Source organism: Juglans regia, chromosome 10 (assembly GCF_001411555.2).
Source record: "Juglans regia cultivar Chandler chromosome 10, Walnut 2.0, whole genome shotgun sequence".
Classification (NCBI taxonomy): domain Eukaryota; kingdom Viridiplantae; phylum Streptophyta; class Magnoliopsida; order Fagales; family Juglandaceae; genus Juglans; species Juglans regia.
In genome coordinates this window covers 4,253,908-4,379,362 of record NC_049910.1, presented here as the reverse complement: position 1 = coordinate 4,379,362, position 125,455 = coordinate 4,253,908, and the positions used below count along the sequence as shown (strand labels likewise).

Genomic DNA, 125,455 nt, shown 5'->3' with positions numbered 1-125,455 from the left:
AATGATAATGATATCAATGTGTTACCTCAGGGTCTATCAATGTCAGATTTTGATATTTTGTCGGTGAATGTTGTGCAGTATGTTTGGGAGATTTGTCTGACACAATCATCTTGATGCTCCAATTTCTTGTACTTGGAGTAATGTCTTTGATTGATGTATAGATAGTCCGCATGTTGAAGCCTACTTATAAATGAAGAGAAAAAAAAAATTAGTTTAAACAATTGAATTTAAATAAGACAATTTCAATAATAGAAAAACAAGAAGTTCTGAAAATTACATAATGGAAAAACAAATTGTATTTAATTGAGAGGTATATATTGAAATTTGATTACTTACAGAAGTTTATGATGGATATGCTAGTGTTAGTAATTCTTTATAAACAATATTATTTGTTTCAGCTTCTTCACAATCTTGAGTTGATACTGGTCTTATAAGAACTTTTACTGAAGCATAAGTCTTGGCTCTTGATAGTGCTACATAAAGTTGGCCATGACAAAATACAGGTTGAGGCAAGTATACACCAACAAAATCTAATGTCTGTCCTTGTGCTTTATTTATTGTCATTGCAAAACTTAATCTGATAGGAAATTGTGTTCTTTTGAATGGAAAACCACTATTGTCGTCTGCATTTGGCAAGAAAGGAATTCTTGGTATGAAAACTCTTTTTCCGGTGTGGTGACCAACTGCAATTTCAGCATCAATGATATTTCGTTCAAAGTTGCGACAAATAAGACGTGTTCCATTGCATAAACCTTCTGAAGGATTGACATTTCTGAGTAACATGATGGGACAATTTTTTTTTAATAACAGCTCATGAGGTGGAAGTCCATTTGGTGTCAATGTATTTAAAAAATCCTCCATGATTCCTTGTTCTGATGTATCAATCGTTTCATCGAAGCTATAGTATTGTGTAACTGTACCAGGAAATCTTTGAATAAGTATTGTATTTATCTCATCGACAGAGTTGTTCTTTGGTGTCAAGATAGCTCGATTTGTCATTTCGGATAAATTTTCTGAATAGCTGCCAATATCTTGGAAGACTGCATCGATCAGATCATCTAAAGACTCCACATCATTTCTGTAAGGAATGAGCATTTCATTGGGAATTTTGATCTTATTCTCAATTGTGATTGGTGTTGTTCCATTTCCGACCTGAAGTAAATAATTTGAGAAGTTTGGATCGAATCTTGCTCGCATATTCTCACTCAACCTAATCTTAGTTAAAGTAGACCACAAATATGACGATGCTAAACTGGCATTAACTTCTTCTTGTCTTGTGCCTTTCCGAATCACAGGTAAGACTTGACGAAAATCTCCACCGAATACGATAATTTTTCCACCAAATGGTAATCTTGAATCAGTTATGTCTCGTAACATTTTATCCAATGCTTGCATACATTCTTTTCTAGACATAGGTGCTTCATCCCATATGATTAGCTTTGCAAGACGTAACAATTTGGCAAGAGCACTTTGTTTGCTTACACAACAAGTACTATTTTTGTCAAGATCTAATGGAATTTTGAAGCGTGAATGGGCTGTTCGACCTCCAGGTAAAATAGATGCAGCAACACCAGACGATGCAGTTGCAAGAGCAATTAAGTTTCTTGATCTTACTGTAGCGAGAAGTGCTTTATATAAGAATGTTTTCCCTGTTCCGCCCGGACCATCAATGAAAAATGCAGCAGATTCATTTAGAAGGACTTTCTGCAAAATTGATTCATATGCGTGTTGTTGTTCAGAATTAAGACTCATCGAAGCCATAAGATCTTCTTCTGGTATCAAAACTGCAAATTCATCATTTATTTCTCTAGCTTCAGTTTCGTTCTGATCAAAAGAGACATCATGTTCTATTAAATGAAACATGTTTATGTCTTTTCCCATCGATTCAAGTGTAGAAGAGATGCTTCGTAAGACTTTTGTCCTAATATCTGCTGATGTTGCAACACTTGTTTGGAAATCACTTGACATATCTTGTTCAAAATATTCCCAAAGTTCTCTAGGATTTGTTGGATTACAGTATACTAAAATTGTTGCAAATAGCCGTCTTAAACTGTGTGGTATTTGGTATAAGGAAGCCTCTTGCATACAATCTTGCAAACTGGTATCTCTTTGTAACAAACCATGTAATGTAGCTGCTTCACGAAAGGTTGGTGCAGTGACATTGCCAACTGTTTTGATGTGGTCAAATGATAAAGGGCCTCTTATATGATTTAACAATATCTGTAAGTAATACCTTTCACCTTCGAATGGACTTGCTGTAACAATGCGGCCTATAATACTTTTCTTCTTTCTTGGAGTCCATATTTTGTGTTGCTGGTTCCAAACAAAAGCTTCAGGAAATTCTTTGTACAGTAGTTTTCGTGCATTTTCATTAGTTTGATTTGTTGAAAAGAATTCAGTCAACATTGATTTTGCCGTAAAATCGGATCTCAGAACATTGTTAAGGTTGTCATGTGCATGAAAAGCTACCAGATGTTGATATTCAAGATGTAGATGTAAACTGTAAACTGATTGATACATTTCATTAAGAATAAAACCATATATTCTCCACATAGCTTCTGGTGGAGCAATCCATCTGGCTGATTGAAATTGTTGGATTTCATCTATATCTTGGATGTTTTGTCCAGGAATCAAGTTGAAAGCAACACGATCATGACCTTTATAAATGTACTTATAAAGGTATTTGACTGCTTTGATTGTTGAGCAAATTTCTACATTCAAGTGACAATCAAATTTTGCGTGGAGATATGGATTATGTGGAACAACCCAACGGTTATCTAAATCTTTACCTCTGATTTTGACAGTCATTCCATTATCACAACGTTTGTACTGTGGGAAACAATCGATTCCAACGGTTGTGTTAGGTACAAAACCTTTTGAAAAGTGGTTTTTACAACTGCCATTTGCTTTCATACACACATTGTTCGGATTCAGTACTCAACAGGGGCCATGCATCATATGTCTTTTTACTGTCTTGTACAAATGTAGATTTCTTTCTCTGTCAGGTATTTCTGCTGATACGATTTCATCAAAAGATTCTGGAGTATAGATTTTCCAATCTCTTTGTAGTATGATCAAGAAATGTGCATGTGGTAGTCCTCTTTTTTGATGTTCGATGACGTATACATATGCTGAAACTTTCCAAAATATCTCCCGTTTGAATAATTCATCCTTCAGTTCTTCTAATTTTGCTCTAAAGATACGTGCAATCAAATCAGGACGATTTTGTGCTTCTTCTTGTGGACCTAATTCATCTAAGATTTCTTTCCAACTTGGGTTGCATGTCATGGTTAAAAAGATGTCCGGTTTTCCAAAGCGTTGGACTAAAGCCATTGCTTCCATATATCTTTTACGCATATCTCTTGGACCTCCAATAAAAGAGGAAGGCAGAATGATGCGTTTACCAACTTTGGAAGCATTGCTTTGTCCAATTGATAGACTGTCAACTATTCCTTGATATACTTCAGATCGAATCTCTTGTTGCTTATTACGAAAATAATCCAATCTTGACGTCTCAATTTTTACGTACATATCAACAACAAACTGCTGCAGTAAACGGCCCGAGAATAGTAAAATAGATTTTGTATTTTTCCTAATTTGAAGTTTGTAGCAGTAGTACTCGCGACATGAGACAACCTGTTGTTTTCTATTTTTTTTCAGCACTGTAAGATAATAAATTTAATAAATTAGAAATATAACATTGTTATATTAGAACAATTAAAAGTTAAAAGAAGAATAATTATTTTAACCTTCTTGTTCCTTTATAAGCAGTTGTTCTGCTGATACTGATTGTTGAGGGTCGACTGATGCTCTTGTTACTTGTTGTGGTAGTCTATCACCTTTCTTTATTCTTAATATTCCTTGGTGCCAACCAGTATCACCAAAAGGAAATAACAATGGATACTGCAGTGGATCATAACAGCCAAAATAGTATTGGACTATATGACTTCCACCTGCATGATTGAATACCACAATATTTCGTCCTCTCAAATGTTCTGAATCATCATCTTCAATCCAAATAACTGCTACTTGAGAAGCTGACGGAGTGTTAAAAACACGCTGATCCAAACCCACATCTGATCTGATATGAATTTTGTGATTTTCCAAATTGGGCAGATCTCCAAGAGTTCGAAAGAATGTTGAGTATGGATTAACATGAAGAATATCCATAAGTTGAGCAACAGTTGATGAATCCAATCTTCCAATGTCATAAACACGATTGTCCAATTCATGTTCGGTATCATAAAAATATAATTGTAGATATGAAGGATGTCCATCCAAAGGAATTAAGTCATTAATGTAATGATAAATTTGACCTTGAGCTCGAAATGTGTAAATACCTTTGTTCCTTCTACACAAATCTCTATCAAATTTAACTCCAAATGATGTGAAAGCAAATTTGTTATTGTATGTGCGAACATACGTAAGAAAGTTGGTTGATTCAACTGTGTTGGAAGTAAACAAATGGTAAAGTTGTTCTGGAACATCATTTGTAGTTAAAGAGATTGTTCCATCGGCACAACAAAAACCTTTTGTTTCATGTTGAAATCTTTTTGCTTCACAAAATCTACAGAATGGTATTGATGGTAAGAGAGTTGCCTCAAATGGCACTGTTTGTAATATTTTTCTATGACCAGCTGATTGTTGATGTTGATTTCCTATGGAGGAAAAATGAATCATAAAAATGAGGTAAAGAAGGAAAAGAAGGAAAAGAAAGGAAAAGAATGAAAAGAAATACGATTTAATTTTATATATCTTTCTTACCCCGAAATAGAGATTTTGTTGATGTAATTTCAACTGTGTTTATTTCCTGATAGAGTGCTCCAGAACTACCAATATTAGAACTATAATCCAATTGTTCAACGGAGGATATATCACTGGTTCCAGCTTCGGCACGAAAAGTGCGTTGTCTTTTTGTACAATATGGCCTGACTTCTTCATTATTGTGTACGGATTCTATATGATATCCCAACACATTTGTTTCGTCCTCAACGATTGGTTGGGAGAAAAATTGTTCTTCATGTTGAGTAGTATCATTCGTAAAATTCCTTTGTTGTAGATGTTTTTCTTTCTTTTTTTGTCGTATATGTTCTCTTTCTTCTAAAGAAAGAGTCTCATATAAATTGTTTATCTTAGAATGTTTTGTAGTACCTTGGGAATCATTTTAAACAAGAATCAAAGTTATAAGAATATCGAAGAATTAATTAATCATATAATGATAAATTTGTACTAATTTATTAATATAAGCTTACCACTTTTCATTTATATATGGAATGAAATAATTCTTCTCGATAACTGGATAAAAGAGAAACTCATAATGATGCAAATTGAAAAACTTTTTTAATCTAAGTATGTATTCCAACAGAATAAAACAACCTATTGAAAAAGATATATTTATAACATCGTTGGTTACCTTGGTAGTCTTGATAAAAGACTAAAAAAACTCAGTCAACTCAGCAAATTTAACGAAGCTGTAAAAAAAAGATAATGAAAATTAGAAATAAACCACCAATAGATATAGAAATTATATAATTGTTATAGCATGAATTGCTGATGAAGAAAGTAGAAATAAAAAACTTACAGTTAAATTAAATATTTAAACAAATAAAAGGAAACAACAAATTTTGAAATTCATGAAAATGTTATATTTTGTTTGCAAGTTTTTATATATATTTTTTGTCTCAAGTTTTTGTCAAATTCTTTAATTAAATTTTTGATTTTTAATAATTTCAACATTTTAGTAATAGATTATGTATAATTATATGGGTAAAACTGTAATCAGAATAAATTATGAGGTTTTTAATTTAGATATAAATAGCAAAAGGAAATAAAATTTGCTTAGTAGTAAAATAATAGTAAAAGAAGTATAATTATATAATTATAATTTAAAAATATTTTAATAAACTTTATTATTAATATTCATAAAATTTTTATTTCATTATGTTCTTGAAGCATATTTTAAAATACAAGTTTATGCACAATATTAATTTTATTGAATGTGTACTTTATTTTATCAAATTATTTAATTAAATTTTCGATTTTTAAAAATTTCAATATTTTACTAATTGATTATGTATAATTATATGAGTAGAACTGTAAATATTGATGTAAGTATTTACATATAGAACTAAATTTGTCGGTAGAATTTTATGGGTAATTTTATAACAATTTTAAAAATTTTTTTTTTCTATAAACATGCATATGTAACTAAAATAAGATATAACATTTAAATATGTTGGAATAACATTTAATTTGAAATTATAATTTAATACAGTTCAAAGTTCAAACAGAATAAATATTGAATAAATGATATTAAATAAATGATTTAAAAGATTCTAAAATCAGAGAAGGAAAATAAACTATTTCAGTTATTAGTTTATAATATGAAAATAAAAAGTTAAAATATCTATACTTTTGATATTTTTATAAGCAGCTAGTTGTTGAGAAATTTAATTATATATAATCGGAAAGTACATCTCTATTATTTACAAACTTTATTATCAATATTCATAAAATTTTTATTTCATTTTGTTCTTGGAGCATATTTTAAAATACAAGTTTATGCATAATATTAAATTTATTGAATGTTTATTCTATTTTATCAAATTATTTAATTAAATTTTTGATTTTTAAAAATTTTAATATTTTACTAATTGATTATGTATAATTATATGGGTAAAACTGTAAATATTAATGTAAGTATTTACATATATATAGAACTAAATTTGTCGGTAGAGTTTTATGAGTAATTTTATAACAATTTTTAAATTTTTTTTTTCTATAAACATGCATATGTAACTAATAAGATGTAACATTTAAATATGTTGGAATAAAATTTTATTTCAAATTATAATTTAATACAGCTCAAAGATCAAACATAATGAATATTAAATAAATAATATTAAATAATTGATTTAAAAGATTCTAAAATCAGAGAAGAAAAATAAACTATTTCAATTATTAGTTCACAGTATGAAAATAAAAAGTTAAAAGATTTATACTTTTGATATTTTTATAAGCAGCTAGTTGTTGAGATATTTTTTTTTCAATTTCAATTTCATGGAGCTTTATTTTACTGTTTAGAACTGTTTATTACTGTAATTGTTTATTATTGTTCATGAGTAATGTTCAGTACTGTTTATTATTATATCACATACTGTAGCATTGTTAGTTACTATTTATACTGGTTAGTAGTATTTATTATAAAAAAATATTCACAACTTTCTAACACTCTACATTCCATATTATTTTTAATTTTTATTATTTTTTTATCAAATATTTATTATACGAATGATAAATAGAAAATTTGAAATAATTTAAAAAGAATAAACTCAAAATTATAATTTGAAACAGTTCAAAGTTCATACAGAATAAATATTGAATAAATGATATTAAATAAATGACTTAAAAAATTCCAAAATCAGAGAAGCAAAATAAATTAATTCAGTTATTAATTTACAGTATGAAATTAAAAAGTTAAAGAATCCATACTTTTGATAATTTTATGAGTGGCTAGTTGTTGGGATATATTGTTTCCACTTTCAACTTCACGGAGTTTAACCTATATAAAAAATTCAACAATGTAATATTGAAGTAAGAACAAAAGTAAAGTTGTAAAGAAAAAAAAAAATTAATATTGTTTAACACCTATAAATAGGACAAATTAAAAGTAAAGCATAAAATCGTAAACTCTCTCTCTCTCCTAGGCGATTCGGGAGCACCGCTCCTTCGCCTCCAGCGCTGCCCGCCGCCGTCGAGCCCCGGCCATCGTCACCGCCAACACCGGCCTGTTCCCCTCATGCCGACGAGCATCCATGGCACTACCACTCTTCCCCACGCGCAGCCATCGACGTCCTCCGTGGAAGGAGAACCGAAATGGGTTTCTCGGATTTTTGTGAGATTCCGCCGCCGTACGCGGCCGCCGAAGGTCACGACCACCACCGAGGAGTCCTCCTCAAGGCGGCGACCATCCCAGCCACCTTCGAAGTTGGCCACGCGCAGATCTCCGTCTCCCCCACGGAAACCGAACGGAAATGGGTGAAACCCATTTCTTTCACGTTACGCCGCCGTACGTGGCCACCGAAGCTCACGACCACCACCGACGAGTCCCCTTCAAGGCGCCGACCATCCCACCCACCTTCGGAATCCCCCACGCGCAGCCTCCGTGTCCCTCACCGAAACCCACACGGAGAAAGAAGAAAAAAATATGCAAGAAACAGAAAAAAAAGAAAAAGAAAAACAAAATGGAGAAGTTAGAGGTGAGATTAGAAGAGAAAATCGTACCAACGGGGGAACAAATTTGAAGAGCACGGGATGAGTTTCAGAATTTGAGTTTCAGAATTGTTTGTAAATTTGGTGTTCTGTAAATTTGAGATTGTGATGAAATGTGTAGATCAGATCTCTTATATGTAAAGTTGAGATATTTATTTTACATTTATCTGTATGTAACGAGTAGATATTTTGAGGGTGGAAATCTGAACTGGAAATTTGAACTGGAAATCGGAACTGAACGAAGAAGAAGAACAGAATAAAATTCGAACTGAGAAAAAGCAAGAGGAAAAAAAAGGCTGCTACTATTCACTACTGTTCATGTATATACACGCTTTTAAGTTATTAGGGTGATATACACTAGTAAGATGTTACGTACCTGAGGCATGTATGTGCAGTTCAAAGTATTAATATATTTTATTAAAATAAAAATAAAATACATATATCTTATTATTTTATTACTAATATATATCTTAAAAACTATTGAAAGAAATACTATTTGTAAATTATTATAATACTTTCTTATTATAATGAATACAAAAAGATAAATCTACATAAATATATTTTTCTATTATAACGTATTTTCAAATTGGAAATTGAATCCATGATTATTATTATAATAAATCTGGTTTATTAGCATATTTAAATATATTAATAGTAGAATAGAAACCAACAGAAATCATAAAAGTAACCATAAATAGAATGTAAATGAAAATACAATTGTATCCATGTGTTCTGTAATTATTACAAACGGATGGAAAGTTAATAAAAACCAGCATATTCCGTTAAAATAAAAAATTTCTGTTAAAACAAGAAAATTCTGTTTCATAGGCTCTTTATATATAGAGATATATAGATTTCATAAAAAAACAAAAAATATATCAAAAATACGATATCGAGTAATATAAATTTGTGAATTTATTTTTTTAGATTTTTTCCGGACTCTAATTAACTTATTGTTTTGAGTGTTAATTATTTATGAATAACTATATACAATTATAGATTATGTAAGTATCGTATACTTATTTAAAAAAAATTAAATTTATTATTAAAAAATTAAAATTTTTATATAAATTTTATATATATTTATTTTTTCTTAAAAAAATACATAATACTTAGGCATCGTTACAAATATCATTTTTCAATATTTACTTTTTATAATCTTTGCCTGGCGACGCAAGCCATGTGTAAGAAGCAAAGAAGATAAGAACACGAGAACAGTAGTGATCAAATGGACACGTGGATACAGAAAGCATGCATGCATGGCTCCATGTACCGAGAAATATATATATATCAGCCTCAAAGTCATAAATATTATGAATGAATATTGAAAAAAGTTATTATTAAAAGTATTCATTTTGTATATATAATATAGTATTATTTAGATTATATATTTCTTTAAATGAATATTAAAAATAATTAATTAAAAACAATCGTATAATAAATATAAAATATACACTATAATAACTTCTCTAATATTATTCAAATATAATATATATGTTTTTTCTTAATTTTGTTGGTATGATAGAATCATAGAAGAATAGGAAAGCAAGAGAAGCTGCACGAATACTCAGAAAAAGGTCTCAAAATTTGTACCCTCGTACGAGGGGATGAAGCTGATTTTGAGGTGTCCAGTACTTGTGCGGGGATGGGCCGGCGTGTTGCCCCGTTGGTAAAATTTGATCGTTGATCAGTTTTCGATGTAAAGAGAATGCGTTTCAAATTCATGCGTTCACATATATCACTCAATGTAGGGCTGATACCCGGATGGTGCCGGGCAGGGGTGCTCTGCCCTGCACTCCGCTCCGCACTATGCTCCTGTTGGAGATTTTCCCTCCGCTCCAGTGTCAGAGGAAAAAATTCAATCCGTCCCGCTTCCTGCCTAAGCACCATATTGTATTTTAAAAAAAAAATTAGTCTAAAAATATTTTTTAGATCCAAATTATAATATAATTTAAATAATAAATTAAAATTTATGAATATAAAAAAAAAACTTAAACTCATTAAAGTTAGATTTTGGATTAATTTGGCCTCCTAGACCAACCTTTTATATAGGAGGCCAAGACAATACAATAGTAATATTTAAGCAATGTTAGATTTAGTAGTAAGTCTCACATTACTTAAGGATGACTATTGTATTACCTTGGCCTCCTATATAATGGTTGGCCTAGGAGGCCAAATTAATCCAATGATTAGAATATAATTTTAGGTCTTTAATAAATTGTATATATATATACAATATATTTATTTATATATATAAATAAATAAATAAATATTTATATGTGGAGCGGGGGCGGGGGGCGGGATGACCCCAGCGGGGACCCGTCCCACCCCCCGCCCCCGCTAGGCCCTCTCTATGCGGGGCGGGGGACCCCGCCTCCGCATGGGCGGAGCGGGGTAGCCCTCCCGCCCATACGGAGGCGGGGCGGGGCCTAGGCGCAGTGGGCAACCCCGCTCTGCCCATGCGGGGGGTGAGACCAATGTTTTGAATACCGTACCGGATGTTGTATCGGTAAAGGCACTGGAACGAAATATTTCGATACCGGTATCGTTTCGGGATAGCGTTTCTGGATAACATTTCGAAATACTCGATATATAAATAAATTATATTCCAAAATTATATTCCAAAATAATAGTCTATATATAAATAAATTATAAATAGTCTAGTATGAATTGTGGGTTAAAAAATAAGCTTGTAATTTGAAAAAACGAAAAAAAAAATGGCCGAAATATCGGCCGGTACGAAAAATTTTGATCGTACCGGCCAGTACGGGACGAAATTTAAAACTATGGATGGGACCCCCCGCACCACATCTAGGGCCCCTAGCAGGGGCGGGGAGGGTCCAACCCCGCCCCGCATTTCCCGCCCCATTTTTTATATATATTATTAAAAATATATTTATATTTTAAAAATTGTGTATATATAAATATATATTACAATTTGTTAGATTTGTTCACAAAATATGCATTGATAAATTTAAAAACTACATAGTTTAAAAATTAATACACTACAATTTACACAAAATATACATTGACAAATTTAAAAACTACATAGTTTAAAAATTAATATACTACAATTTACACAAAATATGCACTAGCAAATTTAAAAATTACATAATTTTTAAATTATAGTTATATTTACAAAATTTAAATTTATAATTTAGATCTAAAAATGTATTTTTAATTACTTTTACACTTATAAATAATTTTTAAATCAAATAAAAATAGTATTTTTTTTAAGTGAAAAGAGGCGGGACGGGGGTGAAAACCCCTCCCCCCGCCCTGTAGGGGGCGGGTAGCACCCCTACTCTTAGTTTTATTCCTCCTAGTCTGCTGAACTTTCATAATGAAAAAGACCCTCCTAATGTCTTGTAATATAAGTGAGATCTAGTGTACTGCTTAAGTTACATTATATGATATACTTGATTACAAAAAAAAAAAAAACCTAAATCCAAATCCCTAAGTCATATATGGCATGCACCCACGTAAGTACACCCAAGTATACAAAATTTCAAATCTTAGAAGTATCCATTTCTAGAAGCCCATGCATCAACCCACTTATATATTGAGCCAGGCCATGCCACCTTGAATAAATTATAATCTAGCTCGTAGGTAACAACGAACATGATTAAGATATTATAAGCAGCCTAGCTAGCTAAATCATTCTCATATATATTAATACAAAATTGAAGCTTTTTGGTTTTGTGTTAATGTAACTACCACCTTAGCCTCAAGAATCATGTGGATTTACTTGGCGTGAAAAGCTTGCTAGAGTTGAATTAAAGAAGTAAAATTCTAGGACAGGGAACTACCAAATTAACCTTGAAAATCTCTCTCCGGCCATTCGCATTGTGTTTATAATTAAATGTCGATGGAAAAATACACTACTTATTGTATAAGGTGCTAATTATAATATTACATGGATTTTTAATTACATAAAAGATGGTACGTTTAGGTCCATTTGGATACAGAAATGGTTTCATTTTATTTCATCATTACAATTTTATCAAATTTTTACACAAAATATAATAAACAATTTAAAATTTTCAAATCTCAAAACAATAATAATATTAAAAAATAGTACTCTAACTGTGAGGGAGTAAAATACATCAGATCCAAAATGGTTCTCAAGATTCAGCCCATCAATGGGTCATCACTAGAAGATAAAGGAAGAGAGAGGTAAATGGGACAGTGAAGAGACAATGGAAGGCAATGGGTAATGTGTTAGGAGAGAAAATGAGTGATTTGACGTAAAGTAAAAGAAAGTGACATAAAGCAAATGGGGGCAGAAGATAAAAGGGACAGGGTGCTTACAATTTCAAGGATTTAAAAAAAAAAAAAAAAAGCTTGGATGGAGTTTTTGCCAAGCTTCTTATTCTTCAACTTTTCTTCTTCTTCTCCAACCTCTGGATAGAGAGCTCGAGAGAATTCATCTTCTCTAGTAAATAGATCTTTAGCTTCTATTGTACAATGAAAAATGAGAGACTATGAGATATTGTAAACAAGCATATTATAGTAGAATTTTCCCTCCTAAAACCCTGTGGATTTAGGCCTAGTGCTGAACTACATAAATATGTGTCCATATTTTTTTATTTTCTCAGCATTTAAATATTGTTCATTGCCATAGACGTACGCATGGATACCGAACAACCATATCAGATCACCGCCGGGGGCTCCACACCTCACTGATCGAGGCCCAACCCACCTCAGTGCATTCGGGAATGGATCTTTCTCTCATTCCAGGCTACGCCGTTTTTGATATTAACAGTGGTGCTGCCTGTGGGATCAAGATTTTTTTTGCACCGGAAGCGAAAGAAGGATGATTTCTCTATGCGCTAAATAATCTCCCAAGGAACATATGAGAGTTTTCCAAATAAGTATTTTCAGCCTTTCTACTTTTATTTTTATGAAAAACACTATTGCAAAAACTGGGCGAGCAAACCTTTTCTCGCCCAGATGGAAACCCCAAGTTACTCGCCGCTTGAATTGCAAATGCTCAATACCCTTTAAGGGAATTGCACAAAGGGGTGAGTATGGGAGGATGCAATACACTTAGAGTACACATGCATGAACAAACAAGCGCACAATGCACAAGCATACAGTGCATGTACCGTGCATGGCATGAACAGTGCCATGCACGGTCAAGGGTGCAAGTTATCGTACACCCTGGGCCCCTTGACCACTGGCCATGGTGTCGACGAAGATATCGGCGGCCACCCCTTGGCTCACCGGCAATCCCGGTGGGCTGAGGGTGGCTCATGGCCATGCATCGAGGCTCATGGCCATGCACCGAGGCTCACGATGTACTCGTGGAAGCACACCGTGAGCCTTGAAAACCTGCCGACGACCACCACATAGACCACTGGTGTCGTCTGGACCTCCCAAGGTGACCCTCGACCACCTCCCTCCAATGGAGACCCTGTCGCGCCAGCCAAGTGCATGCACGAGATTGCACATGGCCGAGGTCTCCTTGGCCCAGTCCCACCATGGCAAGGCAGAGGCACCGGCGGCCACCATGTGTACAGCCGACGAAGTTTGTCCCAGCTTGAGTGCCTCCGGCATGCCCCGACACATGGCGGGCAACAGTGGCCTTTGGCCATGTACTCCGTGCACGTAACAAGCTCACAGCAGACCGCCGTAAGCCTCTTGATCCCACTTGGACCTTCGGCATCCTTTGTCGTCTAAGGGGTGGTCCCCGACCACCACGGTTGACCTCGGTGGCCCCTCGGCCATGCACCCAGTGCACGAAACATGCACGGGACTCCTCGGCCAGCTCACTATCGAGGTCTCCCCTTGGCCCTTAACTTCCACGACCATGGTCTCCACGGCCAATACATTTGTCGCCAAGCAACTCATCGGCCAAAGATCTCCATACACCACGACCATGCACCACGCCATGCACCACTGACAGAGGTCTCCTTGGCTAGTGACAACCCAACCAGTGATGACTCATCACCCAGGCTCCATGACCATGCAACTCCTCAACCATGCAAGCTCTTCAGACTCTTCCACGATAAACAGTAGACTCCACGCCAACCTTACCCTACAACAGGATTCTTGGCGTGAACAAGTGCACGACCTGGGTGATTGAGCCGCTAACCTCTAGCACACGACCACACGATTTGTTTGGCTACGTGGGCAACATGTAGCACATGTTGCATGGCCCATGCAATGTGCTCCACTAGCCCCCCGCTTGGCCTCCACTAGCACGACCAAAGGAGTTCTGACTCACCCGTGTCGTCGGCTAACAATTCCCGACTAGCGGGCACAATGTTGTCGCTACTGGCGTTTTCTACCACCAAGCTGCCCCCACTCGACTGTAAGGATAGAAATCACGGACAAGCATGCGCCTAAAAAAAATGAAAATAAAAATGAAGAGCAAGGAAGAGAAAAAATGACAAATGGCAGTGGGCAATTTCGGTCAAGCAGTGGGCAAAAATCAGTCATAATGGCTAAATACTCCAGTTTGTCTCTTTCAAAATTTGTGTGGATTTTGTTTTCACTAATATAACTGATCTTTGTAGCACCAAATCTCCATCAACTACTTACCTCCCCGCAAGGTACTAAAGGGACGAGTGTAATGCCTAAGACTGTTCTATCCCTTTCGCAGAGGAGTGCGAGTCAGCCTTCAGCTACCCAAAGATGAAATCTCCACCAACTAAATCTCCAACAATGAAATCTCTATCAGATATTTACCTCCCCACGAGGCAAAGGGATTAGTCTAATGCCTAAGGCTACTCTATCCCTCTCGCGGAGGAGTGAGGGTCAGCTTTCGACTACCCAAAGATGAAATCTTCATCAACGAAATCTCTATCTCCATCAGTTACTTACCTCCCCGTGAGACAAATTGATGAGTCTAATGCCTAAGACTACTTTATCCCTCTTGCGGAGGAGTGCGGGTCAGCCTTCGGCTACTCAAAAAAGGAATCTTCCACCAACATAATCTCTACCAGCTACTTACCTCCCTGAGAGACAAATGGATGGGTGTAATGCCAAAGGTTACTATCTCTCTCGCGGAGGAGTGCAGGTCAGCCTTCGACTACCCGAAGTCGAAATCTCCATCAGCGAAATCTCTATCAGCTACTTACCTCCCTGTGAGGTAAATGGATAAATGTAATGCCTAAGGCTACTCTATCCCTCTCACGAAGGAGTGCGGGTCAGCCTTCGGCTACCCGAACTACTCCTGGGACGTCATCTCCAGCTACAGAATGCCAAACGGATAGCGCCTAAGACCTTCACCACACCCTAACAAGATGGCTCAGGTTTGCGAATTTTGCACTTGTGATTGAAAAATATTTGCACTAACATGTTTGACTTTTGCAGCGTCTCCTACTTACCTTCCCGTGAGAGTAATAGGTGGGTCCAGCCGTAAGGTGGCCCGGCTTGTCTCATGGTGAAGTGCGGGTTCAGTCTTTCGATTACCTGACATTACTTTTGAGACAACATATCCACTAACGAACGCCGAGTGTTCGCACTCATACCATAATAGCTATCAGAGGGTTACCTTAGGGAATGAGCCTTCGGAGTTAACGTGCCTCTGAGCTCTACAACCACCTGAAGTGGACCTAAAGGGTCGACAAGTTCTCTGACCACTTCGCGCGGGTTACAACAAATATACTCTAACATTAACCACAATTCATATCGAAAAAGTAAAGTTCACCAACATCATCGAAAACAAAGACATCGGAAGAACGTATGCCTTTCGACAAGACTTAGGGTGAGTCTAGTCTTACAAACTGCTCGACCCTTTTTATAAAAAGTGAGCAGGCAGGAAATGTCAGGGACCGCCCGACCTCCCAGGTGCCCGAACGAGCAGGAAAGGTCAAGAACCGCCCGGCCTTCCAGGTGTCTAAATAGGCGGGCAAGTCACTTGACTGCCTGACCAACTTTCGTACTCATCTTACATGGTCGAGTCCATCTCCCGCCATAGCCGAGCTATATGCTCGCACCTTACGCATCTTATGTGGCCGAGCCTACAACCCACTTACCTCACTAGGACGGGCTTCGCGCTCGCACTCCATGCAGTCGAGCCTACCTCCCACTTATCTCGCCAAGACGGGCTTCGTGCTTGCGCTCCATGCGGTCAAACCTACCTCTCGCTTACCTCGCTAGGAGGAGCTTCGCGCTCGCACTCCACGCAGTCAAGCCCATCTCCTGCCTAATTCTGTGCTCGAAAATCTTTACTGCTTAACACGAGAGGACGAATGACCAGGGCCAGCCCCCAAAATTTATTTCCCTACAGATGGGGGTAGATCAATTTGATTGCATATTTTATCTTTGAAGATTCTAAAGGTCTTTGTTGAAACAAGTTGTCCTTAAGAATCAGGGAAAACTGTGAGGGGGTAAAATACATCAGGCCCAACCCATCAATGGGCCATCATTAGAAGACAAAGGAAATGAGAGGTAAAGGGGACAGAGAAGGGACAATGGAAGGCAATGTGTCACGAGAGAGAGTGATTTAGTGTAAAGTAAAGGGAAATGACATAAAATAAAAGGGGACAGAAGATAAAAGGGACATGGTACCTACGGTTTCAATGACTTTTTTTTTTTAACGCTTGGAGGGACTTATTGTCAGGCTTCTTCTTCTTCGATTTTTCTTCTTCTCCAACCTCTGGACAGAGAGCTCGAGAGAATGCATCTTTTCTAGCAAGTAGATCTCCAGCTCCCATTGTAGAGTGAGAAATGAGAGGTTATCAGAGACTATAAATAATCATATTATAGTATAATTTTTCCTCCCAAAATCTCGTAGATGTAGGCCTAGTGTCAAACCACGTAAATCTGTGTGTCTATCTCTCTTTATTTTCTCAGTATTTAAATACTGTTTATTGCCATAGACGTATGCACAAACATCATACAACCACACCGGATCCCCACCGGGGGCTCCACACCTCACCTATCGAAGCTCAACGTACCTTAGCACATCCGAGAATGGATTTCATCTCATTACTATTTACAAATCATCTCATCTCATTTCATTTCATTTAATTTAATTTCATCTCATCTCATCTCATCTCACTCTCTCAACTCATCTCATTAATATTTATGGGTTCAATTTAGATGACTGATGACAAGGTTGTCTAGTATGATTTTTTTTTCCTTCTCGAAATATCTATTATAACGTCATGTTTTAGAATTATTAACCTTTTAACGAGCTTTCTTCATAGTTTTTCTTACAGTTTTGGATTAAATTGAATTTTTATTTGTTACAAAATAATCACAATATTTAATGCACTTATATTGGTTTTCTTAAGCTCAAATTTTTTTATTATGTAACCAATAAATTTATAATATTAGTGTTAAAGAACTTACATTATTATGACTTTTAATTAGGTTAATACATTATATAAAGGCTCTCGATATTTCTATTCATTTGTGAAACTTTTTAGGTCTCTAATTTTAACAATAATGGTATAGACTTAATGAAAATAAATACAGAAAAAAACTAATATTTACGATAAGAATTTTAAAAATCAATATATGAGTACTGAAATTCCCCAATCTGTTATTGGTCCACGTCACCAAAGTGGAGCCGCATATAGCCACGTAATGCACCATTGAGTCGACTACATGTTTAACCCATCAGAGTTCAGAGAAAGCAAGGGGACAGGGAGATGCAGGGTAAAATAAAGGTTTAAGAAGGGTTTAGCTTCAAGGCGGCTACTACACACGCTCTCTATGTGAACTCAGTTCCTTTGCTAACTTCTTCTCCAACCCATTTCCTCTAATCCCATTTGACATCCCAATCCTACTCGATTCCATCAATTTAATTTCCCTCAAAATATTATTCAAATTGATGTCCATTAGTAAAACCCCAGAAGGGTTTAGCTTCAAGGCGGCTACTACACACGCTCTCTATGTGAGTTCAGTTCCTTTGCTAACTTCTTCTCCAGCCCATTTCCTCTAATCCCATTCGACATCCCAATCCTACTCGATTCCATCAATTTAATTTCCCTCAAAATATTATTCAAATTGATGTCCATTAGTAAAACCCCAGAAATTAGTAAAACCCCAATAGTTTCTGCAAATCTCAGCAGCAAGAACGATCATTTACTTCCCTTTCATAACGAAATAAATTTTTCTCTAAATACTTAAAGGATTTCCACAGCCATGTGGAGCAACATTGCCAAGCGAGCTGTTTCAAAGCCCCAGGGTTTTGGCCTTAATTCCCACTCCCTCAGACGGGTTTATAGCTTTCTGGGTCTTACCCCGGACCGGGTCTTCACCGAGAAATTCAGATTTAGGCCCTCTGAGCTTAGCGCTTGCTCGGATTATGGGTTTACGGAAATGGGTTATCGTCGAAATGGCGAAGTTCTGTCACATGAGGACTTTATGGGGGGGCCAAGTTTTGGACTTAGAGGGTTTTGTCCCAAAGGGTATGCAAGTTTGGCCGAGGCCGAGGCCGAGGCCCTTTTTTCTACAGATGTGGAGGAAGACGCCTCTGTTGCCGAGGAGATTCAAGAATTATTGCAGGAAATGAGTAAAGAAGAGAAGAGGCTCGTTGATTATAGGCGGCGGAGGCAGCAGAAAATGGTGAGGGGAATGGGGCAAGGGAAGTATCACTTGATTAGGAGGAGGCAGGTGAAGATTGAGACCGAGGCATGGGAACAAGCGGCAAACGAGTATAAGGAGCTTTTGATGGATATGTGCAAGCAGAAGCTGGCCCCGAATTTGCCGTACATGAAGTCGTTGTTTCTTGGTTGGTTTGAGCCTTTTCGGGATGCCATTGAAAAGGACCAAGTGTTGTGCCGGAATGGGAAGAACAGGGCAGCATATGCCCCGTATTTCGACCAGTTGCCGGCTGACATGATGTCGGTTATCACAATGCATAAGTTGATGGGTTTATTGATGACAGGAGGTGAACACGGGGCTGCGAGGGTGGTACAGGCCGCTTGCATGATAGGTGATGCCATTGAGCAGGAGGTAGGAAGTTTCTTTCCTCATTAATTTCATTGTCATTTTGGTTTTAATCCTTTCATTTGGTCATTCAATAGTTTTCGTTCTTTCACTAGGATTGATTGAAGAGATGTGCGTGCATTTAAACTTGGTTTAGAGGTGATGAATAAGAAGATACAAACTAAAGATTTATTGATCTTTCAAATGCATTGGGGTTTATGTTTAGAATTTTTGTTAATAGTGATGAACCGATAAATTGGTGAATGGTGACTGTCATAATTGTCAATTTAAAACCATGGAGCAAGATCATTTTTTAGTCTTAATAATGATGATTTTATGAGCCCGAGATTTAGGTGCCGTTTGGATAGTGAGTTGAGATGAGATGAGTTGAGTTGAGATGAAAGTTGAATAAAATATTATTAGAATATTATTTTTTAATATTATTATTGTTTTAAGATTTGAAAAAGTTGAATTGTTTATTATATTTTTTTATGAAAATGTGTAAAAGTTGTAATGATGAAATGAGATGAGATGAAAGTTGTCTTAGGAGCAAGCTGACTTAGATAAAGGCATTTATGCATGTTGGCGTGTTTTTGAAAATTTGTTGTTTTTTGTAAAATATTGGGCAGCAACATTTTTGTAACAGCAGGCAAGTTACATCAATGAATTATACTGGCTTAAAAAAATACGGATACACCAGAATCATATCAGGTTCCATTTTTTTCCCTCTCATAATGGGGTACTTTAATGTGATTAAGCAGATTATAGACATGGAATGAAAGAATTGTGTGGCGTGGCCGACACTCTAAAGTAAGAATTCTGTTGAAAAACAGTTATACTGTCAGACACCATTTTGTGCCATCATGAAATTCTTATTTTAGCACTTACGTGATGTGTGTTTATGTATAAGTTGCTCAAATCATGACGACATTAATGAGATTGAGGGGCATGGACTGTGGGGTTATGATTTTCAGACTAGTTTCCTCTCTTACATTATGAAGTGCCTTATCCTTTGTTTCATATAGACTAAGCAAAGCAGTATTCCATACCCCTACTCGTTATCCCACAGTGAGCACTGATGTGTCACTTCTTCAATGTGCCAGGTTAGAATTCACAAATTCTTGGAGAAAACAAAACAAAAAAAGGGTGATAAAGATGAGAAAAATGAAGGAGGTGACTCTGATACTATTATCAAGGAACAAGAGAAGTTAAGAAAAAAGGTCACTAATTTGATGAAGCAGCAAAAGCTGCTAGCAGTGAAGCAGATAGTGAAGGGACAGGATGATTCAAAACCATGGGGCCAGGATGCTAGGGTTAAGGTTTGAAGATATCTTGTAATGACATGGAAAAGGTTATTTGTTTCTGTTGGTATGCTTTCTAAAATGGTTCTATTTGCCCTTGAAATTTTCAGGTTGGAAGCCGGCTGATTGAACTGTTGATTCAAACAGCTTATATACAACCACCGACCAATCAATTAGCAGATGATCTATCTGACATTCGACCTGCATTTGTACACTCATTAAGAAATGTGACGAAGGAAGGAGAGTATGATCCACTCACCCCTGTTTTATCAATACCTTGTATTTTTTTCCTCATCACAGTAAATGGTGTGGGGCTTGTCTTTCCACAGGAAAATGGGCAGAAGATATGGTATCATTGAATGTAACCCTCTAGTTCTCAAAGGCCTTGAGAAAACTGTAAGCAAGTTGTTTCATCTTCCATTCATTGAAAAAAAGTTCAACTTTTAGATTCTGTTAGTTCTTGAGATATTGGAAAGTTTCATGTGTGCAAGTGGTGGATTTTTTTTTTTAGATTTTTGAGGTGGATAAATTAATGTGATGGATGATATAATTATTGATTGGAGGCTAAAAAATTAGTCTGTAGAATTTTCTTTTCCTTTTTTTTTTTCTGCCCCCGCCGCCGCAGGGGGGAGGGGGGGGGGGGATGTGGGGCTTCCTGCCCAAGAACATATATTTCATGCAAAACTTTTCAGAACTTGATTTTATTATTTTATTTTCTCTTCTTGCTAATGATGGATTACAAAAATTGTTATTTGCTCAAACAGGCAAGGCACATGGTGATTCCTTATATGCCAATGTTGGTGCCCCCAGTCAAGTGGACAGGGTATGTTTTTTTTAGAGCTTCATTTTTCATTTTTGCCAGTGTGCTGCCTTTGTTTGTTTTTCTTGTGTAATCATGGTGTAGAGAACTTAGGCTCAAACATTTAGAAATTCATCCATTACAGAGATAGCCCCTCTATTTTTTCACTCTTTTTTGTTGAGTGCAAGTTTAAAACTTCGGAACAGGTGTATTTTCCACACTTTTTTCGCCTGTTTGCTGCCTTTTATTTATTTTTAGTGTGTAACCATGGCGCAGACAACTTTGCCTCAAAACATTTGAAAATTCATAGGAGATAGATTGGTTGAGCTCCTCTATTGTTACACTTGTTCAGTACAAGTGGTTTCTAATTTTTGACTGGTTAGGGTATTTGATAAGTGTGAAGGAAGTGGTAAGAAGTGGATTCCTTGTTTCTATCTCTAGTTCCTAAGTAGGTGCATTCTCTTGTATACTACTTGTATACTTGGGCTATGCGTATTTCCGTATCAATAAAATTTCTATTACTTAAAAAAAAAAGAAGTCAGTGGTTGGCTGCTATTGTACTAAAGGGAGGGAATGTTGATGAGTTCTTGTTTTCTTTTCAGCTTTCTAGAATGTATTTAGGAGTCTCTTTTGTATACTTCTTGTGTACATGGGCATTAGTTTCATTCAATCAATAAATTTTCTTACTTATAAAAAAAAAAAAAAAAAGAAGTGGGTGTTTCCTCTTCTATATATATATCCCATGTACTAGGGTTGCACCCCTCTACGCATTTTAATAATATTGCATTACTTATAAAAAAGGAAGTGCTAAGAAGTAAGGGTGCTTTATGTGAAGAGGAAGAAGTCACTATATTGTTATCATGCATGTTTTTTGTTATTATTATTGTTGTTATTTTATTTTTTGAATAAACTAGTTGAATCAAATTGGAAACTAAGTTACATATCGCATGGGTCCTGAAAATCTTTCAAGTACGAGAGAAATGACTTGCGATGGCCATTTGATTAACTTTTAAGAGCTCATACTTGAGCTGTTTGGAATTAGTAAAGAAAATATTGCAATTTTGATTGGAAATAACTTTTTATTAAATATAAGTTGTCTCCATTGAGCACAAAAATCATAGATGTGATATCATCTAAATTATGGTGGATGAGAAGGTTAATGGTGTTGGCCGGTTAACTCTCATCAAAATATAAGTTGCTTCCTGGTTGTATACTTGTCGAAAGGTGGCCGGTTAACTCTCATCAAGAGTACCCTTTCTAACTTACCTACGTACTTCTTATCTTTGTTCCAATTGTAGACACGCTAATAGGTGGGGGGATTTCAGTAGACACGCTAAATTGGTGTTGGGAAGGGGCTCTTGTATTAAGTTCTGGATGGATACATGGTGTGGGGAAGAGACCCTAAAGGATGCATTTCCAGCAGTTTTCCGAGTGGCATGCAACCAGGAAGCCTCAATAGAGGATCTTATGATTCTATCAGGGGATCAAGTGCAATGGAATGTCACGTTTAGTAGAGAGGCACAAGACTGGGAAGTGGATATCTTTGAGGCTTTTTTCAGTTTGGTTTATTCTGTAAAGCCAGACAGACAACAAGCTGATAAGATATGGTGAACTCCTGCGGGTAAAGGCATTTTCTCAGTTCGATCATACTATAAGTCCCTATCCCAACCTGTTAATATTTCGTTCCCATGGAGGAGACTTTGGCGAAATAAGGCGCTCCCAAAAGCGATTTTCTTTACATGGACTGCAGCGTGGGGGAAGATTCTGACTATCGACAATTTGAGGAAGCGTCGGATAGTTATAGTAGACTGGTGTTGCATGTGCAAGAGATCTGGCGAGTCAGTGGAACATCTCTTGCTACATTGTGAGACAACTAGAGCCTTGTGGATGGAAGTCTTTAGCCGGATAGAGTTATCTTTTGTTATGCCTGAAACTGTGATAGATCTATTGGCCAGTTGGACACTCTCAAGAGGAGTCCAACAAATCAAGGCAGTGTGGAAAATGATCCCGATCTGTATTATGTGGTGTATATGGCAAGAACACAATGATCGGACTTTTGAAAACAAGGAGCGGTCTTCGGAGGAACTTAGAACCCTATTTTTCCGTACTTTATGTTTATGGGCCATTGCTCTAGACTTTAATGGCCTGAATTTTCATGACTTTTTAGTTTCTCTTACTTAGATCTAGATAGGTCTTTTCTCTTGTATATCATCTTGTGTACTTGGGTTTTGCCTATCTCTATTTATATAAATCGATTACTTATCAAAAAAAAATTTAAACACATCCATAGAGACATAGATGCCCCTTCTGCCCACAGACTGGTTTATGTAAATCATCAGTGCATCCAAATGATAGAAAGGGATTCGAGCTGCTGCTTGCCTATATGATGATTATGCTAATAATTCTGGATAAAAGATAATGATGGCTTTTTGGTGGTTCAACTGCTGGTGATATTTGTGAAAATGGCTTGCTAGGTTACTTCCTTTTGGTCGAATAGTTACTCCTTTGATTATGTTCTTTCTTTTTCTTTTGTACTTTTGCAGTTATGACAAAGGAGGGCACTTGTTCTTACCATCTTATATCATGCGCACTCATGGGTCCAGACAGCAACGTGAAGCAGTTAAGAGGGCACCTCGGAAGCAACTAGAACCTGTTTTTGAGGTTTGAAATTGTTTGAATCGTTTCATGACTTTATTTCATGACATATATTGTGTAATCTGAACCCTTTAATGTATTTAGCTACGAGGACTAGATACCAGTATTATGTTGACTGTGATACATGTATATTTTATCTGCTTGGTATTTCTTCTTGTTTTGTTCCATTCGGCAACGTTGCAATAATTGTTTATGTAAATTAACTGTCCAGGCCCTGAATACTCTTGGGTATACCAAGTGGAGGATAAATAAGAGGGTCCTGAGTGTTGTAGATAGAATATGGGCTAATGGAGGCTGTCTTGCTGATTTGGTGGACCGCAATGATGTGAGTTATATTATAGCACTTATCTTTCTTTCTTTTTTATCATTCTAATTATGATTTATTTGTGTTTTTTGACACCATTCCAACTTCCAAGTGATTGGTATATGGAGTGAGTTTGATTCATTGACAGTAGTTTGAAAATGTGTTGTTTAACTTTATTGTGTTGTAGGTTCCTTTGCCAGATGAGCCAGATACTGAAGACGAGGCTCAGCTTAAGAAATGGAAATGGAAAATCAGATCTGTGAAGAAACAGAACAGGGAGAGACATTCACAGCGCTGTGACATAGAACTTAAACTTGCTGTAAGATGCCTTTTACTTCCCGTAAGTAACCATTTCTTATTTTTAAGAAGGTTTGTGCCAACTTTTCTTTACGGGAGCAGGTAGCACGAAAAATGAAGGATGAAGGTGGTTTTTTCTACCCGCACAACCTTGACTTTCGCGGCCGTGCATACCCGATGCACCCATACTTAAATCATCTTGGCTCGGATCTATGCCGGGGTATTTTGGAATTTGCAGAAGGACGCAGTCTTGGAAAATCAGGCTTACTTTGGTTAAAGATACACCTAGCAAATCTATTTGCTGGTGGTGTGGACAAATTGTCTCATGAGGGTCGAATAACATTTACTGAGAACCATTTGGATGATATATTTGATTCTGCAGACAGGCCACTTGAAGGCAGGTGCTGGTGGTTGAATGCAGAAGATCCATTTCAGTGCTTGGCTGTGTGCATGAATTTAACTGAGGCCTTGAGAAGTTCTTCCCCAGAGACTTTTATTTCACATATTCCTGTACACCAGGTACTTTGATTGTGGCACATTGCTAGATCTTGCTCTTTTGAATTCTGAAGGACAGGGAACATAAGTTGCTTTGGGATTACTAATGCCTTGAATAGTAATTCTGGCGGTTATGGACATCTCTCTCATGGTAAATGCCTTTAAAATAAGTGATATTCTTGTGCCAGATTTTATAGGAAAAAATCATCAAGAAATTTTTAAAAAGAAAAAAGAAAGGGAAAAAAGGACCAGATCTTAGGCAAGGGTGCCACAGGAGGTGTAGCAACAGTTTCCATGTTTTTATGCATAAACTGTCTCCATGATTGATGTATTCACATATATGCATATGTAGCTTTTTGTGGGCTTTCTGAACACTTTCGGGATTTATTTGTTATGGCTACCTCCTTCCTCCTGTCTCTTGCAGAGACAAACCAAAGATAAGTTTGGGTTTCTTTATTGGGTTGTTTTACTTGATTTGTCTTGTATTAGAGGGCATTTTAACATATCATTGCAATTGTTGCGTAGATGTGGCTGGGATCACCAACTTCATTCCACTTCATGTTTCTTTTCTTTTATGATACTGTCATTTGCTTGCCAATTAAGAACTTCCAGTACTGCTAAACTTTGGCTTGATCTGGTATGTCGCACTTTCTCCATAATTCATAACCCGTACTAAGTCATCTTTGCCCCTTTATGATATTCTCTAGGATGGCTCTTGCAATGGTTTACAACACTATGCTGCTCTTGGAAGAGACAAGGTAATGGCGGTATTTTTCTGTTCTAGTTTAACTTAGCAGAAAGTATTAAGATTTCACTTTGGCTTAGATGACTTCCCCCAGAAAATGCCTAATGTATGAGAGATGTTATAAGCTTCTCACCTGCCAAGGTGCAGCCTAGTGGTCAAAGGGTGGGCTTGGGATGATTTGAAGACGTAGACATCCTAGGTTCGATTCCACACTATGAGTTTCCTTGGATTACCTGATACATGGTTTTGGCGGGTGAAGTTGTGTTTTGGGTTTAATCCGCGGGGGTGGGTCTGAAGGACCCTGCGTTGGTGAGGTTCTGGGTCATCGAATAAAAAAAAAAAAAGATATCAGTCTTTGAACTTATCAGGAGAAAAGGAAGTGTTTTGATTTACCACAAGTGCCTTCTCCAGTACATGTCAAACTTCTGTGTTTTTTTTTTTATTGGCATAGATGAGAGACAATCTTTTCGCATTAAATTTGTTTACCTGCTGCAACACAATGGGAAAGTTCCATGTTTTGAAGTGACATTTCTATAAGTTAGGATTCAAAACATTGTCTCAGTTGGCTTTTCATTTTGGCTTGTGAATTATAAGACATCAATAATATGATTTGTTAGTGTATGAACACTTAAAGACACTGAGGAATCTTGTGGTAACTTATCAAATAAATTTTGCCAAAAATGCAGATGAGGTTAATTGAAAACCTTCTTAACCATTTCTTTAGTGGGAATTTATCCACTTGTATTTTCTTAATTTTTCCTTTGCCTGATTCACTATTCTGATGGCATTTGTTGAAATCGAAATGGATATGCCATTATACCAGTGTTCTTATTACTTCGTGTGCTCGGACTATACTGTTTGCATTTGTTAATAAATATTCGATACTTATCAAAAAAAGATATTGGAAAACTTTCTCTCTCTTGTGTTTGGAGAAAAGATATGCTTCACTTTCAGATGCACGGAATTAATTCTCCTTCCTAATGTTCAATTCAGTTGGGAGCAGTTGCTGTAAACTTAGTTGCGGGAGAGAAGCCTGCAGACGTTTACTCAGGAATAGCTGCTAGGTAAGCTGTTCTTTACTGAGGGAGGTAAATGGGATCCATCAGATAATAGGGTTCTGATCCTTTTTACTTTCAGTAGCAATGGTATGATATCAGGAAGTAGCTTTGCAATGTCGGAGATTGTACCTTCTAAACAAACATGCAAGTTAGATAATGGAATGGAGATTTTTTAAATAGAGATATTAAAAAGGTTATTAATTATTTGAAATCAACTTCAGATTAAAATGAACTAATTGGGTCATTTTCTGTGTCAAATCTTAATTGCCAAAATTTGCATTTATTTCTCAGCCTAAAGTCAACCCTTTATGAATAATGCAAAAAGTAAGGCTAATTCTAGAAGATGAGGAGGATAACATAAATTTCTGCCAGGTGTAGTTGGTGGTAAGAGAACTACTGTATCGATCAGCAGTACTAAACAACCAGGAATGTGCGTACTTTGGATTTGATATCTTCTATAGAAAGCAAATGGACCGTGAAATGATTCAACCTGAAAATTAATTTTCATCTGTTTCTATCAAATAAATTTGACAATTTAACCAAAAAGAACTGGACTAAAGGCAACTGAATGTGGTTTTCCCCAGAGGCTGTCTGAATTCTGTTTATTTACAGAGTATTTCTAGCTACAGTGGCCATTATTCTCTTTGTAAGGATGTTGTCTGAGAGGACTATTTGATGAAAGTATCATCATGTTTGCCATGCAGGGTACTAGAAATCATGCGGAGGGATGCTCAAAATGATCCGAATATTTTTCCAGATGCGTTGCATGCAAGAATATTAATCAATCAGGTTCTATGCCAACTTTTCATTTATTGATTTGAATGCTGTCTTGTGATACATATGTTACGAAAATAAAGTTGGCAAATTAGAACCCTCAAAACCTTGTATTGTTTTTCACCCAAGTCACTCAAAAGATGCAAGTAGGTTTTATATATTTGCTCGGTGTATGTTGCTATTTTACCTACTGGGTGACCTCCCATTTCTTGTAACTGATAATTGGCCTAATGGCTTGATATCCTCTAGGTTGACAGGAAATTGGTGAAGCAAACAGTGATGACATCAGTTTATGGTGTCACTTACATCGGTGCTAGAGATCAAATCAAGAGAAGGTTGAAGGAACGCAGTGCAATTGCAGATGAAGCAGAGCTGTTTCATGCTTCTTGCTATGCTGCAAAGGTAATTGGAGGGAGGAGCATTGATACTATTATAGCCTCACTTTTCTCTGCTTTCCCCATGGGTATTTGTGAGTATTTGAATATTTTATCCTTAATAAAAATGCTCTGTGTTGTTGCCTGCGCAGACCACTCTAACTGCCTTGGGGGAGATGTTTGAAGCCGCACGCAGTATCATGAGCTGGCTCGGTGAATGTGCAAAAGTGTGTCCTGCAACCGTTTTCTTATGGCATTGCTTAAATATGTTTAACCTATATTGTCCACTTGTTATTTAGTCATTTTAAAAAAGTTATGCCTGTATTGGACACGTACAGATAATTGCATCTGAAAACCAGACGGTGCGGTGGACAACTCCACTTGGACTTCCTGTTGTCCAACCCTACCGAAACTTGCGAAGGCATCTTGTGAGTGCTTCAAAATATTCAGTGATGTTAATGGTTATTACTCTTGTCACGTCTATAGACAAAGCGCCATAAGTCATTAAGTTTTTTTTTTTTTTTGTGAAACTCAATGCAGATAAAAACTTCTCTTCAGACTCTAACGCTACAGCGAGAAACAGAAAAGGTAACTGTGCTTATTTTCTATATTTGGGCTCTGCTTAGTTACGTGGGATGTTGTTCGGTGTACTTCCCAGCATACACGTGCCACCTGTGCATTATTGAAATTGTAGGATGGCCTTGCATTTCTTTAACCGTGGTATATGTCCTAGGATCATTTCTTTGTATTTCAGGCTGTGCCTAAGTTTGTCTATTGACTTTGTCTATATTATACAATTTTCAAAGCAAAAGCTTGCCCTCATGAAGCCACATCATTCACTATCTCATTTTGTTATCATGAAATGGAAATTAATCGTATAAAGCCACATCATCCCTCCAATTGTATTATTGTTAAAATGAAAAATAAATAATATACGCAATTAAGTAAATCATTTTAAAATAAAAAACTCTTACCTCACCCCTTCTCATCTACAAGAGACAATTGCCCTGAATGTTGAAACTGGAAATGACTTTGAGCATCTATTGATGGGTCCAAACAAAATGCTGGATGTACAGCTGGTTCCCACATTGCTATTGAACACAAGTATATTGGGCCGATTTCATCTCAGCTGGCCTGATTGTTTTGGCTTTCAAGGGTTTTAATGCAGTGAATGTATTATGTTGAATCTTGGGCCTCCAATTTCAATTCTTTACCATTGTAGGTCATGGTCAAGCGGCAGAGGACAGCTTTTCCACCAAACTTCGTTCACTCCCTTGATGGTTCTCACATGATGATGACTGCAATTGCCTGCAAAAAGGCAGGCTTAAACTTTGCAGGTTTTTCTTGGGTTTCCTTCATTTTTCTTCACATTTTTGTTTTTAACTTTCTACTGATTTTACCACTTGTATATGATTGCAGGAGTTCATGATTCATACTGGACCCATGCATGTGATGTGGATGAAATGAGCAGGATACTTAGAGAAAAGTTCGTTGAACTCTATGAGACACCAATTCTGGAGAATGTACAGTAACTTTACATCTTACGTGCATCTAAGTTAGATAGGAAGCCCTTTCACTGGTATTATTATCAGCATAATTTTACTAATCAAATATGACAAGAATATATAAATTGAGCTATTGTAAGTTTTTCATAAAACACTTCTGATGGTGGGGACACATGAATAAGAAAGTTTATATTGTTATGTCAAGCTCTGAAGCAATTTTCACTGACTGCACTTTCTTAAAAAAATACTTGGTTTCTGACGCATTGGTTGGCTCTTCATTTTCTTATTTTTGTCATAATATTTAGACCATAGCTGATATTGAGATATGTGCTGAAACTGCTGATTTAAGGAAAGAAAACGATGGTATATTCATTTCTTTCTCTTTTTCTGATTGAAACCACGAAATGTTGATGTCATCTTGAATATCATTTTACATGCCTGCCAAATGTGAGCATTTAAAATCAATTATGTTTTGCCATTGCAAAAGGGGAAAACGAAAAATGGTATGCCATTACTCTGACCCACTGTTTTGTATGCAGTTACTTGAGAGCTTCCAGAAGTCCTTCCCAACATTGTCTTTCCCTACCTTACCTGAACGTGGAGACTTTGATTTAAGGGACGTGTTGGAATCACCATACTTCTTCAACTGAACTGACACAGATTTCTCTCATCTAGGCTAAAGAGATCCCATGCCTTGATTGATGTTTTCTTCTCTGGCATTTGTCTCCGTTTCTATCCATAGGCCATATCAGAATAAAAGGAAGGTAAGCCGCTTTAACTTCGTTAGCATATCCTCTTTATTTTCTTCCTTTGCCGCTGCTTCGCTTCTAGACATGGGATAAATTAGAGGAATGAACAAGGTGCTGCCGACCAAAGGAGCATGGTTAGGAAAGGAGGTTATTTGATCAAAATCCCTTCTTGAGAATTGCTGCACCATCCATGTATATATATATTGCGGAGGATGTCCCTGGGCATCAAGAAGATCAATATATGACACAGGATCTGCTTGATGTACCCTGAACTCTGAGCTTCTATGATCCAACAGTACAGCCAACATGAACTTTAGTTTCTGAAGCAGGAAAATTCCTAGGAAGCTGAGATATATGCACAACCTGGTTGCTGCTCAAAACAGCTCGTCAACTATACATCCATTGCATCGCATTAAAGATGCAAAAGCTTCATGATGATTCGATTGACATCAGAACCGGTTTGCATATCCTCGACAGCCAGAAAATGCTAAGGTCAGGTTCTTTTGATAGTTGCAGATGCTGCAATGGAATATGTACCTATTACATTCTTGTTCTGTCCCACTTGTTTTGTGGGTCTTTTTTTTTTTTTTTAATTTTTTTTTTTATTGTGAGTGAAAATTTGATATAGCATGTAAAGTATAATGGGACGCAAAATGTTGTATTGAGTTCATAGATTTGCTTAAATCCTTTTGGTGGTTAAGCAAACTCTTGTAAGAAGTCACCGAGATTGTGCTTGCTGATTCAAATTGGCTGAATAGGCATTTCAATGAGACAGAACCTTACTGTACTTGAACTTGTTTTGGCCAATGCGTCGTAATATAATTTTGATGACAACATTCACCAACAGTATTCTTCATATGACCGTACCTACAATGCACCTTAATAATCGGTTTGTTATCTTTGTTTTAATGTTTTTCTTTTTTATTTTAGAATTTCTGCCTTATACCCCCCTTCATGTTCTAATAATTTTCAAGTCTTTTTTCTCTTGACATTTTTTGTTTTTCACTTACTATATATATTTTTAAAATGATTTTGGCCTTTTTAAAAATTATTTTTATTTTTTAACACAACATGCAATGTGTGTGTGTATTTTAGGCCTGAAGATACATCAATTTTTTGCTGACGTGGCTTTTTTCATGGAGTTTTGAATTGAAAAAAGAATTACTCCCTAATTTTATTCAGGTTTTTAAGGCCAAATCTAGGTTTTTTTTTTTTTTTTTATCCAAAAAAAAAAAAATCCTTTCAAGAATGTTGTAATCCTTTTGAAATTTCAATCTTCTAAATTAAATTATACATCATATCGGTGCAGGCTCAAGTAGTTCAGAAAATTTCGTATTCGGGTGTCAGTACGAATAGCATTCAAATGGAATTATTTTATTTACTTATAACAAGATTTAAGCAGGAATAACTATATTAGTTCTGATATATACAATTATTTTTGTATATTTTTTGGATATTTTATTGATGTGATTGGTTAAAATAGTTATTTTATATTAAAAAAAATAATGTAATCAATAATAATAATAGAGTGTATAAATAATACGTAAAAGTGACAGAATTTTTGATTATTTTTTAAAGAAAATATACTCTATCTAGGTGAACTCAGCAGCTAAACGACCGATCGTCGGACAAAGGATCCTTTTCAAATGGGCCGGACCTCTCTACCTTTGAGACTCTTTATCGGCCCATCTACTTCGCATTAATCAAGGAATAATGATAGTGTGTACGTTAAATCTGCACTCCAATATACACATCAGTAAAATTAATTATTTTTTAAATACTTTTTAATTATAAAAAAATAAATAAATACAAATTTACTGATAATTACTTTTTTAATCATTAAAAAAAATTAAAATATATTAGTCAAGCTATGCGCAGTCGTACCAGCATTTTCCTTAATCAAAAGCCCCCGCCTCTCTCTCTCTCTCTCTCTCTCTCTCTCTCATAGTTGGAGAAGCGAAGAACAAGAGCGTCATGGTGAAATTATCTTTTCGTATTCATCGTTCTCTGAGGGATTGAATCGCATACTCCAGCTGGGTCATGCTTGAAAAGCTCAGTGAGTGTCTCAAACAGCTTCTCTCGCTTAAAGAATCTCTGTTTTATCCTTTTGTTTTTCTTTTTATTTTTCAGGGTGCAGTTATGCTTGAACTATTGAAGGACTCAGTTTCTGTAACCATTTTGTCGAGTGGGTTTTCTTGCCAACATCACCCACACGACCGGACTGTCTACTTACGTAGAATTAGCTGTCAGCAATTTCGTTGTAGCGTGTATATTAATTCTGTTATAAAGTCGAATAGGTGGTGTGCGATAATGCCTGACCTTCGCATAATCTCCATGCGGCAACCAGGGACGCGACAAAATTGTTTATTAAGACCCGTTTGGATTGAAAAATCTCGCATCGATATGAACATGGTTGCGAATGTTGATGCTGGTCCGGTTTGTGAAGAAGGGGAAGGAAAGGAACTGATTAGAGGAGGAGATGAAGGGTTTGAAGCATCTATTTTTGAGCAGACTTTGCCTCCTTGGGGGGATGTAGCGATTCAGAAGGATCGAGATATTGAACCTAGATGTGTTGGCCTGCCTGAGTCAAATTCTACTCCGACGACTACTTTGAACGAAACGAGGGTACATTTCTTGGAGGAAACGGATGAAGAGCAGTTATCAAAGCGACTTTTATTGCTTAGCAGAACCAATAAAGTTCGAAGTGCATTTGAATTGTTCAGGTCGATGGAATGGTTGGGTCTTTCTCCTAATTTACATGCATGTAATTCTCTTTTATCTTGTCTTTTGAGGAATGGGCTGCTTGAAGATGGGTTGAGACTCTTTGAGTTTATGAAGACAAAGCAGATAACTACGAGGCACACTTACAGTATAGTACTGAAAGCTGTTGCCAATTCTCGAGGTTGCGATGCAGCCCTTGAAATGTTTATGGAATTGCGAGGGGAATGTGAAGCGAGGAAGGATTTTGATGCAATAGTCTATAACACCATGATAACAGTCTGTTGTAAAGTTAACAATTGGGTTGAAGCTGAGAGGATATGGAATTGTATGAAGGCAAATGGCTGTTGTGCAACTCGAGTTACTTACTGCCTCTTAGTCAGCAATTTTGTTCGCAGCGGCCAAACTGAACTGGCTATCGATGCTTACAGCCAGATGGTTCGAAATGGATTCAAGCCAGGGACTGATACAATGCAAGCTATAATTAGTGTGTGCACGAAGGAGGGAAACTGGAGTTTGGCACTTGGCGTCTTTCAAGATATTTTGAAGGGTGGGCTTAAGCCAAACCCGATTGCATGCAATGCATTGATTAACTGCCTTGGGAAAGCCGGGGAGCTCAAACTAGCATTTAAGGTTTATGACATCATGAGGTCATTGGGCCATTCACCAGATTCATACACATGGAAAGCTTTACTTGGTGCTCTTTATAAGGAAGATCGACACAATGATGTTCTTTGGCTCTTTGAAATCATTAAGAGAGATCAGGGCTCTCTGTTGAGTCTGCATTTGTTCAACACTGCTTTAATGTCTTGTTCGAAGCTCGGGTCATGGGATAGAGCTCTGCAGCTTTTGTGGCAAATGGAAGCCTCTGGACTCTTAGTTCCAACTGAATCATATAATCTGGTCATTAGTGCTTGTGAGATTGCAAGGAAGCCGAAAGTTGCATTGCAAGTGTACCAGCACATGGTTTACCAAAAGCGCTATCCTGACACATTTACTCATCTGTCGCTATTAAGAGGTTGCATTTGGGGATCTTTATGGGATGAAGTTGAGGAAATCCTAAATGTGAGTTTCATTTTTTGACATGTTTTTGGCCAATTCATTCACCCTAAACTTACCAGTTCATAACTTTTTTTTTATTCCAACTGTGCTGCATAACTTTGATTCGTTTGAATCTGAAGTATCAATTTCACGAGCCTTTTTTTTTTTTTTTTTGTAGCGGGCTACCCCAAACGTCTCTCTTTACAATGCTGTCATTCAAGGAATGTGCTTAAGAGGCAAGACTGAATCTGCAAAGAAGCTCTACATGAAAATGCGAGAGAACGATCTTCAACCCGATGGAAAAACACGTGCTTTGATGCTTCAAAACTTGCCAAGTGATTCAGCTTCACGAAGAAACAGGAGGTTATTTCGTTACGGTCAACATGGACAGAAGATTAAAAGGAGAAAAGGAAAGAGATAATCAGTAATTAAGCTCGTCCGGATTGATTAGCTGAATCATGAATCAGTTGAAGGTATGTATGACAAGCAAAGCCGATGTTGTACGGAGCAAAGTCATGTACACAACTGTTTCCTGTTCTGTCGATACTCTGTTTCTTCGGACATGGGTTTTCTGTGCATAGAAGGAACATGTTGCAAGTATCCCATATTGATGTAATACAAAAGATTATTATTTCGTTATTCTTTATGGGATTTTCATAAGACAATTCGTCAACTTAGATTGCGCAGTTCAGTTCAAGTATTCGAATGTGATATGCAGAATGATATTTCACAAAATTCAAAAACAGTCATCACAAGTTTCAGATAACAGATATGAAGCAGAAAATGAGACAGCAAACATGATTAATTATGTTACGAGGTGGGAGGGTGTTGCCAGATGGATTGCACTTTGGATTCGAGCAAAGACCCATACTGATCAAGCATCCAGACGACAATTTCAAACTCCGTCACTTGCCGCACTATGCATCGATCTACAGGACGTACTCGTCGAATCAAATGCTCTCGGACTTCAACTGCTCCACAAATACTCTCAGCCCAGACGCCACAGCTTCTGTACTCAACTCTCAGATCCTTCTCCTCCAACAGTTCCTGGTAATTTATTCGTCCCCTGAAAAAAAAAACCAAGCTATCAGTGATTAAGTTGAACCCTAGAAAATAAGAAATGTGAGGGGACGGATGATGACGAAGAGAATAATACAACGCCAAAAAACTGGGGTTGAGATGCCACAAGGTTCCTTCTTTGCAAGCATGACCATACCTAAAGCTTGGGCATTTCTTCAGATCAGGAGTGACATGAGCGATCATTCACGGGGAGATGGGCTCTTCATAATCAAGGCATAAGCATCACTATATATGGCCACCAGATTGGAGAAGACTGCAAGGACTATCATAAAAACAGCCAAGATCTTGTTCTTCTTTGTTGCTATGCTGTAATTATCCCTGAATCACCAAGGGAAAAACAAACTTATGATAACCCATAAAATGAAAAAAATAAACAAAAACTGATTTTTCAAGGTCCAGCTCAAGAAATTTATAGAGCACCGATAAAAAATAAATTTAACTCATTCCCTCGGACAGGGATACCAATGGAAAGGGCAGAGCCGGAAGACGGCTTCTCTAATATTGTTTGTATAATAGTAGTAATAACCATATCGAATACAATATATGAATGATATACAAAGCATATTTATCCGTCAAAGCACCTGCCGATCATAGTGTTTTCGTCATCAAGTTCATTAAGTGGTAAACTCGAACTCGGTTTACTTGACAGGAAATCTCAATCCCATATGTACATCCCGCAATTTAAAAATGTCTTAATGTTGATATTTCCTTCTTATGGGGTGAGGAAATGCCATTAGAGCCAAAGCTCGTTGATTTTCTTCAAATTATAAATGCAAAGAAAAAATACAAATTAAGATGAAATTAATATTTAAATGAAAAGGAGAGAAAATGAAAATCAATCCTTCAACAAAGTCCAGGGACATGTTGGAAAACTCACCTAAGAGTAATGGCAGCAGGAAAAATGAACCCGAGACAGACTGCAGCAGTCGCTCCAGTGAATTGGAAAGCATCCCAAATGCTGGGTATAAAATTTGCACCTATGAAGATAAAAGCAATGAGCCCAATTGAGATCAATGCAAACCTACAATTGTTGAGAACCAATGGCCTTGATGAGGGAAAGATGAGGCCATCCAAGTTGAGCCGCAATGGAAAGAAGACAACGGGAAATACAAGCATAAGGTGAGCAGCATAGCTGACACGAACAGCATCATTAAGCAAGGAACCGTAAGGAATGCCAAGGTTGGTGTCAAAGTTGGCAAGCACGTCATCTAAAGTTGCATCACCAAACAGAAGGAACCCGAACAAGCTTGTCATTATGTACACAGATGAGCACAGGGCAAGTGAAGTTCGCACAACCCCTTTTATCTGCGTGGAATCTTCAAGTTCATTGTCTATGCTGTGAACTGCAAATGAAGTGTCCAGGAAAATAAGTTCTTGTTATTTATACGCTTCCAATTTGAGAGGAGAAAAAACATGAAAATAATGAAATCTTCCACATCAATCAAATGTCTCAAGCTTAGTCCAATCCTAGAAACCATACCTCCTAGTTAATAGGTAAGGTCTTCTGTGCAACCAAACCTAAGATTCACAAGAAGTTGGATACAGGGAACATTTATTTTCTTCTCTCTTCGTTGACACACAATAAACTGATTGTGCTTGTTATTCACAAGCTCAAAAAACTGAAGAAAAAGTTCTAAGAATAGGCAGGAACCAAGTTTCATAGAAGCAAAAAAGAAAAATGGTGCACAGAAGCAATGCCTGAACTATGCATAATTTACTGTTAGATTAACTGAGTTCAACCAGAATTTGACCACGGCTGGCTGACAAAGTCTTTGTGGTCCCTTTTTTGGTTGGGGGTGGGGAAGGATGGAGATTCAAGCGATCCTTTTTTTCTTCCTTTCCTTTCCATTTCTTTTCTTATGTTTTTGTGGATATTTTTTTTTTCTTTTTCTTTTTTTGTTCGGGGGAGTGGTCTATTTCATCTCAACATTCATCACCCTAAGACACCCCATTGATCCCATTCCAATAGAAATACCAGGATGCAGGAAAATAAGATCTGCGAAATTTGGGTAAGCATCTTGCATACCATTATAGTGGCAGATATAAGCAGTGACGAGAACAGGGACTACAGTGAAGATGTTGAGGAATGACGGAAGATCGCTGACATCAGGTAGCAATCTAGGCATCATAATGCCTCCACTTATCAACTTCATGATAAAAATTCCAACAGTAATAACAAGAAACACAACTGCCAGGGCAACCGATAAAGCAGAGGTGTACCTCAATGAATCTGCCACCATAAAAAGAAGCCATAAAGATCACCACAACAACGCACACCAAACATGATAAGGCCAAAGAATACGGAATGCATTAGAAGTCCTACCAACAATATCATATGCTACACAAAAGGTTTTTAAACAGGACAACATTTAGATAACCAAATGTGAAGAGAAGATGCAAAAGTTCAAAGCAAGAGAGTGCCCAAAGACAAGTTAAATTTCTAGTACATATATTCAAAATCACCCAGACACAGTACTGCGCACTTCAAAAAGCAATAAACCAATTATCTTGAGTTAAGTTCATCGAGAAGCAGATATCAATTATAAATGAGAAAGCAGCTTTTGATCTCTATGGGCTCATCTGGGTGAGACTTGGACAGGTGGTAGATCTACTAGCATGCTAGAAAGGTCAATTTGTGAGTGATCATGGCAAGTTATAATGATTCCAAAATGCCTAATGTGGTTCCTTGGTGAGAAAGAAATATATGAGTTTCGAAAACAACACAATGACAATGGAAGATATCAAAGCTTTCTTATTTAAAATACTCTCCTTGTGGCTGGCTGCCCATTTATGTTTCTCTAGTTTTAGCTTTCAAGATTTTCTCGACTCTTTTTACTTTCTCTAGTTAGATGTATCTTTATTTTTTTTAAACCCCAAGGGGTTGGCCCAAGTGGTGAAGGCCTTGGTCTTGGGGTATCATTCCATTCAAGGTCCAAGGTTCAACAGTTTATAGGTGCAAACAATCGTTTGGGGCCACACCCCTGGTGAAAAGCAAGCGATTTAACTAGTTCCAAGTAGGAAAATTTCCAAGGGTGTGGTGCATGAGACTGAGGTTTACTCTGCAGGGGTGGGTCCGAAGGGCCCGATCAAGAAAGAGTGATTCAAAAACTAGCTAGAGTGAGTTGAGTCCCGTTACGAGCCCTTACTCGTAGCGTAGTTTTGGAGTGGAGGGAGACTGGCAGATGAGATTTTCAGCGTCAGCAAAGGTGACGTTTGGTTCTGTTTCAGTAGTGGGGGTTGCTTCGGCGCCCCATTATTAGTAAGGCGTTGACTTTACTAGAGGAGGCGTTTAGCTCGACTGAGATTTCGAGAGGAAAGTGATGACGCCTGGCTCATCTTTCATTATCAAAAGGAACTCCACTTTAATCAATCGTTTAGGTTGCTCTTGCTCCTATTAGGAGAGGAAAGCGGCTCTTAAGTACAGTAGTCATTGTTGGATCCTAGCGAGCGAGACGAGAGGAGAGTTGTTTCATGATAAGGAGAGTTGCACCTTGGAGAGGTTCCCCGACATCGAAAAAAAGAATGTATCTTTATTTTTTTTATAAGATTAGAAATGTTAGGACTATCGTGGGCCAACATCCAAATAAAAATAGTTTCTAGCATTATATATCTGATGTATACTCCCTACTTATTTAGATAGTGCCTTTTTAATGTTAATGAAACTCATCTTACCGATCAAAAAATGAGAACAAAGTCAGGCTGCAATTCTATATCTCTATGAATATAAACTACTGCTATAATCTGCACTTAGTAATGAATTAGTGTTAGTTTTCAAAATTATAAGCTACTAGTATAGTTCAAGCACAACATTTTCAATAAAACCTCAGATATTGCTAGATAGGAAAGTGTTCAATTTGAGGTGGAAAATTAAGAACCATATCAATATGTCATTGTAAATGAAGGATAAAACTAACCAATTCGCTTAAAGCATGCCAATGGAGAAAATATACAAAGCGTGGTGACGAAGAGAATAAAGGTACGCCCATTCCACCAGTGGTCTCCAAACCACCCTTCAAGGACACCCGCATGGTGAACTCCACTTGAAGTTGTTCCAGAAAGCACATCGCCTTCAAGAAAAGGATACACAATCCGTCAGACAAAACTGTAGCTTTCCACATGTATACGATGATATATTTTGTAGGCAACTTTGTCTAGCGAAATGTTCCATGAATCAGATATCAAATTCACAAGCGAATATTTGAATACAGATTTCATATACTAAGTAATGAAAAAAAAAGGTCATACCGATAATAATCATGTACACAATGAGTACGCCAATGTTATTTATTACAACACATATCTGCAAGAAAGTTCTCCCATATTTTCCAAAGGCATCCCCCATAAGACCTCCATAAGAAGTCAACCTCCCTGCCCGGCTAAACTTAAGCAACATCTCGATTGAAGCATCGGTCAAAACAGCCATAAAGATTATCATGGCAATCCCAAGACCAAGTCCCAACATTTTCATCGTCGCCGGCAACGCCATGATCCCGGCACCGATAATTGTGGTAGATAGATTGAACACTGCGCCAGTAAAGGAAGCACCAGGGAACTCATCGAACCCAACATCTTCCTCTTGCCTCTTAGGCAATAAGGGGGCTTTCTCATCAAAAATTGCTTTGGCCTTTCGTGACTCCCTCTCCTCCTTACGTGCAAGATTTCCAATCGTCATCTTTTGGTATCCTAAATTTCTCCGAACGAAGATTCTAAGCTTAAGAAATGTACAAAAGGAGCTCAATAACTGTATACGTAGGAACCCAAGGTAGTTTCCAAATTCTATAATTCTTAAAAGGTTGAAGTCAAATCCTAAACAAGCAGATATTGAACCCAATACCCAAATAGTTAATTTGGAAAAACCCACTTCCTGCAAATTTCCAAAGGAGGCGGTTTCTTCGCCAAATAGTCTCAAAATCACAAGTAAGAAACTAAGAAAACTAAAACAGATTTCAAAACCCAGAGAAGGAAGTATCGAAATTAAACTTAAAACAAACAGCGGAATTCCACAAACCCAATTCTCTCTTCGTAGTCTCGTAGATAAGCACCAAATCCAATCAATTCAGAGAGATTTTTGGTATAATCTGAAAGAGATACAACGAGCTTTCCAAAACCCAAAAAGAGAAGGTGGGCAAGCTTCAAAAACAGGAAGTTCTAGAAGAAGAGTAACATTGAAATCTTGCTGTTTTGATCTTGATGCTTAGCTGAAACATATCCGAGACAACGAGTTGAGTGAAATAAAAATGCAAATTATGACGATGAGACAGGAATTTTAGAGTACGGTGAAATTATTCAAATTTATACAATGATTTTTAGGTTTATCACAGAGAAAGAGCGCCGTTGACGTCGACGTCAAAAGAGTCAGGTATGTCTGCGATTGGAAACGTCAAAAGAGCCAGGTATGTCTGCGATTGGAAAGTTAAAACCCCAGGAAACTTCACAATAATTGGTGAAAAAGTTCCGATTTTTCGGAAAGCAGATAAATGGAAGACGGGAGGTCCAGCCGAGATTTTTTTGTACACTTTCCAGGTAAGACTTCGGGATGTTTTTGGGCGAGAGGATGGGATCAAGTCGACTAGGACTTTCCAAACAATGAAAATAGATTTCTTTTTTCTTCTTCAAACTTTATCTTACAATCGACTAATAAAATTCTTCCATTTTATTAAAAATAAATTTCACTTTGTTTCTGTAAATAAGATTTACACCTAATTAAGAGACACTTCCAAAAAAGTAGTAGATTAGGGTAGAAGAATAATGATATATATAAACTCTAAACGCACAATCCTCACGCATGTTTTTTTTTATAAAAAAGTAGATTCCAACAAGAAAAATTAAATTTTTTGCACTTTTTCATTATGAACTCAACTTTTTTACAGAAGGTTTGTACAAAATTTGTGTATTTAAGGATCATCTTTAGCATTACTCTTATAATAACGAGTCTATATACAAATGAGATGATTTTTTTCCAAATCCAAATCATGGAAATAGAATTCATGTGGTCCTTGTTGTGCCCATGCCACCTAACTTATTGTTAAGTGTAGAGCCCTATTAATGCATGTATCATCAACCCGTTAATTAGTTGTGTTTGGAAAAAGAGTAATGCAGCTAATGCTTCTATGTTAAATTTAAGAAAAATTAATTATTTTTATTAATGTTATATAGTTTATGTGACAAATCACTTGAATAGTCATCCCTTAAAACATGCCATTAAATATTATTTGAGATAATGAAATTTAAAATAAAAAATAAAAACTTTTTAAGAAAAGGTTGAACACCGTTTACATATTACATATGCTTGTTCAAGTGGGTTTGATGCTCTAAAAATTCAATCATTTCGGTATTCATGTTAGTATTTTTAAGTAAGAAATTCCTATTATACCCCATTTTTCTTATCTTTTTACTCTTGTTTTCTTGTAGGTCTAGTTTTTCTCTTTGTTCTCTCTCCTTGCAATTTTCATAGCCACCATAGCATTTTCTCTATGGCAATGAAAATGAAAGGTTGAACCACCATACCTCCAAACTCTATCTTCGTGATTATGGAGATAAAGATGAAAGAAATAAGGGCATAAATAGAAATAAAGAAATAAATAGATAAATAGCTAATGATTTTTTTTTTAATCTTACTATAAAAAACTTCGCCAAGAGCCTTTGATCTGATGGCATAAAACTCACATGTCTAAAATGAAGATGGTTCGACCCCTTCTCCAATGTATAAAAAAAATAATATAAAAAACTTCAATAGTAAAACTTCAAAGCAACTAAGCAAGGGCTAGATCAGTATCAGATGGTTCTTAAGGTCCAAGGGACAATAGTAAATACAAACATATCAGAAGTAAGGGTTATTAGATCAGTTACATACAAAAAATCAGAGCCAAATGCTGTTGAGGTTAATTGAGAAGCTGCATTTCAGGAAGAGAAATGATAATTGATTGTATGTAAGAGCATTCAATTACTTTGAAAAAAATAAATAAATATAAAATTTTATTTTTTTTAAAATGATTGCATGACACTTATATACTTCATAACTATATGTAATATTATCTAAAATATATACCGATTAAAATACAATATAGTGACCCACAGTACTTATGATGTGAAGCTTTTGCCTTTGGAGGGATGTTTGTATTACGTGTAGATTTTATAAAGAGTAAAATGATGCGGAGAAGTTTTACCACGATAAAATAATTATATAAAAATAAATTTTTTAATTGAATGTGAATTTAATTCGTTAAATTTATTTTATAATAAAAATAATTTTATAATTTTATGTAGTACATCAACTTTGTAGTTACGTTATTATATTATTATTATTGTTAATGATTAGTTCAATTTTAAACAAAACTTCACGCAAGATTCGCTCCTAAGTTGTAACGTCGAATCTAGTCGCCTTAAAGAGCGAAAATTTGCGCCAAGTTACTTGGTAATGAGCTTTTTTTTTTTTTTTTTCCAAAGAATAACGAGCTGATCAAGATTAATGTTAGATTCCATCGTTAAATGTCTCGTAATTCTTTTAAAAAATAATAAGTATATTATTAAAAAATTAATTTATTTTCATATAAATTATTTATTTATTTAAAAAAAATTACATGACATATACACTTGTTGGTCACTGTTTCCGACGATTTTATTGCGGCAAGAGCAGCCACGTATTAGAAAAGAAAAGAGAGCGGAAAATTCTGCAGGCTACGTGTTTAACCGAACGGACTGACTCGTAGTAATAAACTAACTTTTTATTTTCTTGGAAATATTTATAAATTGAATTTATTGAGGAAAGAAAATTTCACCGTCTCCCTTCCACTCTGACGGTTCTTTCTCGTGCTCTCGAGGTCTCTTATTTCACAAGGTAGACTTCCTGTTGTTCTCACGTTTCTTCTCTGATTTCTTTCGACAAAATCCAGAAAACTAATGTGGGTGGTACCTATTTTGATATTTTCTTCAATAGTTCGTGGTTTATGTTCATACCGTGAGGTCGGCAGCTTCAAGTTCCTATTTTTGGACATTTCCGGATTCTTACATGGATTTTGTTTTTCTGTCGACATATATGGGAAATTCTAGATCTGGGTCTTTCAAAATTTTGCTTGTTACTGATGTTTCCAAAGGTTTTAATGCAAAATGACTGAGATCATGCTAACGCTTAAAAAAATATATTCAAACAATATTTTTGGGTTCCTCTCAAAGCATGTTCTAACTCAAGTCCTCTGTATGTTTGGTGGTTGATTTTCCAGGTTTTAAGAACAGCAGAATAACTGGACGATTGCAATGGAAAATGATGCTGTTTGTGAAACAACTGTATCCGTTAATGATGATGTTGATACTGGTGATCCAGAGGCAGAGTTGAATATGGTTGACTTACTTGAAGGTGCCATTTCCAATGGAGAGGTTATTGAAGAATTAGGAAATGCTGGCGAGGTTCTAACAAGAGTGGAATTGGAGTTAGCATGTTTTTCTGAAAAGTTGGTAAACTTGAGTGTTCTTGCGATGCATGTGGCGAACAGGGAAAGTGACTTTGAAGCCTTTGCTTCAGTGGAAGAACATATATTGGGTGACTCTATTGAAAAGACTTTGGAATTTGATCTATTATCTGGAATTTTAGATTCAGAGGCGAGAGAACTGGACAAGTTCACGACTACTCTTCAAGCTGATGTTATCTCTGCGCGTGTGATTGTATCCTCACTCAAACACTTGGGAGAAAACTTCATGGAAATGGAAGGAAAGGTGCGTGATGCGGAACAATCTTTGCAGCAATCACAAGATCAGGTCTCTGAAATTAGGAAGCAATCTGCCAAGTTCCAGAGGATCATATCCTCTTCTAATCAGGACGACAATAGTAAGCTATAGAAAGTAAATCTAGTTTATAATAACAAATAACGATTGGCATAGCCGCATAAGGATTCCATGGTTGCATTATAAAAGATAGCAGTAGAAATCCGAAGAGTGGGACAGGTTTGTTTGTTCCGCACAAAAGTGAAATAACTTGTAAGAAACTGTGGAAAGGCTGTTTGGGAGCTGTATGTGCGAGATGAATACGTTAAGATCGTTTTCATGGGTTACTGGCTTGATTCTGCGTGAAGTGTGACAAATCATAGTTTTTTCTTATAATTTTCTCTCTTTTGATGTAGGCATAAATTGGTGCCATACAACATGAGAGAAAATATTTTTACGGTTTTGTCGTTATCTCACTTCCAGATGTATGCATGTTGACAGGGAATAGTGGTAGAGGTGCGGACTTTCCAGAGGATGATGACTTGTTGAATATGAATGCAAATATACAGACTGCTGGACAACAGAGACATATCCTGAGAATGCTGGAAAAATCTTTGGCTAGAGAGATTAATCTTGAGAAGAAGTTGACTGAATCAAGACAAATCGAAGAAGAACTGAAACTGAGGCTACATTCCTCAGAACAAGAAGTATTTTACCTAGACGAAGAAGCAGCAGATGTTTGGGAGAGATGGTTCCAGGCAGATAATACATCACAGGTCCTTCTGGGAATTTCAAAAGAACTATTGGGTCGGCTCCAGATTTTTCAGTTCAATTTGAATGGTTCATTACTTCGAGAATCTGAGCTAAGATCAAAGCTTGAACACTCCACTGACCAGTTGAAAGTGAAAGAAATTGATTTCCACAAGCTCAAGACCAGTAGTGCAGACCTCAATGACTCTCTCTTGGCTCGTACAAATAGCTTAAAGGCCAGATTGAAGGAAGCTGAAGACAAATTAATTATAGCCAATTCGGAGGCCTTCACTTTGAGGGAGAAGGTGAGTTCACTTGAGAATCTGCTTAAAGAACCTGAGTTTCGGCTGCTGAATGAAAAGGTCTCTGCTGATGGAAGTCGGGATCAGCATAACGTTTTATCATCTGAAATCAATGAAATGGAAGATCTTATTGTGGATCTGAAAGAAAAAAGTTCCGAAGCAGAAAGTAGGGCCGAAAGTACCAAAGTCAAGTGTAAAATGTTAGGGGAGACTAATATGGATCTCTATGAAGAGCTGTGTTTTCTTGAAGGCAGTAATGGTATCTCTGACAAGGTTAACTCACTCGAAAGGCAGTTAAGGGAATCTAATATTCAGCTACAGCATGCAGTGGTATCTGCCAAAACAAGTCAGGAGAAGAAAAGCATGTTGTATTCTATAATTGGAGACATGGAGAATTTGATAAAAGGACCTGAAGTTGAAGGTTTCAAAAGCTGAAATTCGGGTCAATACTGCCGAGGAGAAGTGTGTCATATTATCTGAATCTAATGCGCAGCTAAAAGAGGAACTGAGCTTTCTGAGAGGCAGACTGGAAAGCTTGGAGACATCTTTGCATCAATCCAAGGATATGAAAATGGCAATTGCAAGGGACATAGGTATCGGGACCAAAGTTATTACAGATTTGGTCATGCAACTGGCAATCGAAAGAGAGCGCCTTCATAAGCAGGTAGTGACCAATTTTACATTCTGTGGTTTGATTCTTCAGGTTAAAATACATGTCACAACATTATCCCACCTCAAACTAACGCAAAAAAGGCCTTGATATCCCAATTTGGGATTCAATACATGAATCCTGAAGTGATGGAAAGATAACTGTTTGATATACACAAATATTTTACCAAACTAGCCATTTCTGATGTTTGTCCAAGAGTTTTTCCTTGCAAATGATGGAGGTGTTTTTGTAAGCGTCTCTCTTTTGTCCATCATGTCTCTTTTTGTCGTAGACCAGTCAAGGTAGTGATGTATATCTTTGAGAATAACAATAGGAAAAATATTTGCATCAGCCTACTATTTATCATACACTCAACACACTCAGTGTATTGAGGTTTAAAAAAAAAAAAAAAAATTTGAATGCATGGTGTATGAAGTGTGTAGGCTGATGCATAGAATTACCCATAATAATATAGTTATGTATTCTGAGATTTTGATACCACTAGTACTGTTCATCTGGGCCACTTTTGTATCGGCCTAATTGTAACCCGAATAACCCGATTTTGGAGGCAAATTATCGACCTGGGTAACCGCTGATAACTGGATTGCCCACCCGCTCATATCCGGAGGTGGGTACAACCGTACAAGTATATGAGGCAACTACTGGGTTTAAAATCCAGTACCCGCAATTTGGGTTTATTTCGTAACCCGATATACAACTCAGGTTGTTGTACCCGGATTTTAACCCAGGTACAACTCAGGTATCCAAATTTAACTCGGGTACCCAGTTTATTTAGTAATTTTTTAAAAAAGAGTATATTGTTTTGTAAAATTTGGTCAACCTGGATTTCAAAATTCAGATTCTCCTGAGTGGTTATCTACTAGGCTACATTACGCAACCGAGTCCAAGTTTGAATATAGCCGAATACCTAGATTTGTATCTGAGTGAATACTCTTTTAAATACCCATTACTATAAAATTGTCTATTTCTCATCCCACCAAATGGATGCTTAATCTAAACTTGTATGAAATTGATAGAGATCCGATTATTTTTATGATTTTTTTAAAAAAAAGTGAAATCTGATGTAAGGCCCAGTCTCTTCATCAAAGTGGCCCGGATCTGTGCGTGTAAATGGCCCAGCCATTTTAGTGTCTAGTGAGAGTCCCGAACGACATCATTTTTGAGGTGAGTGTTTTCTTCTTCAACTTCCGTTTCTTTCCGCATTTTTCTGTTTCAGTTTCAGTTTCTCCCGCACCTCTCTCTCTTTTCTTTTCAGTTTCATCTTTTTTTCCAATTGTTGGCATTATTTTGAGGTTCCGAATCCCATGCCCTAGACTTCCTCATTGTTTCGGTTTCTCTCTTGCGCTGCATCTTATTCCAGTGAGTTGCCGTCTGCTGCATCTCTGTTTCTCTCCATTTTTACGTTTGGTTCTTCCTCTGCAAGTCAGCGAGCAGTATCTCTCATCCCTCCATTTTTCGACTGGTAAGTGTTTCCTTCTCATCCCTTTAGGTTTCGGTTTCATCTATTGAAACTGTGCAGATTCTACTCCTTAGTATTTGGTTTGATTTGATTTATCCTCTTTTTCTGCAGTTTCTGTTTTGGCCGTGAGGTTTGGGTTGCGTTTGTGTGTCTGGGTGTTGTGCGTGGTGAGTCTTCAGGTAAATCTCTCTCTTTGCCTCAGGTTGATGCCTTCCCCGTACTTTATTTCTCTGGTTTTATGCAATTCCGACTCTGAATTGTTCCAGGCGGTGTTGTTGTTTTCTTCCCCATTTCGAAACCCCACTTTGACGCTCATTCTCTTACAGTCCACTTTGTTTCACTTCTGTCCGCATTGTGTTTAATCTCCTTGCTGTGGCTTGGCGTTGAACTCTGTTGAACGAGTAAGGAGGCCGTGAACCATACTCTTCATGGTATTATTTATGTCTTTAATTGTTGGAGTGTGGGAATGATTTCTTTTGTTTTTTAATCAGAGTTGAGAGCTTTGTAATATGATAGTTTGATTGTTGAAGAAGGATTTATAAATTTTGGGATTTTTGTCGAGGTGGTGCGGTAGAGCAAATGAATACTCGGGTTGACTAGGTACTGTGTTTCTTTGTGCTGTTGGTTGGTATTTTTTCGACCATTGGAGAGTGTTTAGGATAAAAGCAAAGACTAGTACATGGTTCTTGAGTGGGAGTGCGGGCTGTTCAATATTATTAAGTGGTTGACTTAGTGTGTTAAATTGTGGGTTTTATTTAATTATTAGATGAGGTTATGCCTTTTGTCTTTTAATACTTGGTGTATGTTTATTTTGTTTTATGAATAGGTGACGAGACTAATAGAGGTCATTTTCAAGACTTAGATAATATGCTACAAGAGTCAGGTAAGCGGGGTTCCTATGCTAGGTCTTACACGAATTATTTGAGACTGAAATTGATTTTCTAAAAACTTTACATATTTTTGTGGTGAAATGAGAACTTGGGAAAAACAAAACCAACCTTGATCGTTTATTTTCATACTCATGAAATCTGTACGAAAAAGAGAAAAATATGTTCTGACATGCATTGTGTAGACATGAGCTAAATTCTGTCATGTGATTTCTGAAATCTGAAAAATGAGCGATATTGAGAATATGAAAAGTTGTACATTTATTTGAAAAGATATTCTGGCTTTTGTGTTTAGTGTGTGTAAACTGTCTGATTTTGTTTTGATACTCTGTATTATTTTAATATAACATCTGAAAACCTTTGGCATGGTGTACTGGTTTTCATATCTGACTCTGTCTCTGCTTTGCTCTGCTCTGTTTGGGTTGGTACCAACTTCTCTGTCTCTGAGTGTACCCACTTTGGAAACAAAGTGGTTTTATTGTGGTCTTTCTTGTGTGCACACTCGGGGCTCCGAGAAGAATAAAGGAAAGATTTCACCTCTGTCTCTGCCTGGTTTGGCCACCGGGATTAGCACAACCCTACCACGGGGGTGAAACATAATCTCTGCTCTGTTTGATACTCTGTTTTGATCTGATGATGATACTCAGTTTATGTTATGCCAAAGCACTATGGGTTTTTACTTGTCTTAAAACCATCGCTCTGTTACTCTTGAAAATATGTTTTGTTTTGCATGATAACTCTGGAAAATATTTTGTTCTGCATGCTATTCTTTGTAAATGCTCATGTTTGCACGCTAGCATATGATTTCTGCTTTCTGAGTTGTGATAACTCACCCCCTATCATGATAATATTTTTCAGATGATGTGGAGAGTCCAAATGAGGACCTGGATTAGATTGGTGAACGTGTTTAAGTTGAGGAGATGTGGTTAGAAGAAGGACTTCTGATATTCTTAGTTTTAATGTCTTTGAGTTTTAATTATATTTTCAGGTTTAGTAGGACCTATGGTTTTATCAGTTGGGTATGTTACTATTACCGGGAGATTGTGGACCCTTTGATATTTTTTTATTATTGCATTAAAGATTGTGTGGAGTTGTAATGAGATTATTTAAAAGATATGAGATTGATTTCACTTATGAAGTCTTTGGAGATTTTTCTTTAATTGTGTTGGGAGACATGTTTATAAATGACAAGTAATAATACTCCAAGCCACCCCAGGTTTGGGGCGTTACATCTGAAATCTGGATAAAATGAGAAATCAATATTAAAAAATATTTTAATATTAAAATTGTTTTTAATAAAGATACATGTTGAACGTTGTAAAATGGGAAACACAAAATTATTTTCACAAAATGTCTGAATTTTCTAAAAACAAAACAAAGTGGCGATGGAGTGGGTTGATTTATTTATGAGAAATAATAGTTGCAGTCGTGAGTGTGCAAGTGTCATGTAATTATTTTGAAAAAAAAAAATAAATACAAAACTTACATTAAAAAATTTAAATTTTTAATAATAAATTTTATTTTTTTTAAAATAATTGCATTACGCTTCCAAATTTAACGATCGCATTTAACATTATTTTTTATTTATATATTTATTTTTTTGAAAATTAGGTGGGCTGTATCTAAATGGTAATCATTTTGATCGCATAGAATCGAAACCGCCCACTATATAAAGCACTCCACCCCACGCATACTTTCCCAATAAAAAACCCTAGTAATTAATATTCCCAAATTTCTTGCTGATTTCTAAAGTTCCGTTCTTGATTCGACGATGTCTCAGTCCGACGAACTTACCTTCCCAGAACCGGACCCGAACACACATTCCCATTCACGTACCCAAACCCTCGATCACCTCGCCCGCCGCGGCACCATTTTTTGCCCCGTTACCGACCATAATCCCTTCGATTCCCAAAGCTACGACTCGGACTGGTTCTCCGATTTAGGCTCCGGCTCGGGCCGCGATGTGGGCAACTTCCTCAACGACCTCTTTGAGGAAGTGGGTCGCTCTAATGATGATGATGATGATGATGATGATGATGATGATTTACACGCTTTCGACGTACCCGGCTCTGTCTCCGATCCGTTTTCCGAGTTTGAATTCGGAAATGGTGGCGAATTAGGCCCGGATCACGAAGTGGATTTACAGTGGCTGGGTTTTGGAGTTAAACTCGATTTCGATACGCAGCGCTCGGGTACCGATGGTCTCTGCATTGCTGGGCACGACTCTGAGTCGGATCGGGATACGGAATCCAGTTCCGTGGATTCTAATATTCGTGGGGACAGATTTTGTTTGGAGGAGCAGGGGAATGGGCTTGAGGTTCTCCTTCCAGAGGGTTTCGAATGGGAGGAAGTGGAAGACGGCGTTTTTAACCAGAGAGAAAACTTAAGCATAATGGTCGAGAGGGTCGAAGAATTTTCGGTAGCTTCCTCCGAAGAAGAAGTAGAGGTGCGAAATCTTGAGTGGGAAATTCTATTAGGTGCAAATATGAGGTTAGAGCGTGAACTTGATGGGGATTCGGACTCGTTCCTAGCAGCTTTTCAGGGCGAAAGTGATGCAGATACGGCTGAATTTGATGCCGTTTTCAGGCGAGTTGTGGAGATTGAAACGGGTAATCCTCCGGCGGCGAAAAGGTTTGTGGAGAATCTTCCCTCTGTGGAGTTAACGGTGGAGGAATTACTGATGAACACTGTGGTTTGCGCAATTTGCAAGGATGCGATTGTGGTGAAAGAGAAGGTGAGGCGGCTTCCGTGTTCTCATTACTATCACGGGGACTGCATTGTGCCGTGGTTGAGCATAAGGAACACCTGTCCCGTTTGTCGGTATGAGTTGCCCACCGAGGATCCTTAGTAGAGGGTTGGTGGTGGTGGTGGTGGTGGCAGCGGGGAGCTGCGTCCTGAGGGGCTGGGCTTGCAGGTTAGCTACTTGCTTAATTGTCTTCTCTAAGTAAATACCTTTTTTTTCCAGATATAGTCTCATCTCTTTCTGAATTGATGAGAACGAAGCTTGTAATGGTTTTTAATTGTTATATAGCTATTTACATATTACTATTAAATATTTTCTTTGTTGTCATGGAAAAAAGCTGCCCTTTAATGAGAATTTGAGTTTTAGTGGTGCTTCTGCGCCAAAATTTGTACACATTGAGATTTGATTGTGTTCATTGAGAGAATCCTTTGATTTGTGATTCAATTGCTATGTCCACTGTGTTGTTGTGCCCGTGGTCCTATTATCATGGTTAACCAGATATTCTTAAGCTGCTTATACCAATCTTGTCAGTAGTCTCTCAGCAGCTATTTGGAGTTACATTGGAGCTTCTCTCCCAAATGACTTAGGTTATGGTTTGAATAGTTGTTAGGGAAAATTGCAGCTATCCACTCCAAACTATAGGGGTTTATGCAAGTTATCGAAAAATGATAAATTTATGCCACCAATGTCTAATATGAAATGACTTTCAACGTCCATCCCAGTGTTCAAACCAGTGTTCGAATATGAGGTTAGATCATAATTGAAAGGAATTTCTGGCCAATAATCTCCTCTGCTCTGCCTTACTTGAGTTCTAAATTTTTTTAAAACCAAAAATAATAATAATTTAAACTCAAGAAATTTAAAATATATTTTTATAGAAAAAAGTAATAAGAAAGATTTGAGGGGAAAAAAAAAAGCTGGAATAATGGCTCTGATAAAAAAAGGGTCTCCACTGGGTGGCCTGATATAGGCCATCCCACGTTGGCGAGGGGTGGCCTCCGATTTGGACACCACATGGTGGTCCGATGTGGGCATATACCCAGATTACATATTTTATAACTCCTTTAAATGTTTTCAATAGCTCCATATGATTTCAATATAATTTTATGGGTTACAATCGGCAATATCTAGGGTTGCTTTTTCTTTTCTTTGTTTTTTGCTGAAAACAACTCGATATTTTATGATTTTTTTTTCTTTTTGCTTAATTAACATTTGGCATCAACTCATCATGTTTTTTTATCTGTGCCATCAAATCATTTGAAAGTGCTTCTTAGTAGGTAGATGGTACTGGGGAAGAACAGAGTTTAGAATTAGCAATACATATTGGCTTCTATCTAATTTTCAATTCAGAGACTTTAGTGAATTCAAAAGTAGAATGACTTGGGAGATATAATGTAAGCTTCAATTTGTTCTTGCATGAATTTGGATTTAGGCTGGACTAGGTCTGCCTTTTTATAGATTAATCTTTTTTAATGGTTAGTTGGCTGGAAAGAAATATGGGTTACCTTTGGGTGCTCCTCACAAATCACTTTCTATATGGGATGGGGTTATTGAGAAGATTGGGAGGCGGCTAGCTGGTTGGAAAAAACTCTATTTGTCAAAAGGGGGAAGAGTTACTTTGATTAAGAGTACTTTGTCTAATCTCCCCACATATTTCCTTTCTCTCTTTGCTTTACCCGCGGGGGTTGCAAAAAATATAGAGAGGATTTTTCGGAATTTCTTGTGGGATGGTTATGGGGAGGAATGAAAATTTAATTTGGTGAGTTGGAATTAGGTTTGTCAACCGGTTTCATGTGGAGGTTTGGGTGTGAGAAATTTAAAGCTTTTCAATAAAGCTCTACTTGGAAAATGGCTTTGGAGGTACCATTTTGAGAGTAATGCATCATGGAGACAAATTGTGGATTTTAAATATGGGAGGATGTGGGGGAGCTGGTGCACAAATGAAGTTAAATGGGTGTATGGGGTGGGCTTGTGGGAGTCCATCCGGCTAGTATGGGGGGACTTTGTTAAAAACTTAAATTTTAAAGTGGGGGATGGGGCAAATATTTACTTTTGGCATGATACATGGTGCTGGGATTTAGCTCTTAAGTACATTTATCCTAATTTATTTAGGATTGCTAGAGATAAAGGGGCTGCAGTGGCTGAGTCTTATAAGATTTCTATTAACATGCTTCAGTGGAATGTAGATTTCAATAGAGATGTGCAGGATTGGGAAGTGGGTGAGATTTCTGATTTTTTGGGAAGATTATATGATATGAAAATTGATCAGAATAGAGAGGACAGCCTGCTGTGGTTGCAAACAAATAACTCCAGATTTATTGTAAAATCTTTTTATAAGGCTTTAATTAGTCAGGGAGTTAAAGACTAGCCCTGGAAATGTATTTGGAGGGTAAAGGTGCCTAGCAAGGTTACTTTTTTCTGTTGGTTGGTGTCTCTTGGGAAAATACTAACCACGGATAATGCGAGGAAGAGAGGTATTTTTGTGGTTGATTGGTGTTTTATGTGTAAGAAGATTTAACCACAGATTCACCATGGGACCCACAACCTTTTTCAACTCAACATCTCTTTACACATGAGACCCACAACCTTTTTTAACTTCCCATAAATACATCTAAACTTATCTTAAGCAGGCTCCACAAAACTCACTCCATCATCTCATCTCACTAATATTGATAAAGAACTCGACTTATCTCAATTCAGTTCAACATCTAAATGGGGTCTAAAACGCCTACGATTCAAATCAAACTTAATGCAACATGATTAGCGACTGATGTTCAAAGCATGCAAGATAACATGAACAAAAATGGCTGTATCAAGGTTCAGTGGGATGTAGAGGGAGTGCAGCAGTGTGGAGGATGATTCCCTTATGTTTGTTTTGGTGCTTATGGCTTGAAAGAAATGGGAGGTGTTTTGAAGATTGTGAACGTTCTATGGGGGAGTTTAGGGATTTTTTCTTTAGCACTTTAAGTTTTTGGGTGAAGAATCTTGTAAGGGATGGGAACATTTGTCATGTTTTATTTTAGTATTGTTTTTGCTTTAGCTTGTATTTAGGTGTACTCACTTGTATACATCCTGTGTACTTGGGCTATGCCTATTTACTTGGAATAAAATCTCTTATTAACTATTAAAAAAAAAAGAAATATGGGTTACCATTTTTATTCTAAATGACAGAATTTTCTGTTGGTTTCATACCTTTAAAAAAATTTCTGTTGGTTTCTTAGCATTTTTCTATTACAAGTAGTATTTATATCCTTGCTGTTGTCACTGCCATTACCTGGCATTGAGTATGTTAGTGTCTCCACATGAAATAGGTCTTTTGTGTTGAGACATCGAGATTGGGATGGAACTGAACTTACATTTATATATATATATATATAGGAACTCAGCATCCCTTTGTTTATCATCTTCTCATTATCCCATGATGTGGTAATATGGTATTAAATGATTGAAAATTCTTTGTCATGTATTACTTGTCAAATAATCCATTCATGCGACATCATGGGATATTGAGAGGATGGTTAAAAGGTTGCACAGCAGTAGTAGGGGTGCTAAGACTGGAGCTTTTTGTAGTGTTAGCAGGAGTGCAAGTGAATGATTTTTTTTTTTTTTTATCAGTAAGAATGCAAGTGAATGAATACCATCCCCTATCGAGTGAAGTGCTTACGCCTCTTTAGAGATAGGCGCGAGTAAAAGAGCTCGTTCTTGACTGAGAGATATCAGTCAGTTGCGTCTGTTGATGAGTCTGAGAGCCACTTTCTTTTTCGAGTCTCGCACTTTTCCGATTTCGAAATCTCTAAACTAGTGAAAGAAAAAGAAAACTGATAAGTGGAACCAGTGAACCACGCGAGCCGGTTAGATGTGTGGGATAGAGGGCTCATAGTAGCTAGCGCTGCTATACAGTGGAAGGGAAGGAGCCTAAATCGACCCCCTTTCTTTCTTTCTTTTTTTTCTTTGAAAAAAAAAACAGTAAGCATACTTTTGCTTAGAGTCCTAAGAAAAGTAAGAGCTAGACAACAATCAGTAATGGAGACTAATATATACATGTACAGAGGCGGGACACTTCGAGCCATTTAGTGAGGATCCCAGTTCAACGGTCAAGCACCAGGCAAATGGCTCATCAGCTTAGCCCCCTGCGCGTGTTTGCCTAAGAGGATAATTAAGGATGTTTGGGAGGGTATAAAAGACTAAAAACGGCTCTATTAAAAAGCTGCAGTATTTGTTGAGAGGCTCAATTGTATAGCTGAGCAATCGTTGGATTGAATCTCCAAAGGTTCCCATACAGGAACGTCAACGATGCTATTTATTACACATGAACTGCATTACTTTAGGTTAGTGACTGTGTCATCCTCCTCGACTCAGTACGGCAGACCACATTTTGGGAGGGATCATGAACACGGCTTGTTTAAGAAGTTCTTTTCTTGACAGAAATTATATATTTATGTAGAACTTTCTGGTTTGGAATGATGTAATTGTCAATAAACTGATAATTTCAAAGTTACAAAAGGAGAATAGGGGTACAAATTAAAAGGAATTTGGTCCCCAGGCCATTACTAAACAAGTAATTATATGGAGTGGATCAACTTAGCAAGTAATTATTAATTTGGAGTAATGGGGGGAGTGAAATGGAGGAAGGTCAATGTCATATATCAATGGCGGGCGGGTCATAGTAGTAGTGAAATCTATAGATTTGATTTCATCCATCCTAACAAATAAATAAAAAAACTTTCTAGCTATTTATATATATATATATATATATATATATATATATATAACTTACATGCATATATTTAGATGAGCATGTAGTACTCCTTTCCACCCATTCAAAAAGCGTGCATGATGTATGGATGATGATGTTCAGCCATTTTTGTTCATGTTATCTTGCATGAATCGTAGGCATTTTAGGTGCTGTTTGGATGTTGAGTTATTTATGAATAGTAGTGAGTTGAGATGGTAGAGTGAGTTTTGTGGGGCTCATCTAAAATGAATTTAGATATTTAGACGAATTTAGATGTATTTATGAGAAATTGAAAAGGTTGTAGGTCCTGTGTGCAAAGAGTTATTGAGTTAAAAAAGATTGTGGATCCTGTTTGTAAAAAGGTTTTAAGTTGAGATAAATTTAATAATTTGAGAATTAAGTGTTTAGATGTTTGACTCAACTTAAAATTAGACTGAACTGATCTAAGTTTCAAACGAGGTCTTAATTACCAGCAACTTGACTACTCCAATATTTGATATCTTTGGAATTGTCGTATTAGTGTAATATTCTCACGTCACCCCAGTAAACATTGTCGGATCATTTCATGCCCCCAACATCTTCCCATTTCTTCGGCCATCCTAACTCCTAGCCTCTGATCTCTAGGCCATATGCTTGATCTTTTTCCCTATTTTTTGTGCTACACAATTGCTTAGGTGATGTTCGGCCCCTCTATTCACATCATACCATTGCATACTAAACGTTCTTAAGTTAATCAATAAAGTAAAATCACTAATATTATTGGATTAAAAAAAGAAAAGAAAAGATGTACAATCCGATTAGGATTAATGCCGCATGGAACTGATCAGATTGCTTTCATAGGGGTCGGGTTTGTCTCTAATCCCATTTAAAGAAGAGAAAACCCCTTCAGTAATATTTCTTTTTAGCCTCTCCCATGATCACTCTACACAGAGTTAATCCATGATCACTCTACACAGAGTTAATCCACCCACTTCTCCATCTGTTTCAACGTCACTGATGAGATACATTACAAAAAGCACAAAAATACAAAGAACTAAAGTTATCATTTTCATTATTGGAGGGAGTTCTTTATATATATATATATATATATATATATAAAATGGCTCACAGCGTCCACGAAGGCAATCAAACAAAGCACTCACTCCCTCTCTAGATTTTCGATTATGTATGTATGTGGCCCTTATGACATTTTTCTGCAGACTCCCCAAACCCATCTGATTCGAAAGGGATTTTTTTTTAATGTATGTGGGACCTAATTGATGATGATTATTACTTCAATCATTTTGAGACTGAAAATTGTGGGAAGGAAAATGTGGCAATATTGGTGACAACTTGGTCATGTGCTCATGTGGTCTTTGGGTTTGTTTGTTTTTAAGTGCCTAAATTATTTGCAATAATTGATGGTTCCATTCCTAGCCAACCCAACTTAGCCCTACATAAACCCTAACAGGTTACAGCTCTCACGTATATTGCATTATTGCCCCCTCCTTTTCTTGAACCTATGCAACGTTTTTTTCCTTGTGATTTTTATTTATTTTTTGAAATTTATAGATAATGGCTATCTAGAGGATATTCGAGAGATATAGATTAGTTATACACAATCCTATCTATTAATTGTAATTCGTAAGGTTTGGTGTTTCCCTTTTTCCACAAAAGTTCACCCTCCAAGATAATTACTTCATCTTTATGCTTTTTTTAAAAAAAATATATTCACTAAAGAAAGTTCCTCTTCTGCTTTTGCCTTATTACGCACTCATTATCTTTTTTTAATACAAAGTATATGTTAGTGGCCATTGGTAAAAAAAATAAAAAAAAATCAATTAAAAATTAATGTTTTAACCATAAAGAAATCTCATAAAAGTAAATTCAAAATAGACGTGACTTGATGTGATATGTTAGATTGTAAAACTATTTTTATCGTAAAGTAGATCATCTAATGTATCATATGAAGTCATATCAGTTTGTAGATTTATTTTTATGGGATCTATTTATTGTTGTAGCACTTCTCAACAAATATATTGATCCTTGACATGATCTATATGGTGAAATTAATTATATTTTCGCTATCATTCATATATACAATTATGCAGTTAATATCCACATCCAAAAAGCAAGAGAAACTAGTAATGATAGAATAAGTATTGGAACGTAGAACACCACCACAACCAGCTAATTCATGATTAACTTTTGAAGCATGGTCAATATTAAGCTTGAGAATATCCAAGGGAGGTGGAATTCATTTGACAAGAATAAGGTTTTTAGTCCGTACAATGAGTCTAGAGATATGTAAAGAGTTGAGCACATCATTATTGATATTAGACATAGGAACTTTAATTAGGCTTTAAAAGGGGATTAAGATATGCATCCATTCTTAATCTTACCAATAAATTAAAGAGGGGGAAAAAATAAATAATTTTATCTTCAAACTTATTGCAGAGGTTCATTCTCGCCGCAAAAACTAATAAGATTGTGATTTCAATGTTCTATCTGATGGACTTATTTGCGGAGATTTTTTCTCACTGCAAAAAATTGTGTTTTTTTTATTTTTTCTGATGGATGTAGTCTGTTGGATTAGCTAAGTATTTGTCAACCAGAGTAGATCTGGAAAAAAAAAACAACTCGTGGAAAATGAACAAAAATGTTGGATGAAGCACGCACGCACTTCATGAGGTATAACTTAACGTTGTACGTTTGAAATCTTGAGATCGCTCGCATTTGAAACTTGCAAGCAGCTTAGATCAATCGATCGGTACCACGTTATCTATTTGGCTACAACATTTATTATCATCGAAGTCATGATCATGAGTTAGGCCTAAACGATGAAATTGCAAATATATAAGCCTAAGCATGCAGTAACTGCGCGCTGGATATCGACAGAATTGCCACAAGGCAACTAGCTAGGTAGCATGCAACAGCAACTATGACGAAGACATGCAATTTGGCCAACACCTTTAGTACTATATATACACATATAAGTTAGTGGATCGAGAACTGGATCATGACCTCATGTTAAGTACATATATATTAATTAAATATTAATTAAGCAGAGATCAACTCATGTACGTTTCTGATCTGCATCCGAAATTATATTATTCTTACTCTAAATAATATGCACCACCACCAATATATGTATCATTATACAAATGCAGACTATATGGATTGCATATTATATCAAATTAAATATAGTTGATTACCAGCTTACTAATTCAAACATGACAAAAAGGTTTATATTTCTTCTTAATTTCCAGGAATTGTTTTTTAGGGTAGTCTAAGATACATCACCATAGACATGATCAGTAGACAACTAGCAGCACCAATAACAACATGATTAAAAATGGTGATCAGGACATGATGAATTGTCATAAGTCCCCTAGTTTTACTACAATAAGACTACTACTTATTTGTGGTCAGCTATTTTATGTAAAAATGATTATTTTCTGTTAAAATAAATCTATTTTCATCATAAATAGTAATTATTATCACAAATAATCAGTCACAAATGCTATTGATCAATAAAGATATTGATCGATACCTTTATTATCCACAATATTGTTAGCGGATCAAGACCTTACGTTAAGCAGAGTTTTTCTATAAGAGAAATTATATATACAAGCCATAAATGCAAAGCCTCGCACAAGTCCTTTATAAAAAAGTGGATCTCACTATGGAAAAATGTGAAAAACTCAATTTTTTTTGTTGGGACCCATATTTTTACAAAAGGCTTGTACAAGACTGTTACATTTGAGGCTTGTGTCTAGTATTACTCAGAAAATGCAGGTTGCTTTAATTTACGCTCTAAAATTAATGCATTAGCACCTTATACGATTATATATATAAATAATGCAGATATATATGCACTGCATCAAAGGCAATTATTTTTAGGGCACCAAGGCCCCAGTACTGCATGCTGGGGATCGAATCATCGAACCTCTCATGAGCTCGTAAGACCCCCACCATCATTGAAGCAATTTCCAACCTATCCAATGCGAAGGACCAAGCAGTAACTCCTATTATCAGTGACATCAATTACAATCTCTTTCTTTTCAAAGAATGGAAAGTCAAGAAAACTCATCAATCAAAAAATCGATACGCGTATGATCACTTGACGCAATGCGCAACGGCAACACAAGCTTACCGCAATATTCCAAAATTATTACTACCGCCTCTTTGTTGAATTTCACAGTAAAAAAGACCCACCTTCCATATATGTATTAAGGAACCACTAACTTTTATTTCCAGTGTACTTTATTTCCAATATATAAGAGTAGCCAACTTGCTTAAGAAAAAAAAAAAAAATAAATAAAAAGACGACCCCCACCACCGTACGTACGTTCGCTCTCCCTTTAGACCTTTGGCCTGCTCGCGCGCAGTTCACTCATTTGGCTGAGAAAGAGATTTTATTTGCATAAACAACACAGTGTTAGTAAAAGGCCGAGAAATGATGGAAGCTGCTAGCTAGCTTTTGATGAGATCATCTGACGATCATCAATATGAGAGAAAAACTAAGTAATTAATTAATTAAACACACCCCATCACCCCCAGCTAGCTCCCCGACTCCCCGGCCAATTAAAGTGGTAAAGAATTAAAGGCTCGATGATCTTTAATTTGGGGTACTCGATCTATATAATTTGCTAGATCTTATTATCTCATAATTAGAAAAAGTAAGAAGCAAGATCTAATATATATGCATGCACAAGCTTCGCTTGTTGGGAGGAGGTTTTGATCGACTGATCACCATTATTATTTATATATATATCATAATATCACAAACCCTACGAAATATTTAACGCATAATTATATATATTCAAATACAAAGTCGTGCTGCATGCAGCTCGCATGTCAAAATTTAGTGCATGTGAGAATTCAAGTAGATGATGATGATCTATATATTAGTACTCAATTCTGTTGATTACTGTTCTAGTAAGAATTAGCAAAATGCTAGCTCAACATCGACCCATCAATATCTCATCGACATTGCTGTTTGCTCCTCTGATCATGCATATATATTCATGCATGCATATATGCAGATGGTATATAGAATAAGATGGAAATATGTCGCATATAAATTAACCTGCTAATATTTTTACCATCTGCATGCATGTATGATCTACATTTGACCGTTCATTTCCCATTAAATGTAGATCATAATCAATGGAATAACAGGTAATAGTTTATATATATATATATATAAACTATTACCTGTTATTCCATTGATTATGATCTACATTTACAATAAAAGTACAAGGGTGTCTCGTCATAATCCTGATTTTAACAAACCTTAATCAACCCTTAATCATATGATTCATTGGATAATGAGACCTTCATCTCCTCACAAGTAAATTGTATTCGCAATCACCGAAAATTAATTAAGGTTGCCTTAGTGGGGTGCACGCGTACGCATGGTATAGTACCAAGTGATCAGAACAACTTCATAAAAATGCCAGCTCCCTCAATGGGTGGGGGAAGCAGAAAAAGCCTTCAAAAAACATAAAAGTTGTGCTAGATAGAGAGAAACCCTAGTCCGAGAGAGAGAGAGGGAGTCTTGGAGGCTAAGCTGACAGACTGAGCAATAGGGTTCGAAGGTGGTCCACTGAGCACCCACGCGCCCTCGTTAGCAAGGGCCCCCATGGGGCACATCTATCATGCGCCCCTGTTTTTCTCATAACCCTAGCCTTCTCTGCATTATTTGTTGAAATCATTGTTCTGGTTTTCTTTTTTCTTTTTCCTTTTTTATTTTTGTTGAAGGGTTGTTTTGTACGAAAAGGGAAGTAGTTCAATCAAATTTCCCTTCTTTCACGACGCCGACCTTTTTCCAGGGCACTGCCCCTTGCTAATTAGGTATCTACTTTTCCAAAACTATAATTTTCATTATCAAGGATGACAGTGATGGAGGAGGGCTATGAAGGGTAAATTATAGGATCAGAATCTTTCTAATTGTTGAAATAGGATATTTACTAATTACCATTGTGCTTTTTATAATGTTAAATATAATAGTAAAACAAGTAATTGCAGACAATCTTATTCTGATAAGATATGCAAGTGGGTGAAGTGTTGGAACTTGGGGCTTCTAACTTTAGTCTGCATCCAATGGCAGGGCTCAATTATAAGCTTAGAATGTCCTGTTATTCGCAATGAGAAATACTTTTATTGTAAAATAAATGTAAGGTATCGTATGAAATTATGTCAGTTTGTGAGTTTTTGTTTCGGTTTGTGGCACTTCTCTATTACAATATTGACCATTTAATGTGATTTATTTGTATGGTATACTCCACAAAGTACAAGTAACAGGGAAGGAATGACGTAGGTTTCGAAGATTCGAACCACAAGCAAAAAGAAATTTATGAAAATGGAGGAAAAAAAAAAAGAGCAGGCCAGAAAAGAACAATCACAAGACAAGAAAGAAAGAGGAGTCCAAATCTGTCTAATGATAATGTTGACCATTCAGTCCACTCAACCAGACCCTACATCAGGTGGAGAGAGAGAGAGAGCATTTGCATCACTAGGGTTTTGGCTCTGGATGCATTAGAAAGCTTTTCATTAGTGGAAGACTGCATTTCAAAGTACACCCATTTTCTCTCTTTCCATTCCCACCACCATATAGAAAGCTTTTTCTACTCAGTGACACCAAGTTGAATGGCCAAGACCACAGTTATTCCTCTCCATGTTTATGAATGAATAAAGCAGCTCTACCAAAACTCAACCAAGGTTCATGGATTTACATGCTTTTGGTTTACCCCTGAACTGACTGAATTACGTAAGTAATTAAACCAGATTGGCAGCGATTGAGTTCACTTGAATTTCATAGTGCAAGCTATGGTTACAAAAGCTTAATTATGGTTAGCATTTGTCATTGTCGTACGTACTACACAGATCTTTAAAATAACCTAACAGAAGTGGCATTGAGATCAACACTACTGGCCACTCTTGATTAAAATAGCACAACTTGGACAAACAAGGAGCCACCACTTGCACAATTTGGCCACTCAGCATCGTTTGTGTTGTACTATCAACTGATAGGATCAATCGAGCAACTCCTTTTCTGCTGAGCTTATGATAAAGGTCTCCAAAGTGGATATGAATTCTTTTATGATGCAATAACTAGGATGCAGTTTTTTATTTAGCCGGCTCAGACCTAAAGCAGGCTTGGATTGAGGTATTCTAAGGGATTCTGGTAATAGATTAATGGCAACTTTTTCCTCTAGCTACGGATTTGATACTCACGACAGGGATGAATTGTGTGCTATATATATTGGAGGGCTGAAGCCTGAATCCATATATGTTTCAGATTTCATTTTGCTGATGTTGAAGTGGAGTCTGATTCCTTGGTGATTGCTAACTGACCGTCTGGAAAGGTTCAGATCATCATTGGTCGTTGTTTGACTTTTTGGATCAGTACGTTTTTGGCTTGTTGTAAAGGCTTAAATATACAGTTGAGGGGCACATATATAGAAAAATAAATAAAATTGCTGACTGTTAAGCAAAGATGATGGTAAGGGGCAGTGCTTCTTGGGAGTTCCTGTTGTTTGAAGATCTCCCGAGAGATAAAGGGTTGTTTGATAGTAGATGGGGCTGTTTAATTTACATCTGTTGTGATATAAATGGCAATTTGCTTTTTTTGTAAAGGCGTTGAATTTGTATTGAGCCCTCTTTTGATTCTGATAGGATATTGGATTGTGGTGTTAATATTCCCAGGTTCCCCAGCCAAACGAGTGTTTCTAATGAAAGTCTTGTTCGTGGAAACTGGCTTGTCAAAGTACATATTCATCTGAATATAAAAAATGAATGGATCCCAGTTTCAATATTTCACTGTCCTTGGTGGTGATGGCCATTTTGTTTTTTAGAAACAATGATTTTTCTCTAGAATAGCTATCTGCATATTGCCAAATTGAGCCTGATCAGAAATTGACATATATCTGGTAAAGGTTCACGTCACCCCCATTTCACTTTCATCCTACTTCACAATTTGACAAAAAAAAAAATACAGGGCATTAATATTGGTCTTTCGTTTTTTCATCATATGTTACCCATTCCTGCAAGAAAGAACAACTGTGGGGCTCACAATGAACTTGCTTAACATTAATTTATGGCAATTTCTATACAACTACAACACTCATTAGCAGCCCTCCTTCGACTATGATTAGTACCTAAGTATGAGAGAGAGAGAGAGAGAGAGGAAATCAAGGTGATCAAGTCCTTTGATTATGGATTACAGAGCCTCATAGAAGTGGTGGATGAGTCATCAAACCCATATAATAATATTTCGTAGTTACGGATATAGCACAGATGACAGAGCTTGCCATTCCCCCAACATCCTCCTTCAATTCCTCACTTGTCACGTAGACCTATTGGCTGTGAGTTGAAGTGTTAAAAAAACCATGCATGTTATGTGTATTTTTCTAAAATATGTGTCATGATCAGTTATACTTATTGATATAACACATTTCGAATGGTTTTATATATCGATTACTTAAACAGAAAGTGACTTAAAATCCGTCTAACTGAAGATGACAAAATATAAGATGAATCACAACATATTTCTATTCTAGATATTTGATCTCTTGAACTACATTTCTCTCCTCTCCTGCCCTAGCTTGCTTTATTTTGCAAAACATTCTCTCAGCAGAATAATTGTACTCCCCACAATAAAACTGCTTGTTTCTCTCTCTGATGCAAGCACATCTTTGATCTCAAAATGATTATCCACAATTACAATCGAAGTCCCTTAATTTGTTTTTATATTGGCGTCATGGAAAGCATGGTACATGTAACCACTAACATGACATATGGATCATTGCAGAGGATCATGCATACTGCATACATCAATGTAATGCCACTATTCTTTTATCGATGCCACATGATCAATGTAAATGCCTCGTGAAAGGATGATCATGGCCTGCATGATATTGCAATGGTCTGAGATTTAAGAAACTTCCCACACAGTAGCTCAGAGTGGGGGCCAATATTCCGTCCTATAAAACGCAGGCTCTCCTCACGCTTTCCTTCGGCCCCTTTTAAGATTGCAAAACAATATCTTCTTCACCTTCCCCTCCAAATAGACCCTGCAATTTTTTTGTTTTTTTGTTTTTAAACAAGGTTCTTAGCCATGCAGCCTTGTGAGGTTTCAGCCCTCCATTATCTAGCCTCTTCAAACCCAACTCCATACCCACCTCACTTCAGCATGTCTCAGAGTTGCACGCCTGCAGTACTTCAACTTAACCAATTCCCTAGCCCATTATACAATTTCCAGTTCCCTCAAGCTCAAGAATTCAATCCACAATCATCTTCTTTCAGCAGTAATTCAACTTCTGATGAAGCTGATGAGCAACAACTGAGTCTTATCAACGAGAGGAAACAGAGAAGGATGATATCTAATAGAGAGTCAGCGCGCCGTTCACGCATGCGCAAGCAGAAGCACCTAGACGAGCTCTGGTCGCAGGTGGTTTGGCTCCGGACTGAAAACCATCAGCTCCTAGACAAGCTGAATCATATCTCCGAGTGCCAGGACCGGGTGCTTCAAGAAAATGCTCGGCTCAAAGAGGAAACTTCAGGACTTAGACAAATGCTCACTGACATGGAACTCAAAACCTCTTTCCCTACTATGAGAGACCTGGAAGATGTTCCCTGCAACACAACTTACCTCAGAGCTGAGTCCTCGAACCAGTACATCTCAAGTTCTATGGATCTGCTTGGTTAATTAAGATGGATGAGAAGTTTTACTATTATCCTCTTTCTCGTTTTGGTTCTTCTGTTAAATTTGTATGGAAGTTAACCAGTTTTGCCTTTCAATTAAGCCATACAGATCGCCCAAAATTTGCAATAACATGTTTTGAGCATTTTAATTGAGTCTCATATTGGTCGTCCGAGCTTCTTTACAAATTTAAACAGACTTGAATCTTGTTTTCCATCAACATATAAAAAATTAAAGCTGCTCATAGAGCTAAAAACCTGAGCATAATATTGCCTGCGGCTGCAGTAGTTTGCACACCTGTTTGGAAACCAAGCAGAGATGTTAACATGATACTTTCCTAGAAATTATTTCAAGAAACATCGAAGATGGACTGATGATGATCATCTGAAACTGGAACCATTAAAGATGGATATGCAGCTAGCATGTGAAAAGCATTTGAGTAGAACTAAACAAATTCCACGCATTGTTGTAGAAAAAATATGGCATTAATTTTGTCGGTGTACGAGAGAGGAACCACTGGCTTTTGGTGTTGGGGAAGTTGGACATGACAGAGAAATAAAGGTGGTGGAGTGGGTGTTGGTAAATAAAACAAAAATTACTATAAAATGAAAAATATTTTGGAAAAACTATCCACTCAAGTCCCAATACTGTTTGGTACTTTTTATTTATTTATTTTTAATATAGCAATCTTGTTCATTGCAGATCCCTATCATTTCTGATGTTGTAGTACATTTCAAAATTTGTGTGAAATGTTAAAAGGAGATGTCAGGGTAGAACAAAGATGATTAGCCTGATACAATCATGCGAGTGTAGTGCATAACAAGATGCTTTAAAGATGTTGTCATGGTAGTTTGGCTGCATAACAAGATGCTTTAAGATGAGCAGAATCAAGGATTAATAGTAGAGAGATGTAAGGTTATGTCATGTCCACTGAGTAAGAATGTAAGTGGGAGATGTTAGATATTGGGTCTTAACCAGGCTCGATGACCCCAGCCTTGCTTAAGGGACGTTGACTTGAGCACCCTGACATTTCTTGCTGATGACTGGAGTTAATTGTCTGATAGTGGCATAGTGCATTTCGCATTCTTGTCTCATCAGGGGATGAACAGATTCACGAGACTACACATCAAAATCTCTCTCTCTCTCTCTCTCTCTCTCTCTCTCTTTGTGGGTTAGTTTTTGGTGATTGCGAAGGGGTATATACTATATAACCCAAAACCAACTCACTTCTGTAGATCTTCTGTTTATGCTAATTTTCTGGAAATTTTTAACATAAACAAAGTAGAATCAGTAAAGTTCAGCTAGCTGAAGTTATTACTACGGCACAATAATTAATTACATTGTTACAGTCAGTGAATAAGGATTTCACAAATCGATATTTTGTAAAAAACTGGAGGCTTCTGAAAACTGATTCGTGAAATATCAACAGTCCGACTAATGTGTCCATTTCCATCCAATCAAAGCTCGAGTGGAAATAAACAAATATAGCCCATTAGAGAAGTTGAAGGAAATAAACAATATCAACAATCAGCTTGCTTTATGTGGTTTTTGTTGGAAGACTCCGTTATTGGTTACTTGTGTAAACTTGTGGCGTTTTATTTTTCATGAATTTTGATCATTTAAAGCTTTGAACATTAAAGCATCCCAACATTTTTTGGGAATCACATTCTGCAGTACCAATGAAGTACCATCGTTTCTTAAATTTGTATCCTAAACAGCCAAAACTACTCATTTGCACCCTAAACTTCCAAATTGCACTACAATTAAGAACATAGAGAATAGGACACATGGCATTACATTACGCCATTACGGTCAAATTTTGACCAAGGGTGTAAATTCCCAACATATGGCGTTCAAACTTTAGAGTTTAAATTGTCAGTTTGGGTAGTTTATGCAAATTGAAAGAAGTATGGTAGTTTAGAGTGCAAAATGTAATATCTCTTTTCCGTAAAAAATCTCTAAGGCTTTTGGATCAGTACCTTTTGTTTAAACGACAGCGTTTGGCTTTTGTCTCATTGATAACATTGAATGCTGGGCAGGAGAAAATATGGTTGCATCTTCCAAGCCTACAAGAATAGGCCTTGTTGGTCTGGCCGTCATGGGCCAAAATCTGGCTCTCAACATTGCTGAAAAAGGCTTTCCAATTTCTATGTACAATCTAACTACATCAAAAGTTGATGAGACTGTTGAGCGAACTAAAAGGGAAGGAGATCTTCCTCTATTTGGTTTCCATGATCTTGAATCTTTTGTGCACTCAATTTAGAAACCCAGTATCATTATTATGCTAGTAAAGGATGGGTCACCTGTTGACCAAAGCATAAAGACTCTCTCTGCTCACCTGGGAAAGGTGATTATATAATTGATGGTGGTAATGAGTGGTATGAGATCACCGAGAGGAGAGAGAAAGTCATGGCTGAACTGGGTTTACTGTACCTCAGAATGAGAGTTTCAGGTGGTGAGGAAGGTGCTTGACATGGACCGTCTTTCATGCCTAGAGGGTCCTTCGAGACTTACAAGTACATTGAAGACATTCTTCTTAAAGTGGTAGCTCAAGTTCCAGACAGTGGCCCATGTGTGACTTACATTGGAAAAGGTGGATCTGAAAATTTTGTAAAGATGATTCATAATGGAATTGAATATGGTGATATGGACCTGATTGCAGAGGCTTATGATGTACTGAAATCTGTTGGAAAGTTGTCAAATGAAGAACCACAGAGTGCTTTCTCAAATTGGAACGAGGGGGGACTTCTGAGCTTCTTGATTGAAATAACTGCAGATATATTTTGGAATCAAGGATGATAAGGGTGAGGGATATGTTGATATTTTTTAAAAATAATTATTAGGATTTATGAGATTTATTGCTTTAACGGTTTTAAACTTGCTTTTATTCTCTTGATTTGCCAGTAGCGGAACGGAGAGAGTTAAGTGATCATACCGTTTTGGTTTTCAAGAAGCTTTATTGCTTCAATGGTTTCTTCAACGTTTCTTAAACGGGCTTGTAGCTGTTAATATTGGTTTATTTAGTAAATGTTATTTCCGTTTACGTCCTTTAAGTTTTGGGTCACTTTTTTGTCTAATACACTTTATATATATACATATATATGTATATATTTGAGTAGTTTTACGGAGTGTATGTGTGTGTGGAATATTTGACAAAAAGTGTGATAAACAAAAATATACTTAGTGAGTATATATTTTTGAGAGATTTTTCAGATAAAAGAAAGGTGTTCTTTTGAGAGGAGCTTTGGGCTCAACCGCTTGTGCAGAGTTGGTTCGGGCTATACGACGATCAGTTGAGCTGTTGTATCCTGGAGGAGTCAAGTCAAGAAGATTTCTACTGCACCGGTTAATTTGAGACTTTGTACACCGCAGAGGGCTTGAATCTCCTTAAAGAGAGCGATATTTCCGTGCCTCAGTCCAAACTGACTTCGTCTTAATTTTTATTTTAATTGTAATTTTTATTATATTATTGTATATTTCACCAACAGGATATTTGGTTGACAAGGTGCTGGACAAAACCGGCTTGAAGGGTATTGCCCAATGGACTGTACAACAAGCTGCTGATCTCTTAGTTGAAGCTCCCACAATTGCATCCTCTTTGGAGGTAAGGTTCCTTAGTGGGTTAAAGGAAGAAAGGGTTGAAGCTGCTAAAGTCTTCAAATCAGATGGATTCGGTGATATCTTGCCTGACCAAGTAGTAGACAGGAAGAAGTTGATTGATGATGTAAGGAAAGCTCTTTATGCATCCAAGATATGTAGTTATGCAAAGGGGATGAATCTCATCATGCAAAGAGTATCGAGAAGGGGTGGGACCTGAAGTTGGGGGAATTGGCTAGGATTTGGAAGGGGTGCTGCATCATCCGAGCATTCCTGGACAGAATTAAGAAGGCATATGATAGGAACCCTGATCTGGCGAACCTTCTCCTGGATCCAGAGTTTGCAAAGGAAATCATTGAGAGGCAGTCCACTTAGCGAAGAGTGGTTTGCCTTGCTATCAACTTAGGTATTAGCACCCCGGGTATGTCCTCTAGTCTAGCTTATTTTGACTTTTATAGAGAGGACAGATTGCCAGCTAACCTGGTTCAAGCTCAATGAGACTATTTTGGTGCCCATACATATGAAAGGATTGATGTGGAGGGATCTTTCCATACTGAATGGTTCAAGCTCGCCAAACAGTCCCAAGAGTTGAGTTTTGGTGATATTCTGCTTAGTCAGAACTCAAAATAGTCTCAATAATTTCTGCTCCAGACTCTGCTGGGCAAACCTGACACCAACTCTATATTCCTTTACACCAGTGTGAATGAATTTGCTAGATGGTTGCCTAGCTTAATAAATCAGAGGAAGGCACTGTATAACTGCTGTGTCTCTTGCGTCTTACGATAAAAGTACCTTAAGTAATAGGGTAGCTGTATGGAAGGGCATAGAAATGTTCCTTTCTCATTTATTTGAAATATGTTTAAGAAAAAATTACTCTTCACAATCCTAACAGGTGTAAAAGTACATATTTTTTTTTTCCAAATAGCAACCTTCATCCAAGCCTGAGCAAGAAAAAAATAGACTGCATGGCACAATCTTGACAGTTGGATCTTAAAACCAGAAGCTATTTGACAATCGGTGATAACTAGAATGTTTAATGTGTAAAGTTTGGTAGCTTAGGATGCAAGCAAAGAGTACGCCCCGTTTGGATGTTGAGATAGTTTATCTCATTCCATCTCAACTCATCTTAACGTTCAAACACCAATCAAATTGGAGAGTGAAAAATGTGTCTTTCCCATATCTTGATTGTTCCTTAACTTGGTTTTAATTCAGGATTCTTCAACACATCTGTCGTATCTTGCAATCCAAGTCCAGTTATAATTACATGTACGTTGATGCAATATGCATCAATCATAACGTTTTGTTTGCATTGTACTGTATTATTTTTTTTTTCTAATTTTTCATTCAAATTTCCCTCTGTTGGTATTGTGCTAAAAAGTTTTGAATGCTTACTATAAAAATAAAAAATAAAAAATAAAAAATAAAAAATAAAGAAAGAAAGAGTTTTGTACCTCTCAAGAAGCACCTATTTTTACCCCCATCCAGAATGATCAGGAAACTATCAAATAAAAGATTAAATTAAAAAAAAAAAGGTAACTTCTCGATGATGATTTCAATAACAAAATTGATTTTTTTTTTTTTTTTTAGTTCTATTGGCATTGTAATGCACAAAAGGGCAGACGAGCCTTTTGATCAAACTTCAGAGAAAGCATACATCATAGATGTTATAAAGCCATATGATCTGATTGCATAAGCAGATGAGAGCTTTACCACGGAGTTGATCAGACTTTGGAGAAGGCAAGAAATCCATAAATCTGAAACCTAATTTTTTGACCTATTTCTTCAGTCATTTCGATCTTCTTCAGACGTTGTGCGTTTCACATCAAAAGTAGTCTGCCGTTTCTTTTTCATTTTGAGCTATATGTTGGGAGTGGAATACAACTTTTTCAGATGAACTGTTCTATCAAGTATTTCTAGCAATGTGGATACTCATGTACAGCATGTACTTTGTGAAAGAATTGGAATAACTCTGATTTTACTTACCAGATACGTACGTGACTTCATCTATATATAAGTGAGTTGGTTACAAGAGATAAGAGTGAGGTGGTTACAAGAGATAAGAGAGATATCTATGTTCGGTACAACAGATTCAATTTACAAGATATTTGAAATATAAACAGCAGAGTTGATAAGAAGCCGCAACGTACGCAATCGTAAACCGTAACAGCAGCGTCTTCACTTCTTCTACTGCTGTCTTCAGCGTCTTCAGCATTTGGTTTGGTTTGAATAAGATTTACAAGATATTTGAAATATAAACAGCAGTGATAAGAAGCCGCAACGTACGCAATCGTAAACCGTAACAGCATCATCTTCAACTTCTTCTGCTGCTGTCTTCAACGTCTTCAGCATTTGATTTAGTTTGAATATTATGATCCTTATCCTTATCATTCCCCCGCAAACTAGCAGGGAGATTAAACACTGAGAGTTTGTCCCTGAGAAAGCAGAACCGATCAGCCGTATGTCCCTTAGTGAAAATATCTGCAGGTTGCAAGGAAGAAGGAACGTGCTGTAAGATGATGTCTCGGTTTGCCACCTTTTCTCGGACAAAGTGGTAATCCACTTCAATATGCTTAGATCTTGCATGGAAAATTGGATTGGAGGCAAGAGCTAAAGCACTGACATTATCACACCAAACAATAGGAGCAGAGTCAAGTGAAATTTGCAGCTCACACAAGAGCATGCGCAGCCAATATACCTCAGCCGTGACAAGGGCTAAGCACCGGTATTCCGCCTCTGTACTAGATTTGGACACTACAGGTTGTTTCTTGGCTGACCAAGAGATGAGATTAGGACCCACATAAACACCATAGCCACACGTTGATCGTCTATCATCAGGATCACCCGCCCAATCGGAGTCGCAGTAGGCATTAATAGAAAAGGAACCCGGTTTGTAGAAGAGACCATAATCGAGCGTATGTTTCAAATATCGGAGCACTCGTTTAGCTGCTGTCCAATGAGTACAAGTGGGAGCTTGCATGTGTTGACAGAGCTGATTCACTGAGTATGCAATGTCGGGGCGTGTGAGAGTAACATACTGCAAAGCACCTACCGTTTGCCTATATTCAGATGGATCCGGAAGAAGATCTCCATCAAATTTAGACAATTTGGAACCCGAAACACAAGGAGCTCGATATGGTCGAATACCCAGAAGTTTGACACGATTTAATAAATCAATGATATACCTTGTTTGACGAAGATGCAAACCGGAGGAGTTGCGGGTAGCTTCAATACCCAGAAAATATGTCAACTGGCCAAGATCCTTCATAGCAAACTCAAGTTGCAAGTTAGAAATAAGAGATGTAATGAAGTGTCGATCATTGGAGGTGACAAGTATATCATCCACATATACTAATAAAAATACATGAACCGAGTCTTGGTGATAAGTGAATAAAGATGGATCAACTTGTGAACTGTGAAAACCAAGAGATAACAGAGCAGTTGATAAGCGATTAAACCAAGCTCGAGGAGCTTGCTTTAAGCCATAAAGAGATTTATGAAGCTTACATACAAACTGGGGGTGCACAGGATCCTCAAAACCTTTCGGTTGTGTCATATAAACCTCTTCTTCTAAAATTCCATGAAGAAAAGCGTTCGAAACATCTAGTTGCCGAATATCCCAATTGAAGGAGACCGCAATCGCAAGAACCATACGAACAGTAGAAGGTTTTATAACAGGGCTGAACGTGTCATGAAAGTCAATACCACTGCGCTGGAGATAACCAACAGCAACTAATCTTGCCTTGTGACGGTCGATGCTACCATCGGGTTTACGCTTAAGCTTAAATACCCATTTGCAAGGAACCACATTTTTACCAAGAGGGCGAGGGCATAAGGACCATGTTTCATTCTTCAATAACGCTTGAAATTCACTATCCATTGCCGCATGCCACTCAGGTATAGAGGCTGCTTGAGTATAGTTACGAGGCTCAGACAAGACCATACCTGCATGCAAAGCTTGAAGAGGGTGACGAGTGGAGTAGTGGAGGTGAAAGTCAGGAAAACTGCGGGGCTTAGAGTGTCCAGTCTGTGATCTAGTAAGCATACGAGAAGAAGAAATAGGAACAGGAAGTGGTCTGTCTAGGCTATCGGAAGGTGCGACGTCGTGGGAGGCAGGCGGAGAATAAACCGAAGATGTAATGGAAGGTGAGATTGCATGGGAAGCAGGGGAAAAAGGCGTCGAAGGGATAATGGAAGAGGGAGAGTCTAAGGAAGACTCGGGTTGACCAGTAGTAAGAGCTGGTGTGTGGAGAAACGGTGCAGGGGAGGTGTTATCGGGAGGAATAAAAATAGGTAGTGAAACTGGGTTAGAGGAAGAAACAGGGGAAAAATGAAAATTATGAGAAGGCGGGGATAGAAACAGAGTATGTGACGTACCTGAGGAGTCCAAGCAATTGTCAGAGCCAGGGAAAATGGATTGTTCACGAGCGGGAAAAATTCCTTCGTCAAAGATCACATTCCGAGAAATGTATACACGCCTGGAGGATGGATCAAAACACCGAAAACCTTTGTGATTAGAGCAATAACCTATGAAAATGCAGGGCATGCTACGGTAAGACAGTTTATCAAGTGTGTAAGGACGAAGATATGGGAAACATCGACAACCAAAAGATCGAAAATAGGAAAAATCAGGAGAACGTTGAAAGAGACGTTCATAGGGTGATGAAAAATCAAGAACCTTGGTTGGTAATCGATTAATGATGAAAATAGAAGTGAGAAAAGCATCGACCCAAAAAGTCTTAGGTAAGCCGGATTGGGCGAGAAGAGTGAGTCCCATCTCCATAATATGACGATGTTTCCTTTCGGCGAGACCATTTTGTTGGGACGTATGAGGACAAGAAAGACGATGAAAAATTCCATTGGTAGTTAAAAATTGCTTAAAAATGGTAGAACAATATTCACCGCCATTATCACTTTGAAATTGTTTAATGGTGTAATTAAATTGTTTTTCCACTAAAAGCTTGAATTTAACAAACGTAGAATAAACATCGGATTTCTTTGAAATAGGAAAAAGCCAACAGAAACGAGTATAGTCGTCAATAAAAATTACATAATACCGACAACCACTTAAAGATGGAATGGAAGTAGTCCAAACATCAGAATGAATTATTTGTAAGGGAGTTGTGGACTCTCTTAAAGAATCCGAAAATGGCAATTGTTTAGATTTGCCAAGTTGACAAGACACACAAATGGTCTGTTTATTTATGGAATCATTAACTGGAAGAGAAAATTTAGAAATGACACGATGTAGGACTTTTGCAGAAGGATGTCCCAAACGACAATGCCAAGTGGAAGAAGAAGCCTTGACGCCAACAGTCATGGTGAGAGCATGAAATTTGGAGGAAGAGAGTTGACGAAGGTTGATCGGGTACAATCCATTAGCACTTGGCCCCGTCAGAAGCGTGTCCCCCGTCAGGATGTCCTTCACAGAAAAATTAGAACCAGTTAGCTCAAAGAGAACATTATTATCTTTGCAAAATTTATTAATAGATAAGAGATGAGCCGAAGCATGAGGACAATAAGCAACGTTAGATAAGGTGAGAGTGGAAGAAGGAGTTTGAATGGAAGCAGTGCCAGTACGAGATATGGTCAAACCTGTCCCGTTACCTACGCCCACGGAATCATCACCTTCATAAGGTTGAGAGGTTGCAAGATTAGCAAGATCGGAGGTCACATGAACGTTAGCACCGCTGTCAGCATACCATTGATGTTGATTAAGATAAGTGGTATTGGCCTCAGCAACCATAGCAGCTAAATCAGTTGGAGGATGTCGTCCCTGAAATGAGTAGTTCATCCGATTAAAACAGTCCAGTGCTTGATGTCCATCTCGTTTGCAAATCTGACATGGAGACCGAGAACGAGAGGCAGACGTAGCAGGTGGTGCAGAGGACGGTAGATGAGGTAATGGTTGTCGAAATTGGGAAGGAGCAGGACCCGATCCTTTTGACGTCCCAGAAAAACGAGACTTGTTGGTGTTAGTGCGAGAACCTGATTTTGAACCAGGTTTATGCGAAAAGAAAGCATAGGACCCTGCCTCTGGTTGAATAGTTTGACTATGAAATTTTTGCATAAGATCATAGTTCAGCAACTCTGCATGGAAGTCTGAGAATGGCATAGATTTCTCCTTAGCAAGGAGCATATATGTCGTCACAAAGGAGTGAAAAGAGGAGTTGAGACCATTGAGAACAGAAAGAATTAAATCAGAGTCATCAATCGGTTTCCCGACGGCAGATAATTCATCAGCAAGAGATTTAACTTCATCCAAAAAATTTTGACAAGGCATGGAGCCTTGCTGTAAAGACTGTAACTTTCTCTTTATAAGAGAAATACGAGATGTGGAGGGCGCAGCAAAACGTGCGCCTAGGGCTTGCCAAGCAAGCCGAGAGGTCTCAAGACCATAAATGGTGGAAACCACCGCAGGAGATAGAGAAGAGACAATCCAGCCAAGTACCGTTTGATCCTTATACTGCCAGACTACATAAGCAGGATTAGAAATACCTTGGGTCTTATGTTCAGCGCTGGCAAATTGGGGAGGGCTGGGTTCCGAACCATCAACTATGCCCATGAGACCATAGCTTCGAAACAGAGGAAGTAACTGAGCACTCCATGCAAGAAAATTAGTTCCATCAAGTTTGATGGAGATAACTGGAGTTGGAAGATGAAATGCAGCGGAAGAGGAGAAAGAGTCTGTAGAGGTAGCCATAGGATCGACAAAAGCGTTAGCTATTAAAAAGTCTGATACCATGAAAGAATTGGAATAACTCTGGTTTTACTTACCAGATACGTACGTGACTTCATCTATATATAAGTGAGTTGGTTACAAGAGATAAGAGTGAGGTGGTTACAAGAGATAAGAGAGATATCTATGTTCGGTACAACAGATTCAATTTACAAGATATTTGAAATATAAACAGCAGAGTTGATAAGAAGCCGCAACGTACGCAATCGTAAACCGTAACAGCAGCGTCTTCACTTCTTCTACTGCTGTCTTCAGCGTCTTCAGCATTTGGTTTGGTTTGAATAAGATTTACAAGATATTTGAAATATAAACAGCAGTGATAAGAAGCCGCAACGTACGCAATCGTAAACCGTAACAGCATCATCTTCAACTTCTTCTGCTGCTGTCTTCAACGTCTTCAGCATTTGATTTAGTTTGAATATTATGATCCTTATCCTTATCATTCCCCCGCAAACTAGCAGGGAGATTAAACACTGAGAGTGGAAGCATAGGACCCTGCCTCTGGTTGAATAGTTTGACTATGAAATTTTTGCATAAGATCATAGTTCAGCAACTCTGCATTGCCCTTGCACCCCTTGCTTTGTGTCACTGCAAATGCTTCTTCTGCTTCTCGTAGTTGGCATTTGTCTTTGTGTATATATCTTTCCTCTTTCCAGCACAACATACCCTGTTGGTTCATAGCTTAATACCCTTACATGATACATCTCAACAAATTAACATACATACACATGGGTGCACGATGCAGCATCATTGGAAACTTTTGCTAGAGAATTGTTATCTTTTTTGTGAATTGATTCGGATATATATTATATATTCAGCTCAATCGACACCAACATTCAATGAACCACTTTGTATTTTTAGTTTTTTTTTTTCAGCACTGCCAACATATAACATATATACATGCTTTGTTTTGTTCATATACTGCCACAGTAAACAAATGGCAATAGTATCAACAACTTTGTGCACCAAAACATTATTATTTTCGTTCAACTCGATTGGAAATTTGGAAATCCTTATTCCAGCCAACTCATTCGAACACCAACAATAATTCTAGATACTACAACATGCATGTTGTAGTACAGATCACCTCCAACCTGATCTTATTTACTGAGGAAAATGAAGTAATTTTTCTTGCACTGAGGAAAATCGTAGCCTAAGCTGACGTACAATCGCTAGAAAATGAGTAGTTTTTTTGGTGCATATGTTCTTTCGTTTGTTTACATGCTCGCTCGTCTCACCAGTATTTACGTTGATGATTCATACTGCAAGAATGAAGATAAGAACTGACTAAAACAGCCGAAAAAAAAAAAAGGAAACAAAACAGATACAAAGAAATCATAGCAATACAGTTCCATTCTCAGTAAACCTTACACTACTCGGGAGCAAAACTAAGAGCAGCAACATTGTCATCAACGCCATTTTTCAATATTACTTTTTAGTACTACTTCCAACACGTTTCTTCGCCTGCTTTTCTGCATCCTTGCCTGAAGAAAACATGCAGTTTTCATTATAACTCTTGTCTGGTTTAGAACGAGATGTGCCATGACTACCTTGACCGGGAGAATGGGTATGGCGACTATAACTTGGAACAGACGAAGCATCAGAAGTCAAAGAATCATCACTGTCATAATCTTCTTTTTTCTTGACATACTTCCGGTTCATTCTGATTTGACGCTTGTCATGATGATCACCATCATGATTATCACTGCGTTCAGCATCTTCTTCTTCCATACAAGGGGAGGCAATGTACATTGTCCACCCAGATTCACTGCTGCTAGTACGTCCTGCACCCAAAAGGTCTTTGTAGGACTCCATTATTGAGGAAATTAAGGAAGAGGTGGAAGAAATTAATGGTCTTGATATAGACAATCAAGATGCTAGAGAGAAGGGAGGATGAGAGAGAGAGAGGGTCACATGTGTCACAGTTCCATAGTGAGACCTTAAACCTGCCCAAGTGAACTCAACCAGCAGACTACATCCGTCTCCTTATATACACACACACACGCAATGGCGTCACATAATCTTAATAGACGTCGTATTAAATATAGATGATATTTAATTAATTAATTTAATGTGATCTAAATATAGATGATATTTATTAAATTTAAAGATAAAAAGGTATTTGACTAATCTAATACTAATGCACAAGTTCCACATGTTGGCGGAATTCTTCGTATGTTTTCCCCAGTTGCCACTCGATCGATCTCCTTTTGATGGAAGCTGTGGTGAACCGAAAGTTCCGACTCTTAAAAACAAGACACAAAGGGGATGGACATTGGAGAAGCTAGCTGGCTCTTGCCTGCTCAAAGCTCGATTAAAATATTTCTTCTCTGACCACTTGATAGGTACTGTAAAGCATTCAAACATGAGGGGCTAATGTTTTTCCTGCGGCTAATCATTTTGGCTATTTAGACCCGGAAAAGTTAAAAAAAACAACAAATCAAAGGAAAATATATCTTTTGGTGATCCTTGTCGGAGGGATGAAGGCTTGCTTGCTTGCTGTGAAAGCTTATCCTTGCAGTATAAGATTTTAAACATTTTTCCCATTTTAAACATTCTTTCTTTTTCTACTCATCATTTTAGGTAAGATTTTATAATCTTTTATTTGATTAAATGATATAAAATTAAACTATTTCATCTCATCTCGTAATATATAATTATTATAATTTTTTTAATTTTTATATAAAATATAATAAATAATTTAATTTTTTTAAATCAAAAAATAAAAATTATATTATAATAATATTTTATTTATTTTTTACTTGAAAGATCTCATCTCAGCGATTACGATATCACTTAAATTTAAAAATGATGTCTGCATGATCTACCACAATCGTAGGCCGGTTATTCTACTAAAAACAGGTCGGTCAGCCGCAAAATGCGCTGCGTTGCCTGCAATAGTTTCATGCATGCATTAATAATTATCTAAAACTAATTCTACTCTAAACAGTGTAAAATGCAATAATATTTTTATAATTTTTACTCTTCAAGAATGACAATTTCTCTATCTCAAAAATAATAATAATAATAATAATTGTTGAAAATACAAAGAGCTCAAACTAAAAGAGTTGAGAGATGAAGAAACCAACGAGATATGGATTGAAGAACCACTAACCATAATAAGATCATGAATAATATTTTTTTATTTATTAAAAAAATAATAATAAAATGAATGAAGATTAAATGGTGGGAAGCTAAAGGGACTAATGAAATCAGTAAGTAAAATTATAAGATGAAAATATTTTTTTTCCTCTGTATTGAATTACTAATTAATCATGAATATTGGTGGAATCCTTTCATTTTCAAACCTATTTTTATAAAACCTTAATATAGGAAAGTCAACTAGATTTATTATGATCATAAAATAAAAAAATAAAATAAAAATAATGAAGTGGTTAAATAAATATAAGAAATATGCTTAAAAATTATATAAATAATAGATGTGAACACAAGATACTCTCAAATATTCCTCATATTTTTTTTCTCTTTTTCTACTGTACGTCTCTTCCTTTTTCTTTTATCCACATTTTTTTTTTTGGTGTGAATACAAGAATCTCTCTTTTTTTTAGTAATTCTATTTGAAAACTTTTACATCACTCACCAATCACAATCCACGTGGTATAGTTTAATTTGAATCTTACAAATTAAATTATGCCATGTAGTTGGTGCATGGTGTAAAATCTTTCAAATGATGCGTATTTTGGTTGGGCCATTCTTAGTAACTTGCAGAATTAGAAAGTAATGAAAGCTAGGGTTTCAGAAGAAGAATAAGGAAAAGTTGGGAACATGGAAAGATTGTAAAATGCAAGATAGAATTTGAAAGAAAAAGGTAAGAAGAAGAGATAAAGAAGGGGATGGTTATAAAGGGGAAACAATGCAACAGTTACTCACTTGAGTGGGAAGACGATTAAGCTGACAATAGCATCATTACACAATTTAATGATGTGACAAAACAAGGATGGTGGAGCCATTACGTTTTTCCAAGATACTGGAGCATGTGCCATCAAGCGAGGTAGGTATCAAAATTTCCAAGCCCTAGGGATATGAATCGTCAAGCGGGATACTTATTAAATTCCCACCCAAGGATAATGATAGTCCTTTCTACTTATTTAATTTTTGCTACGTCCATGTGACAAAAATTAGCAGAGTAATTTGAGGAACTTTTCTCACCCCAATAAGTCCAGGCCTATTGATGTCGTGTTCCGCAACCCGAACAGTTCCGCAAAGCCCAAGCTTTCAGGTACCTACAACTAAGAAGAAAATGAGGCTCCCGTGGCCTCCGATATCACTCCGATGCCTAAGTTAGTTGAATGCTCTCTGGAGAAAAGAAAACACAATACAAAATAAGAGTTACCCAAATTGAATCGACCCCCTCCTGTAAGGAGGTCATCCCCTATTTATACCTAAGTCAGGCCCTTCCATTGAGGGAGATCGTGGCGTGTCAGATGATAGACCTACCACCACTCCTTCTTTGTCGCCCTCGTGAGGGGCTAGTCTGCAACCTAACGAGGGATTGCGCTGTGTTTGCTGTCCTACGTCTGCGCGGCCACCACTTCTCTGTCATGCTAGAAGATGTCAAATTGCGGGTGAGCCGTCCTTGACTTGTGGGACGCTCCACTATGCGCTGGATTTCCTGACATCAATCTGGGTTGGCTCGTGCCTGGGATTTGGAACTCTAGGGTTGGGGGCTTGATGATGATATGTTGCCCACCCGGCCCGGTGATTCGATTTAGCAGACCGCAATCCTCTCGAACCCTGAATGGACAGGCTCGGATAGTCTGGTCTCGTGTTTACTTGACTTCTCAACCCTTTCGTCCAGAGCCCTGGGCTTCCCTACTCGGGCCCGGGTTTCGTGGTTCAACCTTCCTAGGCTTAGGCCCTTCGGAGATGGGCCTTGGCTTGCATGGGCACTACGGGAATGGGCCTTCCCTCACAAGGCCCAATGAAGAGGCTCATGGAAATATTAGACCAAGATCGTGGAGAGTTAGTTGCAACATAATTTGATGTTGTGACTGCCAAATTGATAGGATAGGATGGCTAGTCCATGGGAACAATAGGAAACTCGACATATTGTTTGGAATGGATGAGTTCACCATTTATTGGATAATACTTCATCGATATCTATGTCAGTTACCTAAATCGATAAGGGAAATCAGGAGGTTGAATTGATATCCCATACTTATCACTAAAGTTCACGTCTATATATCTGGTGAAAGGTAGTAATCTCAAGTAATTCTTTTCCTAATACTTTTGTAGCATCTCGATTTACGTATTTACTGATTTAGGTATTAGAGGTGCATCAGGCACACCAAGTCGTCATCATTCTCTATTGCAGATTGATCATTTTGGTGAACGGTGTGTAAAACACGTACATAATAATGCTATCCCTTTCCTTTTTAAAAGTATAAACATATGACCATCTCTTATAATGTTCCTCCGTACATGTCTTTTTTCATGGTTTGATTGGTAGTTACAAATTTCTATACATCCTTCCTTCTCCGCGTTCCTCGTGCGTAATTTTCTTCTTTTCCCAATATTCTATTCTCGAAATACATTCCTATCTGGATCTTATTTTGTATTAGTATTATATGATTTTATAAATATTATACATATTGAATAAAAGATCCAATTTATCAATTTTTTCTTTTTTAATTCGAATTATAAATTATAAATTTTATATATAATTTTCAATAGAGCTTTGTTACTTATTAGGGCACTACTCGCATGGTGCCCACCCATACTATTTATCATTTCTACACAATATATTTATTTTTATTTTTATTTTTTTAATTAAAATAATCTACTCATCATCTATACACCACATATTTAATAAAAAAAAATAAAAATATTATGTATAGTGTGTAATATGAAAATGATAAATATAATTTTTCTTTTCAATATATCAATTGACACGGCTTAAATAAAATTATAATTATAAATAGAATTTTCCTTTGTTCTTATCCTAAGTCCCGCACTATTCATGCTTCTTCAGTTCTTCCTACTCTCCTTTTATGGGCCTTTTATTTGGGCTGTTTGCTCGACTACTACTTTTTGAGATTGCAACAAAAAAGGAAAAGTATTGCCCTTCTCTTGGGCCTTAAACCCAAAGAGCATTCAGATCGAGTTTACGAGTCAATTTCCAAGATTTTTTTTTTTTTTTAAGTAGGCAGAACTTAATATTTTAATTATTTTTAATACTACTTTGCTTGCAAAGATTTTTTTTCTTTAATAAAGAGAGAGAGAAATGAGAGAGGATATAATTTAAATTTACGTATTATTTTTGTTTAAAAAATATTAAATGTATTGGAGAAAAATTTATAAGAAATTTAATTCTCCACGGATTAGTTATATAGTTAAAAATCATAAATTTAAAATTTAAAATTTAAATTTAAAAGAAAAATTAACAAAAAAAATTTTATAAATAAAAATATAATTACATGTATCACTACTTTTTCGTTTATCTATATTCTATTTCTGGGCAAGAGAGATGCACGAACTTGATCCTGTGTTATCACTTGGGAAAGCGTGGGCTGCCTTGATGACATTGAATGCTCAACAACCATGCTGCAGATTCCATTAAATGAGTAGTAGAGGAACTTGATCCACCTCCTGCTTAGCCGATCGAGTACACCAAAAACAAAACAAAACAAGACCCCAAAAGAGAAGAGAGAACAAAAATGTTGGCGGAGAAGAGAGCTACGTCTCCTATGGAGGTCATGGGGCCAAGAGATGAGAAGGAGTATGAGGAGGAAGGAAGCGTCAGCAGCGCCATGCGCACTGCAGAGACCTTGCTGCGTCTTGTCCCCGTGGGTCTGTGCGTTGCGGCACTCGTAGTCATGCTTAAGAACTCTCAGACCAACGATTTCGGTTCCATTTCTTACTCCGATCTTGGAGCATTCAGGTGTTCTTTCTGCTGCAATTTCATAGACAAGTAACTAACGACTACATATCTTTTTTTACGAGTAATGTTACGTACAATCATAAAATAAAATGTGTAAATATGTAAATATCATACAGTTACTTTAAAAAAGAATAGAATTTATTATTAAAAAATTAATTTTTTTTATATAAATTTTATATTTATTTATTTTTTTCAAAATAACTACACGGTATTTACACACTCACAACTATAAATATCATTTCTCTTTTTCCATTTCCTAGTAATTATTTCTATGAACATCTTCTTCTTTGGGTTAGTGCTTTAAGTACGTTTAGATAGTGAGAATATTTAAGAAGTATTTAGAATGTTTGTGAATAGTTATGAGCAGATATTTGAGTGAATTTGTGAGTCTTATTGAGAGTATTTTGAGTTGTTTAGATGTGTGAAATATGTTGAATTGTTGACTTTTGAATATGTAGTTAAAAAAAGTGTGGGTCTCATAAATATTATAGTGATTTTATTTTTAATAATAAATATTATAGTGATTTTATTATAGTAATTTTTTAATATTAATAAATATTATAGTGATTTTATTTTATTTTTAAATATAATAATGATAAATATTATAATGATGTTATTTTTAATTTATATATAATAATGATAAATATTATAATAATTTTATTTTCATATATATAATAGTGATAAATATTATACTGATTTTATTTTTTATTTATATATTATAGTAATTTTATTATAGTGATTTTATTTTTTATTTATATATTATAATGATAAATATTATAGTAATTTTTGGAAAGATTTTGAAACGAAAATGATTCATTGCGTTTGGCATGTGGAGTATTTTTAATAGTACGAAAATACTTAGAAAGTGTTGAAGTATGTTGACTATCCAAATGCAGCCTTAAAGTATTGCTGGTAATATGTTCTTGAAAACTGAAATCCCATGGACGGATGAACACTGAAGAACATTTGTGGCGTTAATTAGATTGCCATAAAGAAAGCTCAAATCTATCTCTGCATAATAATCTACAAACGAAACTAAACCAACAAACAAGAACGGAACGGATTTTCGATACACTTGGTATATATGCTTATGCTCGATCATATTGATATCATGACATTTGATTTTGGCCCGACTCTGTTTTGCAAGTACTGAAATATATCAGCTTTCTATTTATGCTTTTCCTCCCTTTTGGTCCATTGATTAAATATACGGAACTGCTATGTTAAATTAGTGACTACTGTTATTATATATGACATAAAAATTATCCCCTCCAGTAAAAAAAAATACTGGACCATCACCTGTACCAATCCCATCACCATTGCTAATTTGCTGAGATGCTTTTAGATTGCTATGGAAGGAAGCAACAAGTATAGCTCTAGCAGATAAATTCAGTTGTTCATTCACTGCAATGCAATTGCATTATGAAGCTGATTGCTGATTTAGATAATGAGTTGAGATGAGATGAGATGAGTTGATATGGTTTATAAATAGTAGTGAGATATTTGAATTGAGATGAGATGAGTTAAAAATTGTTTGATTTAAAATGTTTTTTGGGGTTTTGGGCAAGGAAAAATAAAAAGTTGAATAAAAATATTATAAAATTAAAATACTGTTAGAATATAATTTTTTAATATAATTTTTGTTTTGGATTTTGAAAAGTTGTATTATTTTTTGTGTTTTGTTTAAAAGTATAAGAAAATTGTAATAATTAAGTAATGATTAGATGAAAAAATTGAAAATTTAAAATTGAAAAGTGTTTGTATTTGTAGTGTTTGAATATTGAGATGAGATAGGATGTAATGAGATGAGATGATATGAAAGTATATCTCTATCTAAAACAGGCATTACTCTAGATTTTATCATCTCCGGGCACTATAGTGATATAACACATTTTAAACAACTTCATATATCTACCACTTAAATGGTCAATTACTTAAGATGTGGCATATGAAGAACAACATTTCTCTTAATTTTTCTTTCAAGTACATTTTTATGTTGTAGTCTTGTAGACATAATACTATACACTACATTTGCATCTTATTTTGATCGTACTAAGTAGTATGTGGCACATTCATCACTATTAGATGATAAAGAAACATGCAATAAATGATTATTTAATGATAATAAATGTGTCATATCTTACTTAGTACGATGAAAGTAAGATGATAGTATAGTGTATAGAATTTTCCTTATATTTTTCAAATATGGCCAGGCAGTATATCCGGTAAATATATCTCCCCCATGAAACTTGGAATCTAGATTAGGATTCATGTATCTCTTTTCAAAAATTAATAGACGATGAAAATCATCATTATGCAGGTATTTGGTACACGCCAATGGAATATGTGCCGGCTATTCTCTTCTTTCGGCCATCATTGTAGCCATGCCTCGCCCCTCCACCATGTCCAGCGCTTGGACTTTCTTCTTCCTTGATCAGGTTAGTTGATTTTCAAAACTTATAGACTTAAAAAAACACTACAAATTAAGCAAGAACCAGCATTGAGATATTTGTCTCTGTTAATGCGGCTAGGTGCTCACCTACGCAATTCTGGCTGCCGGAGCCGTGTCATTGGAGTTGTTATTCCTGGCATACAAGGGAGATGCAGCCGTTACCTGGAGTACAGCTTGTGGTTCTTTTGGCGGGTTCTGTCGTAAGGCGACAGCATCCGTAGTGATCACATTCGTTGTAGTGGCTTGCTATGCTGTGCTTTCACTCATTTCATCCTATAAACTTTTCAGCAAATTTGATGCACCTGCGGTCAACCCCAGCAAGGGCATTGACCTTGCTGCCTTCCAAGGCTGACCTAGAATTGTGTTCTTTCGGTTGCATGCACCTTATAACTTTGACATCCTGGCCGGGCATAATAAATACATGCTTGATAGCATTGGACGTGCTTGGTTGTGATCTTTGTAATTCCACTGTTTCTGTGTTTTTGTATGATGTTGCTTGCTTAACATGCACGGGACTGGTCTAAAAATCTCAGGCCACTTACAAATAAGAAACTTCCTTTTTTCAGCTTCATGCGTCATATGGACGAATTATAGAGATGTCAAACCTTTGTCATGTAGTAATGCCCATATAAGTGAAGAGATTCGAGGGCTTGGAGAAGTAATCTTTATCAGTTGAACGATTGCAAGTTAATTGGAACGCGAACTATTAATGTTTGATCTTGATCCCAGATATGTGCATGACGGCCAAATTAAAGTCCTTTCCATGTTGATGTGAAAAAGGTTCTTAGAAAAATTTGAGAGCAAATATTGGCATCAATAATCAGAAACTGATCTATCCAATATTTCACTTACCATCTATCCGAAACAATTTTGTCTAACAGAAACCGTCATAAATACAGAGAGTCATTTTACTCATCATTCTTACATTATACGTCACACTTGATTTTTTATTTATTTTTTAATTCTTGTAAAACTAAAGGAATTCTTCTATCCATACACTACACATTTGATAAGGAAAAAAATAAAAAAAAATCATGTCTTGTGTGTGATACAGTGATGAGTAGAGATTTTCAAATACAAATGACGCCACCAGAGAATGATTAATCCATCCACGGCCATGCAGCGATCTCTCCTTATCATTCATATAAATGACCTTTGCTTGGGTCAAAAGTAATTTGGGGTGAATTGTTTGTGGATCAAAAGCGACTTGGCCTAACATTGTTGGCGATTCAGCTAAAACTATAATGGTACAAATTGTTTGGATATGCAATTTCTCTTTGAAAGTATCAAAATTGTTGTAACAATCAACTGAAAGGATAAACCCCATTAGTCTTATTGTTCTTTCCTTTTTTTGGCTAATGGGATTTAGTCATTGTAAAGAAAAAAGAAAAAGAAGAAAATTTAGCAACTAGGAAGTAATTTGGAAGCGTATTTAAAACAGATTACCGTCAGATTACCCACAGAGAAGCCTAAAACCTTTGAAATTCAAACACACTGGTCACTCATTCAACACCCAACATACGAAACTAAGCACCGGTAGTTACAGAAAGCAAATCGATCAAAGAAGAAGACCGACCCCAAATGAAACAGTGGAGACCATAAGCCCCAACAAGGCCAAGAAGCCATATTTCCCGACCGTGAGACGCTTCTGGGGATCGCCCGTGGCGTAGCCTTTGAAGTAGAAAACTCGAGATACGGTGTAGAGTAAACCAAGCGCCGCGCATGTGTGAGGATGCCTCATCCCTCCCAGCATCATCAGCATGAAAAACATGGGCATCATCTCCAGCGAGTTCTGATGCCCTCTCTGCATGCACAACACACACGAATTCATTATATGAGTGTACGGAAATTACTCCTAAAAAAAAATGGGGAAGGACCAAAACCTGAACACAGTTGAAAAACTTTGCATCTTTGTTATCAGATTCTAGAGCGTAGAGGGTAGGATATGGCACGTTGAACCTGTTGACAATCGCAAAAAAATAGAAAATTTTCTCTTCATTTAATAAAATATACATACAGAATTAAAGATTGGGAGGAACAAAAACGCCATCAGAATAGAGGACTGAGGAAGGGGGGACCTTTTTCGAGCCTTGCCAACTTGGCCAGCCATCCAGAAATTGACAAGGCAGTAGAGAATGAGAACGATGGCCACATAGCCATACTCCTTAGGCAGCACCAAATCCACTTGGCCCATTTTCTCTTCCGATCCGAGGTTACGAGGAGGACGACGACGATGGTATTTCTATTCGGTATTCACTTTCTTTGTGCGAGTATTTATAGGATCGAAATGAGATCGAGTTTTAAATGACCTACTCAACTGTGTGTGTGGTTATGTATGAATGGGCTTCTCATGTTGTCTCTCTGTCGATCTCCACGTTACTCCTGCGAGTAGTGTACTTTCTAGTTGATTCGGTTCGCCCACGTTTTCTCCATCTAAACCAATGAATAAACATGTTTTACTTCTAAAATTTAAAATGTGAGAGATTATTATTTAGCATTTATTAAATATTTAGTATTATCCAAAAAAAAATTCAATCAATTATAAATATTTGTGTGCCTACTTTTTGTGTTTGTCTATCTTCCGCTCTAAACTCTAACAAATTCAAATCCATGTTCTATTTTTCCAATTAGTTGTGCGCATAACAAATTAATTCAAGGGCTAAATATCAATTTAGTACTTATTGAACTTATGGATTTTCCAATGTATCATAGGTTTTTCATTTTTGTTAAAGGGAAATAATATTTATAATTTTAGAGTGTGCAACCACGCGCACTCTATTTAGAAAAATAAATACATATAAAACTCACATTAAAAAAATATTTTTTTAATAATAGATCTCACTTTTTTTTTTAAAGATTATGCATATTACTCTTTGTTTTTTTTTTTTTTTTTTAAGTCAAGAGATTGCATTGAAATTGAAATTGTAGCAGGTAGTCGTTTAGCTACCATAGTTACAGTTTTACAAACTACTTCAGGTGGATCTTTTCCATTGTAGAAATCTAAAAGACATTGAGGGATAGAAATAAGCGATATGCTTCCATAAATACAATTTGAAGCAGCGCAAATTTATTGTGATTTTGATATATTTTTTGAATGCTCCAACTATCAAAAGATTGTAGAAGTATTCTTGTGTCTCTAATTATAGGCTCAATTATCCAATCACCAAATAGGTTTTTTAGATACTTGTGCTCAAGGGTTGTCTTCCAAATGGATTTGCTCTCATTTATCATATGTCAACTTAGCTTGCAAAAGAGAGCTTTGTTAAAGTTTGAAGTCAACCTTAATCCAAGATCTCCCATTAATTTTGATTGACATATTGATTTTCAAGATTTTGGTGTGAAATTGTGAGATTTGTTTGGATTGAATCCCCACCAAAATTTCATAAAGGATCTATTAATATTTTTTGAAATAGATTGGGGGATCCATATGGTTGACATGATGTAGGATGGAATAACGCTCTTACCCACTTGAGAAATGAGTTTTGCTTTCCACTCAGTAAGTTTTTGAGTTATTTTTTCCTGAATCTCGTCAAAGTAGGTCTTTCTTGAGGTGGTGAAAACAATAGGGATTCTTAGATATTTAATTGTAGAATTGGAATATTTGATACCCAACATATCTTGTGTATCTTTTTTCTTGAGGAATAGTATTCTGGCTAAATTGGATTGAAGAATTTTCAGAATGATCCAGACTTGAGTATTTTTCTATGCATTTCTGAAAGGATTGGACATTTTGTGTAGTAGCTTTTCCAAAGAGGACCCGATCGTTAGCAAAAGAGGAAGTGTGTTAGAGTAGGTCCAGTTCTACTGATATTAATAGCATTTAAGAGACTCAGGCTTTGTTCTTTAGCAATTAAACGAGAAAGAACTCCAATGCCAATAATAAACAGGAAAGGGGACAGTGCATCTCCTTGTCTCAGACCTCTTGAGGGATGAAAGAAATCTTTAAGGACTCCATTGATGACAAGAAAGAAAGTAAAAGTAGAGATACACTCATTTATTGAATTGATTAAGGTAAGATGAAATCTTAGACATGTGATAATCTTAATTAAGAACTATCATTCCATAAAATCAAATGTTTTTTTCATGTCAATTTTGATAGCCATTAGACCTTGTTTTTTTCTTTTTTTTTCTTTTGAGATAGTAGAAAACTTCTTGTGTAATAATGATATTCTCATGAATCAACCTTTCTAGTACAAAAGTTGTTTGATGGAGTGAGATAACTTTTGAAATAATTTTTTTGAGTCTTTGCTAATATTTTTGAAATTATTTTGTTACAAACATTTGAGAGACTAATGAATCTGAATTAATAGATAGTATTTAGATTTTTTATTTTTGAGATGAGGGCTACGTGGGTGTGGTTAATTTCCTTCAAAAGTTTTCCATGTCACATTACTCTTTGTTAAAAATAGTCATTTTATGTCCATCATTTAAAATATAACCAATTGCAACTGGGACATTATAAAATAGTTTGACACGTGACGTCAATCGTGCTAGCTTATATTCACGTGTACAAGACTCTCATGTTAGATAATAAAATAAAACAAAAGCAAAGTTTTTTTTTTTTAAAAAAAAAAAGAGAGATTGTTTCGTTTAAATTCGAAGATGAATTGAGATGAATTATAAATAGTAATGATATGAGTTATGAATAATAGTAAAATTTAGGAATTAAAGTTAATGAATAATAGTGAATAATAATAAATAATATTGAGATGAATTACGAATACAAACTAAACTTTAAAGATCCTCCTCACTAGTCCGTGATTGAGGGTTAAAAAAAATGGAATTTTAGTACGATAATTCTAATAATTTCGAATCTAAACTGAAAAGTTGTACGTACATTGCACTCTTATATGTACAAAATAATACGCTTCATTATTTGTTTAGATTTGAATGAAATTTTCATTAGATCATCATGAATTACTAACCGTCAGATCATGATCTCTCTCAAAAGGAAGAAAGACAATCTTTGAAGATGAAGACGAATCGATTATTCAAAGGATATTTGATTATTTATAACCATTTTTGTCTCATAATTAAGCCATTTTTTTGGTAATGGGTATACTCCTGTTCAGAAAAGTTTGGCTTCAAAGACGTACATAATTGAAAAAATATAAACTTTAATGGAAAAAAACTACACTACTAGAACAGTGATTTCTCCTCCTTGTTTGTTTTCGATCGTTCGGTCTGACGAGGTTTAGGCTTCGGTTCTTAAATTTATTTTAATTTATTATTATAATAATTTTAAATTTTAATATAAAATATAATAAATAATTTATTTTTTAAAATTTTAAAATAATAATAATATAATAATATTAAAAATAATATTTTATCACCTCATTCAACTCAATTTAACTTAACCTTAAAATCTTAAAAATATCTAATTATAAGCGATTTTATGTACTAATACGTGTACTCATTTAATATGATTGGTTAAAAAATATATTTTATTAAAAATAATACTAATTTAAATTTAAAATAAAAAAATAACAATATTAATACAAGATTGATACATAAACTTATTTATAGATAGTAAAACTCGTATGTATTCATGCACAGCCTGCGAAGATACGTGTACTTGCTAGCTTCTTTCCTGAATACTTTTTTAAGAATAATTCTAACGAAAACGATCTATCTCTCTCTGGGTAAGGGAATTTTTCTTATTCTTGAGTTATTCCAAGCATACTTGCCCCGTTTGCTTTCGAAAACAAAATTAAAAATTTTGAAAATCTCTTATTTAATTTTATCTTATTATTATAATTTTTTTAAAATTTTTATATAAAATAAAATAAATAATTCAACTTTTTCAAATCACAAAATAAAAATAATATTTTAAAAATATTTTATTTAATTTCTTAACTTTAATCTATCTTATTTCAAGATTCCTTAAAGAAAATCCAACAAAGAATATAATTCTAAAGCGAACTCCACTTCTTTCTCTTTTATTTCTAGCGGAACACGCCAAATTGTCAAGTGTTTGTCCTTTGAAAGTGTCGTTATTAATCTTGTTTTTGCCGCTGTACTAATATTGTCGATCCGACATCACAAATTATGAACTCATGAGTGTGATATAACATCCTTTTACTTGGGATCAAAATAGAAGGAAACTAGAAACAAAGACGACGACGACGACGACGTCTCAAGGTTCTAGATGAGTACATGAAGATACAAGCAGGTCTGAATCTAACTTATTTATAATAAGGTGAGATCAGATCAGGGGGGATAAATCAATTAATAAATGAAAAAGGTAACCAAGACGAACAGAGGATTAATGGATTTAGCAGAGAGAAGAAAAAAGGAAAAAGTACAAAAAATCTAACAAGTATGATCTATTAATGGTCTTTCCAACAAGCTTCCATGTATCAACCTGCAGCACCCTTTCCGTTTCCCAAAAAGTACGAGTCGTTTCAAATTTATTTCTTGACTGATCATGTATAAAAGTGGTAAGATCTAGTCCCCCAAAACCACAGACGTACATAGGAAAATCAAATCCTCGGTTTAAAAATCTCTTCTTGTTCTCTTTTATTCTTACTTGCATTCTAAGTTTATTCTCTGTTTATGTATTTTTACAAGTTACATCCTGACTACCCTTTCCTTTCTTCTGCACTACTCTCCATTTGATTCTAATATCCTCTCATATATATAGAACGAAAATGTTGTTTTTTAACGGCAACCGGATAAATCAGCAGTGCATGTTAGTCGTACGGATGAACCAGGGAGTTGAAGTTGAAGTTTTGAACGTTTCATTATGAAATACTGTGTCATTTACAAATAGTTCTTTTCGATTCCTTTGTCGTCAACGTCTTTTTAATTACAGCATCTCCTTTTCTCGCTTTGGGCATCCTTTTGTACGTCCTTCACATGTCCGATGTTCGTCTCCATTTCTAGATTTTCCCTTTACTTAAGGATGCACCGGACTTTTTTATAGCTAAACATCGGAAATGCACTATCTGATCTGGGTAACTTTTTTCTGCCTGTTTCTTTCAGTGGCAAGTCTTCTATCCCTATGTTCTAACGAAGTGTTTGTCGGGACGCCCACCTTTTGCCCTTTATATACATATACATTTGTATATGTATGTATCTATATATTTTTTTGTATTTTTTAAATTTATGCAATGTTGCTTACAAAAAAAGCTGTCTTCCTACAGGCTTAAATTGCCATGCATGCATTGAATGATGATGAGCACTGTATTTTAGCAAATTGACTGGCGATACAGAAGTCACCAAGAAGAAATGGAGAAGAAACTTTTCAAGAAGGAAGAACTTGATGGCAAAAGCTTATTAGACATAGTTTTCTCATGGTCTCTCAAGGATGTTATCAATAAAGATATCTACAGAAACCAGGTTTGTGTTCTTCTTTCCATGTAAATAGTTATCTTATAAATCATACATGCCCAGGATAAGACTTATTTTATTGGAATACATATTTTATTATTACAAGATTATGGGCATACTCATCTGTCCTAATTCCTAGATACACGTCGTCAGGCATCATTGAGGATTTGTCAGTCCTCCATCTAAGAGATGATTTGCCACGGCGTTTAAGAAATTAAGAATGCTCATCTATAAATATTGTTTGATTCATTGGAATATATGGTTTGGTTCAAGTGCTTTCCTACCATGGCAGAGAGTTGGTTTATTGTAATTTATCCTCCTGCATTATTGAGATTTGACATGAAATTGATAGGAAACTAGAACACATTTCCAATCATAAGTAGTGTGACACATTCAATGACAGGTGAAAAGGATCCCAGAGACATTCTTATCGGTGGAAGATTACAAGAAGTCATTCATTTATCCATTACTTGAGGAAACGCATGCTGATTTGTTTTCAAACATGACAACCCTGTTTCAAGCACCTACTCGTGAAATACATGCTGTTGAAACATCCAAAGATTTTAAACCACCCAAAGACTTGTTTTACGAAATCACATTGAAGAAGATTGCCAATGCTGAGGAAGATGTAGGAAAATATGTTCCCGAAGTTGGTGATCTTATTGCCTTGACAGATGTTAGACCTATGAGCATTGATGATTTAAACAGGCCCGGAAGATTCTATCTTATTGCTTATGTTCATGGGGCAAAAGAAGAAGATTCTGATGAAGAGAATTTTGATGAAGAAAATTTGGGTAAGATCAAGATACTGGCATCAAAGCCCATTTTGATAGAACTAGACTCGAAAAAGAACAAGAAAGAAACACTTCTTGCAGTTTATCTTATGAACATGATTACAAATGAACGTATATGGAGAGCACTGAACCCGAAGCGGGATGGGGGTAACATTATTATGAAAGTGCTGCAAGCCAATTCAGCTGTAAGAATTATAACTCATTTTGCTCTTCACTGTCACACACCATACATTATCGAATAATTTTTATTTTTGTAGATCTTGCAGGATGAAAATTGTCAGCTTTGTCAATTTAAGTAGTACTTGTATTTCTTGCTGTTCGCGAGTGACAAGCCAACTCACTGACTTGGGTTTTCTAATCCATTTTTTACTTACAGGATGAAAATTGTATTAGTTGCTTTTTTGAAGAAAAATTCAGTCCTGTTCCTTCTTATCTACGGGATGTAAACAGTTCTTATAATCTAAATGACTCTCAAACAGCCGCGGTTTTGAGTTGTATTGATATGAGAAACTGCTATCATCAGAATACTGTCAAATTGATATGGGGCCCTCCAGGGACAGGGAAAACAAAGACCATTGGTTTCATACTATTTTCCCTCCTTAAAATGAAGTACAGAACATTAACATGTGCTCCAACTAACATTGCAGTTCTGGAGGTTACAAAACGGTTGCTGAGGTTGGTTAGGGAGATGCAGACGCCAGAGAATGACTCATATGGGCTTGGGGATATACTTTTATTTGGGAATAATAAGCGAATGAAGATTGGCAAGCACGATGATCTTCTTGATGTGTTTCTTGACCATCGTGTTGATATGCTTTATAATTGCTTTCTTCCATCGACTGGATGGAAAAATTCCTTAGAATCAATGATATCTTTGCTCGATGATCCTGAATCGCAGTACAATAGATACTTGGAAAGCATAAAGAAATATGATGATGGGAACGATGATAAGCTCAAAAAGGAGGAGAGTGACGGCAATCTATTAAAGGATGATGTTGTTCCCATGACATTTGAGGAGTATTTTAAGAATATTTGTGAGTCACTGGAGCTTTGTATGGTTAATTTATATACTCACTTGCCAACTTCCCAAATCCAGTTAGAGGTAGCGAAGAACATGATTAGAGCTCGGGTCTTGCTCAAAACTCTTGAAACTATGTTGGACGATGCCCATGTAGCCAATGAAGGGTTAAAACAAGTTCTCAATGATATCAAAGACATTGGAAGCAGTGTGGGTTGTTTTACAATGTGGAGTACCACGAGAAAAGAGTTCCTGCAGTTACTGAGATCTCTTCGTCTGACATTCATTTTACCAAATTTAGTAGGGAAATGGGGCATAAAAGATTTTTGCTTGGAAAATGCGTGCCTGGTGTTCTGTACTGCATCAAGCTCTTGCAAATTAAACAGAGAGGTAAATGAACCATTGGAATATTTACTCATCGATGAAGCTGCTCAACTTAAGGAATGTGAATCAGCCATTCCTTTACAGCTACCTGGTCTGCGTCATGCAATTCTCGTAGGGGATGAGAGGCAGCTCCCTGCTATGGTTAAAAGCAAGGTTTTTATTTCCTCATCCTTAGTTCCTTCGTGTTTGCAACCGATCATGAACATATGATACCACTTTATTTAACATCTTCTGAACTTGCACTTTTTCAGATATCCGAGAAGGCTAACTTTGGAAGGAGTTTGTTCGAAAGATTGGTCATGTTGGGGCACCACAGGCTCCTTCTTGATATCCAGTACAGGATGCATCCATCCATCAGCTTATTTCCAAATAGGGAGTTCTATGACGGCCAGATTTCGGATGCTCAAAATGTTAAACAAAGAAGCTACGAGAAGCGCTTCCTTCAGGGAAAAATGTACAGCTCCTACTCTTTTATAAGTATAGCTCATGGTAAGGAGGAACGTGGCCACAATTACAGCTCCAAGAATATGGTTGAGGCTGCCGTGGTCTCTGAGATAGTTTCCAAGCTTTTTAAACGTAAGTTTTTCTTCTTCTTTTTTCCTATTAATGGAGGTTTTTATTCATACAAGAAAAGAGATATTGCTGCCAGAAAAGTATTATATGAATCCCTTTATATCTTTCCCGTTTCTCCAACAGGATTCCTTGACACAAGGAATCCTGTTAGTATAGGAGTCATATCACCATATAAGGCTCAAGTTTATGCGATTGAAGAGCAAATCAGAAAATACAAAACACATTCTGATAGTGGCTTCTCTGTGAGTGCTCGCTCTGTGGATGGATTCCAAGGAGGTGAGGAAGATGTGATAATTATTTCTACCGTTAGATGTAATGGGAATGGATCAGTGGTTTCCTTTCCAATCGACAAAGAGCAAATGTGGCACTGACACGTGCAAGGTAATTAGCACTTGTGTTATATACAATGTGATAATTATTTCTACCGGTAGTTTCGCAAAGTCAAAAGTAACGATTTCATTCTGTAGGTATTGCCTTTGGATATTGGGAGATGAGTTTACTTTACTCAACAGTGGCTCTGTTTGGAAGAAACTAGTCCTTGATGCCAAAGAACGGGAGTGTTTCCATAATGCAGATGAGGACAAGAGCTTGGCTCAGGCTATTACTGCCTCCCTGGTGGAGCTTGGCCAGTTTGATACTTTACTCCATAACGACTCTCTGTTGTTCAGAGAGGCTACATGGAAGGTACATCCCATGTATTTATTCTGAGATTGTTATCTCCAATCACACCAGTTGAAGTCACTTAAATAGCACACCATGATCAGTTGGTGTGAATGGAGATAACAATCTCAGAATAAAGACTAGTATTACTCTTATCATCATGAAAGCCTACTAATGTCAGAAGCAAAAACTGGAAATACGACTTTATAAACACTTGGAGTTTCGACATTGTAATGAGGTTGAATTGATATGAACATATATGGTGAGATTACTAGTTCCTTAATTGAAATATAGGTTTTCTTCAACAATGCTTTTGGAAGATCTATGGCGAGATTAAGAAATGCAGATATATGCAAGGAAGTGCTTTCTATGTTGACAAAGCTTGCAAGTGGTTGGCGTCCGCCTCAAGTGGAGAGAAACCCCATCGCCCTTCATGGGAGGTCTTCTCAACTACTAGAGATTTACAAGATCAAAGGGCAGCTGCGCCTGTGTCTGCTTTGGACAGTAGATATAATCATGGAGGATTCAAATTACATTCAGGTTATGATTGTTTTGGATGTTTTGCCACTATCTGATGTACTAAAGCTACCAAACCACGTTGACATCTTGCTTAGAAGTTATAGAGGATAAGATGCAACGCTGCAAACACAGATGTGTTTTGGGGTATGAATTTACCTGAATCTGCTTTCAAAATATAACAGAATTAAGCATAGAACCGGACTAAAGTAGCTAGATGTTCCAAATCTGATCCCACCTCTAACCACTTTATTTGGTTTTGCTACAGGAATTTGATTGTTCCAATGAGATGGCCTGTTGACCCAAGTAGTAGTTGTGATGATTCTGATGAACCCGATGCTGCGTTGTACCTCTCAAGACCATTATCGTTGCTCAGTTTAAGGGAGGAGCCAGAAACATCGACAGCAACAACTTATGGGTGAGTGAAACACTGCCACAAGTCTTGTTAAGTTCAATTTTTTATTTATTAGAAGTAATTGCTAACGTAGAAATCTCAAATATACAAATTTTGAGTAAGTTTTTGTTAAAAAGTAGATTCGATTAAAAAGAATGATTTTTTTAACACCTTTTGAAGGTAGGATCTATTTTTTACAAAACCTTACGAAAAACTTGTCTATTTAAAATTTGTAAAAATCATTTTTCTTTTGTTAAACAAAGGCAATTTCTGCTCAAAAATATATTTATTTGCAAGTCCTTTTTGACGCATCAAACACAGGTGATGTAAAAGCTTGCCAAATCAACTAGTATATAAAATATTAAAATATTGGCTTGGGCTTGGGCTTGGGCTTGGGCTTGGGCTGCTTCTTACTTACTATTACGCAAATGAATGTTAGGAATCGTTTCAAGTCTAAAGTGAAGAATAATTGGCAAGGTTGGCACAGCGGCAGATGAGGTAAGATGGATGAACACGAGTAAATCTCATTAAAAGAAAATTATATATTTCTGAAAGATTTATTTATTTATTTTGAATTTGTATCTATTTCAATGACATCTTTACTAGTAACCATAAGTTGACGTGTATGTATATATACTAGGCGAGGATCAACGTGCAAAGCACGTTTGATAGATTTGTGCAGATTCGTAATGTGCACAAATAGAAAAAATAATATGATTTTTTATCAAAAAAAAATTTATTAATGAATAATTTAGGAGTGATTTGGATTCAGAGATGAGTTGAGATGGTTTTTGAATAGTAGAATAAAAGTTGAATTATTTATTATATTTTATGTAGAAATTTAAAAAAGTTGTTTTGAAATTTGAAAAAGTGAAAAGATTAGTTGAATGGAAACCCATCCGTCCAATGACATGCCTCAGTAGCAGATTCGCCAAATTATCTACAAGCAAGAGATATAATAACACTTCACTGACTTGCATCGACTCATTGTATTTTCTAGTTAGGTTTCTCTAGTGGAGCCGTTGTGAGGCAGAGTTAGCCTTCTCTAGTGGCAGGACTGGAGAGAATGAAAAAGAATTCAATTTCTAGTTTGCCAAGCCACGAATTCTTGCTAACTTGGAAAATCGGAAGAATTGAACAGTTATAATGTTTAAATAGCAAAAAGCATCCTTACATAACAAAATGTATTTCAACGAGACACATTATAGTTGGACCTATTTTGAGTTTCCAAGGCTGCATTCTCCTTATTTTGAGTTTCTTGGTTATGACAATGCAACGTCATACCATGGAGACAGATTTATTTTTTTTCGTTTATAGTTGGACATATTTCAAGCACCAAGGCCTGTTAATATTATTTTGAGGTTAATTTTATATCTTGGATAAAAATGTATTTCATTATCGTATATTTCCCATGTACTTGGCTATGCCTATTTACATCTCAATAAAATTATTCTTGTAAAAAAAAATCTTGGATCAAAAGTACTAAAATTTTCTTAATTTTGAGTTCTCCATCCGATTTGAATTCCAAGTTCGCAAAATCACCAACCATTTTACATAAACTATGTATAAACAGTTGTAAAAAAAAGAAATTTGTGTATCCTTACTCATAAGAAAAATGGGTGCTCCAGAGTCTCCGGAAAATGCTTTACGATACTAATTTTTATTTCTCCAAAAAGGATTCTTACTGTTCAGTAAGTTTTGAAGCCTTTGGGAATGTTGGAACTGGATTATTAAAACAATACTTCTATATACAACCGCCGGCGCGAAAAAAAAAAAAAAAGCGCCTGTGGTTCGTGGGTTCAAATAAGTTGGTGCTGGTTCGGTGATGTGGTAAGGGCCTGTGGTTGCAAGGTTTGTAGGTCTTGGGTTCGAGGAGAAGAGGAGTAGAAGTGCCTACCTGCTTTGTGGGCTTCAAATTGCCGATATGGTGGAGAAGACGAACCGGCTTCGTGGCTGTGGTGGAGAAGACGAAGTGGTTCGTGGAACTGGTAGCTTACTCGTTTCAACGCCGACCGAACCAGTGCGGAGGAAAACGATGGGATTGGGGAGAATGGGAATGGGGAGGAGAGAAGAAATCGAGATGGAGTGATCGTGAATGTGAAAACCCGAATTAAGGGAGAGAAACGAATTCCCATGAGTAAAATGTAAACGACGCTGTTTACCGCCACGTAGGACTCGGTTCCGCAACCGGTTCCCCAAAGCGGTTGCAAGCAAAATTTTTCTTTTTGCAGAAAGGGACATTTCCTGGAGAATACATAACATATGACTACCATTTTAACCATGAGGATGAAGGTAAGAAAATTCTTTGCTTTTGTAGTTTAAAAAACTGCAGGCGCTGCTTGAACTGAGATGATCTTATCCCAATTCCTTGTATATAAAAAAATGTCCATTCTTTCAAAAACCAATTTTGTTGGTGGTCATAATTTTGGCCTCTACTGGCAAGTAAAAGGATTCAGGCATAGCCCCGAGATTTTTTACTATGGCCAGTAAGCATGCACCTGTACAAGCAGAGGTACCCCAATCTTGAAGGACTGGTGGTAGATGACCCAGTAAGTTTCTTTCTCGTTTCATTTGTGTTTGCGCGCCCATGCAAATAACATGTAGAAGTGCAATTCTTCGCTGTTATTGTATTGAGGTCCTCTGTTTCACACTTCACCCCTAGAAAATGTATATGTGTGAACCATTAGTTAAGATTAAGAACTAAGAACTCATTTATCCAATTGATCCAAGTAGAATGAAATCTTAGACATGTGAGAATCTTAATTAAGAACTACCATTCCATAAAATTAAATGTCTTTTTCATGTCAATTTTGATAACCATTAGACTTTGTTTTCCTTTTTTTCTCTTGAGATGGTGGAAAATTTATTGTGCAATAATGGTATTCTCATGAATCAACCTTTCTAGTACAAAAGTTATTTGATGAGATGAGATGATTTTTAAAATAATTTTTTTGAGTCTTTGCTAATATTTTTGTAACAAACTTTTGAGAGACTAATGAGTTTGAATTAATAGATAGTATTTAGGTTTTTTTATTTTTGGAACGTGGGCTATGTGGGTGTGGTTAATTTCCTTCAAAAGTTTTCCATGTCACATTACTCTTTGTCAAAAGTAGTCATTTCATGTCTATCATTTAAGAGAAAATATATTTATAACTGTGAATTGTGTAACCGTCGTGTAATTGTTTTGAAAAAAGTGAATAAAACATAAGATTCATATGAAAAAAGTTATTTTTTTATTAGTAGATCCTACTTTTTTTCAAAACGATTACGTGACGTTTATACATTTCACGATTATATGTAAAATTACTCATCATTTAAAATATAACCAACTGCAACTGGGACATTATAAAATTGCATAACACGCGTACAAGACAATATTCAAGAGTACAAGACTCTCATGCATGTTAGATAATAAAATAAAACAAAATTAGCAAAGTATTTTATTTTTATTTTTTTAAAAAGAGAGGGACTTAAGAGATCCTTCTCACTAGTCCGTGATTGAAATTTGAATGGTACGCTTCATTATTTGTTTAGATTTGAATGAAGTTTTCATTAGATCATCATGAATTACTAACCGTCAGATCATATCTCTGAAAAGGAAAAAAGACAATCTTTGAAGGTGAAGACGAGCCGATTATTCAAAAGGATATTTGATTATTTATAACCATTTTTGTCTCATAATTAAGTAAGCCATTGTTTTGGTAATGGGTGTATACTCCAGATCAGAAAAGTTTGGCTTCAAAGACGTACATAATTGAAAAAATATCAACTTTAATGGAAAAAAACTACACTACTAGAACAGTAATATCTCCTCCTTGTTTGTTTTCGATCGTTCGGTCTGACGAGGTTAAAAGTAAAACTTTAAAAAAATTTTACCCAATTTTATCTTATTATTATAATTTTTTTAAATTTTTATATAAAATAAAATAAATAATTTAATTTTTTTCAAATCACAAAATAACAATATTAAAAAATATATTTTAATAATATTTTATTCAATTTTTTAATTTTAATATCAATTTTACCTCATTTCATTTTGATAACAACATAATTCTAAAGCGACTCCACTTCTTTCTCTTTTATTTCTAGCGGAACACGACAAATTGTAAGTGTTTGTCCTTTGAAAGTGTCGTTATTAATCTTGTTTTTGCCGCTGTACTAATATTGTCGATCCGACATCACAAATTATGGACTCATGAGTGTGATATAACCTTCTTTTAGAGTATTTCATTGGTTTGGTCATGGTCAAAATTAAAAGATGTCTAAAATTTAAATAATATGTACTAAAAAGATTTTACATTAGATTGAACATCTCTAAAATTATATGAATTTCTGTTACATTGATTGGTTAAAAATATAAAACTATAATTGATTTACTAAACATTAAAATAGTAATTTTTCACTCCAACCATTTGTTGGTGTTTATGTAGGTGTAGATTTTTTATTAATTGACATTGAAATGAGTATATTGCTAGATATTTAGTTAGTGAATAAGAAGTTTAGATAAAATTTTAGATACGTTTAATTTCAATTTTTAATTATTAGCATTAAATGACTTTTGAAAATATGATTTTTTAAATATTAATTTAATTAGAATATAATTATTATTAATATTAAATTTATAGAATTATAAAATGTGATACAAATAAATTAAATTAAAAAATTATTAATTTAATAATATTTTATTATTATATAGAGAGTGCATGGCTAATCTAATGTAGGGATTGAATTTAAATAGAATGAATAAATATAAAAAAAATGTGATATTGATTAAATTTTAAAGATGTATTTGACCAAATCAACAAAGATGCTCTTACTTGGGATCAAAATAGAAGGAAACTAGAAACAAAGACGACGACGACGACGTCTCAAGGTTCTAGATGAGTACATGAAGATACAAGCAGGTCTGAATCTAACTTATTTATAATAAGGTGAGATCAGATCAGGGGGGATAAATCAATTAATAAATGAAAAAGGTGATTAAGTAATTAATTTTAAGTATATTGATGTATTTTTTTAATTTTTAAAAATATAAAAAAATAAAAATTCAAAAAATACTGTACAGTTAAATATTCGGAACGGCTGAATAGTCCAACTCTTAATGGAATATACATCATGGAGAAGAAAAGAGAAAAAAGTACAAAAAAATCTAACAAGTATGATCTATTAATGGTCTTTCCAACAAGCTTCCATGTATACATGTACCTGCAGCACCCTTTTCATTTACCAGAAAGTACGAGTTTCAAATTTATTTCTTTGGAAAACACCGACAGAAGATTTCTATCGAAATTTCTTTTATTTTTTATTTTTTATTTTTTACTTAATAATTAAGTTTAAAAAGTGGTAAGATCTAGTCCCCAAAAACCACAGACATAGGAAAATCAAATCCTGGGTTTAAGAATCTCTTCTTGTTCTCTTTTATTCTTGCTTGCATTCTAAGTTTATTCTCTGTTCATGTATTTTTACAAGTTACATCCTGACTACCCTTTCCTTTTCTTCTGCACTACTCTCCATTTGATTCTAATATCATCTCATATATATAGGACGAAAATGTTGTTTTATAACGGCAACCGGGGAACTCAGCCGTGCATGTTAGTCGTACGTACGGATGAACCAGGGAGTTGAAGTTGAAGTTTTGAACGGTTCATAAAGTGAAATACAGTGTCATTTACAAATAGTTCTTTTCGATTCCTTTGTCGTCAAAGTCTTTTTAATTAAAGCAGCTCCTTTTCTCGCTCTGGGCATCCTTTTGTACGTCCTTCGCATGTCCGATGTTCGTCTCCATTTATAGATGACCTTTACTTAAGGATGCACCGGACTTTTTTATAGCTAAACATCGGACATGCACTATCTGATCTGGGTAACTTTTTTCTGCCTGTTTCCTTCAGTGGCAAGTCTTCTCTCCCTATGTTGTAACGAAGCGTTTGTCGGGACGCCCACCTTTTGCTCTTTGTATATATATATGTATATGCATGCATGCATATATTTATTTGTATTTTTAAAATTTATGCAATGTTGCTTACAAAAACAGCCTATCTGTCTTCCTACAGGCTTAAATTGCCATGCATGCATTGAATGATGATGAGCACTGTCTTTTAGCAAATTGACTGGCGATACAGAAGTCACCAAGAAGAAATGGAGAAGAAGGAAGAACTTGATGGCAAAAGCTTATTAGACATAGTTTTCTCATGGTCTCTCAAGGATGTTATCAATAAAGATATCTACAGAAACCAGGTTTGTGTTCTTTCCATGTAAATAGTTATCTTATAAATCATACATGCCCAGGATAAGACTTATTTTATTGGAATACATATTTTATTATTACAAGATTATGGGCATACTCATCTGTCCTAATTCCTAGATACACGTCGTCGGGCATCATTGAGGATTTTTCAGTCCTCCATCTAAGAGATGATTTGCCATGGCGTTTAAGAAATTAAGAATGCTCATCTATAAATATTGTTTGATTCATTCGAATATATGGTTTGGTTCAAGTGCTTTCCTACCATGGCAGAGAGTTGGTTTATTGTAATTTATCCTCCTGCATTATTGAGATTTGACATGAAATTGATAGGAAACTAGAACACATTTCCAATCATAAGTAGTGTGACACATTCAATGACAGGTGAAAAGGATCCCAGAGACATTCTTATCGGTGGAAGAATACAAGAAGTCATTCATTTATCCATTACTTGAGGAAACGCATGCTGATTTGTTTTCAAACATGACAACCCTGTTTCAAGCACCTACTCGTGAAATACATGCTGTTAAAAGATCCTCTCCCAAAAACTTGCTTTACGAAATCACATTGAAGAAGACTGCCAATGCTGAGGAAGATGTAGGAAAATATGTTCCCGAAGTTGGTGATCTTATTGCCTTGACAGATGTTAGACCTATGAGCATTGATGATTTGAACAGGCCCGGAATATTCTATCTTATTGCTTATGTTCATGGGGCAAAAGAAGAAGATTCTTCTAAAGAGAATTTTGATGATAAAGATTTGGGCAAGATCACAATACTGGCATCAAAGCCCATTTTGATAGAACTAGACTCGGAAAAGAACAAGAAAGAAACACTTCTTGCAGTTTATCTTATGAACATGATTACAAATGACCGTATATGGAGAGCACTGGACCCGGAGCTGGATGGGGGTAACCTTATTGAGAAAGTGCTGCAAGCGAATTCAGCTGTAAGAATTATAACTCATTTTGCTCTTCACTGTCACACACCATACATTATCGAATAATTTATATGTTTGTAGATCTTGCAGGATGAAAATTGTCAGCTTTGTCAATTTAAGTAGTATTTGTATTTCTTGCTGTTCGCGAGTGACAAGCCAACTCACTGACTTGGGTTTTCCAATCCATTTTATACTTACAGGATGAAAATTGTACTAGTCGGCTTTTTGAAGGAAAATGCAGTCTTGTTCCTTTTTATCTACGGGATGTAAACAGTTCTTATAATCTAAATGACTCTCAAACAGACGCAGTTTTGAGTTGTGTTGATATGAGAAACTTCTATCATCAGAGTACTGTCAAATTGATATGGGGCCCTCCAGGGACCGGGAAAACAAAGACCATTGGTTTCATACTATTTTCCCTCCTTGAAATGAAGTGCAGAACATTAACATGTGCTCCAACTAACATTGCAGTTCTGGAGGTTACAAAACGGCTGCTGAGGTCGGTTAGGGAGATGCAAACGCCAGAGCATGACTCATATGGACTTGGGGATATACTTTTATTTGGGAATAATAAGCGAATGAAGATTGGCAAGCACGATGATCTTCTTGATGTGTTTCTTGACCATCGTGTTGATATGCTTTATAATTGCTTTCTTCCATCGACTGGATGGAAAAATTCCTTAGAATCAATGATATCTTTGCTCGATGATCCTGAATCGCAGTACAATAGATACTTGGAAAGCATAAAGAAATATGATGATGGGAACGATGATAAGCTCAAAAAGGAGGAGAGTGACGGCAATCTATTAAAGGATGATGTTGTTCCCATGACATTTGAGGAGTATTTTAAGAATATTTGTGAGTCACTGGAGCTTTGTATGGTTAATTTATATACTCACTTGCCAACTTCCCAAATCCAGTTAGAGGTAGCGAAGAACATGATTAGAGCTCGGGTCTTGCTCAAAACTCTTGAAACTATGTTGGACGATGCCCATGTAGCCAATGAAGGGTTAAAACAAGTTCTCAATGATATCAAAGACATTGGAAGCAGTGTGGGTTGTTTTACAATGTGGAGTACCACGAGAAAAGAGTTCCTGCAGTTACTGAGATCTCTTCGTCTGACATTCATTTTACCAAATTTAGTAGGGAAATGGGGCATAAAAGATTTTTGCTTGGAAAATGCGTGCCTGGTGTTCTGTACTGCATCAAGCTCTTGCAAATTAAACAGAGAGGTAAATGAACCATTGGAATATTTACTCATCGATGAAGCTGCTCAACTTAAGGAATGTGAATCAGCCATTCCTTTACAGCTACCTGGTCTGCGTCATGCAATTCTCGTAGGGGATGAGAGGCAGCTCCCTGCTATGGTTAAAAGCAAGGTTTTTATTTCCTCATCCTTAGTTCCTTCGTGTTTGCAACCGATCATGAACATATGATACCACTTTATTTAACATCTTCTGAACTTGCACTTTTTCAGATATCCGAGAAGGCTAACTTTGGAAGGAGTTTGTTCGAAAGATTGGTCATGTTGGGGCACCACAGGCTCCTTCTTGATATCCAGTACAGGATGCATCCATCCATCAGCTTATTTCCAAATAGGGAGTTCTATGACGGCCAGATTTCGGATGCTCAAAATGTTAAACAAAGAAGCTACGAGAAGCGCTTCCTTCAGGGAAAAATGTACAGCTCCTACTCTTTTATAAGTATAGCTCATGGTAAGGAGGAACGTGGCCACAATTACAGCTCCAAGAATATGGTTGAGGCTGCCGTGGTCTCTGAGATAGTTTCCAAGCTTTTTAAACGTAAGTTTTTCTTCTTCTTTTTTCCTATTAATGGAGGTTTTTATTCATACAAGAAAATATATATTGCTGCCAGAAAAATATTATATGAATCCCTTTATATCTTTCCCGTTTCTCCCACAGGATTCCTTGACACAAGGAATCCTGTTAGTATAGGAGTCATATCACCATATAAGGCTCAAGTTTATGCGATTGAAGAGCAAATCAGAAAATACAAAACACATTCTGATAGTGGCTTCTCTGTGAGTGCTCGCTCTGTGGATGGATTCCAAGGAGGTGAGGAAGATGTGATAATTATTTCTACTGTTAGATGTAATGAGAATGGATCAGTAGGTTTCCTTTCCAATCGACAAAGAGCAAATGTGGCACTGACACGTGCAAGGTAATTACTACTTGTGTTATATACAATGTGATAATTATTTCTACTGATAGTTTTGCAAAGTCAAAAGTAACGATTTCATTCTGTAGGTATTGCCTTTGGATATTGGGAGATGAGTTTACTTTACTCAACAGTGGCTCTGTTTGGAAGAAACTAGTCCTTGATGCCAAAGAACGGGAGTGTTTCCATAAGGCAGATGAGGACAAGAGCTTGGCTCAGGCTATTATTGCTTCCCTGGTGGAGCTTGGCCAGTTTGATACTTTACTCCATGACGACAGTCTGTTGTTCAGAGAGGCTACATGGAAGGTACATCCCATGTCTTTATTCTGAGATTGTTATCTCCAATCACACCAGTTGAAGTCACTTAAATAGCACACCATGATCAGCTGGTGTGAATGGAGATAACAATCTCAGAATAAAGACTAGTATTACTCTTATCATCATGAAAGCCTACTAATGTCAGAAGCAAAAACTGGAAATATGACTTTATAAACACTTGCAATTTCGACATTGTAATGGGGTTGAATTAATATGAACATTTATGGTGAGATTACCAGTTCCGTAATTAAATATAGGTTTTCTTCAACAATGCTTTTGGAAGATCGATGGCGAGAATAAGAAATGCAAAGATATGCAAGGAAGTGCTTTCTATGTTGACAAAGCTTGCAAGTGGTTGGCGTCCTCCTCAAGTGAAGAGAAACCCCATCGCCCTTCATGGGAGGTCTTCTCAACTATTAGAGATTTACAAGATCAAAGGGCAGCTGCGCCTTTATCTGCTTTGGACAGTAGATATAATCATAGAGGACTCAAATTACATTCAGGTTATGAATGTTTTGGATGTTTTGCCGCTATCTGATGTACTAAAGCTACCAAACCACGTTGACATCTTGTTTAGAAGTTATACAGAGGATAAGATGCAACGCTGCAAACACAAATGTGTTTTGGGGTATGAATTTAGCTGAATCTGCTTTCAAAATATAACAGAATTAAGCATAGAACCGGACTAAAGTAGCTAGATGTTCCAAATCTGATCCCACCTCTAACCACTTTAATTGGTTTTGGTACAGGAATTTGATTGTTCCAATGAGATGGCCCGTTGACCCAAGTAGTAGTTGTGCTGAACCCGATGCTGCGTTGTACCTCTCAAGACCATTATCGTTGCTCAGTTTAAGGGAGGAGCCAGAAACATCAACAGCATCAACTTATAGGTGAGTGAAACACTGCCACAAGTCTTTGTTAAGTCTAAAGTGAAGAATAATTGGCTTGGGCTTGGGCTGCTTCTTACTTACTATTACGCAAATGAATGTTAGGAATCGTTTTCAAGTCTAAAGAGAAGAATAATTGGAAAGGTTGGCACAGCGGCAGATGAGGCAAGATGGATGATGAACGTGAGTAAATCTCATTAAAAGAAAATTATATATTTCTGATAGATTTATTTATTTATTTTGAATTTGTATGAATTTCCAAGACATCTTTACTAGTAACCATAAGTTGACGTGTATATATATATGTTCCTTATGCAACTATCAGGAAAATGCGATGGACATATATATATAAGCGCGCAGCTTCCTTCCTACAAAGTCACAGCCAGCCAGCCAGGCGAATTCGAATTGGAGAAATGTTATTTTTCATCTGTATTTTATCATCTCATTTGCATTAATTTATAAATGATTTCTCAGTAAGTGGTTAATTTATAAAACGATGATACAATTTAGAATGAAAAATAATGTTTTTCTTATATTTATTTTTTGTATTTAATATGATAAAGTCCAGTTATGATATTTGATTGCTGCCAGCAGTTGTAGATCATGAAAAAGTGTTGGAATGTGCTATATGGCACCTTCAGAAATTTCCATGAAGTTGGGTAAAAGGAGTCAAAATAAGCAGTTTGAGTGGTTGACTGGAAATTTCTCTGAAAGGTGCTTTCAAAATTTAATAATTTAAATGCAAAAGATATGAAAGAAGTTTGGTTTGTTTTTTTCTCCTGCAAGAGATGCACTCATTGACTAAATCAGAAATAAATAATACTATATCCCTGACTGCAAAATAATTTTGTGATTAGGGAGGAGGCACGTCAGAACGCCACCAAAATAATTTATTTTTTATTTTATTATTTTTTTTGGTTAAGTCTGTTAAGTTTTATTTTATTAAAAAAATTTTAAAATTATTGATCATTTGACGTATAATTTTCTTATAAAATTTAATGAATGATCATGCTTTATCAAAAGGTCTTTAAGATTCTTGATCATTTGACATATAATTTTATTGTAAAATTTAATAAAAGATTATATTTTACTAAAAGATCCTTAATGACTCGCGACGCACATGAATTGACGTCACTTTTTCATGTTTTTTTTTTAATTTTTTTTTAATTTTATATTTTCTTTTTTAAAATAAATAAATTACTGATTTTTTTATTTTTTTAATTTAAATCATTATATAAATTACCGTTTTTAGTGTGTGTATGTATATATATATAGATAGTTGTAATTAGGAAAGGGAAAGTTGTCAATATCAATACACGTCGTTACAGGAAGGTCATAGTGTCACGCATTTATGCACCAAGGCAACATAGTAACTGTAGGTGCGCAGCAATGAGCTGGCGAGATGGGCATATGTTGACAAACCAACCTCGCCAACCCCACTCGACGCCCTGGTAACTTGCCTCTAGATAGAGATATGAGATGTTTATAAAAATTAAAAAATATTTTGGGACAAGAGATTTTTTTTTTTTTTTTAAATAGGACAAGAGATTGTCAAGTAATAAGTATTTGGGCCCAATTTTGGTTGAAATTTAAGATGGAAGTAAGTCCAACGTATCGTTACATAAAATCATAAAAATGTTGGATTTCATCATGATTTCAGGTACAATTAATATACAAAAAAGTTATATAATAGAATATACATCACCGTTATATGTAAAATTATTTAATAAAAAATTATATATACAAATTCTACGTGTACACGTTTCGTATAAATTTTTTATAAAAAAAAAATATATTCATCATAAAAAAATTTGAAAATTTTGGTTTTTTTTTTTTTTTTTGGTATAAATACAAAATTTATACATTTAAGTCTATAACTGATGCTGAATTGGAAATTTGTGGTGTTGGTACTCTTTTGTCAGTATATACCATAAATTGACCTCTGGTGGGTTGGTTCGTCTCGTCTCTTTATGTCTTTTATAAAAGTTGAATGGCCTGATGGTCCGATGGATGCAACGTAACCAGCGCATAACCATCAATCACGTGGTCCCACCTATGGCCATAGATAGATATGTATTCAGATGTTTTTATTAGAGTTATTACCTGAATTTGCGGATACAACTATTTATTTGGTATTTTAATACCAACATAACATCCTACTTGCACTGCAATTTTATGATTCACTTATAATAATTATAAATAATTATTTTATGAGACATTCTTGAGTCGATCTCATAAAAATAAATTTAAAAATTGATATAATTTGTTTTAATACGTTATTTACACTTTAAATATAAATTTATTGAATAGGAATTTTAATATTATAAAATTATCATTTATTTTATGCAAAATTATAAAATAAGAGAAATGTTATAATTACAAATTTTTTTTTTACAAATATAAATTTATAAATTGATATGATTTGACATAGTACATTAGGTTATATAGAAGGATTGCTTTATAAAATAATTATAAAAAAGTTATAAGTATATAGTAAATAATCTTAGATGAATTTTAAAACTCAATAAATACTCCATTATATATTTAGCATTACTCTATTTTACACGTACTTTTGGCAACTACTGATGTTGTTCCCTCATGCATACCGTGCTGATAAAATGAGAATTTTATAAATAATAATGAGATAATTTGTAAATAATAGTAAAATTAAAATATTATTAAAATATAACTTTTTAATATAATTTTTGTTTTAAGATATAAAAAAATTGAATTATTTTTTATATTTTATTTAAATTTTTAAAAAAATTATAATGATTAGATAAAGATTATATGAAAAAGTTAATATTTAAAATTGTAAAGTGTTTTTATTTAAATATATTTTAAAAAAATAAGATAAGATGAATTGGAAAGACATCAAAACTATTCCCTAATAATCCTAAGGCAACACGCAACAAAGTCCATCGATTCAAAAGGAGAGGAAGCAAAATCAAAAACCTTAGAACACGGACCGTACCGAGCCCACCGAGCCACCGACCTACCCCACGACGGCACAGGAAAATTAGGAATCCTTTATATATATATATATATATATATATAAATGTATATACAAATATTTTTATAACTAGAAAATAATCATTCTCCACGGCCATTGCTAATTTGCTACCGCTCTATAACTATTTCTTTCGGGCAGCCAGATTGGGTGTGCGAACGAGCGAGCGACGCGAAGCGAGGCGTGAGGGATCTCTTGTTTTTCTTTTTCTTTTTTACGACGAAGATAGAGAGAGAGCGAGAGAAACTGGAGGAGAAGATCATACGATATTCATCTATGCAATCGACGCCCAACACTTCGATCCTATGAGCTGGTTTGACAAGCTACGTTGTTCTTCCAATCTGAGCCGCTTCATTGCCGGCCTTCTCATCTTCATTCTCTATCATTCTTTCCAGTTTGTTTCCAATTTCTTGATTCCTATACACCCTTCAAATAAATCATTATAATCGCTCGCTTTGTCAACGTTCCTAGCAAATTCAGATTCGGATTTCTCTTTCGCGTCTTCCTTTCTCGTCTCTGAGAATCACCCTTCTTCTTCTTCTTCTCCTCTCTCTCTCTCTCTCTCTCTATGGAATCCAAGGAATTATTCTCCACCAATCTACTAGACGGTCAGTATATTCCCTCTCATTTTACATTTTTTTTAGCGAGAATATATTTTATATATATTCAATTTATATTTGGTCCAAATAGTCCAACGATGTAGTGCATGTAAATGTTCCCTTGCACATTACATATTTGCAACAAAACTTGTCCAACTCATTATTCTGACTCAATTAACAATAGAAATATCTCTTAATCACCTAGATTTATTGTTAGTAAATGTGAAAGAATGGGCCTGGTTGGATGATAAACTATTAAAAAAAGTGCGCTGATTTGCTTTTTTTTTTTTTTTTGGGTTTAAAGTGGCATGATTGCAATGAAAAATATAACCTTGTTCTTGTATTTAATGTGATTTGTCTCTGGGTTCCAACTGTCTATTGAATGCCAAAAAAAAAAAAATCTAGATTCTTTCTTCTTGCTTAAGCATGTTACAATATTAACAGTTGTCTCTTTAATTATTTAATTTTAATTCTTGTGTAGAAAAAGACACAGCGGAAAGAAGGTGTATCTTTTAACTGAAATAATTAAGTCAGAATTTATTATAATTAAGTCAGGGTATCTCTTTTCATCTTGTATTAATTTTATCTGTGCTTGATAAATGCTGATATGCATGTGTATGATGACTAGGCACATTTGCCTCCCATATTCAGAGGCAACAGGGTTCAATACCTTCAGTTATAATCATTGGTGGTGGTATATCGGGTGTAGCTGCTGCACGTATCCTCAATGATGCATCATTTAAGGTGATCATATGTAATGCATTATATCTTTTTTTCTTTACTAGAAGCGTTAGGTAGGCAAGACTCTGTCTTGCTTTCTGCAATTTCTTAATATCGTCAATATTTTTTTTCAGGTGATCTTGCTAGAATCAAGGGATAGACTTGGCGGACGTATTCATACAGACTACTCATTTGGTTGTCCAGTAGATATGGGAGCATCATGGTAAGTTCACTTATTATTTTTTGTGGATCCCTTTCCAAACTCTGGATGTTGTAAATACAAGTGGATTCGTTGGTTATGCAATAGATATGGGAGCATCATGGTAAGTTCACTTATTATTTTTTGTGGATCCTTTTCCAAACTCTGGATGTTGTAAATACAAGTGGATTCGTTGGTTATGCAATGAAAATTAAATGGTATCTTTATCCATAAGTTCACAATGCTTTTAGTTCTCGTGGCACGCTATCCAGTTTATTTTCTCTATTATCCATGGTTCATGCGCTATGTCTGCATACTGGTCTCAGCTTTACCATCAATTCCCCACTTCTGGATTTGATTCCATTATCCATAGTCCATAAATGAGTTTTCTTTGAATTTTACCCTCAGCCAACGCTTGATCTCAAATAGTAGGATTCTCATTATAAGAATTTTCAGTTACAGAATTTTCCGTCCCAAAGTTGTGGGTTCCATCACTTACATTGTGTAATGTGCATACATTATATATGCATTGAAAGAATTACAAGACAAGTGCCTTATCAATTCTTTTATGAATGTTGTTCAGGCTACATGGTGTTTGCAATGAGAATCCCTTAGCTCCACTGATACGTGGTCTAGGGCTTACAATGTGCCGTACAAGTGGTGATAACTCTGTGTTGTACGATCATGATTTAGAAAGGTAATAATTTCCTTCCTTAGCATTTCTATTATACTTTGCATCTGACAGTATATGTGCACCCATAACTGGCACAATGCACGTCTGCTATGTCCTAATGCTTATTGTCCATCATAATCATTTTACAGCCTTCGAAACTCATTGATTGATGCTGTCATAAATGATGCTATCCTTTTTATCTTTTTATCAATGCTGCAAATGCTTTATTTACATGTTCTGAGCCCAGATAAATTACTGGCTTAGAAAAATCATCCCCATGACGTTAGTAACTATGTGGTTATGTTTATTATGGAGAGACGAATAAACAAACATATAAAAGTAAAAGAACGTTAAAAGGTTTTTACAGTGTCATCAGAAAGGCTGCAGATCAACACAACCTTCTGTTTCAATTCTTGCATTGAACATAGTTCTATCATATAGCCCATGAAACCACAGTATTTCTTTTCATAATTAATGTTTCTTTTGTTTTCATTCTGAACTATTGTCTTGAAGATCTGGATTTTTTTTCTTTCAGCTATATGCTCTATGATGTGGATGGCCATCAAGTTCCTCAACATATAGTCATTGAAGTTGGAGAAACATTTAAGAGAATTCTAGAAGAGGTAGAACAGAGATCAGAAACCTTTTTTTCGTCAAAAAACATTTTTTTTTCATGTTTTCGTCTTGAACTTTCTTTTCTCATGACTGTGTTCTGCTCCTGGCATTTTACATTGTCCTTAGCTCTTTGTTTACACTTCTAGATAGGGAAAGTAAGAGATGAGCATACTGATGACCTGTCTGTTCTTCGAGCAATTTCAATTGTGTTGGATAGACTTCCAGATTTAAGGTATGGAAGCAGGGCATATCATTGTCACAACTTGCTCTGAATCTGTTAACATCACTCATGGAACTTCCATTTTTCTGTAGACAAAAAGGACTTGCCCATGAAGTGTTGCAATGGTACATATGTAGAATGGAAGCTTGGTTTGCAGCAGATGCTGACATGATATCTTTAAAAAGCTGGGATCAGGCAAGTGTTGTATCTAATCTTTCACAGTTAATAGTTTTTTGGCATGGTGGAGATAATGATTTGAAGTGTTGCTGATTATAAGAAACTAAAGAACTTCCTAATGAGACAGCAATTGTCAAACATCCCTAAGGCTGCACAGGATATGATCATGGAGTATAGTTACCCATTTCAAATCTGTCTGCCACTGAAAACTAAAATAGGTGACTTTTCAGGTTGCTCTTGAAGTCTCCATCCTTTAAGTTGGAGCGAAGAAAATGAGTCAAAGAATATTTTTGTAACAATCTTCCTAAAATTGCTGTCTTTGTAAACTATTAGACATAGGTTCTTTTTTTGGGGGAGTGAGTTAGAGATAGGCTTATCAAATTAGCCAACTACTGTTAAACAGCTTGATCATATGTTCAATCTGCTCCAAGCAGTTGTAAAGATTTTCTCCACAAAAAATCAACCGTGTGTTCAAGACATTTCATTGTGTCTGTACAAGCCTTTCTTTATGTTTGGCTGGCTTAGGCATCAGTTGCCAAGTTAAAGAAAAATATTTTTGGATACTAATATCAATTAAATTTACGCTAATACCAACATACATCTATGTCAATTTGATGGAATTTGTGTTGGGCCACGTGCTGACTAGTAATCTCTAGTTTTAAGTTACTTCTTCATATTATTGCTTACATGATCAAAAAATATTATTACTTACATGATCAAGGGCATTCCTCAATGTACAGGAGCATGTTCTTTCTGGTGGTCACGGGCTTATGGTGCAAGGTTATGATCCTGTAATAAAGGCTCTTGCAAAAGATATTGATATACGTTTGAATCACCGGTATTGCTTCCAATTTCCTAGATGACTCAAGTGCATTCATTCATACATGATAAATTGAAAATTATGCACACAAAAAAACAAAAACAAAATGGGGAATGTCCCATGTACTTGGGCTAATGCCCATTCCCATTAATAAAACTCATAAAAAAATATGAACCTACTGCAGTCAGGATGGTTGGACGGAAATAATGAAGCAAGGAGGAATCCTGGAATTGGTTCCTATTCTTATAAAAGAAAAAGGAGGAATTGGTTCCTCTTCACGATCACATTGGACGCCCCTTAAGTTTACAGGTTATACAATGGGAGGATGTCGTTTCCCTCCCCTTAAACTCCATATTGGACTACTCCTTGGTTGTTGGTATGATGCCAGGAGAGTTTACTAGCTAAGCTAACTAAACCGATAACATGTGCTCAGAATTCCTTGGGTGAAAAACATATTTATGAAGTTTTTAGCTCAGATTTTTTATGCTTTTCCCCCTGCTTTCACTTACCTTTGGTTAATTCTATGGCTATCCCGTGTGCAGCTATCAAGCTGTTTTGAACTAAAATTCTTATTATGCATAGCATAGTGAACGTGAATAAGAAAAATGGGTTGTTTTATGGTGCTTTATAAATCCTTCTATGTAGGGTTACAAAGATATCCAACGGGTGTAATAAGGTGATGGTCACAGTTGAGGATGGAAGGATCTTTGTTGCAGATGCTGCTATTTTAACAGTACCCATTGGGGTTCTCAAAGCCAAATTGATTGAATTTGAGCCAAAATTGCCTGACTGGAAGCTTTCTGCTATTTCTGATCTTGGTGTAGGAAATGAAAATAAGATTGCCCTGCAATTTGATAAAGTTTTTTGGCCAAATGTAGAATTTCTGGGCATTGTTGCCCCCAGTTCATATGCGTGTGGTTATTTTCTCAATCTTCACAAGGCAACAGGTCATCCAGTCCTTGTCTACATGGCTGCTGGAAGGTTTGCATACGATCTTGAGAAGCTGTCTGATGAGTCTACTGCAAATTTTGCGATGTCACAACTCAAGAAAATGTTTCCTGATGCAACTGAGCCGGTAAGTTCATTATCTTCATGTTTCCATTTTTCTTCCAGGAAATTTGTGTCTTTGCTCTGCCTATTACTCTCTCAATGAAATATATGGTCTGACAACAATATTATATTGGAGGGCTGAGAAGTTACAATGGTTTACTGAAGTTGATGATTAAACACCAATGTCCTTGTGCTAAGGTCTGATTGGTTCTTGTCAACAGGTTCAGTATCTCGTGTCTCGTTGGGGAACAGACCTGAACTCTCTTGGTTGTTACTCGTATGACTTGGTTGGAAAATCTGAAGATGTCTACGAGAGGCTTCGAGCACCCATGGGTAATCTTTTCTTTGCGGGAGAAGCAGTCAGTGTGGAAAATCAGGGATCTGTCCATGGAGCTTACTCAGCTGGAGTCATGGCTGCTGAAAACTGTCAGATGCATCTCTTAAACAAACTTGGTGACATGGAGAAGCTCCAATTAGTTTCTCTTAGGAATGAAATTCTGAAAGATGCAATTCCTCTCCAGATCTCGAGAATGTAGTATCTGCAGTTGACATATCTAAGAAATGAAAGTTTGCTAGTCTTCTTCAAAACGCTACAGGAAACATAGCTTTCCGTGGCGACAGGGGTCGTCATTAATTTCTTTTTATGTTTTCATTACAAGTTAAATCTAATAGAACTTGGGAACCGAATGAAATGTCAAAAATACTTTATCCAAATAACCTTAGTTTAGAAAAAAATAAATTGTAAAAACCAAAAAGAAACAAATGAAAATGATGGCTCTATGGGTGGCCCGGCCTTGCCGACCAGTTTTTACTTTTTAGATGGTCCAATCGGATACATCATTCATTCATGGAAATGATATCATTCATTTATTCATCGAGAAAAATTTACATCCATAAATATATATAATAATATTCTTATATCAACCATTTAGAACTCCACTAATATATTACTAGATTGGCCTAAATTCTACTACTGATATCTTCTAAAGATAAACATTCAAGAGATATCGTTTGCCTAAATAGAGACTCAACCTCACATTTCATTAAAAATGGAGGAATCAACCTTTACAGACACAATCATTCAAGGGATAAACTTTTTTTTTTATTTTTACTCTATAATAAAAAAATAATAGATTACAGTTTGAACCAAGTCTCGAAAGCAACATGCTTTTATTAAATTATTAGAGTAATTTGTAACTCTTTTTTAGGTGTAATTTATTAAATTAGATGACTTGTTTGGAGACTCTTACAAAATAAAGTTTTTTTTCAAGGAAAATGATTAATCTATAAGTTTTTACAACTTTATATTGAATAAATGGTAGTTTTATAAAATTGAATATTATTTTTAATAAAATATTATATTTGTATTAGTTATTCATAAAACAAATTAGAGATGCATGAAAAAAAAAAAAAAAACAAAACAAAACAAAGAAAAAGAAGAAGCCATCCAAAGAGGCGGGCAGCGGGGGTGACCGTGACACGCGTTGTCGCGTCAAAAGGAAACCGGCAATAAGCGGGAGGCAAAACACGTACGGTAGAAAGAACCACTTTGCCTTTTTCTTTCTTTCTTTGGACTGATAATTTCGTTGGTTTTTTTTTTTTTTTAATCGGTAATTCTTCGACTCAAAAAGCTCTCTTCTTTAATCGCTCTGTTCTATATTCATTAGCTTCGTATTCTCGTTAATCTCGATCTCTGCAATTCCACTCCATGGCCACGACTGGACATAACAATCTCAATGCCAAGCTGGTCAGTGCAATTTCCTTTTCCTCTCTGTGGTTCAAGTTCTTCTTTTTCCTCTTTTTTTTTTTTTTTTCTTTTTCTTTGAGAAACGTATAGGATACTGATCCTGATCTCATTATCAGGTTCTGCTTGGCGACATGGGCGCCGGGAAGTCCAGCCTCGTCTTGCGCTTTGTCAAGGGTCAATTCCTAGAATTCCAGGTTCTTCTTCTTCTTCCCTTACGTTTTAGTGATTATATATATAATATATATATATATATACACACACACATTTATGTATATATATTCCGATTCTGATTCAGTATTACAGTAAAGGGTCTGTGTTTCGATTCAACATATTTTCTGTGGGAGGATACACTAGAGATGTATAGATTTAATAGAACTGTGATCATGAATTTATCTAAACAAACAGGATGTCGGCCCCGGTTGTTTCGACAAAAATCTAAAAACGAAAACAAATTAAAGAAACAATGAAAGAAAAAAAAGATGGTATGATAAATATGCTACTTTGGAGTTCTCGTCATAATAGGCATGTTGCATTCTACAATCCGTACAAGTATTGACATCGCTTTCTCAGCTTCTAACCTCAGTTCCTTGGCTTGCTCACCCACACACAAGTGCCTGATCAAGGTTCTACTCCTTTTCAGAGGCTTAGATAATGCCGTGGGAAAAACAAGTTCAGTATTAGAAAATATTATATTGGCCTTTCCAAGGGAAGATGTTTTTCAAACTCTTAGAACTAGGGGGATCATAAATGAACCCTTGAGAACCACAATTGAGGAGGAGAGAGAGAGAGATGCCAAACTCACCTGCGTTTTAATTTGTTACAATCTTAACTTGCATAACACTACAGGTAGTTTATTTATCTGACATGGGTGACTAAATCTAGCTCCTAGTAACCCATTCAGTTGAGGCTTATATGGCTGCCCATGTTTTGGAGCTGAGGCGACACCCTTTCCAACTTCATGGATTGATATTAAGGAAAATAATTTGCTATGAGTTTTCCAGACAATACCTTATGACGAAACAATGGGCAGAGCACTTTTGTGTCCATTGATTTTTTTTGTTTCAATTTCTCAATTTTTTTGGTGGTTACAAAATGTTTACGATAGGAATCAACTATAGGAGCTGCATTCTTTTCGCAAACGCTGGCAGTGAATGATGCAACAGTGAAGTTTGAGATATGGGACACAGCAGGACAAGAGAGGTACCATAGCTTGGCTCCCATGTATTACAGAGGTGCTGCTGCTGCCATCATCGTCTATGATATCACCAGCAGTGTATGATGTCTTTCCCTATTGATTTACAAGAATACATGTGCATGAACTGCGCATGTGCGACATGAAAGCAAGCTATTCTGATTAATTTTGCTGAGGATTTGGTTGCATGTGATGAAAGCATTTGTGGGCAGGGTTTTCATTTTAATTTTTTTTTATATCTTCCTACTCAGGCTTTGTTGATTAAATATTTTTTTCTTCTGAATTATAGGAGTCATTTGGACGGGCTAAGAAGTGGGTGCAAGAACTTCAGAAGCAAGGTGCTTACTAGCTAAGGTTGAACTTGCATAATTTGAGAAAAAATGAATTTCTAAAGTAAAAGAAAAGGGACGAGGGAATGTGTTTTCTCTGGAAGTTTCTTCATTATATTGCACCATGCTATTAATATTCTGACTATAGCCTGCCTCTCTAATACAGGAATCGTACTTGTTATGTGGTTGTGAACATTAACTATATATTCTTTCTAAAATCTATATGTCATCTACTCTGTATACCCATATACATTAGCTTTATTGTGAAAAAAATAACCTTGGTTGTTGAATACCTATATAACCCCTTATTGAAACGTAAGGCATTCTGACACCCCTTCTTTCTTAAAATAGGGAACATGAAAGGAAAAATAAGAACTCTCAATATTGTTAGTAAACTAATGTGAAATATAGTGTGAAACAACTTTTTTAGATAAAACAATGGCTATACTAATATATGCCATCCTTCTGAGTTCTTAAATATTGGATAAGTAATGTTAATTTTGAGCAAAAGAAAATTGAGCAACGTGATTCTTTCATCCACAAGACTAACAGCACTGTCACCAGAATGGGAAGAGAGAAATAGTTCTCATTAGGGTTCTTGAACATCATACCCAAGAGAATGATCCTTCACAAATCAAACAAAATTTTCTGTTTTCATATTTCTGTTTCATTGGCTTCTTAAAATATCAAATACTAATTCATGCACTATATGGTCCTTTGTCTGCCCAAATTCGTTTTTTTTCACTTTTGAAAGTATCAATATGCCTTGTATGGGCCTCAACCTATTCAAATTTGCAATCATTTCTGAAAATGTCAATACCTCCATTTCATAGACCTCAAACATGGTCAAGCCCAACTAACCAGCTGCCAGCAGAATATTGTTTCCATCACTATGTCCGATGAAAATGGGTTAGTTTTGCTTAATTACAAGTTGCAAGTATGACTATGCACTCATTTTGGAGTTGTTACAGGAAATCCTACTATGGTTATGGCTTTTGCTGGGAATAAAGCCGATTTGGAAGATAAGAGGAAAGTGACAGCCGAAGTGAGTACTACTTTTCTATTTTACAGTTTTACCGTGTGGAATCTCTTTTTTGACACCTTATTTTCTTTAATTTTCCTTTTTTGTTTGTGCTCCAACTTGGGGGAGTATACAATGACAGCTCATTGCGGATAATTTTTTATTTGAAAAAAAGAGCAACGACAACTTATTGCATTTCTTTTCTAACAAAAGCCTGATTTCACCTTTTTTTTCTCTATTCAAATTACCTTCTCTGAACTCCAGTATTTCTGTTTCTAGTTAAGTGTTCATCTTGTGTACTTGGGTTGCGCCTTTCGCAGTTTTTAATTCTTCGATTACTTATTGAAAAGCGTTGTCTGAACTCCTATTATTAGCTCACTCTAATTTCCAAACTCCAAAATCTACCAAACAAATCTGTCATGGATCTGCATCAGATCTGTTAGTTTCCCATTATGAAGCCCCAATTATCATAGATTCTGACTCATTAGCTGCTAAACTGTAAGATCCTGCATCCCCAAACCTCATATTTGTGCCATTAATGAAATCTATGAGAGGCTACAAATTCATAAGATTGCTTAAAGCTATGTGTTGCACTCTGTTATCTGCTGAAGCTATGTGTTTATTGTGCTTCAACTACTTGATATTGCAGGAAGCACGTGTATATTCTGAGGAAAATGGACTCTTTTTCATGGAGACCTCTGCCAAAACCTCTGTCAATGTAAATGATATTTTCTACGAAATAGGTATTGTACTTTCATTGCTACCACTTGGCAACCATATCTTGGCATCATTTTTATTCTTTCAATTTATTTTATTTTTTAGCGCTTTTAATTTAATGGTAGTGTTTGCACAATGAACCTCTGATATCCCATTAAATGCCCCCACTTTCTGTATTAACAGTAGAATTTATGATATCCTTTAAAATAAAATGAAGTCATAACCCATAAGTGGGTTGCCTTTTAAATGAGATTTATCCTCACTGGCATTTGCCTTAATTTTGCCTAACTTTTACTAAGGTGGTCTGCATTGGAGTAGTCAAAACTCCAATGCTCCACTTTTGAGCTACAGTAAAGTCAAACTATTTTCCAAGTTTGGAGTTCTACTGTTCATCTCCAAAACAACTTTTTAGTCTAAAAATATTCTTCAAGTTCTACTGTTCAGTTCCCCTTTTCCTTTCTTTTTTTTCCTCTTCCTTTAGTTGGAGTGTATTTGTTAGATAATTAGGTTGAGAAAAAAAATAGTTGGGAAACAATGATTTTAAGTGAAAATTAAATTATTAATTAATATATGGAGTGTATTTGCAAAATATTAAAAAAAAATGAAAAAAATTAATATTAAAATACATAATATTATATTATTATTTTGACTTTAGGATGGATAGTCCAATGTAGATTAATATCTCCAATGGCTCTGGCCTTAGCCAAAATTTCAACTTTTAGTCAAATTTTAGACTTGGCAATGTGGAAGATTTTCTTTCCTTCTGCTGTTGAGCATGAGGGTGGCTAAACGGGTGTTCTTCTGTTTCCATCCTGTTATATTTATGTTTGTGTTTTCTTTAAGCCATGGGATGGGAGTTTCACTGCCCATGGGTTATCATGGCACAAAGTTTTACTAACTACAAAGTTTTACAACCCAACTACACTTTATTTACAAGTTATCAATAAAATAATTTTTTTTTTAAATTTCAAATACATTAAATCAAAACTAAAATAAATATTTCAAAAAATATTATTTTATTGGAAGGTTGTAGAAAAATTGTAAAGGGGTAGTTGTTTTATCATTTCTCTTTACTAATAAGACTAATGCACAAAGTCCTCGTTCACATCTTGTCAACGCCATATTGAAGGCATTATTTAGTTTACCTTACAACTAAGGCAGACTCTCAAGTGTTGGTACTTTTTAGGTTGGAGTCGGTTGTTTGGCCTATATGCTTGATGCAGGCTACCAGAGGGAGATTCTAGGACTAGGAAAATACAGTTAAGGTTTGTAAAAGATTTGGGAATTGGTGAAATTGGCTGGGAGGGATATTAAGGGCTCGCATATCTGGTCGTAGTTGCTGGAAATAAGGAAGATGGGCTGTGAGACACAATATGGGTCTTATGAATAAGCTAATAAACATTAGCGTAATAGAAATATTAAGGTCCATCGATCTTGGCTTCATATCAGCATGTTTCTTGTCTAAAAATTGGTATTCATCTAAATTTCTCGCTTTTGAACATCATTGAATGATGGGTATACAATGATTATTTCTTTGTTCTAGTATCTGTGGTAGCCTTTTCAGTTTAACTATTGTAATTTTTTTTTTTCATTTTTTTTATTCTTGTGGCCCATGACCCTGAAATTTCTCCATATACAGCTAAAAGATTGCCGAGAGCTCAGCCTGCTCAAAATCCGGCAGGAATGGTTCTCGTGGACAGACCTGCAGAAGGATCCCAAGCTGCATCATGCTGTTCATAAAGTATTTTCAAACATCAGTTCTCTCGGCCTGTCATCTTCTCTGTTCTTAGGTTCGCTTGACGTGCATATACTTGAAACTACACAGTATTTTTTAACCGAACCAGGTATGCTGGACTAATGATGCATTTAAAGAAAGGAAAATGCTACTTAGCTCATCAATGTTACCACTCAAGATTACCGCTCTAGTATTTTAATTTTTTAATTTGTTAGTGAATATTAATGAAGTTGAATATTTTTTAATAATTAAGGATGTTAAAAAAATAGAAAAATAAAATAAAATAACAAATTTAAACTAGCGGTACGCCCAACGGTAAATCTTGTGCAGCCTACTGGCACCGTCCTTAAAGAAATACAAGTGATGTTTTTAAGTGGGTGTGCAAGGTGTGGGGCTTATGTTTAGAATTTTTCTAAATATATTATCTAAAATCTTTAGCCATAACTCTACATGATTAGTCAAAATAATAATATAATATTATTTTTTTAATAATAATATATTTATTTTTTTTCATATTTTGTAATTACACTAACTATACGCTCATTAATAATAATATTTATTCCTTCACATATTTCAAAACTGAACACAAAAATGAAAGTAAAAAGGCGTTCAGGAAAGTGAAAATCATGGGAAATGAAAATTGAAAAGTAAAGCAGTTTGGGTAATTTTTACAATAAAATATTATTTTTGAAGATAAATTATACATTTTTAAATTTAAAGATATACTTAAAATTATTGCAACTCATAGTTTAATCTTTGTGTTGGTGTATTTTAATCAAGCCACTTGACGTGGCTCCTCAATTTGATTTATTCTCTTGACCCATATAGAAAAAAACAAAAATTTTGGGGCCTTCTCACCAGCATCACAACTTCATTCTCTAGTCCTATCTTAGCTTTAGGTAATTTTAACTCTATCCTTACACAGTCAGAAAAGTTAGGGGGTTAATCTGAATGCTCAATCTTCTAAACCAAAGGGTCTCAAATTATTTATGGAAAATTTAGGCTTTGTTGATCTAGGATCATCTAGTCGGAAATCCACTTGGACCAACAATAGATTCAGACCTCACCTGATTAAGGAGAGACTTGATAGAGGCATAGCTAATATTTCATGGCTCGATCTCTTCCCACAAGCTACCATCACCACTCTCAACCGTGTCTCATCGGACCATGCCTCAATTCTCTTAGACACTGCAAATAGGAAGAGTTATTCCAAATCCTTCAAATTTGAAGAAATTTGGATCCAGGATCCGTTAATCTTCAAAACAATCAAATAGGCTTGGAACTCTCACTTCACTGGAACCCCTTCCTTCATCCTCTCAAAAAAACTTAAAGCAACCAAGAAAGCCCGGGATGGAACCCTAACTATTTTGGTCACATCCAATCCCAACTTCAAGCCTTGATGTCTACCCTTTCCTCTCTCCAAGAACAAGACTCTCAACCTTCCTCTTGCACATTGGAAGCCGATTTAAAAGAAAACATCAATGAGATGCTATTAAGAGAGGAATCTCTTTAGAGGCAAAAATCATGAATAACACAGCTATTGAGCTCAACACAAAATTCTTTCATACCTCCACTTTGATCAAATGTAGAAAAAACAACATTGAATGTCTCAAACTAGGAAGAAACAATTGGACAGCTGATCACCCACAATCTTTTCCAAGATCCAAGAACATTTCCAAAACATTTTCTCTACTTCGCACCCTTCCCCTCCTGATGGAATTGAGAATCTATTTTCAAAGAAAATTTCGGACCATGAAAATGACTTCCTTAATAAAATTCCTAATGAGGAGGGAATCACTTTCATAGTGAAAAAATTTACTGTCACAAAGACTCCATGGCTGGATGGTTTTACGGGTCTTTTTTACAAAAAATTTTGGGAAGTAATCAAATTTGATTTGATAGCTGCCGTAAAGAGTTTTTTAACCCATGGAAAGCTTCTAAAGGAACTCAATCACACAAATCTGGTCTTGATCCCAAAAGTTAACAATCTCAATGATGTTAATCAATTCAAAACTATAAGCCTGTCTAATGTCTGCTATAAAATCATAGCAAAAATTCTTGCTAACAGGCTTAAAGTCATCCTCCCTAACATCATCTCTCATTGCCAATCTGGATTCATCCATGGTCGTCATATCCAAGATAACACCAAATTGGCCCAGGAGATCTTTCACAACATGAAAAAAAAGAAATGGCAGACTTGGTCAAATGGCCATTAAAATTGACATGGCAAAGGCCTTTGATTCTATGGAATGGTCATTTCTTCTTAAAATTCTTCATCAGGCTAGTTTTAGACAACAATGGACCAACTGGATCCATGAGTGCATCTCAACAGTGACCTACTCAATCATTATCAATGAAACCCCACAGGTACTTCCATCCCACAAGGGGTCTTCGACAAGGAGACCCTTATCTCCTTTCATTTTCATCCTAGGCACTATAGGCTTGTCTAGACTCATCACCAAAAAGGAACAGCTTAATAGTATAAAGGGCATCAAGCTTTCTAGAGGTGGCCCCTCCATCACACATCTTCTTTTTACTGATGATTTGTTCCTCTTTGGATCGGCCACAACTCTTAATGCTCAAAAATTCTCTGAATGCCTTGAAGTTTATAATCAATGGTCCAGTCAATGTATCAATGAGCATAAATCTTCCGTACACTTTGGTAGAAATACCACTTTGGCCTCCATTAACGAGGTCAATAGAGGCCTTGTTATATGGAATTACCTCTTTCAAGTGAAGCCAACAGGGAAAAAAATTTGATTGAATTAATAGAAAAGATTCAAAACAAAGTTCAAGGTTGAAAAACAAAAATTCTCTCTCAAGCTACAAAAATCATCCTCATAAGAGCAGTTGCTAACTCAATCCCTTCTTATGTCATGTCCTCAACACTTATTCCAAAAACAATAACCAAAAATCTGAAATTCCCTCTTTCGAAGATTTTGGTGGGAAATCGAGGACAATAAAAAAAAAAGAATTTACTCCCCAGTCCTGGAAGTCCATCTACTTACCAAAATATATGGGAGGTCTTGGTATTAAAAATATGTCATCTTTTAACTCTGCTTTGGTCACTAAATATGCTTGGTATATTCTCAATAGGTCAACAAGTCTTTGGAATGATGTCATCTCAAAAAAATACTTATGATCCAAATATTTTTTGGAAGTTCTACCCAAATCCTCCGACTCATGGTTCTGGAAGAGTCTTCTTAAACAAAGAGATTTCCTACATTCTAGTGTTTGTTTCAAATCAATAACGGAATATCTACCAAGTTTTTGACTGATCCCTGGATCTCTACTATTCCCCACTCCATACCTCATCCAAACCCCAATAATAATTATGTTCTTGATCATAACATGACTGTTTCCGAGCTCACACTAGAGGAACCAAGACTTCGGAATGTCCTACTCCTCGACACCCTTTTCTTGGAAAACTCCTCAAGGGAAATCCAAAATATCCCTTTGGCCAACCACAATTTCCATCGTATCCAAGACAAGATCAAATGCCTTCACCACTCTTCTGGAAATTTTTTATTCAAATCAGCTTACGTTGCTCTTGTTAATAAAAATAACTCTTACAATCCCAACAACCATCCCTTAAATTGGAAGAGTTTATGGAAATTGAAGCTGCAAGACAGATTGAAATTATTTCTCTGAAAAATAAGTCACAACATTCTTCCTACCAAAACTGTGATCAATAATGTCATCCATCTTGAGGAAGATCAAATTG

General features: G+C 35.9%; 10 protein-coding genes and 4 pseudogenes across 15 annotated transcripts; 11 read left to right on the top strand and 3 right to left on the bottom strand.

The window, feature by feature from the left end:
* Positions 1 to 17,874: 17,874 nt before the first annotated feature.
* On the top strand, positions 17,875 to 31,004 carry LOC108983620 (DNA-directed RNA polymerase 2, chloroplastic/mitochondrial-like). The gene is made up of 19 exons (XM_035694760.1): positions 17,875 to 19,188; positions 20,265 to 20,480; positions 20,573 to 20,706; positions 20,792 to 20,858; positions 21,227 to 21,285; positions 23,805 to 23,922; positions 24,128 to 24,241; positions 24,408 to 24,539; positions 24,620 to 25,036; positions 25,720 to 25,770; positions 26,751 to 26,821; positions 27,520 to 27,604; positions 27,839 to 27,991; positions 28,116 to 28,190; positions 28,302 to 28,391; positions 28,504 to 28,551; positions 29,186 to 29,300; positions 29,383 to 29,486; positions 30,008 to 31,004. Exons 1-19 carry the CDS (start codon positions 18,376 to 18,378, stop codon positions 30,116 to 30,118), a joined length of 2,973 nt encoding a protein of 990 aa, XP_035550653.1. The 5' UTR covers positions 17,875 to 18,375; the 3' UTR covers positions 30,119 to 31,004.
* Positions 31,005 to 32,105: 1,101 nt separating this feature from the next.
* Positions 32,106 to 35,055, top strand: LOC109021474 (pentatricopeptide repeat-containing protein At3g29290). 2 transcript variants are annotated; one of them, XM_019004106.2, is made up of 3 exons: positions 32,106 to 32,273; positions 32,348 to 34,000; positions 34,155 to 35,055. In XM_019004106.2, the coding sequence occupies exons 2-3, from the start codon at positions 32,357 to 32,359 to the stop codon at positions 34,395 to 34,397; spliced, it is 1,887 nt and encodes a 628-aa protein (XP_018859651.2). In that variant the 5' UTR covers positions 32,106 to 32,273; positions 32,348 to 32,356; the 3' UTR covers positions 34,398 to 35,055. The 2 variants fall into 2 exon arrangements, with proteins under 2 accessions (XP_018859651.2, XP_018859650.2); XM_019004105.2 differs by having other exon boundaries at positions 32,131 to 34,000.
* Positions 34,584 to 40,319, bottom strand: LOC109021475 (amino acid transporter AVT6A-like). Of its 2 annotated transcripts, none has more exons than XM_035694759.1 (6): positions 39,302 to 40,319; positions 38,971 to 39,123; positions 37,083 to 37,286; positions 35,934 to 36,399; positions 35,193 to 35,374; positions 34,584 to 35,042 (listed from the first exon to the last, which is right to left on the bottom strand). In XM_035694759.1, the coding sequence occupies exons 1-5, from the start codon at positions 39,726 to 39,728 to the stop codon at positions 35,236 to 35,238; spliced, it is 1,389 nt and encodes a 462-aa protein (XP_035550652.1). In that variant the 5' UTR covers positions 39,729 to 40,319; the 3' UTR covers positions 34,584 to 35,042; positions 35,193 to 35,235. The 2 variants fall into 2 exon arrangements, 1 of the variants encoding a protein (XP_035550652.1); XR_004802565.1 differs by lacking the exon at positions 34,584 to 35,042 and adding an exon at positions 35,638 to 35,820 and having other exon boundaries at positions 35,305 to 35,374; positions 39,302 to 40,312.
* Positions 40,320 to 42,978: 2,659 nt separating this feature from the next.
* Positions 42,979 to 46,883, top strand: LOC109021473 (annotated as a pseudogene).
* Positions 46,884 to 49,514: 2,631 nt separating this feature from the next.
* LOC109018663 (E3 ubiquitin ligase BIG BROTHER-related-like) lies at positions 49,515 to 51,008 on the top strand. The gene has a single exon (XM_019000799.2). It carries the CDS (start codon positions 49,593 to 49,595, stop codon positions 50,667 to 50,669), a length of 1,077 nt encoding a protein of 358 aa, XP_018856344.2. The 5' UTR covers positions 49,515 to 49,592; the 3' UTR covers positions 50,670 to 51,008.
* A 13,224-nt stretch (positions 51,009 to 64,232) lies between these two features.
* LOC109020876 (basic leucine zipper 43-like) lies at positions 64,233 to 65,143 on the top strand. Its single transcript, XM_019003401.2, has one exon. It carries the CDS (start codon positions 64,403 to 64,405, stop codon positions 64,991 to 64,993), a length of 591 nt encoding a protein of 196 aa, XP_018858946.1. The 5' UTR covers positions 64,233 to 64,402; the 3' UTR covers positions 64,994 to 65,143.
* A 1,891-nt stretch (positions 65,144 to 67,034) lies between these two features.
* LOC109020877 lies at positions 67,035 to 69,244 on the top strand (annotated as a pseudogene).
* Positions 69,245 to 76,692: 7,448 nt separating this feature from the next.
* LOC109010087 (protein SOB FIVE-LIKE 3-like) lies at positions 76,693 to 77,244 on the bottom strand. Its single transcript, XM_018990801.2, has one exon. The coding sequence runs from the start codon at positions 77,133 to 77,135 to the stop codon at positions 76,749 to 76,751; it is 387 nt and encodes a 128-aa protein (XP_018846346.1). The 5' UTR covers positions 77,136 to 77,244; the 3' UTR covers positions 76,693 to 76,748.
* A 4,598-nt stretch (positions 77,245 to 81,842) lies between these two features.
* On the top strand, positions 81,843 to 85,238 carry LOC109010097 (CASP-like protein 2A1). Of its 2 annotated transcripts, none has more exons than XM_018990813.2 (3): positions 81,843 to 82,251; positions 84,542 to 84,659; positions 84,753 to 85,238. In XM_018990813.2, the coding sequence occupies exons 1-3, from the start codon at positions 81,998 to 82,000 to the stop codon at positions 85,023 to 85,025; spliced, it is 645 nt and encodes a 214-aa protein (XP_018846358.1). In that variant the 5' UTR covers positions 81,843 to 81,997; the 3' UTR covers positions 85,026 to 85,238. The 2 variants fall into 2 exon arrangements, with proteins under 2 accessions (XP_018846358.1, XP_018846359.1); XM_018990814.2 differs by having other exon boundaries at positions 81,858 to 82,221.
* Positions 85,239 to 85,918: 680 nt separating this feature from the next.
* Positions 85,919 to 86,978, bottom strand: LOC109010098 (microsomal glutathione S-transferase 3-like). The gene is made up of 3 exons (XM_018990815.2): positions 86,752 to 86,978; positions 86,557 to 86,632; positions 85,919 to 86,477 (listed from the first exon to the last, which is right to left on the bottom strand). Exons 1-3 carry the CDS (start codon positions 86,865 to 86,867, stop codon positions 86,232 to 86,234), a joined length of 438 nt encoding a protein of 145 aa, XP_018846360.1. The 5' UTR covers positions 86,868 to 86,978; the 3' UTR covers positions 85,919 to 86,231.
* Positions 86,979 to 91,898: 4,920 nt separating this feature from the next.
* Positions 91,899 to 96,948, top strand: LOC109010096 (annotated as a pseudogene).
* A 4,983-nt stretch (positions 96,949 to 101,931) lies between these two features.
* LOC109010086 lies at positions 101,932 to 107,395 on the top strand. 3 transcript variants are annotated; one of them, XM_035694757.1, is made up of 11 exons: positions 101,932 to 102,204; positions 102,395 to 102,578; positions 102,970 to 103,533; positions 103,725 to 104,903; positions 105,002 to 105,326; positions 105,447 to 105,705; positions 105,792 to 106,008; positions 106,278 to 106,648; positions 106,770 to 106,910; positions 107,013 to 107,090; positions 107,233 to 107,395. In XM_035694757.1, the coding sequence occupies exons 2-10, from the start codon at positions 102,480 to 102,482 to the stop codon at positions 107,029 to 107,031; spliced, it is 3,174 nt and encodes a 1,057-aa protein (XP_035550650.1). In that variant the 5' UTR covers positions 101,932 to 102,204; positions 102,395 to 102,479; the 3' UTR covers positions 107,032 to 107,090; positions 107,233 to 107,395. The 3 variants fall into 3 exon arrangements, with proteins under 3 accessions (XP_035550650.1, XP_035550649.1, XP_035550651.1); XM_035694756.1 differs by lacking the exon at positions 101,932 to 102,204 and having other exon boundaries at positions 102,365 to 102,578; XM_035694758.1 differs by lacking the exons at positions 101,932 to 102,204; positions 106,770 to 106,910; positions 107,013 to 107,090; positions 107,233 to 107,395 and having other exon boundaries at positions 102,365 to 102,578; positions 106,304 to 106,642.
* A 3,049-nt stretch (positions 107,396 to 110,444) lies between these two features.
* LOC109010094 (probable polyamine oxidase 4) lies at positions 110,445 to 115,792 on the top strand. Its single transcript, XM_018990810.2, has 10 exons — positions 110,445 to 110,525; positions 111,145 to 111,260; positions 111,371 to 111,459; positions 112,019 to 112,132; positions 112,644 to 112,731; positions 112,870 to 112,955; positions 113,036 to 113,138; positions 113,861 to 113,958; positions 114,586 to 115,015; positions 115,212 to 115,792. The coding sequence occupies exons 1-10, from the start codon at positions 110,486 to 110,488 to the stop codon at positions 115,524 to 115,526; spliced, it is 1,479 nt and encodes a 492-aa protein (XP_018846355.1). The 5' UTR covers positions 110,445 to 110,485; the 3' UTR covers positions 115,527 to 115,792.
* Positions 115,793 to 116,581: 789 nt separating this feature from the next.
* LOC109010093 lies at positions 116,582 to 121,908 on the top strand (annotated as a pseudogene).
* Positions 121,909 to 125,455: the final 3,547 nt, after the last annotated feature.

Coding starts and splice junctions, on each gene's coding strand:
- LOC108983620 (XM_035694760.1), top strand. CDS start 18,376: ATGTGGAGCAACATTGCCAAGCGAGCTGTTTCAAAGCCCCAGGGTTTT. Junction 28,191..28,301: donor GGCTCGGTGAATGTGCAAAA/GTGTGTCCTGCA, acceptor GGACACGTACAG/ATAATTGCATCTGAAAACCA. Junction 28,392..28,503: donor GAAACTTGCGAAGGCATCTT/GTGAGTGCTTCA, acceptor AACTCAATGCAG/ATAAAAACTTCTCTTCAGAC.
- LOC109021474 (XM_019004105.2), top strand. CDS start 32,258: ATGCTTGAAAAGCTCAGTGAGTGTCTCAAACAGCTTCTCTCGCTTAAA. Junction 34,001..34,154: donor AAGTTGAGGAAATCCTAAAT/GTGAGTTTCATT, acceptor TTTTTTTTGTAG/CGGGCTACCCCAAACGTCTC.
- LOC109021475 (XM_035694759.1), bottom strand. CDS start 39,728: ATGACGATTGGAAATCTTGCACGTAAGGAGGAGAGGGAGTCACGAAAG. Junction 37,287..38,970: donor GGCATGCTTTAAGCGAATTG/GTTAGTTTTATC, acceptor TTATGGTGGCAG/ATTCATTGAGGTACACCTCT. Junction 35,375..35,933: donor CCTGCTGCCATTACTCTTAG/GTGAGTTTTCCA, acceptor TTGGTGATTCAG/GGATAATTACAGCATAGCAA.
- LOC109018663 (XM_019000799.2), top strand. CDS start 49,593: ATGTCTCAGTCCGACGAACTTACCTTCCCAGAACCGGACCCGAACACA.
- LOC109020876 (XM_019003401.2), top strand. CDS start 64,403: ATGCAGCCTTGTGAGGTTTCAGCCCTCCATTATCTAGCCTCTTCAAAC.
- LOC109010087 (XM_018990801.2), bottom strand. CDS start 77,135: ATGGAGTCCTACAAAGACCTTTTGGGTGCAGGACGTACTAGCAGCAGT.
- LOC109010097 (XM_018990813.2), top strand. CDS start 81,998: ATGTTGGCGGAGAAGAGAGCTACGTCTCCTATGGAGGTCATGGGGCCA. Junction 82,252..84,541: donor TGCTGCAATTTCATAGACAA/GTAACTAACGAC, acceptor ATCATTATGCAG/GTATTTGGTACACGCCAATG. Junction 84,660..84,752: donor CTTTCTTCTTCCTTGATCAG/GTTAGTTGATTT, acceptor TAATGCGGCTAG/GTGCTCACCTACGCAATTCT.
- LOC109010098 (XM_018990815.2), bottom strand. CDS start 86,867: ATGGGCCAAGTGGATTTGGTGCTGCCTAAGGAGTATGGCTATGTGGCC. Junction 86,633..86,751: donor GTTGGCAAGGCTCGAAAAAG/GTCCCCCCTTCC, acceptor GATTGTCAACAG/GTTCAACGTGCCATATCCTA. Junction 86,478..86,556: donor AGTTTTTCAACTGTGTTCAG/GTTTTGGTCCTT, acceptor TTGTGCATGCAG/AGAGGGCATCAGAACTCGCT.
- LOC109010086 (XM_035694757.1), top strand. CDS start 102,480: ATGGAGAAGAAGGAAGAACTTGATGGCAAAAGCTTATTAGACATAGTT. Junction 104,904..105,001: donor CTGCTATGGTTAAAAGCAAG/GTTTTTATTTCC, acceptor GCACTTTTTCAG/ATATCCGAGAAGGCTAACTT. Junction 105,327..105,446: donor AGTTTCCAAGCTTTTTAAAC/GTAAGTTTTTCT, acceptor TTTCTCCCACAG/GATTCCTTGACACAAGGAAT.
- LOC109010094 (XM_018990810.2), top strand. CDS start 110,486: ATGGAATCCAAGGAATTATTCTCCACCAATCTACTAGACG. Junction 110,526..111,144: donor CTCCACCAATCTACTAGACG/GTCAGTATATTC, acceptor TATGATGACTAG/GCACATTTGCCTCCCATATT. Junction 113,959..114,585: donor GATATACGTTTGAATCACCG/GTATTGCTTCCA, acceptor CCTTCTATGTAG/GGTTACAAAGATATCCAACG.